This window comes from Ursus arctos, unplaced genomic scaffold (assembly GCF_023065955.2).
Source record: "Ursus arctos isolate Adak ecotype North America unplaced genomic scaffold, UrsArc2.0 scaffold_1, whole genome shotgun sequence".
Taxonomy (NCBI): domain Eukaryota; kingdom Metazoa; phylum Chordata; class Mammalia; order Carnivora; family Ursidae; genus Ursus; species Ursus arctos.
Genome location: NW_026622763.1, coordinates 55,001,773 through 55,145,951, shown reverse-complemented (window position 1 = coordinate 55,145,951; position 144,179 = coordinate 55,001,773). Strand labels below are relative to the sequence as shown.

The 144,179-nt window shown below is 36.8% G+C and overlaps 1 protein-coding gene and 1 long non-coding RNA gene across 2 annotated transcripts; one reads left to right on the top strand and one right to left on the bottom strand.

The window, feature by feature from the left end:
* Nucleotides 1-27,261: 27,261 nt before the first annotated feature.
* Nucleotides 27,262-91,659, bottom strand: MTX2 (metaxin 2). The gene is made up of 10 exons (XM_026492482.4): nucleotides 91,369-91,659; nucleotides 66,846-66,893; nucleotides 65,612-65,658; nucleotides 44,527-44,599; nucleotides 41,095-41,171; nucleotides 39,739-39,831; nucleotides 39,194-39,232; nucleotides 38,676-38,801; nucleotides 37,529-37,605; nucleotides 27,262-27,720 (listed from the first exon to the last, which is right to left on the bottom strand). Exons 1-10 carry the CDS (start codon nucleotides 91,406-91,408, stop codon nucleotides 27,537-27,539), a joined length of 804 nt encoding a protein of 267 aa, XP_026348267.1. The 5' UTR covers nucleotides 91,409-91,659; the 3' UTR covers nucleotides 27,262-27,536.
* A 20-nt stretch (nucleotides 91,660-91,679) lies between these two features.
* LOC130544858 (uncharacterized) lies at nucleotides 91,680-105,156 on the top strand. Its single transcript, XR_008961523.1, has 2 exons — nucleotides 91,680-91,782; nucleotides 103,420-105,156. It is a non-coding gene; the product is annotated as an uncharacterized LOC130544858 (long non-coding RNA).
* The last annotated feature ends 39,023 nt before the right edge of the window (nucleotides 105,157-144,179 follow it).

The window sequence follows — 144,179 nt, the reverse complement described above, 5'->3', positions numbered from 1 at the left end:
AAAGATGATTCAATTCAACTCAACAACTATTTACCAAACAGCTGTGTGCCTGACATGGCTTCAAAGACCTGGCAGTCTAATTGGAGAGAGAAATAATTTAAATAATTAACTATGAGGTATACAAATGTTTTATGGCAGAAACGAGCATGAAAGTTGTAAGAGAACATAGACTAAGGAGCAACTGAACAGATGGTGACATTAACTGAGATGGTGGGAATGCTGGAGGAAGAGCAGTTTAGAAAGGATTGCAGAGCGGCACCTGTGTGGCTCAGTCGGTTAGACGGCTGCCTTGGGCTCAGGTCAAGATCTCAGAGTCCTGGGATTGAGCCCCGTGTCAGGCTCCCTGCTCAGCGGGGAGTCTGCTTCTCCCTTTGCTCCTCTCCCTGCTTGGGCTGTCTCTCTCAAATAAATAAAATCTTTTAAAAATATATATTAAGAAAGGACTGTAGAATCTGAGGTGCTTATGGGGCATCCAATTGCATGGGTCCAACAGAAGGTTAAAAGGAGGTCACATCAGCATAGAGACAACGACTTCTACAATAAATGGACTACTTAGGTTTGTTGGAAGACAGCAAAAATTGCCATCTTTACACTTTGGTCCTATAAACGCGACATTTTATTTTATCAGCATCTTCATCAAGTTTACATTTTTATGTATTTAAATCTTTCCTGAATGCTAAGTAAAGAATATTCCAATTTAATGCTACTATGAAGACTTCGTGAAATCATCTGAACCTAACGTCAAATTCCCTGGCACGCTGTTTAAGTGCATCATTTAAGATAGATTAAAGCAATTTATTTATAAATGCTTGCCTCACTGCACTTATCAGTATAGATATAAAATGGTATAGTGATAATGGCTGCCTTCGGTGAGAAAAAAATGCCACCTCAAAGAGGGAAATGCAATAAATCTTTGTTTCAAGGGCTGTGTACTGAGAGAGGGAGGGTAGAGGCAGCTCTGCTAATGTGACTAAACAGAGCTAACTCTTCCAAATGAAAACAAACCCTAGTTCCCTTTAGAAATCTTTGGGCTCAATTTCTGAAAGCCCTGTTTGGGAATTGATAGTTTTCTTGGAAACTCTGGGAAACTGAAAAACTCTCTAAGTTTCATTTATCACTTGGTCCAAATATGGGCAAGAGAACAATGACTTGGGAGTGCCTACATTTGCTCTGCATGGCGAATCTGTAAGACACAGTCTTCAACATCAGTTGGCATCAGGAACTCAGTAAGTACAATGTGTCGCGCGGCATTAAGTTCATACTACAGCAACCAGGACCATGCGTCTACTTTTGAAGCACCATTTATAGTCATTTTCTTGGGTTGAGAAAGAAATCCAATAACACCACGTATAAAATGAAAGGTCACCATGAGATATCACTGAACATTTGCATATTACCTTCTTAAATGTACTAGAAAACATAACAAAAGTCCTCTCGATGGGCCATTTTCATCCTAAACACATTCTAGATATCTTTATAGCGAGAGACGCAAGTCAATATTCTCAAAAAAGAACCTCACCAACTTGACAAATGAACAGAAGTTGAATAATGGTGCAGATGGAGACGTTTATTTAACTACCACCTCACGGAGATATGGGATGGCAGACTGCCTCAAGTTCCCCATCCCACCGAAGGCGCGTTTTTATTTTTATCTAAGCAATGTGCATGATACAGTACATGACTAAACATAATCCAATTTGATTTGTGTTGCAGAGGCTCTCCAAAGAACAAATCTGTAAAATTACAGCATGTGAAAGCTTAACACAGTGATATAAAATGGCAGTGGCACGGCTCATATCTTAAACTGACAGACTGATGGTGATTATTGCAAGGACAATGCCCTGCATATGTCAAACGATTTGCAAATAATTTATGTCACCTTCTCCTCCATTATTGTTTTTGCAGAGGACATAAACTGTGTCACCAATATTAAACTGTCTGCAAAAAGAGCCGAGCTCAGCTTTCTCCTCTCTGAGAACGCAGAGCCATCTGCACCCAGACAAACATGCATATGGCCATCATTTGTCCAACATCTTACACAGTGTGAAGGTTTTTTACTTGAAATGCCAACCTGGGTGGCAGATGATGTATGTGTTTCCTCAGCCCTGTGATTACCAGGCCCGCGCCGCTGTGCCGCGCTCTCACCTCATCAGTTCCACAAGCTGCGCTCCGAGGTGTGTGAGGCATTTGCAGCGATATGGCTTCTGACACGCGGGGAGGCGGGCTGCTCTGGGGTGACTATCTGCCTCCAGATTTTGTTCCAATCAAGGGTCGAAGTCTGACCTGCTGAAATTAGTGCGGGAAGAGATTTAGGACTCAAAAACAGCGATTTGAAAACTGGAATGAATATATTTTGATAAAGGGGAAAGCAAAAGGCACTCTTGCCATCCCCTGGTTAACTGCTGTGCCAACTGCCTTCGAAATGGCGGGCGTTCTGTCCCCTGGGAAGAGAACGTAGTGTAAGGTGTACTTGGTGTCATCAGTGGTAAACAGAAAGGGTTACACCTACAACTAGAAGGTGCAGTTAGTTGTAGGGATGTGCCATGACTACACACCAGAAGAAGTAGAGGGAGTTGTCATCCCTACGATGACATGACAAGGCAGCTCTTCTGAAGGTCTGGAGTTTTAGGAACACAGAAATAAGATTTTCTTTTATGTATATGCACGTCCCCACACACACAGGGTACAAGTGAGATCCTAAAACATAATTTCTAAACTATTAAGACAGGATTAATTAATTTACTTACTTACTTATTTAACTTGTAAATGCTCTCCAGAATCCAGACATTTGATTCTTTTTTTTACTAGGATCCTCTGTTTTTATCAGGGAGGACGAGGGAGCAATAGAGAAGAACTAAAAAGTTTAAAGGTTGTCCCAAAGGGATCTGTTTAGACATCAAATAGTTTCTACAAAACCACACATTTTGATGAGTTAAGTGTAAATTCATCAGAAACATATGGATTTATTTTCCTATAAAATTCACATGGACATGAAATATCTCCCCAGCCCCCCTCTTTCAATGGCGGGTTGTGCATGGTTGGGGGGCGGGAGAACTAAACAAAGACATGTGATATTTAGTTCTTGTCCTCTATCATTTACCATATTTGGACATAACCAAAAAAATTTTCAAACATGGACTTTGAAAACTTGAGCAAAAATACCTAATTTTAATAAAAAGAAGTCATTCCTCAAAATTAATTTACAAAGCAAAAATCTATGTACTTACCAGAATGAAAAAATCCCACTTAGAACCAGTTAGTGTTTATGGGAGTAAGTGAAATAAAAGCTATCCAGGCCATCTTGGTAGTGACTCTGTAGGATACGATTTCCAGAAAATGAACTCTCAATTGAAAAGAACAGCCAGTTAACAGAATTTCCATCAATATTTGCCACTTCTGATTACCTGTAATTCTTTCAATTAATGACAAGAGGGAAGAAAATGGAAACATACATATGTTAATAATAAAATGATAGAAAAACAAGCAAGATGGATTTTGTGAATTTACATTTGGGTAGTTTTTAAGATGTGGCCAGCAGCCCCCTAGGAACTTATTCTGACAAGTTTAATTTACATGTTTTAAAATGAGCATTGTCAAGGTTGCCAGAGCTAAATTACACCCAGTTTACCCCTCCTCCATCCCCAGGCTTTTTGTTCTCCTGTATCCTACAAATACCAAGGACATGGTAGCAAAGATCTCTCTTATGTATAGAAGATACTTTGGATGATTTGTTAAATTAGAATTGTAAAAATTAATGTCTTTTAAACAGCCTACTGGACATTGCCATTTGGATGCTCAACTCGACATGTCCAAAACTGGCTTCCAAACTGTCACTGTCTCGTGAATATGCTTTTCTAGCAACTGGGTTTTTTCTGCCATTGAGGCTCCACAGTTTGTCACTACTTTTTCTTCCACCACATCTCATTAGCTGTCAGCCCTGTAACCTTTTTCTCCCAAGTTTTTCTCCAGATCTGCCCCTCTATTTCCTTTTTCTTGGCAACCTTCCTAATCCAAGTACTCATTACCTCAACTTAAATTAATGAAAGGGGCTTTCATTTTTGTCTCCTAGCGACAGGAGGCATAGAACACATCATTTCCTTATCAATCTTGCTCAAGAGCCAATTTAATCATAGCTTATCCTTCTCTTCAATAAAAATAACACTTTGGGTTTGTAGATTGCTTCATAATCCACAAAGCACTTTCACCTCACTTAATTTTTTTGATCATCACGCCAAACCTGTAAGGTGGACAGAACAGGTACTAACATTTCCATTTTGTAGATGAGGCAGATAAAACTTGGAGAGGGCATAACTTGCCCGAGACCACTTACACAGTCACCAGTTGAAGCCAGGAGTCCAACTCAAGGTTTCTGATGCCAAGCCCAGAGCAATTTCCATCACACCATACTGTCTAGGATGACTGCACGTTGCCTAAATGTCAAAATTGCTTAAGTGTGCTCAAGGCCATTTGTTACTTAGTCCAATTTTATACGTATAACTTCTTCACGGTTTTCCTACGAAACCCTTGATTCAACTACACTGATTTACCTACTATCCATGAATTTGCTCATACTGTAACCTTTTAATAAAAGTCTTCCCCTATTCAAAGTCTACCCTCCTACCTTTTAAAATGCAATTCAGTTTACCTTCTCCATGAAGCTTTCTACAACTATTCCATTAAATGTCAACAATTTTTCACAGGTTTAAACTTTGTCATTTTTGGAATACTTAATTATATATGACCTTCTGTCCCTTTTTAAATGGTTGCTTTTTTGCCTTCTCATTTAAATTTGCACACAGCTTTACCTTATCTACCCCTATAGATTATAATCTGCTAGAAAACACAGGCTGTGTCTGTCTTTGTATCTCCTTCAGAATGTAACAAATACAACACAAAAAATGTTCAGTAAATATTTGTGTAATTGAATTAAATTCATTTGGATTGAATTTTGTTAGTAGATAGCTTTTATATCTAGCCTTATTATTATAAGTATTATAGTAATACTTAGAAGTATCATAAGAATTATTATAATATTCCATATATAGGTATCTTGACTACCCTCTCTTAGATGCTTTCAATTTAATTTGATATATTTTTTAAAATTTTAGTTACTTTAAATACTATATATATTATTAATCATCATCAAATGAGGAGTTTAAAATAAAGTAACTTTTTTTCTTGGTCTCTTTTGGAAGTCAAGTTTTCATGTGACACATTATGCTCTGATTAGGTTTACACACAGATAGTATTCACTGACTCCTATTAGAAAACCATTTAAAACAACTTCTATAACAGAAATATGTCATTAATCCATAGTAATTATTGAATAAATTGTAAAGATTTGACAACATACCAAATGAAGCAGACATTTGCCTTCACTTTATTCCTTTATATATTTATTAGTCATCTTAAGATAGTTTCTGACACAAGCATAAATATGATAAAGTTCAGCATTTCAATTTGCCATTCAAGATAATTTTCTTTTCCTATTGTTTGAAAATGCAAATAACAATTTTTGTAAGTTTTTCTATACTTACTGAAATGATTCTTCTGAAAAGTCAATCATACTAATCTGGCCTTATTTGCATTTATTGGGTCCTTCTTACACCTTCAGAGTTCTAACATCAATTGTATACATAGAATAACATTTATTTTACATAGGGTTCTCTCATCTACCTTCTTAAACATCTGCAGTATATTCATAATAGCTGTCGTAACATCATTGTGTCCTGATTCTGTTATCTGTGTCATTTCTGGGTCTGTTTCTACTGATTGATTTTTCTTCTTGTATTTTTTTGCACGCCTGGTAATCTTTTCTTGGATGCCAGACATTGTGAATTTTACATTACTGGGTGCTGGAGATTTTTATGTTCCTTAAATATTTTAAGGTTTTATTCTGGAATGAAGTTAAGTTACTTGGAATTAATTCAATTCTTTTGAGGCTTGCTTTGAAGCTTTCATAGGAAGGTCCACACAGCCTTCAGTCTAGACCTAATTTGGCCCTAATCCCCTTCTGAGGCAACGCCCTCCTGAGGACCCCACTTCATGCCACATGTATCAAGTGATCTTTCCACTCTTGACTGGTTGGAACACAAACTATTTCCAGCCCATCATGGCTCTAAAGATCATTCTGCTTATTCTTTCTCAATAGTTCCTTGAGTCTTGGTAGTTTCTTCTTACGCATGTGATGATCAACACTCAAGACCAGAAGCAAAACCTTTTATAGATCTCTCTGAGTTCTCCATGCAGGTGTCTCCTCTCTGGTACTCTGCTTTGTGTTTTTCTGGCCACCCTGGCCTTCTTGAACTCTGAACTCTTGTCTTCTCAACTCAGGGAACCCAGTGGGCTCTGTTTGGGTTCCCCTCTTTTGTGCTGCAGCCTAGAAATGCTAAGCAGAAGCTGGGGCAACCGAAGGGCTCATTTTGCTTTCCTTCACTCAAAGATCACTATCCTGAACTGACTACCTCTTCATATCTGAAAACCATTGTTTCTTATATTTTATCTGCTTTTTTTTTTTAGTTGTTTAAGGCAGGAGAATAAATCCAGATCCTGTTACTCCTATACGCCTATGACTACAAGTGGAAGTTCTTAGTTCGCATTTGAAAAGTAAAGATTACCCTAGGATACAGAGGAAAAATGAGCTTTTCTTTTTTGGAACTGTCAAAAACAAAACAAACAGACAAATAAACAAACAAAAAACCAGAAAGGAAAGTTTACCCTTTCTAAAAGAAACCCTTCAGCAATAGTATTCAGTTCAGAGTAGAAAAAGTAAAATACATCAACTCTTTAGAGTAAAATCTTTGATTTATACAGGTTTGAGGAGGTAATTGAACATTTTAAAGGTGATTTACGTAACCTCTTCTGAAATCACTTTAATTTCTTAGCGGTCACAAAAAGCATTGTATTGAAATGACCTGATGTACTATTAAAATACAAGGTATTTTTCCCTTTGTGTTATTTGGTAGCAAAAAAAATAAAAAATAGTGTGACTGGCTATACAAATCTGTTCACAGTCAAAGGGAAAAAAGCAAAAAAGAAAGAATAAAATAAACAGAAAAATTGGACTGAGCAAGCTGGTACTTTTTTTTCTTTACATGCCCCACTTTGTATTGGTAAGACCAGATAATGAGTAGCACTTTTTCTTTGTAACAATTCATTAATCAGAGAAATGATCCTTGCTAGTGTTTAGATGTTTTACTTAATTTGGTACCTCTGGCCTGCTGCCCCACTAGTGCCAAAATTATTATTTCTCACCCAGCAGGTGATAAATAACAACTTCAGTCGTGATTAATACCACGAATCCTTCAACCTGACTAATGCAAAAAAACTTGAGACCTACAGAACAAGTGGGTGATAATTGTTGTGAGGACTGTTGGAGCTCCGCTCAGCCTGTGAGGAAAGAAATCCACAGGAAATGAAGCGTTTGCTAGCAGGCCAGCTGATCCTAAGAGGCTTCATTAAGCCCAACTCAGCGACATTCGCCATTTGAATACCAGTGCTAGGTTTTCTCCCTCCCAACACTAAGTTTTAAGTATCTTCAGAGAAAAGAAACCACTAACTCATTTTTCCATGCATTTAAATATTTACTGAATGGTTGAATGAATGGATGAATGAATAATAAATGAGAAAATAGAATTTTTGCCCAAGTACTCGACATTGTAATATGGGTCATTTGAGAGCTACATATGGTTATCTCTTGTCATTTCTCTAATAACGCAATTGTGCACAAATGTCGTTTTGTACAAACCCATAGCAAAATTACCATCCTCTGCTGGCAAAAAGAAAACCGTTAGCAGTGGCCAGTAACTAACGCCACATGGTGCCATCAACTTGATTATTATCATTTAACACTAGATACCAAGGTAGTACACCAGTGGTTCTCAATTAGGCAGATGGTAAGGGGAATATGCATTGTTTGAAAAGACTCCCACAATATTCCTTGTCTCCTAATTGAGAAACTTGAGTGGTACTATATATTTTAAGTCACAAGTCAATGGATTCATAAGGGTAGTCAACCAGTTTAGTATGGCCTATAGACATATTTGTTTGGCAGGCAAGTTATTTTTTTTTTATGTTATTTTAATGCTTTAGGTAGAGGGATGAATTCTCTAGTTTGGCACAGCCCCCACTATTCCCTATTGTCTTAATATCCAGTCTGTCTCATTCTATTCATTACAAGCCTGGCTTCTGAACTGAATTTGTCATTCCTGGCTAAATGGAGAAGTATTAAATAAAAACCGAGGGGAAAAAAAGCTAAAAAAATAACTTGGATCCACGATATGTGGCTAAATATATCCAGAGATTTTCAAGACTCACAAATTATATAAGCATCAATTTCTTCAGCTAAGAAATATTTTACTTCTGCCCTTACCTAAACAAGCAATGCCTGGCATGGTACCAAAACCACTTGAAAATTGCACAATGTTGGAAGGGATGTGGAAACACAGAAGAGGGGACGGTAACCAAACCTAGATCTCAGGATGATTCTTAAGAATAGTCTTAACTAGGATTTGAAGTAAGTGGAGAAAGAATGAAACAGAACCCTCTTCCCTCATTAACATCTCATAATTTTTAATAAAAAGTTAAGAGAAGTAACTTAAATTGGAATCTAGAGTACTCATTTATCACTGATTATTCTCTATTGTGTTTGTTTTCTATGTGGTTTTGGGTTTCTCTATTGTATGTCCATTTCCTATTTTATTGATTTCCATTATTTAGTATTTCCTTCATAGTATTTATTAGGGGTTAATTGCTTTTTTCTTGATTCTAACGGTGGAAGCTGAGATCATTGATCATAAACTATTTTTCCTTTTCTAATATGAACATTTAAAGCTATAATTTTCCCTCTTGGCACAGCTTAAATTAAATCCCACAAATTTGGATATATTTTATTTTTAAATTTAAAATATTTTTTAATTTTCTTTATGATTTTGTTTCTGATCCTGGGTTATTTTGAAGTATGTTGTTTCATTTGCAAATATCAGGGGATCATCCCTGACCTAAATTCACTCAGTAACTCTTTGTTGACTATCTACAAGTTAAAAACAAGGAGGTACATTCTTGGAGAGAAGGAGTGGTAAATTAGGCAGCAGATCTTTATCGAGGCTACTTACATTGCACAGATCCTGCAAACTAAAGATTTTTATTAAGTAAGTAAAAATAAGCACTTTAGGGAATTGTAAACATCAAATCTTATTAGAACTTAACCCTCAAGAGTATTAGTCTAGTGATGAAATAAGAAGATGATACCAAGAGAAAGAACTTGCTTATTGAAGAACTTGACAAAATGCTTCCTGCGCTGCCCAATGAGAAGTGCAGCACTTCTAAATTCTCCAAGGGAGCAGACCGATAATGGATGCCTAATCTAATGTTATTGCTTTTAGTCGGAAAAAAACTTTTAACATCATATAGTCAAACGACTGGCAAGAAATGATACTGTGAGTCTACATTATATGTATGTGTTGTTATTGTTTACATAATTATGGACTTATATTCAGGAAGATATCATAATCTTTCAGTCTATTTAAAACATCAACTATTTATCATGATAAAAAACTAGACAGTTAGGGAGTGATCTTTCCTAGTGAGAAGACCGGATATTTTTTTAAAAAATCATTAATTGCCTTAATTTCATTATTAGCTTTGTCTTTTTACTTTGAGATGCCACGTATGGTCAATAATGAGACTTGCTTATGTGTTTTTCCTCATGGTATTTTCTTCTTGGTTTTCAGTTTCTCTGTTTGTTGTACTAGTTCTAAATATTCCTGTGATCATAACTTGCTTATTTCAACAGAAAAAAAAAAAAAGGACCAACAATTCAAACTAAATACATATAACAAAACCCTAAAAATAGCAATATCCTTAATGTTTTGTTTTAAATTCTCTCTAGTTTTATAGGAATGACACATTACACTGATGAAAGTATATTGCATCAAGTTCAGTAAGGCAACATTTCTGATTTAAAGAAAAAAACAGCATAAAATTATTAGTTTTAGTTTATAGTTCTTTTACACATTTTTAAAACAATTTTGTTAAGTTTAATTTGAAAGCCTAGGCAGTGAAAAACAATAAGGAGCTAATCCCCCAGAAACAACTTTTTGCCTGTGAATGGTATTTCTTTCAAATATATTATTAAACCAAAATGAAATAATTACATGTTGAACATTAACAAAATATACATGCAATATGGGAATGTAAGCTCTCCCCTCAGGAACATAATTTCAACTCAATAATCATTGAAAGTGCACATATTAAATACTTAAGATATAAAAAACACAAAAATATGGAATAATATCTAATAAGTCAAACTTAGGACATTGATCTAATAGTCAGTAGAATCACCTAAGTTCATATTTCAGTATTTGACATATTTGGTAAGGTTTTCAAAATACTTAGTAAATAACAAAGTGTTTTTTAAAGTATAGTCTTTGACTATCTCACACTAATGGAAGAAGGTATGAGTCATGAGTGAAAAACATCATTTTTCAAATTAGAATAATACTTTCTCCTCCAACACAACCTTATCGGTAGGTAGGAGAGGATAAAATGAATACTATAGATCTTTAGTGTTTTTATAGGATGTGAATGCTGGAATGACATCACCAAGATGGTGACATAGGTTGTTCCTGCTTTCACTCCCCCTCACAAGAACAACTAACAACTATTCAAGAGCAAGACACCATTTGGGGTGCCTGGCTGGCTCAGTGGGTAGAGAATGTGACCCTTGATCTTGGGGTTGTGAGTTCAAGCCCCACGTTGGGCATAGAGTTTACTTTAAAAAAAGAACAAAAAAACAAACAAAAAACAAGACACAACAGAGAATCTAGAACATGGCGTAAGACCGAAGCACCCCAGCACCTCAGAGACCAAGACAGACTGCATTAGAAGAGTAAGAAAAGCAGCTACACACTGACCACTTCGCCCCTCCCCAGGGCAGCGCAGCACCACTCAGAGAGGTCTTCTCTGAGCCTGTGATTCCCCCATTGGGAAAAAAGAACCCAGGGGGAACAATCAGCACCTCCACCACCACTGCATTGTGGGTCACTTTGTAGGCAACTCAACCCTGATCTTGCATCACAAGATTACAGAAGAATCTGCAGGGCCCGGCACCACTGGGGATCTGACTGTGACAGGGGAGAGGAGAGGGGCTTGCAACAACCAGCACACAGATCTTGGCAGACCAAGACCACCATATCAGCAGTGCCCAAGTCGTAATCCCAACCAGTGGCTTTCCTCATCTGTACAACAAAGTCAGGGCTCCACTCTGACCAGGGAGACTGAATGAGGTGCAGATCTGCCTATCCAGATCCTCAAACAAGGAGTTTTGCTGGCCCTAGAGCCCAGGTGTCCATGCCCAAGCATGGTGTCATAGCCCCACTTGCTGTGGAGTGTCTTCCAGTCCCATCTGACCAGAAGGGCTGGTGACAACTTCTGAAAGCTGTGCTGGTCCTGCAACACCCAAGCTTGGAGGCAGGCAGAGCCAACAGTTTGCAGAACAAAGCCAATGGTCCTGCTTGGTCAGGGACCTTGAGGTGTGGGTCAGCTTGAGTTGAGACAACATCAAAGAGCTTCACCAGTTTTAGAGCTATTTCTCCCACTCTGCCACTATTTCTAATCATAGCCCTGCTCATTGCTGAACAAAGCCTTCAGCTTCTCTGCTCAGGAAACCTAATCAGAGCACACAGGAAGCTGTGAGGCCCATTCAACAGCTCTGTGTACAAAGAATGCAGCCCATGGCTTCCCCTATCTTTAGAGCAAAACCAGTGGCCTCAGCTGACCAGAGAATTAAGTGCACACTCTAGACTGAACTGGGTCCCCAAACAAGTTGTATTGATCCTCGGTCCTGTCCTGCTGCCCTGCCAGGGCAGGAAAGCTAATTCATAGCTCCATCTATTACTGACTGGTACCCAGCCCCGATCATCTAGTAAGCCCAACCAGAGAATCCAGGCAACCATGGAGCCCATCCTATAGCCTCACTTGGTTAGAGAACCAACAGCAGTCCAATCCAACTCTTCTCAGTCAGAGGCATACCCCCCTCCATCCCTGTCCTCAGAGCTCAAACAGCTGCCTCACCCACAAACAAATAATGGCAGGCCCCACCTGCCCAAGGACATTACCAGAAGACACACCTAGAAACCCAAAATGAGCTGAATGGCTAGGCTACCAAAGCAAACCTGTAAAGTCTGAAAGAGAAGCCTGATTACTCAAATGTGCAGAGAGCAATGTAAGGAATCAAGGATATGAAAAATCAAGTAAACATGACACCATCAAAGCAAATGAATAAATCTCCAATAACTGACCCTAAAGAAATAGAGACCTATGAACTGTCAGACAAATAATTCAGACTAATCATCTTAAGGAAGTTTAGTAAACTACAAGAAAAAAGAATTAAGAAAACAATACATGAACAAAACAGGAAGTTCAACAAGGAAATAACAACCATTAAAAAAGAAAAACAAAAACAGACATCCTAGAGCTGAAAAACACAATAACTGAAGAACTGATAGTTACAAAAGTAGTCAACCATTCAGAAGAAAGAATCAGCGACCTGAAGAATAGGACATTGGAAAGTACCCGGTCAGAGAATCATAAGTTAAAAAGGATAAAAGAATGAAAGCCTATGGGTATTATGGGACTCAAGGAAAAGAAACAATATTTGCATTATGAAAATTCCAAAAAAGAGAAGAGAAGGGGACAGAAAGTATATTTAAAGAGACAAAGGCTGAAAACTTGCCAAACCTGGGGAAATGAACATCTAGACCCATGAGGCTAAAAGGACACAAAATAAGTTGAACCTCAGTAGGGTTACACAGAGATGCATTATAATTAAATTGTCAAGAGTCACAAAGAAAGAATTTTAAGAGCAGCAAAAGAGAGAAGTTATATACAAGGAACTCCCATAAGATTATTGGTGGATTTCTCAACAGAAACTTTTCAAGCCAGGAGAAATATTGTTCAGCCATAAAAATTGAGGAAATCCTACCATTTGCAACCACATGATTGGACCTTGAGGGCTTATGCTAAGTGAAATAAGTCAGAGAAAGACAAATTCTGTATGATTTCACTTATATGTGGAACCTAAAACAAAACAAAAACAAAAAACCAAAAAACCAAACCCATAGAAGAAAAGATAAGACTTGTGGTTACCTGAGGCAGAAGGTGGTCAGAAAGTACAAACTTCCAGTTATAAAAGAAACAAGTATTGTGGATATAATGTAGAACATGATGACTACAGCCAGAGCTGCTGTATGATACACAGGAAAGTTACTAAAAGAGTGGATCCTAAGAGGATCTCATCACAGGGAGAAATTTTGTATTCCTTTTTTTCTTTCTTTTTCCTTCTTTAATATATATGAAAAGACGGATATTACCTGAACTAACTGTGGTAATCATTTCACAATATATGTAAATCAAGCCATCATGCTATACACCTTAAACTGATACAGTGATATATTTCAGTTATTTCTCAATGACACTGGAAGTAAATAAATAAATACTAATGATGTGGGTAAATCAAAGTTTTATAATTTTATGAAGATTAATAATTATAATATAAACATATATCTAGCATTCTGGCAACTACATATATTAGTTAATTGGCACTAAAATTCTTCATTCTAATTATAACTGCTTTTAATAGAAATAACCCTAAAGCAGTACAATATCCTTGAATACTTTGATTTATTCTGAGGAATTCAAATTATGCCAGATGCAATTTCACTGTTAGGTACGTTCTATTGCATTTTAATTATTTGAAAACTGATAATACATGTAACAAGAAAAGCTAGAGCTTACTATAATAACTAAAGTTACTATAACATTTCTGGACAAAATTTCAAATTGCGATTTAGTAAGATAAATATGGCATTTCTAATCAGTGAATTCATAAAATGGTATTAGGACAACAGCCTAGCCATTTGCATAAACAAGTAAATAAATAAATATATAAACAAACAATAAAGCCAAGTCCTTAACTCTCTCATCTCTTGCCTCACAATTTCTGGACAGACCACAAGAAGCACACAGATCAGAACGCCATAATGAAAGAGAATGATACAACTCAACACAATTAAAATTTTTAAATTTACTTCTGGAAAAAATAAAGTCAAAAACAAATGGCTAAATGAGGACAAATACCCACAATACCTATGAAAACAATGGGTTAATTTATCTATGATACAAAGATCACATGTCACATAAATCAGTAAGAAAAGAAAAGATCCAACTGGCAACAGACAAAACCAGAGATTACAAATAACCAATAAATATATGACAATGTTTAACCTTACTTGTATAATTGGAGATACAAAATCAAAGAGTAATGAGATAATATTTTTCACTTAGATTGGCAGATATGTTTCACAGTAAAAGGTTTATGGGAATTAAATTGATATAACTTAGCTATGTGGACCTTGAACAAATTTCTTAATCTCTCTGTACCTCCTTAGTTTTCTCATCTTGAAAAAAGGTGATGATACTATATCACAGGGTTGTGAAGAATAAATTATTTAATATCTGTAAGGAGGTTAGAACAGTGCCTTTACACTGTAAGCACTATATGTCTTCATTAAATAAATACATTTTAAAAATTCAGACTTTATTTTTTGGAGAGTTTAGGTTCACAGCAAAGTTGAGGATAAAGTACAAAGATTTCTCATATACTCCCTACCCTCACATATGCATAGTCATTGTCACCAGTAGAGTGGTGCATTTGTTACAACTGACAAACCCACACTAAAGACACATAATCACTCAAAGTCCACAGTTCATAGAGCATTACAGTTCACTTTGGTACTGTACATTCGATGAGTCTGGACAAATGTAAATACACTTTTTAGAAGGTTAATTTGGCAATACATACTTTTCAGATTTATCAAAAGCAAGAGGCACATACTCTTTGACAGAAAATTTCCACTATTAGGAATTTACCCTTCAGAAATATTACATAAACACGTAAAGATATATGTTCAAGCATGTAACTTATACACACCGTAAGCCACCAAAATCTCTTAATGGCACATTAAGAAAAGAAAAATGTTCCCAGAAGGCCAGAATTCTGAAGAATTCCTGATTAAAAAATAATGCTCATGGCATTAGATCTATCTAGAAATAATTTTGGAAGAAACCAAAGCTCCAAATGATAGCAGAAGGTTATCACAAAAAAATGAGTCTAAGGGAATTCCATCGGTCAGTGGCACCTTATATAAAGTGCAGGAAGGGATGTATTCAAGTGATTAACTAGAAAAATGAATTCTGAGAAGCCAGGCTGATGGAGCTCTTCTCCATCTCCAGCTTTTGCTAAGAATAAGAAGCAAATGTTGGTTGAATAGTAGTATTTGCTCCCAGGATGATGTAGTGAGCACAGATCTGGGATCACAGAGACAGCAAAGTGCACAAGGAACAACTAATCCCAAGAATGAGAAACAACACACTCACAAGACAAACTGCCACCAAACTAAATTTAGAAGTATATCATGAAAAATGAGAAGAACCAGAAAAGGTTATATTACTAGCATCCACAAAGAAATGTGTAACAATTCTCAAATCCAAAGAAAGATAAGCAGACAACCAAGAACTGTCACATAAAGAAAACCAACCCCATGAGAAAGACTCCAAATTCAAAAGAGAAACTATCATCCAAAAAGAGTGATTTATGCAACCAAAGATAAGTTTAAAATAAGATCTTCAGAGACTCAAGAGAATACTGTTATCTGTGAAACAAAAATAAATAGAAATCTTGGAAATTAAAAATACTCTTATTTGGATAGCAGCTTCTGCTGAGATAAGAGTAATAGAAACCAGATTCATCTGCCAACCTGAAATACCTAAAAATCCAGACAAAAACATGTAACAATGGTTTCAAGACACTGGGTATCAGGAAACAAAGGATAGTGATCCCTAAGGGATAAGAAACAAAGTGATTCCCCTGATTGTCTTGGGTTTCCAGGATAGGGCACAGGGAAGAGGAACCCAAGCAGAGCCTGGCAGACTCCCTAAATTGAGGAGGTAGAGGGGAGAGTCCAGGGAGACAAAGGCAGAGTTTGCAGGGTAGAATAGTAGAGAGGAAATAGAACTCCAGGGATCTGCAGAGGATCCCCCTTGAATATTCAGCAGGATACTGATCAGTGCACATGTATGAGGAAACTATTTGGGGTTGAGGCCAGGAAAACACAAGGAAAGGATTAGAGGGAGCAGTACTCAGAAATCATACAAGGGTAAGGAGAGTGCCTATTCCCACCATTGAGATTTTAAAATTTTATAATTCACAAAATGTTAGTGTATTTAGAAAGGTCTTGTCTCAGAAGAGAAAATAATTAGCCCTAGACTAAATACTGTTCATCTCATGTCTGACAAATATTAAAAAGAAGACCTAAAAGGATCAAACCATTTCCAAGTAATTTAATTGCTTCCTAGAACAAAGCGGGAGAATAGTCAAAGGAATACAAAAATTTGCATGTCCCCAAAAGATAAAATTCGTAATATTTGGCATCAAATGAAAAGTTATCAGGCATGCAAAGAAGCAGAAAGATAAAACCTATAATAAAGAAAAAAATCAGTCTATATGTAGCAAAACAAAATGTGCATGAAGTACACAAAAGAAAATCTAAATAAATGGAGAGATTTACCATGTTTTAAGAGAGGACACTCAGTATTTTTAAAATGTCAATTCCCATCTAATTAATCTGCAAATAAAAAGGTCTTTTATTTTTATTTAGCATTAACTTAGAGGTGCTGGTTACCATAATATGTCAAGAAAAAGAAACAAAAACTTAAAAGAAACAAAACTGCCATTTCCTGGGAATTATATTCTTTGGTCCATAGAAAACCAAAATGATCCTTAGAAAGATCATTAGAATAAGAAGGTTCAGGGGTGCCTGGTTGGCTTAGTCTGTTCAACATCTACCTTCAGGGGCTCCTGGGTGGCTCAGGCGTTAAGTGGCTGCCTTGGGCTCAGATCCTGATCCCAGGGTCCTGGGACTGAGTCCTGTATCGGGCTCCCTGCTCAGCAGGAACCCTGCTTCTCCCTCTCCCACTCCCCCTGCTTGTGTTCCCTCTCTCACTGTCTGTCAGATGAATAAATAAAATCTTTAAAAACGTCTACCTTCAGCTCAGGTCACAATCTCCAGGTCCTGCTATGGAGCCCTGTGGCTGCCTCTGGCTTTTCCCTCTCCCTTTCCCTCTACCTCCCTCCCCCCATGCACTCTCTTTCTCAAATAAATAAATAAAATCTTAAAAAAAAAAAAAAAGAATAAGTAGGTTCAACAGGATTACTGGATAGATTTCACACAAAAGTCAAAAACATTTCTTTATACTAACAATTTAAAATTTTAATTATTTATAATAGCTAAAAATAGAAAAAGTGAGCAAATAGCAACAAAATCAACAAACAAGATGGACTTCTATGGAGAAAAACTTCATTGAAGGACATTAAAGAAACATATGGAAGCATGACACATTCATGAATATAAATACACAATTTTGAAAGGTAGTGATTCTTCCCAAAATAACCCATTCAAAGTAAAGCCAATCAAAATCCTATTTTTTGCTTTTGGTGGAATTTTAAAAGTTGATTCTAAAATTTGCATGTAAGTGCATAGATCCAACTTCAATTCCTGAAGACAAAGAATAAGATGGGATATTTGCCTTATCATATGTCAAACGTGGTATATACTACAGTAATTACAAGCATTTGATTTTGTTGCAAAATAGGACAGTCAACTTAATAAACCAATGTAACAGGATAGCCAAGAAACAATTCTATGTGCAATGGGATAGGTAATAATTGAGATTACATTATCAGCCAAAAAAACTCAGACCAGTCAAGAAGATGAATAAACAGTGCTGGGAAAATTAGTCACCCATTTTGAGAAAAGAATGAAATTAAATAGCTACCTCATATCGTTAAAAAAAAAAAAAAAAGATATTCCAGGTACACTAAGAACTTTAATATGAGAGGCAAAACTTGTATAAGAAAATGTTGAGGAGTGGCTTTATAACCTCAAAGTTGATGAATATGGTGGATTGATGCTCAATACCCATTACACCATTCTTTTAGGGTGCCTTCCTCTCCTGCAGAAGCCAGAAAGTTAAAACTTGTATTTTCTAGACTCCTTTACAAACAGGGCTCTAGATGTTATTTAGGTTCATTCATTCAGATGCGTTTGTGAAAGATTTGAAAAGTGAAAGTAAGGTGCAAGGTACAATTCTGTTTCTCTAGCAAGTGTTTTCATAAAGGTTGTTTTTTCTGTAGCAGCATCAGCAGAGGTCCCGATAATCTAGTCATTAGCTTTGTGAAGTTAAGAAGCCGGGTGTGGGCATCCATTTCGCCAATGCATATGCCAGCAGGCATTGTCTGACTCTTGCTCATTGCTACAGCATGGCAACGGTGTCCCAATCATGGCAGCTTTTTGGTCACAGCAGTGATGGAAGGGTTGCATGGTTTCCTGATTGTAGGAGGCAGGAGCATCACTGGTGACTGAGTTCTGTGGAATCGTTCCTGAAAGTACAACCTAGAGCGTTTCTTCAGTATGCTAAAACATTCTGTAAGCCATTAATATCTTGTAATAAATTCCTTCTTGCTTAAACCACCTAGAGTAAATTCTAGTGGGATTTTTAGTTTTGCTTCTTAATATTTTGGAAGATTTGCTCATTAATATAGTCATCATAAATTGTCATCAAAATACCCTGTGAGGAACACAGGAGCCAAGTAAGCAGAGTTTAGGACAATTCTTCACGCCAACCAGTACCTGAAGAACTTGATTTTTTTCCTTTACTTCCACAGAGGTGTGCTATGCAGGTGAAAATTATATCTTTCTCAACATACCTGATTTCCCATTGTCTTCCTCTACAAATTTCAATGAAAAGTAAAGTGAATGTGCTTAGGCATTACACAAAGTGTTCTTTGCCTATATTACTTTTACATATGGTTTTTTAAAGTCTCCCCTAGGTTAATAAAGTAGGTGAAACTTACAAGGGAAACACTAAAATACAAAGAAATATTTTACTCAACACCACACAATGCATTTAGTTTCCAGTTATGGACTCTATGACACTGAGATCCACCATAACCATATTGGTTCTCAAGACTGTGTCCATCTGACAGGTTAAAATACAGAAAATAAGGCACCCTCAAGGCCTTAGGGGTCATTTCCCATGGAAAACAAAAGGCCTTCTTATCCTCACAAATGATGGGACACTAAAACTGACTCCTGAATTATACATAAAGGACTCAGAAGGGTTTCTTTTTTTATAAACAAGGCAAAAAACCTCAAATCATAAAGAAAAAGACTGACCAACACTTCAACTATATAAAACTTAAGAACTTCTATACATACCACAAACTAGGAGTAAATATTTGTAGCACTTATGACCAAGTAGGCATTAATATCTATAATACAAATAGGACTCCCATAAATTACTAAGAACAGGCAAACAACCCAAAGAAAAACAGGCAAAGCCAAAGTAAGCAGTCATATCACAAAAAAAAGAAAAAAAGAAAAAAAGCACTGGCCTACAAATATATAAATTTATACTAAGTCCATTGGTAATCTTGAAAATACAAATTATAGAAGTGCCTGGGTGGCTCAGTTTGTTAAGCGACTGCCTTCGGCTCAGGTCATGATCCCAGGCTCCTGGGTTCGAGCCCTGCATTGGCCTCCCTGCTCAGCGGGGAGCCTGCTTCTTCCTCTCCATCTGCCTGCAGCTCCCCCTGCTTGTGCTCTCTCTCTCTGTCAAATAAATAAATAAAATCTTAAAATTAAAAAAAAAAAGAAAATACAAATTATAACCATATTTTTAAAAAGTGTCTAATAGTTCCAAATGCTGGCAAAGAGAGAAGTATAAACTGCAAACTGGCACAAATATTTATGAAAACAATTTGGAATTACCTAGTAAAGTTAAGTATACACATACTTGACAACACAGAAATTGGACTCCTAAGTATATGCCCTGGAAAAATTGTTGCACATTTATACCAGGACATATGTACAGGATTGTTCACAAACAACATTTTTTATAACAGCAAAACTCTGGACACAACCAAAATGTCAACTGACAAGAGAACAGAGAAATCAAATGTTACATTTGCATATAAAAGAATACTGTATAATTAACCACTGCTAAATGGATGAAATAGAAAATGTAATACTGTGTGAAAGAAGCAAAACACAGAACAATACATATAGTATGGTTCCATTTATAGAAAGATCAAAAGCAAAAAAATTAAATCATGGGGATGATTGACACAAAATTCAGGCAACCTCCAGTGGTAGGGTAAAGAGCTGGGATTAGGCGAAAATAGTGTCATACAGAGGTCTTCAAGATACTAGTAAATGTTCTATTTTTAAATTTAGGTGTGGGGGTGCCTGGGTGGCTTAGTTGGTTAAGCCCCTACCTTAGGCTCAAGTCATGATACCAGGGTCCTGGGATGGAGTCCCCACATAAGGCTCCCTACTCACTGGGGAGCCTGCTTCTCCCTCTCCCGCTGCTTGTGCTCTCGTGCTTTCTCTCTGTCAAATAAATAAATAAAATCTTTTAAAAAAAAAACAAAAAACTGCCTTTTATAAATAAATAAATAAATAAATAATAAATAAATAAATAAATAAATAAATAAATCTATCTATCTATCTATCTATCTAGGTGTGGATATGATCTACATAGCAACAGTAATTAGAAAAAAGAACGCATTTGTATATTTGTATCTTAAAAAGCAAACTTCTATGAACTTATGTACAACATACATTAAGTAAATAAAGCAAATAAAAAAGAATGGGATTATAGACTGCCCTCAGTTGGTAGCATTCGAGGCAAGGAAGTGGTTCATAGGTACATGGGAGTTTTTATTGTTTTCTCTCTTTTTTGCATGTTTAAAATTTTACATAATAAAACCTCTTTGAGAATAAGCACTTTTGTTTTTTTTTTAAGATTTTATTTATTTATTTGACAGAGACAGCCAGCGAGAGAGGGAACACAAGCAGGGGGAGTGGGAGAGGAAGAAGCAGGCTCCCAGCGGAGCCTGACATGGGGCTCGATCCCAGAACGCCGGGATCACGCCCTGAGCGCGAAGGCAGACGCTTAATGACTGAGCCACCCAGGCGCCCCAAGAATAAGCACTTTTGATTCTAAATGAGCATTTCTTATCTCAAGATTAAAAAGCAGCCTAGATTTCCAGATTTCCATTTTTATTTTATTTTTATATATTTTTTAAATTTTTTATAGTAATATTTTTTATTATATTATGTTAGTCACCATACAGTACATCCCTAGTTTTTGATGTAAAGTTCGATGATTCATTACTTGCATATAACACCCCAGTGCACCATGCAATACGTGCCCTCCTTACTACCCATCACCAGACTATCCCATTCCCCCACCCCCTCCCCTCTGAAGCCCTCAGTTTGTTTCTCAGAGTCCATAGTCTCTCATGCTTCATTCCCCCTTCTGATTACCCCCCTTTCTTTATCCCTTTCTTCTCCTACCAATCTTCCTAGTTCTTATGTTCCATAGATGAGAGAAACCATATGATAATTGTCTTTCTCTGCTTGACTTATTTCACTTAGCATTATCTCCTCCAGATTTCCATTTTTAGAATGTAGAAAGCTGAAAAGAGCATTGCTCCCATCCTTAGAATAATGATGAACAGACAATCTACAAATTCACCCCAGCTCTTGACCAGCAGAGAGCTGAGGTTGCAGGGCCGACTGACCCAGTCTAAGAAGAAAAGATACACAAGCATTTGTTCACTTTAAAAATACTGGTCAACGGTAAGAACTTAGCTAAAATTTCTAATTAATTGTTAAAAGCTGAGTGTGGCCTCACAAAAGAGTATTAAAACCTTTGGGGCCAAAGACAAAAGAGTAATTCACATTCACTCACAGGCTCTTGTCCACGGACCTCACAGAAGTTTACCAAAAAAAACTGAAGACATGGTGGGAATCTAAGAAAGTGTCCCTTGTGGTCCCTTAGAGAGGAGAACAGCAGTAGTTTCAGTAAAGGCACAAAACCCCCACCTGGATCCTTCCCCCCTATTTCTCACATGGAACAAATGGTGACAAACAAAAGCAATTGTATATCCATATGCAAAAAAACCCTAATTTAGACTCTTTAATCATTCCACTAAAATTAACTCAATATAGATCACAGAATTTAATGATATAAGAGCTAAAACAATAAAACTTCTAAAAGAAAACACAGAAGAAAATCTTTAAGACTTTGCATTAGGTAAAAATTTCTTAGATATGACAACAAAAGCATAATCCATAGAAGAAAAATGTGATAAACTGGACTTCATCAAAATTAAAAATTTCTGCTTTTCTAAATCCACCACTGAGAAAATGAAAAGTCAAGTCATAGACTGGGAGTAAAGCAGTATACATTATTTGAACATAGGCTCTGATTAAAGATATATCTTATAAACCCTATAACCAGTATAAAAAATTTTAATGTATAAATAATAAGCCAACAGTAGAGATAAAATGGCCTCATTAAAAACAAACTCAATCTGAAAGAAGAGTTAAAGAAACATGGAATAAGTAGAACAAATAAAAAGTACCTGGCAAGATGATATATTTGAATCCACCTACATCAATAATTACTTTAAATGTTAACACATTAAACACATCAATTAAAAGACAGAAATTCTCAGGTTATCCAAGATCCAATTCTAAGCTGTTTATAAGAAAAACATTTTAAATAAAAGGATATAAATAGGCTACAAGTAAAATGATAAAAATAAACAGACCTTGCAAATATTAATCTAAAGAAATATAGAGTAGCTGTATCAAATAAATAACTAAATTAACTGAAATAACTAAGTATCAGACAAAAAACTTTAGCGCAAGGAACATTACCCGAAATAAGGAAGGATAGTACACATCAATAAAGGGATCAATTTTCCAAGAAGAAATAATATCCTTAAATATCTATATACACCTAACAAAAGATCTTCAAAATGCATGAAGAAAATCTAATAGAAATGGAAGGAGTAAAAAAAAAAAAAAAAAATTTTACACTCCTCTCAGTAATGTAGAACAAGTTGCAGAAAATCAATAAGGACATAAAAGACCTGAACAATAGTATCAACCAAATTAGATTAACTTAACATTTATAGAATACTGTTATCCCATAATAGCAAAATACACTCTTTTCGACTGCACACTTATCACAAATTCAGTTACCATAATTTGATAAACATTCACCAAGATAAACTCTATTCTGGACCATAACACAAATTTTAACAAACTTAAAAGAAATGAAATATAAAGTATGTCCTAGAAATATAACAGAATTAAACTAGAAGTCAATAATAGAATGATATCTGGAAAATCCTCAAATATTTTCAAATAAAAGAATATACTTATAAATAATCCATGAGTCAAAGAGTAAATCACACGGGAATTAGAAAGTATTTCAAACTGAATGAAAATAAAAGCACAACACCTCAGATTTCCCTTCAAGCAATACTTAGAGGAAAATATATCGTATTAAAAGCTATATTAGACAAGAAACTTTTCAAGTCAGTCTAAGCTTCCACATCAAACTGTAAAATGTAGAACAAGTAGGGGCACCTGGCTGGCTCAGTTGGTAGAGCATGCAGCTCTTGATCTTGGGGTCGTGAATCTGAGCCCCATCTTCAGTGTGGGTATTACTTAAATAAGCTTTAAAAAAATATAGAGCAAGTAGAAGAAAGGAAATAATAAGGACAAAGAAGAAACTGAGAGCAACAAAGTACACATAAAAATTAGGGAAACCAAAAACTGGATTTCTGGAAAAACAATCAATCAAATTGATAAATCTCTAACCAGACTAAGAAAAAGAGAAGACAAAAATTACAAATATGAAGGAGGAAAGAAGGGACATCACTACAGATGCTACAGACATTAAAAGGGTAGTAAAATAACAAGAATAACTCTATGGCCATAAATTCAACAACATGGATAAAATTAAGTTCCTTGGAAAGGAACACACCAAAGCTCACTCAAGAGGAAACACATAACCTAAAAAGTCCTAAATCTACTAAATAAGTTAAAATTTTAAGTTTAAAATCTTCCAACAAAGAAATCTCTAGGCCTAGACACCTGCATTGGTAAATACCAAACATTTAAGAAAGAAATAATACCAACGTAAACTCTTCTAAGAGGAAGGAATACTTCCTGACCCATTTAATGAGGCCAGCATTAACCTGACACCAAAGCCAAGGCATTACAAGATAACTGGAGACCAACATTTCTCATGAATATAGACACAAAAAAATCCTTAACAAAATCTAGGAAATCACATCCTATGGGATTTATCCCAGGAAACTAAAGCCAATTCAACATTTGAAAATCAATTAATTTAACTCTTCCTTTCCACACACTAAAGAAAAAAAATATGATCATCTCAATGGGTACAGAAAAGACCTTTGATAAAATATACCATTCATTCATGATTTAAACATACATACACAAAATCTGTACAAACTAGAAACAGAAAAGAACTTTCTCAACCTAATAAAGGACATCCAAAAAAGCCTATAATCACACTTAATAGTGGACTGAATAATTCCTCCCTAAGATCATGAATAAGGCAAAGACGTCCATTCTCATTACTCCTGTTCAGCACTGTACTAGAAGTCCTAGTCAGTGCTGTAGACGAAACAAATAAAGAAAACAATACAAGCAAAAGGCATATGGATTAGAAAGAATTAAATAAAACCATTCCTATTCACAGAACACAGGATTGTCAAAGTAGAAAATCCCGAAGAATCTACTACAGTTTTATCACAAATTCAATTACTGTAATTTGACAAAAACATAAGGAAACAAACAAAAACCCCCAAAGCTGTAATCTAACCCCAACTCTTAGGAACTTAAAAACAGATTAGAAAAATATTTATATTAGTCTAGATATAAACAATCTTTTCAATATTTCCTTTTAAGACTCAATAAAATATATAAATTAGCTCATAAGAAACAACTGGTTATAATACTTGAAAACAATGTTAAGTTCAAAAAAGTTATTTTTACTTTAGAATACAGTATCTTGAAATATCTCAATGTACAGCTACATTTTACTCAACCTCATTAAATGACAATCATACAAAACAGTAAGAAAAATACTACTATCTGTTCATCAAGAAAGTATCAAGATGGGGGCACGTGGGTGGCTCAGTCTGTTAAGCGGCTGCCTTCATGGGCTCAAGTCATGGCCCAGGACCCTGGGATCAGACCATGTCAGGCTCCTGCTCAGTGGGGAGTCTGCTTCTCCCTCTCCCTCTGCTCCTGCTCTGCTCTAAGTAAATAAATAAAATCTTAAAAAAAAAAAAAGTATCAAGATGTATTAAGTGATTCTCTCAGATTGACATTTTATATTACTACTTTTCCTGGATTGGGGCTCCTAAAGAATTAATACAATGTCTACTTGTCCAATAGTCAAGTCAATTAAAAAGTAACAAGTTGGACTTCTAAAGGGTTTCATAGAGGAAATATTAAACCAAATAATGTACATCATTCAGAAGTCATCAAATGACACTGTAGACTGTATCCATCTTGAGACTTTCTCACTACTCATGATTTAAATTTTAATTTAAATAAAGGATCATGCTAGTTATTCTCAAATTCAGTACACCCATTAAGTATCTTGGCAGTAAAACAACATTTAACTTTTTAGACAGCAAACTAGCTTTTCAGTGATCATTTTTAGCTACTATGAATTGGTTCTGTGGGCCCAAATTTAAAAGATAAAAGGAGGTAACTGAATCACCATAATGGGATAATCAAGGTTTCTACTTTCTGATGCATTGTTTTGATGTTGATTCACTCAACACTCGAGAAAAACAAGGCCTCCCAGAGTGATCCACAGATCAAGTAAGTCTTAAGGAAGAGTAAATAACTCAACTTGGAATAAATAACCATAGTCTCCCAATGTTCCTCATTTTAAAATAAGAACACAGTCAGTAGTAAAGATAAAAATACCACAACTATTTTGATGGAATATCTTAATATCAAAAAACTCAAAGAAAAAAGTCTAGATTTTATTTACTGAAGTACAAATGGTTTTGGTTCAATTAAATGAATGTTACGATAAAAACAAATATACAAAAACATATACCAAAATAAAAAAAAAAACACCATCATAAAAATTTTGCAAAAACACAGGTAACTTGGGATTTTTTATTTTAATAATACGCATTACAAAACTAACTAGTTTAGGAAAGCTATAAATAGCACCATAGTCCAAAGAGAGTACCCAAAGTTTATGTGGGATTTAGACTAAGGAGAACCTAATATATCCCTTACATGGTATAAATCTATAATCTTAACAAAAAAAAATAAAGTGTAATGTTCACTAAAAGCCAAACAGATGCCAGACTGCCTGTGTTTGAATTCCAACTCTGTGACCTTGGGGAGGCATTATGCTTTCTACCATTCTCTCCTCTGTAAACTGGGAATAATATCCTTCATAGTGTTTTAGTAAGGATTAAATGAGGTAAAAATGCCTGGTATTACATAAAAAGAACACATAAAAGTACCATTATTCTAGGGGCGCCTGGGGGGCACAGCGGTTAAGCGTCTGCCTTCGGCTCAGGGCGTGATCCCGGCTTTCTGGGATCGAGCCCCACATCAGGCTCCTCCGCTATGAGCCTGCTTCTTCCTCTCCCACGCCCCCTGCTTGTGTTCCCTCTCTCGCTGGCTGTCTCTATCTCTGTCGAATAAATAAAATCTTTAAAAAAAAAAAAAAAAGTACCATTATTCTAGATATTTTCAAAAAATGACATGATTTTCACATCTCTTTACAGCATCCTTGGTTTTATACAAAATATTAATAATTTGAAACGGGACAAAACCTATAATCCTTAGTGCTTATATACAAATTCCTGTTGATACCACTGTGAAAACTGTACTCTCTTCCCCGTAAGAGGAATAAAATACTATTAAAATATTCTTGACTCAAGAAAATAAGGTCCCTGAAACTATCCCTTTACCAAATATAAAAATATAGCTGCTCTGATGAAATGTTTACAAATTCAATTAGGTTTAGATATGAAGAATGCTCTTAAATGGTAATCTGCTCCAGGATTTAATTGCTTTGCAATTATTTACATTTTCTAAGTGCATACTTGTTAAGAACATTTTTCCCATGCCCAGGTTCACCATGTATGTATTAAAGTCATCTTAAAAGTATGGAACACAAATTACTTGCCTTAGAAAAGACAGTTTATTCCATGTACAAAAAAGCTCAGAGTAGCTTTCAGAAAGATCAAGGAAGTAAATACACCAGCCATACAGTTCTTTGAGCTTTATTTTTATATGCATACATTTCAAGAAAACAAAAATTTCAAGATATTGAGTACAACATATCAAATGAAATCATTCAGAATTATTTTAATTAACAGTATAAAGTACATGTATAGGATGTATTATATAATTTATTCTGAGGTTTCAAAAAGCAGTGTTTTTGGTTTTAAAATTCTGATACCATTATTTACTTTAACTTTCAAGTAACGTATTTCAAGTTAAATTTTTTTAAAAAATAATGACTAAATTAAGACATTATCTCTAAGATGATCTGATAGATGAGCTGCCTTTACCACGATCTTCAAAATAGTGCTGTTCAATTCTTCTACAGAAAGCAAGGAGGTTGCTATAGTTTTTCACCTTCTCAGAAAGTTCATCATTGGTCAACTGTGTGGTAAGAATGGTATACAAATGGCCAAATACCAGTGCATCTAGTTCAGTAGGCCTAAAACAAAAGTAGAAATGAAAGTAACATGAATAGCATTTAATTTGTATGGCAGAATATACACTACTTTTTTAAACATTTTATTCATCTATTTAAAAGAAAAAGTCACATAAGAGATTAAGTCCTACCTCAACTTGATAGAATTTATTTTGTTTTCACTTGGAGCTTCTGTTTTAAGATATGAAAAAAAAAACCTTTTAAATTATAATTTGCTAGTTGTGTAACTTGCTTTTTAAAGTAATAATGTGTTAAAATAATATTGGTGCAACTGATCATATTCATTTTACTCATTCATTTATCCACTAAATGAATACAGCAGGTCTCCAATGTGCCAGGAACTGTGCTAGATGATAGAGATGTAATAACACGAAAGACATTCTAAGACATGGACCCAGAACATAAATTACAACACAGTTTAGTAAGTGTTTTAAAAAAAGCATAAACAAAATGGTATCAAAGCACAGAGGATTTCACTGTGGTGCTGGGACATAACACCTGATTACCCAATCATATGATTTAATTTTAACTTTACCACTTTTAAAATAATTTAGCTTTTTTTTTTTTAAAGATTCGTTTATTTATTTTGAGACCGGGGGTTGGAGGGTGGGCAAATGGAGAGGAGAGAATCTCAAGCACACTGCCCGATAAGCTCAGAGCCCCATGTGGAGCTCAGTCTCAGGACCCATGAGATCATGACCTGAGCTGAAATCAAGAGTTGGACCCTTAACGAACTGAGCCACCCAGAAGCCCCAATAATTTAGCTTTCAGAAGGAGAAATAAAGATGTCTTCAACAAAAATTTTCTAGAGCTTTTTTCCCTTTAATTATGTATTAGTAACAAAAAACTGAAATTTATCTACCTTACTACTAATGGTCTATAGATGAAGCATCACCAAACTACATTATATTAAAATAATTGCCAATAGTTTTAAAATATTACTGAAGGGAAAAAATATCACCATAATTATGAACTAATTATTGCTGTCAGTCCCATAGTGATAAAGTTTTGAAAAATATGTGTTAGCCTACCTAAATGTGAAAGTACGTTTCAGTAATCCGGTTTGGAAGCATAGATTCGGGGGTCCATCAGATCTATGTCTGAATCCTAACTCTGCCACTTACTTACTAGCTATGTGGTCTTGATCACTGATGATGAATGACCTCATGCTGTTGCATGGTTTTAAATACCTCTTTGTGCCACTAATTCCCCCATATTTATCTCCAATCCCAGTCCCTCCCCTAAAGTCAAGAATCATAAATTTGAATGCCTACATACCGTCTCTACTTGAATGCTGATTAAGCATCTCAAACTTGCTCATCCCATATTCCCAAAATAAAAGGCACCATTATCCACTCAGCCAAAAATCTCACGTTTACTCTTCAGTCTTCGCTTTCTCTTACCCTCTCATTTACATCAGCAAGTGTTGTGAGACAGGACCGCCAAATATGTCCTGATTACTACTTTCCATTATCATCTACTCTGAGCCACCATCATCTCGCACCGAGACCACTAGAATAGCCTCCTAACATGCCTTCCTGCTTCTATTTATTGTCCACATAGTAGCCAGAGTGATTTTTTTACAATGTCACCTGACCATACCACTCCAAGCATAAACTATTCTAATGAATATCCATTCCACTTACACTAAAATGTCAAGCTCCTTACCTGAAGCATAGAAAGCCTAGATGACCTGGCCCCCGCTTTTCCCTTCAGTCTCATCTCATACCACTGTCAACACACAACCAATACTGGCCTTGCCTCCTCCATTTGAACATAACAAACTCAAGCCAAGCTTAGGGCCTTGATCCAATTATTCCTGCTGCCTGGCACACTCTTCCCTTGACTTCACATTGCTGGCTCCTTCTGGTTTTTCAGAACAAGGCTTAAATGTCACATCTGAATACCCAAACTAAAGTGGACATGCAGTCACTTACTACCATGTGATCTTATTTGAATTCTCCAAGTAGCACTTAATATTATCTAATATTTGCTGTTAATTGTCTGTCTCCCTCTACCAAGATCTTCTCTAGTTTCCTGCTATGTCCCCAATACTTAGAACAATGCCTAAGACAAAGTAGTGTCCTTAATAAATGTTTTGAGTGAATCAACAAAAAGGTGATGCATTTCTCATGCCACACTATACCTGTGTCTACTTAACTGTTTCCCCTCATTATACTCTAAGCTCTTTAGAGGTGACACTACATACATCTTTTATATCCCCACTTCTTAGAAAAGGATGAAAGGAACTGAATTGGCATTTGCTGAATGCAAACAGAGAGAAAGCATCCTGCCTGAGGTATGTAGGATATTTAAGTTTTCAATAGTAGTTACTCACATTCTTTCAAAGCCTTCCCCTTTTTTTGACACATTCGTGATGAATTATTAATCAAAGTCAGATGTGCAGTCAATGGTCATGTTTAAGAGGGTAGCCAACAGGATAGTTTAAAAAAATCACAAGTGTCCTTGGACTAAATAGCACCATGAATAATATCATTACAAATGAAGAATCAATAACAAATGATTATGTGAAAAGAACCAGGGATGTAGAAGGTGGATAAATGTAGAGGCACTTTGTGAGAAGTAATACAAACACTAACTCTTCCATATCCCTAAGCATATTTCTTAAAAGGTGTACCTTACCTCACCAATTTAGGATTTATTTTTTTCCTAATTCTTGTGCAGGGTTAACTACTCTTTGCTTCTTGAATTAGATCATTTAAAAAGTGAATTTATTTCCTGATGCAACGTCCAGTGATAATAGATGGACATCCTTTATCAATAAATGGAGGATCTGAAGGAGTTCAAGTATAAGTGTATATTCAAACTACGGTGGTCTAGAAGTAACTCTAAAGTGATCAAAATGTTACTTGCTGCAAACACACATCCATGTAACTCAAAAGGTGCTGAATTATATGGGTAATGAGCATATAGCAATTGATCTCACATTACATAAAGACAGCAACTTGGTGGCAAGTTACTTTAGAACACCTCACAGGAAGTAGAATACAATATACTAAATCAAATGAAACACACATACATAATTTCTAATGCATATTTTTTGCAATCCTTACAAATTTCAGCAATTACTTATATTAATTTATATATATATATATATATATATATGACATATATAAATAACCAATTTCTTCTTTTTAAAAAGTACACTTGTGGTAGTGGTTCCACAACTGCATACCGTTACTAAAACTTAGAGCTATAAACATAAAAGTGTCAATTTTACCATATGTAAATACCATAATAAACCTGATTTTTTAAAAAAAGCAATAAACTCAGAAAAATATTTGCAATTCATTTGAGACAAGAACAACAACAACAAAAAAAACACACTTTGCCCAATATTTGTACTGAATTGTTTAATCAAGCCAAGATCTTGATGAACATCCAGTTTTAATTACCTTTCCTGTACCATATAAAGGGAGAACAACATTTCCACCCTTATGCTTACTAAGTAGTGGTCTGTAATTTGAATACCGATAGCGACTCTCCTCCTAAGACTTTTAACATCTTTCATATATATATTACATCTATCTTTATAGACCTTTCATAGAAAAATATTCCAGGATCATAAATATATTTTTAAGATCCTAAGAAATGTGTTGCCTTATCTTGCATTATCATTCTTTCCACATATCCACTGGTTATTACTATTCTTTTCTTCCCTAGTTTTACTGAGAAATAATTGACATGCATCATTGTATAAGTTTAAGGTATACAAGCATGGTGGTGTGATTTACATATATTATGAAATGATATACCAAAAGGTCCAGCTAATATATCCATTGGTTATCTACTATTCTTTCATTTGAATATCAAAATAAAAATACTGTAAAATGTGAATGTTTTCCTAATCTTTCCCATTTAGAATTTTTCTATACTCAATTTTGCTTTCTTTATTATGATTGCATATTTCTTTCTTTCTGATACCTTTTATAGTCAGTATAGTTTCAAAAACATTACTTTTGTCTCAGTGTTCAGTAATTTTTCTTTCCCTTACACTATTACCTTGCCATGTCTTCATACTACTAGGAGTAATCTACATATTCCCTCTTTATATACCAACCATTGATCTTAGGACTGTCATTCAAGTTTGTAAATCAAGCCCCTTGCCATCAACCTTTTTTATATTTTGCCTTTGAAATTTTGAGCAATTTCCCCTTAATTTCTCAAGTGGTGATGTTTAAAATTATTATTATTAAAGTTTCATTGACATGCAATGTTAGATTAGCTTCAGATGTAGAACATATTGATTCAACAATTCTATACATTACTCAATGCTCACCACAATAACTACAGAAACCATACATTACAATATTATTGACTATATTCCCTATGCTCTACTTTTCATTTCCATGACTCATAACTAGAAGTTTGCACCTCTTAATCACCTTTATCTATTTTGCTTATCCCTCCTACCCACCTCCCTTCTAGTAACTGCCAGTTTGTTTTATTTGTCTATTTTTTTAATTTGTTCATTTGTTTTGTTTTTTAGATTCCAAATGTAAGTAAAATCATATGGTCTTTCTTTGTCTGACTTATTTCATTTGGCATAATACCTTCTAGGTCAATTCATGTTGTTGCAAATGGCAAGATCTCATTCCTTATGATTAATATTCCATATTATATGCACATATATTATAGAGAATTATATATTTCATATATGTGTGCGCCCGTTTCTGTGTGTGTGTGTATACTTTATCCATTCACCTATTGATAGACACTTGGCTTGCTTCTATTTCTTGGCTATTATAAATAATGCTTCGATAAACATAGGGGTGCATATATTTTTTTCAAATTAGTGTTTTCATTTTCTTTGGGAAAATACCTGGTAGTAAAATTACTGTATCATATTTCTATTTTTAATTTTTTGAGGAAACTCCATACTGTTTTCCACAGTGGCTGTACCAATTTACATTCCCACCAGTATTGCACAATTTCTCTATCCTCACCAACTTTTTATTTATTGATAATAGCCATTCTGACTGGTGAAGTGATATCTCATTCTAGTTTTGATTTGCATCTCCCTGATGATTAGTGATGTGGAGCATCTCTCCATGTGTCTGTTGGCCATCTGTGTGTCTTTGGAAAAGTATCTATTCAGGTCCTCTGCCCATTTTTAATCAGAATGGTTTTCTGATGTTGAGCTGTAGGAGTTCTTCATATACTTTCTATATTGGCCCCTTATCAGATGTATCATTTGCAAATATCTTCTTCCATTCAGTAGGTTGCCTTTTTATTTTGTTGTAGTTCCAAGTATATTTTTGCTTTTGTTTCCCTTGCCTGAGGAGACATACCCATAAATATGTTGCTAAGACTGATGTCTAAAGCATTCCTGCCTATGTTTTTTTTTTAGGTTTATGGTTTCAGATCTCACATTCAGGTCTTTAATCCATTTTGAATATATAGAAATCCATTTTGAATATATAGAAAGGTGATGAGAAAGGGGTCCAGTTTCATTCTTGTATATGTGGCTGTCCAGTTTACCCAACACCATTTATTGAAAAGACTATCCTTTTCTCCATTGTATAATTTTTGCCTCCTTTGTCATAGATTTATTGACCATGTATGAGTTTATTTCTGGACTTTCTATCCTGTTCCATTGATCTATGTATCTGATTTGGTACCAATACCATACTGTTTTGATGATTATAGATTAGTAGTATATCTTGAAACCTGGGATTATGATACTTCCAGCTTTGTTCTTCTTTCTCAAGATTGCTTTGGCTATTCGAGGTTTTTTTGTGGTTCCATACATACTTTGGATATATTTGTTCTAGTTCTGTGAGAAGTGTCATTGGTGTTTTGATAGGGATTGCATTCAATCTGTAGATTACTTTGAGTAGTATGGACATTTTAACAGTATTAATTCTTCAAATTCATGAGCATGCTATATCTTTCCATTCGTGTCATACTAAATTTCTTTCATCAATGTCTTATAGTTTTCATAGTATAGGTCTTTCACTTCTCTGGTTAAATTTATTCCCTGGTATTTTTATTCTTTTTTGATGCAATTGTAAATGAGATTGTTTTCTTAATCTCTCTGTTCGTCTGTTAGTGCATAGAAATGCAACAGATTTCTATATATTAATTTTGTATCCTACAACTTTACTGAATTAACTTATGAGCTCTAATAGTTTTCTGACGGAGTCTTTAGGATTTTCTACATACAGAATCATGTCATCTGCAAATAGTGAGTTTTACTTCTTCCTTAACAATCTGGATGCCGAATTAATTCTTTAATTAATGCCTTTAATTCTTACCTGATTGCTGTGGTTAAGACTTTCAGTACTATGTTGAATAAAAGTGGTAGGAATGGATATTCTTGCCTCGTTCCTACTTTTAAAGGAAAAACTTCTAGTTTTTCACCACTGAATATGTTAAATGGATTTTTCCTATATGGCATTTATTATGTTGAGGTATGTTCCCTCTATGCCCACTTTGTGGAGAGATGTCATATTTTGTTAAATGCCTTTTCTGAATCTATTGAGATGATCATATGGTTTTTATCCTTCCTCATTAATGTGATGTATCATACTGATTGATTTGAGAACAGTGAACCACCCTTGCATCCATGGAATAAATTCCACTTAATCTCGGGGTGCCTGGGCAGTTCAGTCGGTCAAACGTCCACTCTTGATTTCAGCTCAGGTCATGATCTTGGGTCGAGAGATCAAGCCCCAAGTTAGCTCCACACTCAGCAGGGAGTCTGCTTGAGATTTTCTCTCTCCCTCTCCTTTTGCCCCTCCCCCTGCTCACATGTACACACGCTCTCTCTAAAACAAATCTTTAGAAAAATAAAGTAAATCCCACTTAATCTTGGTGAATGATTCTTTTAATATACTACTGAATTCAGTTTGCTAATATTTTGTTGAGTATTTTTGCATCGATGCTCATCACAGGTACTAGCCTAGTCGTCTTTTTTTGTAGTATCTTTGCCTGGTTTTGGCCTTATAGAATGAATTTGGAAGTTTTCCTTCCTCTTCTGTATTTTGGAACAGCTTAAAAAGAATAGGTATTAACTCTTCTTTAAATGTCTGGTAGAATTCACCTGTGAAACCGTCTGGTCTTAGACTTTTGTTTGTTGGGAGTGTTCTGACTACTGATTCAATTTCTCAACTGGTAATTTCTTTATTAAATAAACCTCAGTAAAATCCAATTCTTCCCTGAAATTTTTCATCTTAAGATTCCCATGTATAATTTTTGCAGCATTTCTTCAATACCATTTCCCATCAGTATATGAGGGTAATTTTACCATTTAATAGTTTATATAGAACTCCTTCTTTTTCAAATGTAACTCCTCTTCCAATTTCCCAATTAAAGCTACTTTTAACCAACTCTTACTGATCCTCTGCTGACAGGTAGGTTTTGTTTAGAAAACATACAGACCTGCAAGGAGCTCATAAATCCTTTATAACGGTATAATTCATTCTATCCTGACTACACGTAGGGGAAAAAAGGTAACATAAAAATAACACCTTAAGAAAAGTTTTACTTTTTCATTCCAAGTCCATGCTCACCATATGAAAAAGAACAAATGACCTAGTAGCCTTTGGATAGGTGTCTTTAACAGATATCACGTTAGTAAGACAGCTTGTATACAACAGGAAATACAGATTTTGTCTTAGTTGCATTTCAGAAATATGACTTAAATATTTAAAAGCTACCAACCAACACTAGATATTATAAAAGATAACAAAGGCCACCAGAGTTAGTATCTATCTCGTGTTATTTCTAATTTCTTTCAATTTCACTTTCCTAAATTTTTCTTTCCACCATTTATCTTCTTTGTCCTCTTTTACCAATTCCTATTCTTGCTGCAGGATCTCTCTCACCTACCCATTCCCCTTCTCCCATCAAGTAAAACTACTGAGTTTCTTTCATGAATCCTTTCAACATCCCCAGGAGGTTTGCTAGGAGAAAAATTTATTCTATTTTAGAGGGTGAGGGGAGGGTACACAAGGAAATAAAGTAACCTGCCAACGTCTGGTATACACTAGAGCCAAGAACAGTATTCAGGGCCACTGACCTGAAATTCAATATTACATTATCTAGACTTAAGCCAGTGCTCTATTCACTAAACTACAGTAACTCACAAAGTAATGATTCCTGACAGATAAGAGTGAAAAAAATTTTATCACATCGAAGTGAAAATACAAATGACTTTTTCCTAATTACAGTCTACTACTAATTAGACAATGGGGTAAAACTAAAATTAAAAATGAAATCTAAAAAAAATGAAATATATTTTTTAATCATTAGGGGAAAATGTTTATGTAAGTCTCATACAAGGTATAATTATTTCAGAAACCTACATCTTAACATCCATTAAACAGTTCCTCCATAGCAAATCTTTGGTTTTGTGCTTTTTCTAAATTTTGAGTTTTTCATGATGAGCTTAAATATAATTGTACCCTTATAAAAAAAATATGTTTTGATATTTCCACTAAATCACATGCTGAATGATATCTGGTTATGAAGTCTTTGACACCGAGTTTAAATGAGGAAAATAAGTCAGATATATTCTCCTGACCTCCCAAGAAGACAGCATACATAACAAAACTAACTCCTAACACATAATGATGCACTTCAAACAATAAAACACACCTCTTCTGGCCTTTTCAAGACCTAAGAATTCCTACATCAGCAAGAAAAGGAACTACGTGGTACCAATATGTAGATACATTTCTTCTGTGTGTTAAAGACTAAAAAAATAGACTCTGCATAGCGAACATCACTAGAAATAGGAACATAACTGGAGAAGCTTTACCTGCCAGGATTTCCTGGTTTGAATTCTATGACCTTTGTGCTACAGAGATCAAAAGACCCCAAATTTCAGTTATATGTAGTATACATTAATATAACAAATACTTTCAAGCTATCATCATTGTTATTTTTGCTACTAGTATTAGCATCTCCATCAAAAGATATATGATATGGCTACAGAAGATGAATGCCTATAAAGATATAATAATAGCAAACACACCTTTTAAAAAATTATCAATCTAAAAAGCAAAAATTTTTATTACAGAGCCAAGAAAAGCCTAGAATTTCTAAGTAAAACATTAAGATTAAAATGCTAATTTAAGCCCATCTTAAACTGGATCACAGGATGATTCTAATACATTAAAACTGTTAACTTTTTTTAAAAAGGGGGAAATTCATTCTTTGCCTATGTTAGATATTCTTTTCCAGGTTACAAAATAATTCTGTCTTAATGAAACATGTATTCAATTTAGATATTTGTACATATATAATCTATAATCTATACCCTTCATATTAATTTCTGTGAGTACAAATATTTTCATTAACTTTTAAAAGATAAGTTTATAATAGTGCTTGTCCATCCAACCAAATTTTTAATTGTTTAGTTTTATTCATTTTTCTGGTCCCCAGGGTATCACCCTGTATGAACTAGTATGGTTATACTTCATGTTTTAACAGTATTTTGCGAATGTAGAATTTTGTTAAGATGATGCAGTTCCATACTAGCACCACCAACTACCTCTAGTAGTACCTCTATCACATCATAAAATAATGACTGCTTTACATGTCTGCCCTTAAGACAAAGTTTTAATTTTAGAGCTGCATTTTAGAAATGTTAGTATCCCAGAGTCTAGAGCTGTGCCTGATAACCAAGAAGTACGATGTAAATGTTTAATGAGGGCGAAAATGAAAAATAAAACAAAATCTTTTCACAAGTATTTCTTGATAAAACAATTCCTCTATGGTAAAATAAGCTTGTAACCTAACAATACAGAAAAGAAACCAACTAAAAATAGATAAAATTTCTTACTGCTTATTGAAGAAATATGGTTGTGTTCCCAGTCTTTGAGAAAGCGCTTGACAGCACTGGTCTACATCTTCTAAGACCTAACATAGGCAACAGATCCAAAGGAAAATATTTAAGTTAGCAAAACAATAAAACGTGTCTAAAACTTAATTTGTATCACAGTTTATAACAAAACTGTAAATTGAGGTAACCTTTTATCATATATTTAAATCAGACTATAGAACACATATAGGACATAATACTTCCTATATAATAGGAAGAAAATTTGAGAGCAACTTCCTTTAAACAGAAGTACATTTAAAAGTTACTTATGACGATTACTATTAAGAAAGTTTCAAAACTCCACACCCTACAAAAATGTTTTCCTGAATCCGTAGATTCAAATGACTTTACATGTATAAAAAAAATCTGCTTCATAAAGATGACACTGCTGACCCACCACAAGTAAAAGCATTTGAGTTGTTTTCCCAGTAGTGGAGATGGATTTTTTTATTCAATCCCTTTTCATTTGCCCAATCCCCCATGTGGCCAATGGCACACATCAGTAAACTGGCTGGCTAGGACTACGAGTACCTTGGAAAAGAGACATTATTAGTTTAATGACTGAATTAGTTCAATCTCATGACCTTGAAAAGCTATGTATTTTTTAAATTTTGCTATTTCAGTAAATTTAAGACCAAAGAAAAATAGATATATTAAGAGTTGTATTTAACAGGGTTTTTTTAAAGCCCTAATGCTGCAGATCTATATTTATTGACATAAAAAAGACGTCCACAATGTACTGGTGAATGGAAAAAAATTAGATTACAGAGTGCCAGGTACAATATGATCCCATTTAAGGAAAATGTTATTCAGAGACATCTAGAAGAATGTTCTCCAAACAGTTAGCAGTGAAAAATTCTAGGTGGTAGGATTTCAAGCAATTTCTATTTCCTTTTTCAAATTTTCTGTATTATATAGTTTGTTTTACAATAAGCACGTGTGATTTTTATAAAAAACCACTTCATGTCAGAAAAAAATAAAAGCAAATGTTTTCTTAATATTTTTATTATGTTGAGATTTTTAAAGACTATCAATACAAAAAAAACGAATTCTTAACGCATTAAAGTTGAGGAGAACTTCAACTTCAATCTGAATTATCTGAATTCACCTGGTCCAGAGTCTTGTTACCCCATCCAATAGCTTTCATCTTACGTTTGACTTCCCACTGTTTCTGATAGGCCAAAATATGATTCAGAGGCCAAGGGTAGGGAGATCCATATCTGGCATGAGTGATCTAGAGCAGAAAGATTTTGTGACAAACATGATTCTTTCTAAAAACAAAGCCTGTTTTTACAAACAGAATTCTTAGGAAAATATATTTTCAGAACACAAGTACAGCAATCTAAAAAAAAAAAAAAATACATAGCTTGCAATCTAAAAAATTAAAATTTCAAGCCATTCCCTTTAAAAATATATAAACTTTTATGTACTTTGCAACCAGTTATATCAAACAATGACACATAGCTTCCCTAAAATGTATGTGCAAGCAAAATTAAAGTAAGTGAAAAACTATATCACTAATGGTATAAACCACAATGTTTCATTTATGAGCAGGGACTTACGATTCTGAGCAAAAGTGTTTTCTCATTAAATTTTAATTAAGATAAATGCTGCAGAACCACTCACCTCCCCTACTGTAGTTTCATCACACCACTGAAGATACAACTAGGAACAAAAGAACAGTCACTAAAACTTTAGAATACCAAAGAGAAAATGGATAAAGAAAATTATTTCTTGCCATGGTAATTTTTTATAAGCCAACTTTATAAAAGTCACATATATGAGAGTTTTCCCTCCTCTGGCTAATGTTGTTATACAGCACTATTAAATTTAATTAATGGTAATACTTAATAAAAGTATTTCTTATTCACACAGTAGTACATCTCTAAATACCATTAAAGTATTTTACAGATATTATTTAAGTAAACCTCCCAAGGCCAAAGTCAAATAATGAGTGGGTAAGAATCACTCCTTTTTACAAATAGAAAAACTAGATCTGAAAACGTTAGACAACTTGTTCAAACATAATAACCAAATAATTTTAGTAACCACCCCAGCCAGAATTGCTTGACTATATTCCTATTTCTCAATAACTTTAAAATAACCCATAAGAAAGATGATCTTTTATGAGAGGAAAGTTTCTTTTCAAGGCCTATTATCTTCTATTGTACCTCCGCAGTCAACAGCATATTGTTGACTAATTCCATGTAGGCTTTCATTTCTGCTTTTTGGACTTCATCCAGCCCATCACTAAGAGAATGGCCCTAAAGGGAATTTAAAAAAATTTAAAAGAGCATCATATTAAATGGACAAAAACTTTCAGTTATCTTACTACGAAGTGAATATAAATGTTTTTACTACATCAATGTTTTTACTATAAATGTCTAATAAATTTCTAAAATATCTCGTAAAATTATATATGAAAAAAATGGTTAATAATCTATCACTACAAAATATTAATTAATATGTATATGCCATTTTAAAATGTATCTTTCAATGGACAGAATTCTATTATCAATTATTTCACAAAAGAAGAAAACAGAATGGTCAGTAAACCTTGTTTTTTTTAAGAGACTAACCTTATTAGTAATAAAATAAATGCCAAAAGATTGACATGTGTTGCTTATAAAGTGGTCAAAGGTGGAAAAAAATGTTAGTAAATGTATAGGGAAATAGACACTAATTTTAAAATTCTAATATACTATAATAATGAGTAGATACATAAACTGGTGTAACCCTTTAGTTCAATCCAGCCATCTGTGGCGAGATTTTAAAAATGCATACCCTTTAATATTGCAGTATCACTCTTAGGAATTTATCCTGAGGAGATAATCTGACAAGTGTACTAAGGTGTCTGTAAAACAATATTTATCTTAACACTCAGTAAGAGCCAAAAACTGACAACTATTGGCATGTCCACCAATAAAGGCTTAAGTAAAAAAAATTATAATACATCCATATAATAAAATACTATATAACAACTTGAAAGGATGATATATTTCTATAGTCATTAACATGGAAGAATTCCCAAACATACTGATGATTTTAAAAGGCAGGCTGCAAAATAGCACAAAACAGTATGATCTATATTTTCTGTATATGCAAGGAGAAAAGTCTGGAAGGATGTTCCCCAAAATGTTAATGGGGGTTGTCTTTTATAACTATTAAAACCTAAACCGAATTCAAATGTATATATTAATACACTCAACTTCTAAATATATCCTATATCTCCCTTCTCAAAGGTTAACCTGACATTTTATAACAACATAAGTTTTCATTTATGACCAAAACTCTCGTAAGTTAGAAAATTATCTACCATTTTGTAAAGATCAAATTACATCTTTTGCCATTGATTTACATTGTGGGGAAAAAAACCTTACACTTCAGAAATATTTCTCCACTAGTTTATATTGGCATTTTATAAAACCAGGTTAAGATCAGTATTAATGTTAAGACACACTAAAGAATGATGAATGACTTATTTAAGACTAACTGTGATCAAATGTATTTAATATCTTTTTTATTACCTTGGCTTTAACGAATTGGACAATTGGACCAAGTTCTGATACTACTTGATTTCCTACATGAATAAAAGGTACTTTACCTGTGGAGGGGGGAAAAATGTAATTAATACAAAAACAGAATGTGTTTTATTAATATACTCATTTCATAACCCTATAACTTTTGAAAATTATAATTCAATGTGTACATTAAATTCTATAAACTTTAAAACAAAGATTACTGACTGATTTTAAAAGAAAAAGGAGATTCATTTCTAGAGTTCTCACTTGTATATAATAACTGATCACAATATTCCCTTTTCAGAACACTAACAAATCGCTATATAATATAGCAGTAAATACTAATTATTGAAATTACATGAACCAAGGCAGAACACTGGTTCATAAACACTGACAGATTTGAAAGAAATGTAATGGAACTTTCTCTTAAGAGTACAATGAATCAATCTATATTTTAAACTACATTTAAGAATATGACCTCTTTTTTACATCTACTTTTAAATCTCAGATACCCATTAAATTCAATATTTTAAGCACATAATGGTACAATAAATGTCTTGGGCTCAAAAAAAATCAGGAATTAAGAGAATTAGCAATCTTTGAAGATACGCTAGTTTATGAATTATAATACAAAGTATGTTCCCAGACACACTTGGGGGGAAAAAAGTAAGTAGTATGCTTATAAAAACTGGCTTCTCTAAATAAATGTCACATTAAAAAAGTAGTATTTTATTTTTATAAATACTAATAGTTGATGAAATTATCCCAGAGATGATAACAAAATAGTCTCCAAATAGCAATATTTCACCCCAAAAGCTAGAGGATGAAACTTGTTATCAGACCTAGTTCAAAAAGAGTTCACACTAACAACAGGGTTCTTCATGGTCCTTTTCAACAGATTCACTCCTCTCTGTCTCACCCAGCCCAAGGTTAATGGATGAGGTGCCTAACACCAACAAAAGCTTCATCTACATCCATAGGATAACACGCATTACAAAAGGCAGGCAGGCCTTCAGGGAAACAACAACTCAATAGATATATTTAGAAGACATTTCCATGTTACCAATATAAAAACACTGAATTCCACATTCCTTTCTTCCACTGCTTTATAAATCTTGCAAAAAACAAAAGAATTTATCTGGGTATTAGGTCATACTGTTTTTTATCTTGAGATAAAATCTTTGTAAATACTCTAATGCTAGAAATAGTACAGGTCCTCTGAGATAAAATGATCTGAGAATGAAAACTATGTGTGGATAAATGCCTAGACTGAAGGCTATTTTCAGGTTGTAACATTTTGAAAGGAAAGTATATTTCTCATTTTCAATATCCAGTTTGGCATTCTTGGAAGGAGTTCATATTTTCTTTTTTAAAAAATACTTTCAGTATTGTAGATTCTGAAGCAGGAAAACAGTGTGGGTAGTCAACTTGAGTACTCATGTATCCTTAAATATAAAGAAAAATGTAAAAATCAAGGCAACAAATTAGAAGTAAATAATGTTTTTGTCACTCGCCTGACTTAAAGTGGAGCCAATGTGATATCCTTATTATTGCAGGTATCAAGCAAAAGCATGGTGAGACATTTATTCTCTGGCACCAATCAAAAATCATTTAAAAATAACAAACTGAGGGCCCTCTTTCTTATTTTAGACAGAATAATCATTTTTAGAACTTAAAGGAAGCAAGAAGAAAGCAAGCAAGTTTGTGTATTCAGAAAACATTAGAAATAAAAAGAGCCCCAAATACAATCTAATCCAACCACCACATATTACAGATGAAGTCACTAAAGCTCAAAAAAGAGAAGTGAAATCTCCCAAGGAAACTGTCAATATGTGACAAGGTCACAGAAGTAGAAACTTCCTAACTCTTAGCCAAGAGTGACTTGATTTCCGACTACTCCACAATATTCTCTGCTGTAAAAATATACAACAAGATCAAGCAAACAAATAAAACATTTCCCTGACACCCCAAATCATACGATAAAAGAGAATAATACTAGAGTTATGATGAAATTTAAATAAATGCCTTAATAGAAAGTGCCATTTTCATCTACCTACAAGAGACTCCTCCTACGAATGTACGTATGTATGTGTGTGTGTGTGTGTGTCCTATAGCCTCTATTATCTGTCTTTCATAGAGTCTATAAGAAGATATCTACCTGGGTGGTACTTACTATAGTCATTTGAGGAAACAGGTGGGGGTGAACTCTATGGCTTATCTTCATTTGCCAAAGATATCAACTTTAGTATTAGATTATTAACTTTTTTATATGTATAGCTACACTCTTTTTGTATGACTACATAAAGGAAAAAGATGGACAGAACCCAATATAACTCATCTCATCAAAATTCAGAAAGCTTATAAAACCCACATTCAAAATTAACAGAAAATGAGTCAATTAATGGCCTTCAACAACCTAAAATATGTCTATGTTTACAAGTCTAAAATTCTTTCATGGAGATGTTTTCAAATGTATATTCATAAATCTGTAAGTGTAGATGTATTAGTGTAGAATTTTCAGTGTGTATGAAGGTTGTCTTCACAGCTTTTGACAATTATTACCACCTTTAAGAACCTAAGATAAAAAGAAAAAAAATGTTTTACACAAATCATTTCTAAGTTATCTTCAGAGTGAGGAGATAAATGTCTCCCTTAAAAGCAATGTAACGCATTTATCCCAATCATTTATACTCAATGGATTTACCCATAAAGGAGTGATTCTGTGTTATTATTACACCAGCAGAACCATAATTATAATCCATACCAATTCTAGTTAACATTTATCAGCTTTGTGGCGCTCTATTTTTATATTAAAAATTATCTGAACCGTATTTATTTAAAACTTTACCTTAATCTACTAATACATAACACACAGAAAAAGCAATACTGATTATAAAAAATAGAAGAAAGGCTAAAATCTTAGTAAGTATCTTATAATTTGTTGAAATAAAAATTTTTAAAAAAAGAAATAATTAGAAACCAAAAGCATTCAAAGATGAACTTAACATCTTTGACAAGTAAATTTAATTATTCCACAATCTCTCTTCTTCCCTCTGTATAATAGGAGAACATAGTTTAGAGAAATGTGTTTAATAATGAATGGATTCATTAATATCAAAATTTGTTTTCTGAAGTGGAAATGGTCCTATGTAAATAAGCCTGGGGATATCTGAGATTATGTATTTTCTTAATATTTACTACTTTAAAAATTTTCTGTAACTTTCCAGTAACCAACTATGACCATAGAACTGAAATGGATAGCCATGTCCACCCAAAGACTATCAAGTTTACAACTGTTACTTTACAAAACCATGGGAAAATTCTTCAAAGGGTATACAAACAAACAAAAATAGGCCTTTTAAAATTGTAGGTACAAACTGGACTATCACTATAATTTTGTCAACATAGAATATTAACAGAGAATTTTTAAAAACTTACCAGATGGAGACATATATTCTGCATTTGCCCTACAAACCACTTTGATAGGCAGATTACACATTTGCAAAAAGGCCTGAAATTCAAGAGAAGTATAGTTAGCCTAGTGAAAGTACATATATATATATATTTGAACACAACCTTTTATTTATTTATTTTCTAAACTTACGTAATAGCTCATATAGTAACACTTCACTGGAAAAGAATGAAACAATTTAAAGTGAAAGATCTGTATTCCAAACAAAGATCTGATTTTCAGTACTAAAAAAAATCAATATAACTTAGACACCAGTAAACGTATGACACTTAAAGCATTTATACACTCTGCAGAAAACAAAAGTCAATTATCTACACTTATTTTACCACATTTTTTTGTGTAAGCCAATGTACTATACATTGGTTTAATTTTCTTTAATGATGACTAAAGTCCAAATTTTATGAGGTATTGCTTAATTCTACTACTCTTTAGAGGATCTTCACCTTTCTTGACTTCAAGAAAAACTCTCAAAATGTTATTCTTCTACTTCCAAGTTCTCTCCTATAATACTCAGTATTCTAACATGTAGCTTTTATGCTCAGTAATTCACTTTTTAAAGACATAAGTTGTTGATTTGCACTTTGTTATAGTAACAAAAATCTCAAAAGCAACTTAAATGTTTAACAGTAAGGAACAAGTAAATCATTTATGGTGAATCCAAATCATGGAATGTTATGCAATCCCTTTTAAAAACCCTGAAGGCCAATGGGCCTTACAGTCTGGGCCACTGCTAGAAGTTTCTTTAAAAGGAAGGGCTATGGCCTCTCCTCCTCTTTTTTTCCTTCCTGCTCACTAGACAATGAAAAGGATGACTATAGCCACAGCAGTCAAACTGAACCATGAGACAGAAGCTGAGAGCTGAGGATGGCAGACCAACAAGAGTAAAGAAGCCTGGTTCCTCGAGAATCATGGAGTCACCGAACCTGGATCACCTGGACTTATAAGAAGAAATCAACTTCTATCTTTTTAAGTCTCTGCTATTTTGGGTTTTCTGTAACTCATCGCCAAACTGAATTCTAACTAACTCACCAACAATTACTGTTTCTAGCTTTAAACACCACCTCAACCAACCAAAAGTTGATTCTTCTGTGTCTAAGTGTACACTGTCCTCTAAACACTATAACCTGTGCGCCCAGATTATAACAATGATAGTGAACTACTTACTTGACTGACCCACAAGTATAGACTAGGATCAAAATCACGTGGAAGGCTTATTAAAACACAGAATCCTAGGAATGAAAGAATTAGAGACAAGAAGTATCAGCAGTTCTTTCAAGAAGAACGGATAAGAAAAAGAAGAAGGAAGGGATTAGAAGGGTCTTCCTTCTATTACATATGTATCTGTACCCGATGATGAAGAAAGGTTGAACTTGTTAAAACATAAACAGAAAAGAAAAAAACACAGCGGAAGCACACTGAAATGACAAAAAACAGGTAGAATCACAGGCATACAAGATCCATGAGAAGGTAAAAAGGGACTAAGAGCATAGGTACAGGTATCTGGTCTTCTGTCAGGAAACAGGACACTTTTCCAAATAACGCAAGAGGTGGGTGCAGTCAGTAATAACTGCGAGCTGATAAGCAAGACGGACAAGAAAATGAGAGAATGTTCACATTCTATGAAATGGGAGAAGAAATCATCTTCTGAGAATGAAGGAATAAAAGGGGATTGAGGCCTTCAGAGAAGAACAAAAAGAATCTGAAAGAACTACTTAATATTATCTTCTCAAATGTCTGAATAATATTCTCTTGTTAGTTAACAATTATACGATTATAAAAATAGTAAATACTGTATATTTTGCTAAACTAAATATGCAGTGGTAACTGCATTAATCACTATTCCAAAAAGCTATATTTCACTAAAAAAAGATTAAGCAAAGTGAAAATGTTCTGCAATCACAGCCACGTTTCCAGTCCTGTGAATTTTTCATTTTTACTAAAATGTAACTGATTGCATCTTGACCAATGTAGCAACACTCAACTCACCACAGACCTCAACTGATGGCATAATTTTAGTTAGCCAAAGATTAATTTTACAACATTTACTACAATTACTCTTCACTCTTGATTTGAAAGAAATTTTATGTATTAACCTGCAGTTCACAAAGAAGTCTGATGTCACAAACACAATATTTTCATTCAAACATTAAAAATGCAAAACAGAGCACTACTGTGACTGTCTTTGAGAATATAAAAAAGTTAAATCCAAACCAGGCTTCGATTCAAACAGTATTTCTCCTTTCTTTTGCAGGATGGAAGAAAATTCCTGAGAGGTTCCAAAATAATAATTTCAACTTTCACTTTCCGTCTCTCATCAGCCCCCAAATAAAATAGCATGATACACCAACCTAAAACACATTTTATTTTCAATTCTGAAGTTGAAGTCTTCATATTTTTATTCTTATGTAAATCCAAAGAAAAAATGTAGTTCTAATTATAATAAATAAGTTTAGGATAACTCCGCTAACTCCTATTCTTCAGTGGGATATTTTATTCCAAACTAATTCACACGATGAACAATATAAAAGAATTTGCACCCAAAACTTTGCACATACTATCAGAATCTAGAACTGTGCTGTCCAATATGGTAGTCACCAGTCACCTGTGGTTATTTAACTTAAATTTAAATAAATTAAAATTTAGGGGCGCCTGGGTGGCACAGCGGTTAAAGCATCTGCCTTCGGCTCAGGGAGTGATCCCGGCGTTCCAGGATCGAGCCCCACGTCAGGCTCCTCCTCTATGAGCCTGCTTCTTCCTCTCCCACTCCCCCTGCTTGTGTTCCCTCTCTCGCTGGCTGTCTCTATCTCTGTCAAATAAATAAATAAAATCTTTAAAAAAAAAAATAAAAAATAAAAAATAAATAAAATAAAATTCAATACAATTTTTAATTCCGTTTCCCAGTCACACTAGCCATATTTCAAGTGCTCTATAGCCACATGTGGCTAACGGCTACCGTGTTTATTGGACAATACAAATAACAGTACATTTACATCATCACAGGTAGTTCTACTAGACAACATGGATCTATAGCAATGGTAATCAGTGCATAAAAGACATCTAACAAGAGAGGCTGACATCATCTGAAAGTCATCAGGCTAGATATTATAAAAGTAATCTGTACAGTATTAGAGTGTCCGCAAACTCTGCAAGTGATCAACTTTTGATGACAGTGACACACTAAGCACCACAATATTTTCAATTTTAAAAAGAACTAATATAGGGCTTACTCTGCTGAGCAACTCCAACTGATAAAATGGTCAGACAAATTTATTAACATGTGAAAACTAACAACTTAAGAATGAATAAATTAAAACTAGAGTCAATACATTCATTCTTTGAATGGTAAGAAATTTTTTAAACACACATACATACACATAAAACATAGTACCCACTACCTGAAATTTAGTAAGCTTAATGTAGTTTCAACATATTGAATAAACTAATGAAATTCATAACATCAAAAAAACTCAGTGAAGTGATATTGATACACTTTTTAATTTCCTTTAAAAAAAACAAAAGAGTAATACCAGATCATGGATAACTAGTTAAACATGAAGAACTGAAGTTACACACTTATCTCTGCAATCTTTCAAAAATTCTACTAAAATAAGGGCGCCTAGATGGCTCAGTCAGTTGAGCATCCGACCCTTAATTTCGGCCTAAGTCATGGTCTTGGGGTCATGAGATCGAGCCCCACATTGGGCTCTGCATTCCTCAGGGAGTCTCTTTAAGATTCTCTCTTACGCTGCCTCTGCCCCCCCACTCACACACACATTTCTCTTTCTCTCTCTCTCAAATACATAAATCTTATTAAAAAAAAACAAAAACAAAAACCTCCACTAAAGTAACAGTGAAGAAACAGAAAACTGATAAACCCAGAATGACACAAAGACGGGGAGAGGTGACCAAAGCAGACCAGAGATGTCTGCCCATTTCTGTCAGATGGAGAGCAGACTTAGCAGGGCAGAGGAAGCTGAAATCTAAGAGTATGCAGAGGGAAAAAAATCAATGCACCCAAATCACAGAAACTAGGAGATTCCACAACTGGAGGTACCAAGTACTACAGAAGGCGGAGGTGAGGTAAAGGACTAAAAATAGGAGGAGTGGCTGAAAGTCTGTATAAGCATCACACAACTAGCCCACCCCCAATCTGGCAGGAGACTGAGGTTCATTTTCTGAAGAAATGGAACCAGAGAGACTCCTGACTCAAGTCTCAAACATAGCAGAGGGCACTGGGGGGAGGAGGAGTCACACTGAAAAGAGAAAGGTTAAGGGAGAGTGCACACATTGACTGAAGAGACCCACAGCACCCCTCTCCCTCTCAGCTCCCAAACAATGACAACCAAATTAAGTCCCTCTAAGATAAGAGAGATAACTATAGAAAAGCCATACAAATGCTGATAGTCTGGATAGGGGTGGGGGAGGGTGAGACAGTAGCCAACAAAAATAGCAGCTCATCGTGCAATCAGCCTACAGCAAAGCCTACATGTCAAAAAGTCCTGCATCTCCCCATCAGTTTTTTAGTGCCTCACTCTTAAATATAAATGGTTATAGCACAGACCAACAGATATTTGAGGAAAGCCTCGAACATAAAATTTAGGCCAAAATAAGCCACAAAAAAGGAAGTGACAGGAAAGAAAAATTGCAGAAAAGAGACAACTTCAAAGAAAAATTATAATGGTTAATATTTATTGAGCACTGACTACCATGTGCCAGGTACTTGCATAAGAGCTTTGCCCAAGAGGTAGGTACAATAAATATGCCTATTTTAAAATGGGAACACACAAATATACAAAGAGTTTAAGGGATCTGATCACGGCATGTAAGAAGGAAGAAAGGAAAGGAAGGAGGAAAGAAGGGAGAGAAGAAAGGAGAGAAAGGAAGAAAGGAAAGAAAAGAAAGGGGAAAAAGAAAAATGAAAAGTGAAGCATACAAAGGACTGAGCAAATAGATGACATTCATGTCTCAATAGTAACTCTGAAAGCTTTATGGTAATACAAGGCCTTCAAAATACTAAGAAAAAAATCTTGCCAACTAAGATTCTACATGTGGCCAAGGTATTGGTCAAGTGTAAAGAAAGAATAAAAATAGGGGCGCCTGGGTGGCACAGCGGTTAAGCATTTGCCTTCGGCTCAGGGCGTGATCCCAGCGGTCCGGGATCGAGCCCCACATCAGGCTCCTCCGCTGTGAGCCTGCTTCTTCCTCTCCCACTCCCCCTGCTTGTGTTCCCTCTCTCCCTGGCTGTCTCTATCTCTGTCGAATAAATAAATAAAATCTTTAAAAAGAAAGAAAGAAAGAAAGAAAGAAAGAAAGAAAGAAAGAAAGAAAGAATAAAAATAGTATCATCTAAACAAGGTCTTTAAATTTTTATTTCCCTTCTCAGGAAGCTAAGGAAAAATGTGCTGCACAAAATAAAAATAATAAATATATATATATTATATATAATAATATAGTATATATTATTATATATAATATATAAAAATATATATTATATATAATATAACATAAAAATAATAAACCAAGAAAAAAAAAGAATATGGGATCCAGAGAATAAGGGATCCAACATAAAAGAAAAGCAAAAAGAATTCGCTGGATGATGAATAGCAGTCATAAGAAAACAGCTCTGATGCCAGCAGAGAAAAGAACTATTCCAATTAGAGTAGAAGGAACATAAGTTTCAAAGGTAGTATTTCTGAGAAAAAAGAAAAAAAAGAATCTGATGTATTTGAGCATTGTGAGGGAAAGCATTATAGTTCAGTTAGAGTTTAGGAGAGAACACCACCCAAATGAATTAAATAAAGCAATTACTAACCTGAGGGGGGAAATCATACAGAAAGAATATGTTCATAGAACACTGAGCTACTCAACTGAGATCAATATTTACATTCTAATTATAATATAAATACTAAGTATTAGTATTAACTTAACAAAAAAAAGTGAGAACACAATTGGGAAGATGGGGAAGGAGAAAAAAGTGAGTTGTAAGCGGGGAATTTCATAGTGTAATTCAATAGATACTTTAAAATTTTTAAATGAAATAGTAACACAAGTATCTTAAAAATACAGAGGTAAATACCTGGAAAAATAATATAGCTAAAAGAATTGAAAGTTGGTTGTCTGTGGGTATCCAGATTTGAGGATGGGGTAAGGGTGGGACAGCAGACTCTGTGTGTGTGTGTGTGTGTGTGTGTGTGAGACAAGCCTTTCATACACATTACAAGTGGGAGTGTAAATTAATCCAACCACCTTGAAACTGTTTGGTAATTACTACTAAGCATATGCCTACCCTATCAGCCAACAATTCCATTCCCAGAAATACACCCCCCCCCCCAAAAAAAGGGCATATAGTCATTAACTTACATGTACAGCAATGCTCATAGCAGTCTGATCCATAATCATCAAATACTGGGAACAATTCAAATGTCTATTAATAAGGTAGCAAATTTGATTCTAAAATTCCTAACTCCGAGCTAAAAAGGATATACAATGTCACCAACCATTATTATGAGGAAGGAAAAAAGTAAATACAAAAGGATTATATATTTTTCTTGTCTCTGAATTCTTTAGAAAGAGCATTCACTGAGAACTTTTTTTTTTTTAAGATTTTATTTATTTATTTGACAGAGATAGAGACAGCCAGCGAGAGAGGGAACACAAGCAGGGGGAGTGGGAGAGGAAGAAGCAGACTCATAGCGGAGGAGCCTGATGTGGGGCTCGATCCCACAACGCCGGGATCACACCCTGAGCCGAAGGCAGACGCTCAACCACTGTGCCACCCAGGCGCCCCTCACTGAGAACTTTTAAATCAGAGAAATTCTAGAAACAATCCCAGAAGATGACACCTACAAAATTCCATGAAGATTCTAAATTCTATTTCTTCGGTAATTACTTCTGAATCATATCTTCTGGGAACCATGGCTCAGATTTTTTTGTAAAGAATGATTTTGAAAAATACAATATATTTTATTTGCACATAAGTGAAAGCAAAGGCAAAAGTATAAAGAACAAGAACTATGTTACCAGCCAATTCGATCCTTACAAAAATACCTTAAATCCTAAATTCAAAAGTTGTTATTGTGAATAATAATGCCACTGCTTTGATTAGAGTATAAAACTAGCAGTTTAAATGTTGGGAAAACCCTTTCAAATGTTGTAGATAACAGAATATCAGGAATACAGACAGGGATCCTATACATCTTTCAGTAACATGAGGGCAAGCTTCTGATGCTTCTTGCTTCTCCTTTCAGATACCTGTCTTCTAAAACTAGCATTTACTACTGTAATTCCCAGTTATGTGCCAGATAATGATTATCAGCTCAATGAATGAATGAACAAACATGAAAATCTGAAAATACATCAAATCACAAAACGAAGACTAAAGAAGTCTAAAACTCAGTAAATCTTCTAGTTCTAATCCTATGTGAATTTCTTTAATGAAGCAACAGAAACTTCTGATAATAAAAACATTTTTTAAAAGACTGCTTAGTCAAAATTCAAAACCCAAAATTTATACTCAACCAGTGGCTGGAGTATAAATCAATGCAATCTTTTTCAAGGTTAGTTTGGCAACAGCTACAAAAATCCTAAATGTACATATCCTTTGACCCCACAATTGTACTGCTTGAAGTATATGAACATATCTGCATAAAATTTTATAAGATATATGTAATGATATTCATGCCTAAGCCCTACTTGTAGTATACTTGTAATATTATAATAACAGTAGCCTAATGTTCATCAATAAGAGACTGATTCTATAAACTGCAGTGAATCCATCAATGAAATATTTGCAGTCTTCAAAAGAGAATGGGGTCACTCAGTCCTCAACTGAACTTCTCATACTAAACTCCAAAAGACATTTCTCATCTGGAATCTTCTGTAAGGGCTACTGAATGACATGAGACAACACAGGCCAAATGCAGAACTGCTCTTTGTGTTATTTTTCTTCTAAAGCCCTGGAGCAAAAGATTAAAAACATTAAAACACAACTCAATAAGGCCTGAAAAAGGCTAATTTATTTGGTCCAATGCATAGCTTCTTGTGAACTAACTCGATAGGCAAACACAACTCTGATTATCTAGAAGAATGAATGGAAAGCATTTATGCATTCATCCACATACTTGATACTGATTTACTAAGCAGGTACTATGTATCACGACTGTTCTAGACACTGAGCATAGAGCAGTGAACATAAAATCTAGGCCTTCATGGAGTTTACATTCCAGTGGAGACAGACGATAAGCAAATAAGCTAGAAATTATTATGGTGATCCCTGCTACTTAGAAATACAAAGCAGTCTGAAGGTCCTGCTCTTATATGTAGAGTGGTCAGATAAGGGCCCACCAGTAAGGTAACATTTTGAGCATAAACCTGAAGAAAGTTAGGGAGTAAGCCATGTATAATCTAAGAGAAGAGCAGTCCAGGTTCAAAGGAGCTGATGCAGTCTTATGCTTCAACTGGTGTGTCTGAGGAACAAGACCAGTCTGACAGTACAGATTAAGGAAGTGAGTGGTTAAGAGATGACATCAAAGATGACCAGGAAATCATGCAGGACTTACAGATAATTTTAAGGATTCTGACCTTTACTTTGAGTGAGATGAACAATCATACGAAGGTGTTGAGCTGAAGACTGCTAGAATCTGACTAACATTTTAAAGGATTACAAGCAGCTATACAGAGATTAAACTGTAGAGAGTAGAAGAACAGAAGCAGAAGCACTAGTTAAAAGGATTCTGCACAATCCAGGCAAGAAATGATGGTGGCCTGAATCAAGACAAGAGTGCTGAAGGGAAAAAGAAGTCAGATTCTGGCTGTATTTTTAAGCTAGGGCCAAAAGGTTTTGCTGACAACTGGATGTGAATATTGGAAAAAGAGGACTTCAAAGAAGGCTCAAAGTTTCTGACATAAACAACTAGAATGGTGGAACCGCCATTTACCAAAATAGGAAAAACTGTGGGATGAGCAGGTTTGGGTGGGAAGAGGGAGACTTGGGAGTCTTTAAGATGGACTTTAATATCACTTGGCAGACAACTCAGCTCTCTTTTCAAAGACCTGGTCCCTAAGGCACAGTTATATGCTTTGAAACCATATAAGCAATTCTACTCAAATGTTGAGAAGCCCAACCTTAAAGGCCATCCCCATTTCTTTTGTGGAAAAGGTGACAAAAGTACCTACAAATCAGTATAATTTTTGTCAATATTTTCCTGCAAGTATGGTAATACTGAGGTGTTAAGAAAAGGGTAGAACTATAATTATTATGCAGAATAAAAACACAACCAAGAAGAGTTGTTATCTTTGATCTCTACTGTCCCCTGCATCTATGGCCCACCAAGTTTAAAAACTGAAAAGTCAATTTCCAAAACATAAAAAGAACTGACATAAGTTAACACCCAAAAAAACTCCAAATAATCTGGTTAAAAAGTGAGCAGAAGGGGATGTCGGGGTGGCTCACTCGGTTAAGTGTCTGACTCAATTTTGGTTCAGGTCATGATCTCAGGGTCGTCAGACTGAGCCCCACCTTGGGCTCTGCACCCCGCAGGGAGTCTGCTTGGGATTCTCTCCATCTCCCTCTCCCCTGCTTGTGTAGACACCTGCGCAGGCACGCGTGCACACTCTCTCTTTCTCTCTCTCTAAAATAAATAAATAAATAAATCTTAAAAAAAAAAAAAAAAGTGAGCAAAGGACCTGAACAGATATTTTTCCAAAGATGACATAAAAATGGTCAACAGACACATGAAAAGAGGCTCAACATCACTAATCATCAGGGAAATGTAAATCAAAACCACCTTAACACTTGTCAGAATGACTCGTATCAGAAAGACAAGAAATAAAAAGTCTTGGTGAGGATGTGGAGAAAAGGGAACCCTCACGTACTGTTGGTAAGAATGAAAACTGGTGCAACCACTATGCACAACAGCATGGAGGTTCCTCAAAAAATTAAAAACAGAAATACCATATGATCCGGTATATTCCATTCCTGGACATTTATCTGAAGAAAACAAAAACACTAATTCAAAAAGATATCTGTACACCTATGTTCACCTATTTCAAAAGAAAGCTGACTTCGCTTATTACCCTTTAGCACCTCCTTAAGAGAAAAAGGTAATTAATTTCCTTTATTATCAAAACAGTAAAACTGTGCGTAAGATTTTTAAAAATCCCTAAATAGATATTAAAAGGATAAATAAGAGAACATAACCAAAAGTACTTTTTAAAAGAATAATAAGGTAAAGAGTAAATAATATGATTCCTATGATCGCAGTATATACCTTATATAAAATCTTTTAAACAAGGCAAAAACAAGTGAATAAAAACGTTTTGGTATTAACATAAACTTATACTTTATGAATAATTTTTCAAAGTCACACATACTGATGAAACTGATATATGAACTGATAAAAGGCCTCCAGACTGTAAGCTCTCTTAGCACACACTGACCACGTCTATCTTGTTTACTACTTTATCCTCAGCATACTATAGGCTCTCATGTAACATTTGCTCAATGACTAAGCCATAGATATTCACAATAATAAATGAAAACATACCTAAATTTGTAGAAAACTAGTAAGCTACGACAAAGATTCATATTTTGTTATTTTATGGAACCAAAGCCCACTGCATGAAAAAGTTAGATGTAACTGCTGTTAAATTCAGAGTTATTTTTAAAAATCAATAAAATGACAAATACATCGATAAGGAGATAATGTTTTAGAAAAATGGTAACAGGAATTTAACTTAAAAAATTATCAGAACCCACAATTCAATGAGCATAAATAGCTTTAAATAGAGCAAATTTGCTATCAAAACATGAAATGCTATTGAGAGCACATATGAGACAGATCACATCAGAGAACAGATATCCCTTAACACAACTCTCACCTGATAACTATTTTTGGAATATCTGACTCAACTTTAGATACATCAACACCTGACAGCTGTAGAAAAAAAATCAAGTTCAGAAAGAAAGCCACAAAAAAAGATAAGCAGAATAGGACAAGATACAAGCTCTCCCTGTTAGAATTAAATATAAATAAAAGTAAGTTGTAAGGTCAATATTAAGTATAAGGAGCTATAAAACAGTCAAAGGCACAGAGAATAATTCCTATAACCCAAGAAGCTAAAGCAACACCAGTCAAATACTTGGCACTCAGTAATGAACAGTTTGGGAGTAAAAAAAGGAAACTACTTTTTTCAGCTCCTATAATGAGTGTTTTATTATTTACAGATAAATATTCCCAACTGAGAAAAATAACAACAAAAAAAGCTCCAACAAATTTTAAATTCTTAGGATAAGCTAAATGGCTTAGGATAAGCAGATGGCAAGGATATAAAATGTATTCATTTTGATAAACTAATAGTAACTGAATACTGGATCATTTACCAATAAACAGCACCAACTATCTTCTTTCCTCTTCTTCATGCCAAAAACAAAATGAACATTTACTTGTCTTACAAGTTAAATACATAAGAATGCTCTTTGCATTTAAGCAATAAAATCAACATTGCTTGCCAATAAAAATATAAAAATACAAAATTTTAAAGAATTCTTGAATGTTTAAAAGATTAAGTACCTTACACAGCTTAATACTGTGGAATTTAAGTGACTACAAACATAGCTTCTAAATGTATGGAGATCCCATTAACAAAGTTATCCAAATTCTAGGTAGGGAACAAGCTATTTTCAGTCTAACCATGTAAAGCTATCCTTAGAGAGCAGACCTTGGGTTTTCCTCTTTAGGACAAAGCTTCGATTCATTTCATAATTAAATTTGAAATATTTCACATAAGAATTCACTAAGGACTGTTCTAAAGCAAGCAATACTATTCTCAGGGCACAAAATGAAAATGGTTCTGAATTTTAATTCATATCTTATTTTACCAGGACACAAAAGAAAATCTGTGACGACAACCAAAGAATTATTTTCCACCTTACTGAAGAAGCATGTTTTAAAATTAAAAACCATGAACAAATCTACCTACAAAATGATTCATTTTTTATATCAAACAGCTGCAGACCCTGTAATTGAAATAATGTATCTAAGGTTACAAATGAAAAGTGTTAGGTATCATTCTTGAAGTGACAGATTAAGTTCTAAGTTCCTAATCCAGTTAAAGTAATAGCCATATTTGTAGTTTAACATAAATTAAGACCTTAATTATATTTGTGACTATTTTAAACAAAATAACAAATTCCTTTGTACCTGAGAATGTAATTTATAGCAAAGCCAGGTTCATTTTCCAAACCAATCTATTTCACACTGCAGAAGTACTCTGGTATAATGGTGTAATGTAATTCTTGTTGTGGAATGTTGAAAGAGTAGATACACTAAGAGCACAGAAGAGGTTTGAAGATAAATGAAGATGCTATTCATTCAAGGGTAATTTCATCTTAGAACTATATGAAAGATGTTTCGTTCACACAGGCTAGTGTATGGCCTCAAATTTAAGTGTATTTTCAGCTCAAATATAATGCTGCTAGATCGATTATGCTGATACTGTATATCTAATAATGAAGAATTCTAGCCCTTTGCTGTTTAAAAAATAGACTGTCATTTTTTCATCTTACTGCGATGTCTTCATTGTTCTGTTTAACAGCAACAAATTTTAAAATCCTGCTCGCTATTTACTTTTTAAACAGAAAAGTCTATGGTTGATATTCTAACTTGCAATCTCTCTTGACTGCAGGAAAGTACATTTTTTCTAAGTTAAATAGGTACTTATGTTAGCAAACCATCATCTTACAAAACTATTTTATTTCACTATTTACTAAAAATGACAACTTTTTTTTTTTTTATAATGATTTTTTATTATATTATGTTAGTCACCATACAGTACATCCCCGGTTTTCGATGTAAGGCTCGATGATTCATTAGTTGTGTATAACACCCAGTGCACCATGCAATACGTGCCCTCCTTACTACCCATCACCGGCCTATCCCATTCCCCCACACCCCTCCCCTCTGTAGCCCTCAGTTTGTTTCTCATAGTCCATAGTCTCTCATGTTTCATTCCCCCTTCTGATTACCCCCCCATTTCTTTATCCCTTTCTTCCCCTACTGATCATTCTAGTTCTTATGTTCCATAGATGAGAGAAATCATATGATAGTTGTCTTTCTCTGCTTGACTTATTTCACTTAGCATTATCTCCTCCAGTGCCGTCCATGTTGTAGCAAATGTTGAGAACTCGTTCTTTCTGATTGCTGAGTAATATTCCATTGTATATATGGACAACTTCTTAATCCAGTCATCTGTTGAAGGGCATCTCGGCTCCTTCCACGATTTAGCTATTGTGGACATTGCTGCTATGAACATTGGGGTGCATATGGCCCTTCTCTTCACTACGTCTGTATCTTTGGGGAAAACACCCAGTAGTGCAATGGCTGGATCATAGGGTAGCTCAATTTTTAACTTTTTAAGGGACCTCCACACTGTTTTCCAGAGTGGCTGTACCAACTTGCATTCCCACCAACAATGTAGGAGGGATCCCCTTTCTCCACATCCTCTCCAACAATTGTTGTTTCTTGCCTTGTCCATTTTTGCCATAAAAATGACAACGTTAATAGCCACCTTATTCTATTCTGAATATGCTTCATTTCACAAATCCTTTAAGACTAATTTAAATGCTCTGTATATACCATACATACCATTTATGTTGAGGAATTCATATTAATACTGAAAATGTTTTTAATCTGTTTGTAATTTAAATTCAGTTTTAATTATCTCAATATAAATTATCTTTTCTGAAGATCATATTTTATATATTTAAATCCTTCCAAGTTTTATAAGCACAAATCACCAAAATACTTTTTTTTTTAAGATTTTATTTATTTATTCGACAGAGATAGAGACAGCCAGCGAGAGAGGGAACACAAGCAGGGGGAGTGGGAGAGGAAGAAGCAGGCTCACAGCAGAAGAGCCTGATGTGGGGCTCGATCCCATAACGCAGGGATCACGCCCAGAGCCGAAGGCAAATGCTTAACCGCTGTGCCACCCAGGCGCCCCCATCACCAAAATACTTTAATACTGCTGGTATATAAAAGGTGATACAAGACATTCAATCTGAAGAATGAAACTGAAGTTTAAACTCAGTGATATCAAGAAAAAAATCCTACAGCCTCCATTTTTCTCATTTTACTAAAATATTGAAAAGGATTTTACAAGTCCCCTTATGTAATAAATGTGCCCTAAATTCTCTCTACCTCTAAGCTTTTCTTTCCTTCTTTTAATCCTGAAAGTAAATACAAAAGCTTCATTTTATAGAGGATGATCAAAATGGAGGGATGAACAAACTTCAAAAAACTTTTACGCTCTATGAAACTTTAAGTTACATCATTTTAAAAATGTTTTTCATAAAACAGTATTCTCTTAATTCTCTATTAGAACATATACACTGGTGGCATCCTACCTGTATTTTTATCAGGTTTGAACAGACACTTAGAAAAACTGCATACAACCATGAACAACTTGTTTAAAGAAAAAAATGTATCTAACCACACTGAAAATTCAAATCACTTCCTCTACAATTGTCAAGGTAAGCTGTCCGCAGCAGCCATCTGAATGACCTGACATCTTACAGGGGATGTGTTTTCATAATCACTGTTATTTCTCCAATGGCACAATTGACTCGCAGTCCAAAGGAGAGAGATACTCCTCTCTCCTGCTCTTCCCAATCACTACAGGAGGATATTATCATTTAACTCCTAATTAATATGTCTACCTAAAAGGCATCATTTGCTAAAAGGAAAAAGCAAGGGTCAGCTAACAATTTATCAGCAGATCTGCCATGTAAGTATTCATGGCCCAGAATTAATAGGCCCATAAAAATGCTGACTTTTTTAAATGATACAACATATTCCACAGAAAAAAAATAGTTTTTTTGTTGTCTGCCCTTTCATTTTTAGAGACAGAGTATTCATTCACAAAAAAGTAGGGGGAAATGAGAATATTAAGTAAAATAGTGATATTTCCCTTAATCTGAGCTTAAATGTTACTCTTACTGGAAGTGAATATAAAAACTGAGTAAGTAAAAAGTAGCATTCTCTTTTATGCAGCATTCTATTAATGATCATCAGTTTGAGACTATCTCCTAAAATAAATTCAAGCTTTTACAAAAGATTAAGCCATACAAAAAGGGAAAATAGGTTTCTTTTTAATTGGCTTCCTATAAAAAACAACATCCTTTCTAAAACTTACAAAGTAACAATTTTATTATATACATTCATAAAATATGTATACAGGCACTAATTCAACATTCAACATCATCTTGTATTTCTATTGCTTTCATTTTTTTCAAAAGAATTTCTCATTTATTATTTAACTTGAGCTTCACAATAACTGATAATATAGGTAAGACTGCCTTTATCACATTTCAGAGATCCAAAAGCTGAGACACGTTTATCTTTCACATCTGAAAGTAATCTATAAATTGTAAGATATAATTTGCTAGGAAATGTCAGAAATGATTTTGAATTAAATGTCCACTTGTTTTTAAACAAAAATTCAAAGATCTGTGTCTCTGGACTGAACTGATACGCAACAAAGTGTTACAAGCATGAATTCTTGACTCTAGACTCCCTGGGTTTGCATTCCATCTCGGCCAAGCTACCACCCGTGTAAGTCTGAGCCACTTGCTTAACCTCTCCACTTTAACTTGCTAATTTGTAAAATGGGAATACTACTACCCACCTCCTAGAGTTGCTGTGTGTGAAAATTATCTATGACATGTAAGGTACATTTAACAAGACCTGGCACATGGAGTAAGTGCTGTGTACATTTTAGCTTCAGTTACTATTGTTGTTCTTACTAACATTACCTGCAGAATGCGGATTATAACACCACCTACCCCTTAAGTTGTCTTAAGGATTAAATGAGTTAATGAGAATTAGGGGCTCAGCACAGTGATGAGCACATGGTAGGTACTCAACCATTATTGTTGTTACTGTCTGTTTACCTCCACATTCTGTGGGCTCTATGACCTTGGGCAAAGCTCTCTTTAGTTCCAGTTTCCACATCTCTAAAATGAGGTTCATAATAGTCCCTTCCACCATGGTTATGATAAGGATTGTATGAGATACTTCACATAAACGTTCTCAATAGAATGCCTTAAACAATAAAAGTAGTCAATAAAAACTCACTTTTAAAACAAATCTTATTCAGCATTTTTTAAAAAAATACTTTGAACTAAAATATTCAACATTAACTTTTAGGTATGGCATGAATGAATTCAAAAATTAACAATGTTCACACAAATCTAAATATGTCCCCCCCAAAAAAAATTTTTTTAAGATTTTATTTATTTGAGAGAGAGAGCACGCAAGCTAGGGGAGGAGCAGAGGTGGAGGGAGAGAGACAAGCCGACTCCCACACTGAGTGCAGAGCCCGACACAAGGCTCCATCCCAGGACCCCAAGATCATGACGTGAGCCGAAATCAAGAGTCGGACACTTAACTGACTGAGCCACCCAGGCACCCCTCCAAAAAAATTCTTAAACCTAACATTTATTTTAATTACTTCAGTGTGTTTAGGCATTATAAAGCCTGCAAGCTTCCATTCCTCCTGCTACACTGATTATCCACACTTCTGTCAATGAATAGGAGAGAAGAAAATAATAATCAACACTCATTGCATATTTACATTGTGCCAAGTACTTTTCTAAGTACTTTATATATATTAACACATCCAATCCTCATGACATCTAATAAAATAGCTTCTATTATATCTCCGTTTTACGGATGAGGAACAAAGAGTAATGCCTAAGGTACACGGTATTTGGAAGAGACCAACTCCCATTTCACTTGTGGAAGGTGCGAGAAAAGACAGCATATACCAAATCAGTAAAGTCATAAACTTCTTCAAGAAAATAAGACATTTTACTCAGAAAAACTGAAGGGGAGTTCATATATATTTGCTCATATTGTATTTCTAGACATGCGCTTTTCAGTACAAGAGCCATGTGGCTAGCACAAATCGAGATGCGCTCTAAGTGTAAAATACACATCAGATTTTGAACCTAATATAGAAAAAGTAAAACATCCCATTAATAAATTTTGTACTGATCACATGTTAAAATAATAACTTTTGGATAAACTGGGTTAAATAAAACATGATTAAAATTCATTTCATCTGTTTCTCTTTACGTTTTTTAATGGGACTACTACAAAATTTGTAACTACATATGAGGCCAACATTATATACATTATATACCTATTGGACAGTGGTTCAGGTTTAGGAGGTAAGAGACTAGTAACAGAGAATTATTTTTTTTTAATTTAAAAAATAACAGATTTATTGACATATAATTTATATACCATACAATTCATATTATTAATGTGTTCAGTTCAATTTTTAGTATATTCATAAAATTGTTCAACTATCACCACTGTCTAATTTTAGAACATATTCATCACCTCAAAAAGAAACCCTGTACCCATTAACTGTTATTCCCAATACTTCTCACTTCCTATTTCTACCTCTCCCCAGCTCCTGGCAAGCACTAATATACTTTCTCTCTCGGTGGATTTGCCTGTTCAGTAACAGAGAATTATTATCAAAGTTCTTTTCCCAATTACACACCCGCACAGATTGATTACATATGTACGCACATCCTGCTACACACGTGCACACACACCCTACTCATGAGAACCACAGGAACATGCTACACTAATACTTCATTACATTCAACATACAAGATTGTTATATGACTAAACAAACATTTCAGGTAATACCAATACTTTGTGGATGAGGGGGGAAAAGCAAATCTACGAGGAAATAACAGCCATGGGAAAAAAATTTATTTTCTTTTAAACTGAAATCATAAGGGTTCCTTTAATCAAAAAAGATCTAACCACTTAGTTCCAGGAATATAATAAATGCCAAGTCTATGTGGTAGGTAAAATTTAAATTTCCTGATGGCTTAACTGGCAGACTATTAAAATATCTGATGCTTGATATCTGGTATCTTCTAGAAAATATATCCAGTTTATGGATACCTGTCACATTGTTTTGATCAATTTTACACATTTAACTGATTCTTCTAAACGGATACTGGTCCACTATATAGAAGAAAATTACTCCATAAAGTTTACATCAGATATCTGGAAAAGTCACATTTATAGTCATGGCTACTATCAGCTGTCAAGTCAAAGAATATTGAAGAAAACTAAGAATTTTTAATATATGCTGGTTAATTTATCATCTAAGTGACATATGTAGGATAACAAAAAAATTGAAATGGTTAAGCAAATTCTGCATTTTAAAAGATTCTTTTTTTTCTGGTTTTATTGTTAATTACAACTATGATTTGAGAAGCTATGGTGAGACAGTAAATTAATAGGAACCATAAAAACAGAGTTGCTAAATAAATTACTAAGATTTCTTTTTTCTTCCCTTCCCCAGACTACTTAAAACATTATTTTTTTTTAATGGTAACATACCGGTATCTTGGTTTGTACTGAAAACTAATTCATTCCAGGGCTTCTCAACATTGACACTATTTACCTTTGGGGCTGGGTAATTCTTTGTTGTGGAGGGACTGCCCTGTGCACTGTAAGCCGTTTAGCAGCATCCCTGGCATTTACCCAGTAGATGCCAACAGCACCCTCCCCAACAGTTATGACAACGAGAAATGTCTAAACACTGTCAAATGTCTTCTGTCGGGTAGAAATCTCCTTCAGTTAAGAACCACTGCTCTATTCCTTCTCAAAATACCTTTCTACTTGGTGAAAATTAGGGTCTTTTCACAGGGGACCCCCAAATAGCTTCAGCAAGATCAGTAAACCCCCTGAACCCATATGCAGAATTGCTTAGGTATGTGTCTATTTGTGTGTGGGTGCTGGAATGTTTTCTGGAGAAATGTTGTCCAGTTTTCACGAGGTCCTAAGTTATCCCAAAAATGGCAATTAAAAAAGGGTTAAGAATTACTGCTTCAACAAAAATATTCACGGTGTTATGAAGCTATTTTTTCAAAAGATAAACACTGAAAATACTATTTTATACACAGTAAATTAATTTGCTTGTGCTTTCAGTTATCAGGCAAAATTGCTTTTACCACACTTATAAACCTTTCACTCAACATTTACCGAGTACATCTGGTATGCTATCTGCTCTGTTATTAGTATCTGAAAGCTAAATTTAAATTCACTCTCACCTAAAAAAAGAAAAAAAATGATTAATAGCAGTATAAAGTCCACATTTATTGCATATAATCAACTGAGAACTTCTGCTTCTCAAAAGTTAACATAAGGGAAAAAATACACTAGTTATAATAGTAGTATCTAAAGATAAAATAAGGGGGGCGCCTGAGTGGCTCAGTTGGTTAAACGTCTGCCTTCAGCTCAGGTCATGATCTCAGGGTCCTGGGATCAAGTCACACAACAGGCTATCTGCTCAGTGGGGAGTCTGCTTCTCCCTCTCCCTCTCTCTTTGTGCTCTCCCTCTCTCTCTCTCTCTCAAATAAATAAAATCTTTAAAAATAAAGATAAAACAAAGGTAAATAAATAAAATATATGTAATTACATTTTTGGTAAAAAGATTTAAAATATATCTAAAAGAAAGAAACTTAAAGATACCCATAGATACTCATATGAATAAATTATTGTCCAAATACATTTCTTTCCATCTTTTCCTTCTTTCCCTACCTTAATGAAAGCAAAGATATACTTAATGACATGCTATCAGACACAGAAACTAAATGCAGAGAATATCAAGTTGAATAAAAAAATGTGAGATGACCAAGTGCTTACCATCATGCCTAGAACACAGCAAAAGCTCACAGGCTTCTCTCCTGCCTTTCTTTCTGTCCTCCAGAAGCTCATAGTCCCATCTCCAAAAATGCCATATGTCTTAGGTTTCTAAGTTATCTTTTAGTGCTGCACAATAAAATCCTCTTTGTGATTCAAACTATGTAAGCTAACTAAATAAATAACAGCTAAATATGCAAAACATTTGAATAATTTTAATTCTATAATCTCCGGTAAATATTTCTCTCCCTTTCTCTTAAGTAAATTGTGGTGTATTCGTACAGTGGGAAAACATACATCAATAAAAATGAGTAAATCAGAGGTATATCTATCAATATGGGCAAACATAAAAAACAAAGTCAGTACCAAAAAAAACAAACAACATACACAATTTGTTAAATTTACATGAATTAAAAAACCAATCTTTAATACTAGTTATTTTTGTTCCCTTTTTATGTATGCATAAGTTATCTATAGTCCCATCATATGATAAGCAAATTCAGGATAATGAAAAAGAAAGGAGAGGGAAACAGAATTGGTGAAGGTTATATAGAGCCCTTTAGCAGTATCTGTAAGGGTTTGGGTTTTTTTTAAGTTTTTATTTTAATTCCAGTTAGTTAATATACAGTGTTATATTTGTTTTTAAAGCAAAAAATCCGTAAGTATTCTATTCTTCCTGTTAGTTAATATACAGTATTGTATTCGTTTTTTAAAGCAAAAAATCCGTAAGTATTCTATTCTTCCTGTGGTGCAGTTTGAAGTTTACAGGACCACTAACCTTTTTTGGATTACACAACTATGATATTCAATGTGAGGAGCTATTGCATTCAATAAGTGGTTTGGGAATAAGAGACACTAATGTAATCAATAAATATACAAGGAATAGCTAGAGAAGAGTATGTCTGCTTCAAGATTAACAAATGGATTAGGCTAGAATGAGCACAGTGAAAGAATGATGCTTAAAAATATGTGGTAAATAAAGCTTTACAAATAAGTTAGAAAATAATTGTGTCCAAAAATGAACGTATCACCACAAATAATCAATACCATCATATCTAGCCAAAAGCTAAACTACTAAGAGAATATATCTAGCATATAAGTGATTTTTATCAAAAGAATGAAGACTTTTATTTTATATACTGACAATAATTTACTGAAAATATTACATAATAAAATTATACCTCACAGAAGAGATATCATATTGATAATGGTAAATCACACAGAAAAATTATACATACAACATTACAGACTGCCCAGAGAGGGAATAAACAGTTGCAACTCAAAGTGAAAATTATTACATTATTTACATATTTACCTGCACAGCAAGAGAAGCTGCATTGTCAGAAAGCAAAATTTGCTCCCCTGTGGAAATACAATGAAATCTGAGTCAAAAGTAAGATTGCTAAACAAGCAAAATATACTTATAAATATTTTTATTTTAAAACATTATTCCTATTTTTAAAAATAAAAGGTACAGCCTTTCACCAAAGTAACTATGAAGTTCTAGATCATACTTATTGTATAATCATAGTTTTGATTACCACAATATGTACATAATATAGACTATTTCCTCTAAAACTATTTGATCTTTTTTCGCATTTTATCAACAATACTTAATTAAAATCACTCACTTAAAAACAAATTCATTTTTCAACTTTTCAAGAAATACTATTCCTCTTCTTTCCGTTAAAATTAAGTAAAATAGTATGGGCTCAAACCCCTCTAGTTAGAAGTAAAAGCATTCAAAATCATATAAAACCAGCCTGCAGTTAATATTGCACAGTGTGTCTAGGTCTGTCACACAAAAGAAAGATGACAAGTTTGCTGCAATAAAAATTCCATGCTTAGAAGACTAGGGCTGCTGCCTATTAGTCTTCATTACTTTGCAGTCTTCTGACAACTGCAGCAGGCTGCTGAGCCCCAAATGGGGTCCATAATGTGATCTGATGATATATGAAGAGCTGCTAAAGGGAGCCTGAACCATCCTAGCCTATACATTTTAACAGTTCCTTTTTACTGAGAGCCCACTTTACCACAGGACTTCAAAAATCTGCTGCGTCAGCTATGGGTGCAGTAAATCTGCCAACTGCTCCTGCAACCACATCATTTTACACTGCCTACAGCAGCCAATGTAATGAGTCAATAATAAACTAAGGACCTTATAGGCCATGAATAGTTGGTTTACACTGGCAGATACAAGTTTAGGCAAAATCTCTTAGACAAATTATACAAGAGAATCCCTTCTTTATGTTCTCTCAGAAGTAAATGATATTACTAAGGGGTTTTGTTTTTTTGGTAACAAATTTTTTTTTAGGATTTTATTTATATATTTGAGACACAAACCGAGAGCATGAGCGGGAAGGGGGGGCTAAGGGAGAGAGAGAAGAAAGCCGACTTCCCACTGAGCAGGGAGTCTGATGCAGGCCTCCATCCCAGGACACTGAGATCCATGACCTGAGCCAAAGGCAAATGCTTAACTGACTGAGCCACCCAGGTGCCCCTAGATACATTTTGATATGTAGCCATTTTTAACGTGAACAAGTACCTACCTTTCAGTTGCTGATATAAGGTAGCATTTTCAGGCCAAGGCTCTGCAGCTGTGGAAACAAGGCAGTGATAATTAGGTACATAGGGCAAAAACATACCAACAACCAAATTAATAAGCACAAACATTTGCCTAGAGCATTTAATTAAAGTCAATTGCAAAGGTTACCTTAAATACGGCAACTAATCATACTACCTTAGGTTGCATGGTATCCTGTATAAGAGGATTAGATAATTTCTTTTAAGTGCATGTTTGGTTTATTATTTGGTAGGGAATAGTGTTGTTATTGTTGTTGTTCTTTTAAGTGCATGTTTGGTTTATTATTTGGTAGGGAATAGTGTTGTTATTGTTGTTGTTGTTGTTGTTGTTATTGTTTTGACAGAAGAGGTGGAAGACATCTTGCCCAATCAAAAGTGAAAATTTAAAAACTAAAACAGCCTATATGCTACTCTTCCTTTAGCTTCCAAACACAGACATTCCAAAATGTTACTTATAAGATACTTAATTTGGGGGTGCCTGGCTGGCTCAGTCAGAAGAGCATGTGATTCTTGATCTCAGGGTTGTAAATTCAAGCTCCACACTGGTGCACAGATTACTTAAATAAATAAATCTTAAAAAAAATAAAATACTGAATTTGATTCACTATCAAAAAAATAGTGAAACAATATATTTTACTATAAACTTTATTAACAAAGTCAATTTTCAAACAGGTTAACACTATATTAAAGAATCAAATATATCTCTTTCAGGCTATGCATCTTTCCTTCTAAGCTGGTAGTATTTAAACATACAGAAGAAGCCTGTTGTATTATAGAACATTCCATTACCTTGAACCCATAACCACCACTTCACAAAAACAAAGTGGAATAGCATTATGAAGTATTAAGTACCTACAATGTAAATAAAGTTAGTAAAACTAATTTTAGGCCTGAAGCCAGGTTTAACCATAACTCAACCTCGCATTAAGATTCACTAAACAGTCCAGGGAGTGGAGGGGAGGAACCCTTTAATTTGCTTTTACTCATACTTCAGAATGAAAAGGAAAAAGGTCATATTTTTATGAATGCTACTTTTGGTTTGGCTTGGGCTACATAAAATTAGACTCATATTTAGGGATAATACCATGAAAACCTTGAGCAAATAATGCACCATACATAATTTTGTATCCTGTTGCTCATAATATTATACATATATATAAAAGCTACTGAATTTCAACTCACATACCAAAAAGGCAGTAAAACTAAATATTTATTGTATGTTACTGTAAACGCTTAACAGAGTAGAATTTCCATAAGAACCCAATTAACCTGTGTAACATAGTTTTTAAAATAAAAGTCAAGGAAACAAAAACAAGCTGACATCAGCAAATTACTAAGAAATAACATTTTAGGATAAACTGTATGGTCAGCACACCTATACCTTTTACATCTGTATGAGAAACAGTACGATAAGGTTCATTCGTTATAAGATCCCACATCACTGAAGATACAATGATTTTTAAAAAGATTCAATTATATGCATCTAAATCTAATTAAAGCAATAAAGCATAAAAGTAAAATTTACAAAAATTTCAAAGATATTGAAACTAAGTTTCTTGAGGGCACAGATACGTACCATCTGTATATGCTACCCTGTTCTGTGTTTTGCATATGTTAACTGTGTGTAGAAAGAAAGACGGGATATTTGATTAAACCTACTACTCTGTTCCCTAAACATTCTGGCTAATCAAAGTTTTACTCAACTTAATATATTGAACTATGTTAAAGCAATGGGATGTTCTAATTAAATATTCTGGTAATTTCAACTTATGGTTAGCTAGGTCTTATATGTACTAGACATGGATTACAAGTTTTCAAAACAATGGAATAACATATACTTAGCATTAAGCATATGCTCCATATAATTTAAGTATTCTCTGATTAATCAGAAGCTACTTTACTACTCAGCAATATCGCAGAGTTCTCATATGAGCAGCGATTTATGTGTTCCAAGTAAAAGTTAATTTATTACCACCACCACGGATTCTCCGGATCTAATACAACAACATATGTGAAAGTAAAGAAATCTTGAGACATATTACCTGATTACAAATAAAAATAAGGAAGTTGCCTAGGAATACTAAAATTCCTGTTATTAACAAGAATCTAGGGGCGCCTGGGTGGCTCAGTCGTTAAGCGTCTGCCTTCGGCTCAGGTCATGATCCCAGCGTTCTGGGATCAAGCCCCGCATCGGGCTCCTTGCTCGGCATGAAGCCTGCTTCTCCCTCTCCCACTCCCCCTGCTTGTGTTCCCTCTCTCGCTGCCTCTCTGTCAAATAAATAAATAAAATCTTCAAAAAAAAAAAAAAGAATCTAAAGATGGAAACTGAGGTGAACGGGTATGTTTTCCTTGACCCAGAATACAAAATATATCCCAACTTAGAAAATACTGTTGAAAATAAATTCTCAGAAAGTAACTCTGACAAAACATCTGATGTTATCTTCACAAATAGAACCTATCATTTAAAAAGAGAAGGCAAGAAGGTTGTTATAACCCTATAGATATATGTCCGTTTAGCAGCATGGCATTCCAGTGTATCCATGGACCAGGAGTCAAGAAATGGTACAGTATGCAAGGAATGATCAACTACCTATCTCACCCATGAGCAGCTCAAAGTATACAAACATCACTGATTTAAGTGCATCGCCTACATGAACCAGCTCAAATAATTACATTTTAAACACGACATGGGAGAAGAAACAGCTAGAGTGTTATACGATAGAGTGCCAAAAGTGAAAATCCTAAGTTGTGTGGCATGGCAATGGATCTACAAACCAACCATGCAAGTATCTTTCTAGGAAATGAACTCTATTAACTGCCTTCATAAGTAAATCCATGAATCATGAACACTGTTATCCACACATGACCAAGAACAATGCCTATTTCTTGGTTTGGATAATATTAATTGAAGTTTTCTTTACTAAGAACGCTATTACATGAAAGACACAGTCCAAAAATGCAACTGCTTCCTTATTCCTCTGTCCCAAGGTTAGGCAAGTCAATATCCACCTCTTGCTCCTGACCGTGTGAAAAAGACAGGGAGATTAAGAATTTATAATTATAGTGCTAACAACAGACCTTAAAAATCTGTAGCATTTAAAAAGAAACATCTTAAACAATAATAAAACATTTTTCTCTTACTAGTTTTACTTCCATTGACCTAAAATGTTTTAGACCATAAACTAATTCAATAGTGAATAAAATTCCATGACTCTTCTACTCTATTTTCAATTTCTACCACCAAAAACACTCCCAGTGTGAGGTGCCTTTTTAAGCTTGCCTTTGGCAAAGATCGGCCTTAGAACACATATAGAAGGTGAAACTCAAAGCTTCTGAAAAAAAGTTTGCTAGGAAATGGTAACTGAAAGAGACTGTTGTGCAATGCCATCAAGGTGCAAGACGCTGGTATCATTAGCACATCAAAAGTAAACTTTATGGCTCCCACACATCAACAGCTGGTGTGGCTCTTAGAATAAAGATCAGATTCCTCAATGTGGCCTTACACATTACCCTCTCTACCTCTCTGGCCTTCTGGCCTCATCGTAACTCCTCTCCGCCTACTCTACACTCCAGTCACACTGGCCTTCAGCCAGTTTCTGCATGCACCATGTTCCTGCCCCGGAGATTCATTTGTGCTGTATCCTCTGCCCTGGAGCTATCTTCCACTCCTACTGTGTCTCCGCTCAAACATGCTGAGATGTTGGGCTGGCTTCCTGGACGTGCTACCTGAGCAACCGCACAGGGCCGTGCTTAGAAGGGCTCCGCACTGGGTTTCATGTTCTGCCGTTAGTCTTGGAATTTTTTTTTTCTTGGTTTTATTTATTTGGGAGAGAGAGAGAGCACGAGAGGGGGGAGGGTCAGAGGGAGAAGCAGACTCCCCACTGAGCAGGGAGCCTGGTGCGGGACTTGATCCCAGGACTCCAGGATCATGACCTGTGCCGAAGGCAGTTGCTCAACGAACTGAGCCACCCAGGCGCCCCAATCTTGGAATTTTTTTGAACAAAGGGCCTCATGTTATCATTTTGCACTGGACCCTACACATTCTGTAGCCAGTCCTGTCCTCAGGGAAGCCTTTATTGACCCTCCCTGAATAGTTCAAACACTCTCTTTACAAGCTTGACAGCACGCACTGTCCTTTGTACCACTTACCACAGACAGCAGTTCAGACTGATCTGAGGACTATCTGATTGTTTACCTCCCCTAATAGAACATAAACACCATGAATCCAGTGTTTATTTCTGATCTTTGCTTACCACTTCATCCCCAGAACTTAGTACCTAATCAGTAAATGTTGAATAAATGTTTTTATTATTACCACTATCAGTACTGTTATTATTCTGTACTGTTTAGGCTAACAATGCAGCAGAGAAGATAAGGAAATTACACAACATGGCCGAAAAAGGGAAACTTGACCAGGAAAACCTTAATACTACAACAAATAATACAAATATAAAAATATCAAACAGCTGCCTAAATAGTTGGCAGAATCTAATTCCATACATTTACCTCTGCACTGACCATAAACCTGAAAATGCTTCTTTGTTTCCTACCAAATGTACAGTTGCCAATTGATATTACTGTTACAGCCCTTCTAAGACTAACCCAAGGCCCTCAATTATCTGACATGTCACCTCAGTACTCCCCTTTCTACAGCCTACAACTCTAACCCAGGCACCACCACTTCTTAAAATCTAACATCCCCATCAGGCCCAAATAGATTCAGAAATCATATGGTCAGTACTCCTAAGCTAACAAATCATGCATATTATAAAGCATACATTAAAACATAAAATAGTGTCAAAAAATAAATTGAAGTCCAAGCTTCAATACTTTCTTCCCATACACCCCACTCCACTTTGAAAAACACTGCTCTCATTAAATAACTACTTATTTGACATTTTAGCAGGGAACCCAGCTGTTCACATACCCTTGAACAAAGATGAGTCCTCCTCTATTCTAGTGAAATCATCTTTTTTGATTATGAGAAAAGGCTGGAAAAAACACACACAAATTAATGGGGGCTGGGGGGAGAGTACAACAAGACCCTCCCATCCTACCAGAGTACCTAAAATTTCCCCTACATACTTATTTCCTCACCTTTGTGACTTTGTTCAACTTCTTCCCCTCTGTCCAGAATACTCCCTGCACCACCACACACCCAAATCCTATACCTTTTTCAACACCAAGGTTAAATGCCGCCTACATCAAGGCTTTTGAACTGAACAAACTTAATTTCTCTTTTATCTATACTGTCCATAGCAGTTTGTACTTGTCTTATATCATATATTACTTTCTACTCTATTCTGTCAATATCTTATCTCTCTTTCTAAGCGGTAAGTCCCTAGAATGTGAAAAATCCTATGGTCCTGAGATTATTTATTAAAGACTTGATTTCTCAATTGCTCCAAACTGAATGTGGCATTTACAGTAATATAAGCTAAAATATGAAATACAAATTAAGCTAGATTTAATTTCTTGTATAAGTATCATTTAAAGCTAACATCTTTATTTCAAGAGTTTCAAAGAGTTTCAAACTCAAAGAGTTTCAGAAACTCCTAATAAGAAACTACTATATACCAGTTTCATAACACAGCAATAACTTACTCTAAGGTACTTAGTGGACCCACATTAATTCATTATCTCAAATTAGAATGACTTCTTATTCCTTAGCAAAAGACCCATGAAAGTTTTTATTATTTTTATAAAGAAAAAAGATATTCCTATTTTATAGATATAAATAAAAGAACATCTAGAAATCAAGCAAATATCAGAGCACCTCATAGCTAAGTTTCTATGCAACAAACTTTGTTGAAAGTCTTTTACCAATTTTCCAATTCTGCAGAGGCAAAATTGTCATAGTTATTTTACATTTAGTGTCTTTTTTACCAGAAGCAACAGAGACACTTCCTAAAGTTTCAGTCTTTGGTGGAATGGGAGTTTTTTTATCCAAATGAGTGCTCTTAAATTTTTCAAAGACACTTTCTCCACTCCTGTAAGTATTTATGTTGGAGAAGAACAAAGTTTAAAAAAAAGAGAGAGGGGGCGCCTGAATGGCTCAGTCGGTTAAGCGTCCCACTCTTGGTTTCAGCTCAGATCATGATCTCATGGGTTGTGAGATCGAGCCCCACATGGGGCTCTGCACTCTGCAGGGAGTCTGCTTGAAGGTTCTCTTCCCCTGCCCTTCCCCCTACTGGTGTGTATATGCTATCTCTCTCTCTGAAACAAGTGGATAAATCTTTTTTTTTTAAATAAAATAAATAAAATTTTAAAAGAGAGAGAGGATACATACTCTAGCACTTTTGAAAGCTGTAAATAAAATAAAAGGATAAATAAATAAATGTTAGAAATGCACACAGAGTAAAACAATACCCACAGCCCCCCAAAATACATATTTGCTTCTCATTTATTATCTTTAAGGTACCCACTATTTTTCAGCTTTATCAACCAATACAATATAACAAAAAAAAATCTACTACTAGTCCCTTATAACTTATAGAGAAGTAACTACTGGCCCATAAATTCACATATATACATGCTTACGTCTCTTACACATGCTACATTTTACCTGCAATATTTTCTCAAGTATCAAGTTGGGTCATTCTAGGGGAAGATAATCTATCTATGCGATTAAATACAGAGTATTCCATAGTATGAAAGTGCTATGACCTAATAAACAAGCCTAATTCCAAAGTCTATTTCTTGATGATCTAATCTAAGAGACAAGAGAAGGGCCATGGAAAGAAGTGCCCTCTTTTGTTGTTTTTTAAGTTCGGCATTCTTAATGCACAACATGACTCTTCTGGCATATGAATGTAGGTGAAGACATAATTTGTAGAATAATAGGCACTAATATTACATGCTGCTTCAGTACTGTCATATTTCCAATCCATCAAATTGATTAATGCTATAATAACTCTACACAACCCTATCATTTGTGCACTAATGAAGTCAAACCCAGTTTATCCTTAGGCAACTAGATTCCAAAAGCTCATAGACGTCATCTCTTCAGCTTCCTAAAACTATTTAGACAGTGTTAGACAAAAGGAGTAAGAAACATGTATAACCTATCTCCAAATTTGGGTGGCTTTCTACCAAAGGTATAAATGCAAATACTACTGAGATAACAAAATATTAAAAAAGCATTTGGCAGCTCACAAACATGGACAAGTTACTGCAGGACACAAAGAAAAGAAGGAAATAAGTTTACTAGTTTGACATAATTACTATGCTGATGATCTCCGTGATATCAACACAGACACCTATCAAGTTTTAGGTAGTTATGATATAAAGCTTTCATTTAAAATAGATTTCTAAGATGTTTAGACTTTCAGTATGATGGCATGGGATTTTACCAAAACTAGAATTTTAAGAACTATGTCTTAGATTTAAAACAATTCAACCTGCAGACTACAGTACAATTCAAAGTAACACCGTATCCGAGAAAATACTGATCAAGAAGTATTAAACAGCAATGTCCCTGAGCTACTGTTTCACAGGGGATGTTTAAAGATATTACACAGAATGTATAAGCAGGAAGTGACTATTCCCACAAAAGGAGTTTAAAACCATTCTCCCATCACCTCAATAGGCAGAGATCAATGTTCATGTCAGAAAACAGCTCCTGTTGGAGAAATGAAGTACAGTGTCACGGTGCCACTTCCATTAACCTAAAAACACTGGCAGGTAAGCATCCTGTAACATGGTGGTAAGGCTAGTACTGTCCTAGTCCATCCGGGCTGCAATAACAAAATACCACAGACTGGGGGGCTTATAAACAACAGAAATTTCTTTCTCACAGTTCTGGAGGCTGGAAGTTCAAGATCAGGATGCCAGCATGGTCAGGTTCTGGTGAAGGTCCTCCTCTGAGTCTCTGACTTCTGTTCTCACATGGTGTAAGGGGCTAAGGAACACTCTGGGATCCCTTTTATAGGGGCAATTAAAATGACCCAAAGTGAGGGTACAGGAATGAATGGTAGAGCAGAATTACTATGCAAGACAAATGAGTTCTAATAACCTGCCATTCAGAAAGCAGAGGACAGAAAGCAAACAAACAAATTTCAAGAAAACTAGTAGATGGCAGAACCACCCCCTTCACAATGTTAGGCCTCAAATGAAACTAAAAAATAATGAGACTCTATCTCCTTCTGGTCAAACACTACATAAACTTCTACATAGGTAGATAATGATAATGGTGATGACAGTGGTAACAGCTAAGATTCCCCAAGACTCATAAATCTTATATCCAGAATACATAAAAAACTATTACAACTCAGTAATTAAAGACAAATAACACAATTTTTAATGGGCATAAGATTTGAACAGACTTTTCTCCAAAGGAGATGTATGATTAACCAACAAGCACATGAAAACATACTCAATATCATTAGTAATTAGAGAAATATAAGTCAAAACCACAATAATGAGATACTACTTCACACGCACAGAACGGCTATCATCAACAAAACAGAAAATAAAAAATGTTTAAAAGATGTAGAGAATTTGGGGGGCGCCTAGGTGGCTCAGTCATTAAGCGTCTGCCTTCGGCTCAGGGAGTGATCCCAGAGTCCTGGGATCGAGCCCCACATCGGGGTCCTCCGCTGGGAGCCTGCTTCTTCCTCTCCCACTCTCCCTGCCTGTGTTCCCTCTCTTGCTGGCTGTCTCTCTCTGTGTCAAATAAATAAATCTTTAAAATAAAAAAAAAAAATTTTTTTTAATTTTCTGCACAGCCAAGGAAACAGTCAAAAAAACTAAGAGGCAGCCCACGGAATGGGAGAAGATATTTGCAAATGACACTACAGATAAAAGACTGGTATCCAAGATCTACAAAGAACTTCTCAAACTCAATACACGAGAAACAAATAAACAAATCAAAAAAATGGGCAGAAGATATGAACAGACACTTTTCCAATGAAGACATACAAATGGCTAACAGACACATGAAAAAATGTTCAAAATCATTAGCCATCAGGGAAATTCAAATCAAAATCACACTAAGATACCACCTTACTCCAGTTAGAATGGCAAAAATTGACAAGGCAAGAAACAACAATTGTTGGAGAGGATGTGGAGAAAGGGGATCCCTCCTACATTGTTGGTGGGAATGCAAGTTGGTACAGCCACTCTGGAAAACAGTGTGGAGGTCCCTTAAAAAGTTAAAAATTGAGCTACCCTATGATCCAGCCATTGCACTACTGGGTATTTACCCCAAAGATACAGACGTAGTGAAGAGAAGGGCCATATGCACACCAATGTTCATAGCAGCATTGTCCACAATAACTAAGTCGTGGAAGGAGCCGAGATGCCCTTCAACAGATGACTGGATTAAGAAGATGTGGTCCATATATACAATGGAATATTACTCAGCTATCAAAAAGAACGATTTCTCAACATTTGCTGCAACATGGACGGCACTGGAGGAGATAATGCTAAGTGAAATAAGTCAAGCAGAGAAAGACAATTATCATATGGTTTCTCTCATTTATGGAACATAAGAACTAGGAAGATCGGTAGGAGAAGAGAGGGATAAAGAAAGGGGGGGGTAACTAGAGGGGGGAATGAAGCATGAGAGACTACGGACTCTGAGAAACAAACTGAGGGCTTCAGAGGGGAGGGGAGTGGGGGAATGGGATAGGCTGGTGATAGGTAGTGAGGAGGGCACGTATTCCATTGTGCACTGGGTGTTGTACGCAACTGGTGAATCATCGAACTTTGCATCAAAAGCCAGGGATGTGCTGTATGGTGATTAACATAATTTTAAAAATATGGTTATAAAATAAATAAATAAAAATTAAAAATAAAAAATAAAAATGTTTTTCTATTAAAAAATTTTTTAAAAAAAAAGATGTAGAGGATTTGGAACTCACACAATGCTGGTAGGAATATAAAAAGTTTGGCAGTTTCTTAAAATGTTAAACACAGAATTACCATATGACTCAGCAATTCTACTTCTAGGTATTCACCCAGGAGAAATGGAAAAAAACATATATCCATGAAAACTTGTACATGAATGTTCACACCAGCATTTCTAACAATAGCCAAAAAGTGGAAAAACCCAAAAGACCAACTACTGATGAATGAACAAAATGTGGTACATCCATACAATAGAAGAGCATCTGGCAATGAAAAGAACCAAGTATTGATACATGCTGTAACAGGGATGAACTTCAAAAGCATTATGCCCAGTGAAAGAAGCCAGTCACTAATGAAAACAAATTGTATTATTCCATTTATATGGAATGTTCCGAATAGGCAAATCTACAAAGATAGAAAGTAGATTAACAGTTGTTAGTCACATAGAAAGTGACTGGAAATGGGCAAGAGATTTCTTTTTGGAGTGATGGAAATGTTCTACAATTTGTGGTAATAATCACAACTCTGTAAATACCCTAAGAAATTGCTGAATTGTATACTTTAAAAGCATATGTAAAACTATACCTCAATAAAGTTGAGGGAAATAGAAAATTTAAACACTCTTACTGTGTTTATTGTGCACTTAAGTGCTTGATATGTTAACTATCTCACAACTTCATGAGGTAGACACTATTATTATTATTATCCCTATTTTACAGTAAGAAAACTGAGGCACAAGTATAAGTAATTTGCTCAAAGTCACAGTGTTTTAGTAAGTAACGAGAGCCAGGGTTTGACCCCAGGGAGTCTGGCTCCAGTCAGTGAACACACAGCTCTATCAGCCCACAAATAAACACTCTTGCGTAATAATTATTAGAATGAAAGCAATTATAATCATCCTACAACAGTGGTTCTCAACCCTTAGTAATCATCATCTGTGGAACTTCATAAAATTATGTATTTCCACCAAACCCTAAACTCTGAAATTCCAATACCGTAGAAATGAGGACCAAGAATCCAAACATGCCACAAGCACTCCCAGTATATCTGATGCAGATGGTCTGTAAATACCACAAAAAAAGACTGTCCCTTGGACACAGAATACACCTGATATGATTAAATTCTTTTCACCTGTTTCATTCACTTGCCTCAGAGAATGTGGTAGTGAGGACCTGTGTGGTTTAATTTATTCAAGAAGATTTTTGTCCATCTCATTCTACTTAAATGTTTGCACGTATGGCTTAAAGCCATGCTTTAAAACATGCCTTAGTGACATGTTGCAATTTTATAGTGTTCCAGGGTAAGGCTTTAAGATTAATGAATGGAGGCCTCACTTATTTTGGAACCAAAGTGGTTAAATGATAGTTTTTCCATTAGATGTAATCAATAAGGAAAGTAAAATTAAGTTAGTCATTATGAAGCTTGAACATGAGCCATCTAAATCGGTCTATGTGAAACTGGAGATCAATTTCAAAATGGCACTCAAGGATCAATTTCATAAAACTAACAAACTTCTGGAGGTTAACAAGGGTCAAGAAAACTAATTCCCAGCATCAACAAGCCAATAACTGAGGTTAAAGGAATACAAGTTAAATGTAAAACCTTTCATTCTTTCTTAGTAAGAACACGTCATCTTCTCAAATAGTCATGTTTAGACTTTGTCACATGATAAAAATAATCGGCCGTTTTTCATTAATTTCCAATAAAAAGCAGGCCAACTACATGATAATGAATAGATATGAACCTGGTAGCCAGGACTCAAAATCTGAATTCTCTTTTAAAAAATGGTAATCTGAAATTTATAAAGAAGAAACACTGACACCATGTCTGAACTTTTCTCAGAAATGGAGATGAATACGAGATCAATAGCAGAACTATACAAAAACAGCTGGTTATGATGAAAAGTGCAATTTCTGGCCAAAAAAACCCACAAAAACACAAGAGAAGACAAAACAGCCGCACACAAGTTATCAGACCTCAACAATGTTAACAATGTTAATATTCAAGGTGTGTAATAGTTCTCCAAATCTAATCCTTGAAAACTGAAAATAGATGTCTCTCAAACTAAGGAGCAATTCTCCCCCTATTCTAAATCAGATGCAATCACTGTAGTAACAGCACCTATGTTTTTAAGTATCTACTATGTACTAAACTACTCTCAGTACTCTACATACACTCAGTCACATCAAGGTAGGTGACCATTCCTTTCCAACCCCCTTCCATTCCTCCTCTCTCACTCCTCCCAGCTCGCCATGAAACAAATGATCCTACAGAGTATTTAATGTGTCGTTACACCTTCTAAAATCTCGGCAAAACTGCAAGATTCCCCAAGAACAAAAACAAAAAAACAAGAAACAAGATAACATAGCCCAACCATCACAGAATCCCTTCATGAATAAGAGCACAGAAGTAGAAAATCCTCAGAGACATAGGAAAAATACATATTAAAGGCATTTAACTGAACAAACATAGGTTTTTATAAACTACTAGACTACCAAAATATGATAAAAAGACAAATATGAATATAAAACTCTCATTGCTCTCTAGGATCTAACTTTGTTGAGTGGGTAAGGGGGAATAGCGCACAGACGGGTTTGCAGGGAGAAGCACAGATGACTAAGATATATATAACGACTTAGAATACAACAAGTGAGGGAAACCTGAATGGCTTAGTTGGTTAGGGATTCTTGGTTTCAGCTCAGGTCATGATCTCAGGGTCCTGAGATCAAGCCCCACAACGGGCTCCATGCTCAGCTCAGAGTCAGCTTGTCTCTCCCCCTCCCCCCGCTGCGTGTGCGCATACACGCTCTCTCTTCCCCCCCCCAAAATAAATTAAATCTTTTTTAAAAAATTTAAAATACACTAAGTGAATACAGGTGGTATAGGGAAAAACATACGTATTAAAGTCAGACATATCTGAGTTCCCCTCCCAACTCTACAGCTTATTATCTGAGTAATCTTGACCAAGTTGCTTAACCTATTCTTGCCTCAACTACTTCATCTGTAAAAAGGGAAAATATTACCTCCCTTGTAACGTTGTTGGAAGAATAAAATCTGATAAATCATGTAAGTGCCTTATACAGTCTCTAGCTTACAGAATATATCAATATTTACTATTAACAGAAGTGTCAGACCAAAAGTACATATTCTGCCCGAGGAAGACAAGAAAGAATTCACAAGAAGAGATAAAATCTGAACTGGGTCCAATATAATCAGAAGTGTGCCACACAGAAGGTGAGGGGCAGGGAGAGGAGTTGAGATGTTTACTAAAAATCTAACACCCCAATTCAGTTTGAGAAGGGAAAAAACACGCTCAGTAAAGACTTCCTAAATTACCATTTGTATTAAACAATACACCACTTTATATCGAAACCATCCATTCCAATGGATGTGTCCTACATAAGAATTAAGTTTATCAAAAGCAAGAATTGTTTTACTTTTCTAGGTAACTCAGCACCCAGCAGAGGACCTAGTTGCAAATTAGGTACTCAACCTACAAATAAATATATTCTGTAGGAAATCAAGCAGGTCTTTTGCTATCTAAAGCCTGAAAGATGCCTGACAGCAAAAAATTGCTGTAATTCTGGAAATAAACCATCAAAGCAAATTAAGGAATGATAAAATCTCAATAATATTTACAAATTCAACAGTGGAAACTCATAAATTCACTTTCTCTCCAAATTGTTTAATGGTTCCTAACAAGAGGTGCACAGCCCAATCACCTATGGAGTGTTTTAAAAATATACTTGCCCTCAAGCTGCCCTCAACCTTCACATTTAACAGGCCTTTGGTGAGAAAAAAGGGAACATGTGTTGCAAGTGCGTGCATGAGGTTTGAGAAACGCCATGCAATACAAGCCTGGCTTGTTTTAGAGAGCCCCACAGATAACTGACTGTAATGTGCAATAACACCTTACCACCTTTACACACCATTCTACCTACACCCACCTCTCATCCACCCCCCCCATCTTGTTTTAGAACCTATATGAATGGGACTAGCCCGTTCCCAGATCTAATTAAAACAGACTCAGCTGACCCCTCTGCACCAGTATATTACCACCTTGTCCACTGTGGCATATTACGTTCTTAAAAATGGCCACAACAGTATAACCTGTCCTACAAGCTCTTCTAGAACCTCACCAAGACCCCACCTATCCCATCTACCCATCAAGGGGTAAAGTTAAATCCCCTCCCCTTTGATCTGGGCAGACTTCTAACTCTGTTGTAACCGACAGAATATGGCAGAAGTGATGCTTCAAGATTTCCAAGGCAAGGTCATAAAAGGTAATGCATCTTCTCCTTCGGTAGCTTGAACACACGCCTTTGGAGCATTGAGCAAAATGTCTGACTACTCTGAAGCTCCCACGCTCCAAGGAAGCCAGGCCACATGGAAAGGCCATGTATAAAATATTCCAGAAGACAACCACAGCTGAGTTCCTTGTCAGCAATTCTTAGGCACGTGAGTGAAGAGGCTTCCAGATGTTTCCAGCCCTCAAATGTTGGATCCCTAGCCTTTGAGTCTTTCCAGATGAAGACCCAGACATTGTGAGGTAGAAACAAGCCATCTCACCTGTGATGTCTGAATTGACCCACAGGATCCATGAACATAATAAAATGGCTGCTTTACATCCCTAAGTTGTGGTGTGATTTGTATACTACAATAGTAACTGAACAGTTACAGTTTTAATAGTTACTCTTAGTTACAGATCTATCATTAAAGACAGAATTAAGTATCAATCCATCTGAATGAAGCCTCAGAACTCCACCTAAATCAGTTACCAAACTGACTCCTGACCATGCTACATTTATAAATTCCATTTACTGCTTCAGGCATAGATTTTGACATTTCTATCCTCCCTCTAGTCAGTGCCATTTTATTAACGCATTACTTGAAATTTACCTTCCTGAAATTTCACTCTCCAACTTCCTGACCACATCACCACTCCTTGACCTCCAGTCCCCAGAATTTGGAACCCAGTGACTACAATGGCTTACCTCCATCAGAAACTCTGGTCTGTCGGCAGTTGCTACATCATTCAGGAAATGAGAAAAAAAAGAATCCAAGAGAAAAATGATGTAATTATGCTAGCTAAACTCAAAGCTTACTATAATCTTTTTATAAGAAGCAGACCAGTAAAGCCATTTACCTATGATACAAAGATAATCCAAAACAGTGAATAATGAAACATACTTTATATGTGTCTTTAAACTGCACTCTATCATTTCTAAAACATTATCTCCCTTTCAAAATATTTAATATTAAAATTACTTTACCTTCTCTGAACAGTCACAAAATGACAATATGGGGAAATCAGTACAAGTATATATGGCAAGGAGTAATCTGTTTGAAAAGAAAATACATCAAGAATAATTCACAATCTTGGGGTGCCCATGTGGCTCAGGTCATGATCTCGGGGACCTGGGATCCAGCCCTGGGTCGGGCTCCCCGCTCAGTGGGGAGTCTACATCTCCCTTTCCCTCTACCCTTCCCCCCACCTGCTTGCGCTTGTTTTCTCTCTCTCTCTCTGAAGTAAATAAAATCTTTAAAAAAAATTCACAATCTCAAAAAAAAAAATAATTCACAATTTCAACTAAAAAATAAATACAAATTACCACATAGTTAACATTATATAACCAGTTCTCATCCACTAGCCAAACTAAAGTGTTAAACGGATGAATAGTAAAAATTAAATTATAACAATGTCTAATGAAAAAAAAAGTAGCTTTTACTTTTACAGTCTTATTAACATTTAATCTTTTTTTAATTTATAAAATAAAAAAATCAGAAGCTTATTATGCATGATGCCAAAACATTCCCCTATAATGTAAAGACTAATAATCAAAAGAAAAGGATGTTAACAAAAGGCCAGATCATTAAAGCATCAGCTGCCAATATTAGCTTACAGAAAAAAATGCTGGAGAAATTATGGCCCTCTTCCCATCTAACAAATGATACAATTTATTTGTATGAAGTTCTAGTCAGTGCTCTAGTTTATCAGGTAGTAGAATAGGACATGGGGGCAATTCCATGGCAATATTTAAGGATGCTATATCCCCTGGGATAAATTTACCCAACAAACTTTCTTGAAAATCCAAATGCAGTTTAAGTCATGATGAAACTTCTTTGGTTTATAAAAGTTCTTAAAGATAAAAATATATAATCAGCACAAAAACATAGTTAAGTGTATAAGCACAATGAAACGCCTTTTACGGTTTCTATTTTGCTAACGCAGTTACAGTTAATGGGAATTGCCATGACAAAATGATTGTTTTTATGAAAAGAACCCTCTTTATCACTAACCAATCAAATTTCATTTTTATTACTGATGTAGAAAAGTTCAAAACCATGATTCATTTATACAGCATACAAAAATAAGTGTTCAAGAACAGAGGATCATTTACAAAGCAATAAAAAATTAAAACGTGCATTGCTCTTACTGGCAAGGCAAATACTTCTACACATTTGCTGAATATTATAATTTCTGTCTTTGAACAAAAAATGAGAAGCCTGAATTTAATATCTCATCTCCATTCGGTATCTTCAGTCCATCTGATAACTGCTTATCAAGAAATTTCAAAAATGTTTGAAAAATGTTAAAAAGTTTGATGATATTTTCTTTCAATTTTCACTCAGGGAAGGCTTGAGCTAACGTTAATAACTCAAGTCTTCACAGAAAAAAGACTAGCAAATCTTTATGGGGTAACCCATCATCAAATCTTTTAAATAAAAAACTAAAAATCATGTAATTTCAGAGCATGGAATGTTAATAAAGCATACAAGAAAATTAAAATTCACATTATGATTAACTATGGACTACTGTAGGATCAGAAACTTTCAACTGATCTTCACATCATATCAAAGTCTTCTAAAAGGCAATGAAACATTGCCTCTGAGAATTTGGTTTCCAACCTATTCATGAATATAAGTGTACTTTGCCTCCACTCTGAAGTAGAACCTATTTTGTCTTTGCTTTTCCATCTGCCCTCTCAATTCCCCTTCACTCGTGCCAGGTGATAAGCACTATAGTATGAGACTATTCACATGACTCATATAAATGAAAGAAGATTCTCTGAAATGTGATGGCCAGTTCGGTAACTTCCCAATAATTCCTCAATGCCTACCTCAATCTCGGAGAATTCTCAGAATACTAAGCAAAACTAACGATGTATCTTTTTTTCAAGAACAAAAGAATTGAACGCATTGTATTTTAATTATCTGCTACAATCATCATCATTAGATAGTCAGGCATGCAGATATAGAGCTTTGAGTATCAGATATAATAGCTCTATCACTTTCTGCATTCTCAATAAACCTTGTGAGCAATAGCATCACTTTTATTTTACAAAGGACTTCTAAACTATGTTTTCCACTTCTTTGAGCTTCTAGTACCCTTCCAAACTGCTTTCTAAAGCCCACATTTCCGGGGTGCCTGGCTGGCTCAATCTGTTAAATGTCTGACTCTTAATTTCAGCTCAGGTCATGATCTCAGGATTGTGAGACTGAGCCCCAAGCCCGGCTCTGTGCTAAACGCGAGGCTGCTTAAGATTCTCTCTGTCTCTCTCTCCCCCTTTCCCTCTGCCCCGCCCTCCCCCACCCCATGCTCGCTCTTAAATAAAATTCTCTCTCTCTCTCTCTCAAAAATAAATAAAGTCCACATTTCCTGGTACTTACGTGGAATAGAGATGAAACGGAAAATATTTTACTGATGATATAAAAATAAAATGTTGTAAACATGCCTCTCCTGATAATACTTACTTTCAAGATGCTTACATATGGGTTCCATGGAACCCATAAAACTACTTTTCCAGATCATAATATAAATTAATGCTACTGCTAGAATGAAGTTATTAATAAATTTAAATAATTAAGCACCCACATGCCCACAATGAGATAAATGAAATATTGCAAGTCTTTTTTTATCCTTTATATAGTTTACTGAGCTTCTAAATAAAGAACAGAACAGATACTGTACTGATTTCAAAAGATTAATAATTACAGTATGAAATTAACTGATATGCTTAAAATATAGCAAGGCTGTGGTGAAGTAATAAGGTCATTCAGAAAGATGGTATAGGGTTACTAGAAATAAAGACACTCTGGACAACATGCTGTCCAATACAGCAAAAGAGTAACTTAAAAATATAACATCCTCAAAGGCACTCGGGCAATAAAAGTGGTAACAGAAACTACTATGTACCACTGTAAACTAGATGTTTGATATGTTATAAAATATTTTACCCCTTTTACAAATAAGGAAACCGTGGCCTGGGACAGTCTGCCCAAAATCACAGAGCAAGAGGCAGAGAGCTGAACTTAGAACTCAGTTCTGTCTTACTCCTAAGGCCCGGTTCCTAACCTTTATATTCTGTTACCGAAGGAGCTTCAATTTCCTCATCTATAAAACAAGAATAATATCTATCAAACAGGATCAAATTGTTAATATTAGCAATTATGTATCTAAATCATCCAGAACAGTGGCTCAAAAAGGGATGCTTACTCTTATTATCAGTAACTAGATAATTACCAGCTAAGTTTCCTTTTTTTAAGATTTTATTTTATTTGACAGAGAGAGAGACGGCCAGCGAGAGAGGGAACACAAGCAGGGGGAGTGGGAGAGGAAGAAGCAGGCTCCCTGCCGAGGAGCCCGATACAGGGCTCCATCCCAGGACCCTGGGATCACGCCCTGAGCTGAAGGCAGACGCTTAACCACTGCACCACCCAGGCGCCCCACCAGCTAAGTTTTTAAGGCCAAAACGTCTTGGCAATGTCTAATAAACAGACTGCCACTCCATCAGAGGCAAAATCTGGTAAAAGAGAAAAACTGACAGGCAAACAGCTAACAATGATATTAATGAACACTTATGGAGTGCTTACAGTGTGTCGGACACAAGGCTAAGCATTATTATCTTTTCTCATCATCTTTAAAAAAGATAAAATTATCTTTGCCATTTTGCAAATAAAAAACCTAAGGCTTAAAAAGGCAAGTAATTTGCCCAAGGTCACACATTTAGTAAGTAGTCATGTCTGATGTACTCCAAAGTCCATCGGAAGTGTAAAAGCAAGGTGAAAGAAATGACTGATACGGCACCAGGCTGACTCAGTCTGTGGAGCATATGACTCCCTTGATCTCAGGGGCTGGAAGTTCGAGCCCCACGTTGGGTGTAGAGAACACTTAAAAATAAAATCTTAAAAAAAAAAAAGTGATTGACACTAAAAGTGACTGACACTGTGGGAGATTTCTGCTGTTTAGTGCTCAGCACCTCTCTCTCCTTTTGTGTGCATTTGATGGCTCTGTGGAGTCCTTAAGCCTGGAGCCACTTCTAGCACAGGGATAAGCAAGGGAGTCAAGGTTTGTCCATCACAGTACTCCATCCTTTTGGCTACAGTGGCTGCTCCAAATGTGCTCACACAACCCAAATGGGGATACTCAACTCTCCCCTAGGATATATACCCCAGTGACAGTAAAAAATTAAAAAGAAAAATAAAAACTTCATAATGTGGAAAATCTTACCATTAAAAAAAAAAACACCAATCAAATGAGAATTTAAAATACATAGGCTGTTATAAAAGATTTTGAAAATGATTCAATATCCAGGATTATTTTTATCCCTCTTCCAAAGTTCTAAATCAAGGATATCATCATCTAAAGATCCAAGCTATTAATTCAAAAATTAAAAATTAAGAAAATTCAGAATTAAAATTCAAAATAATTTATCCTTTCTTTCCGTATTATTAAATAACAAGAACAATTCAAAATCTTTTTCCACTTTAAGAAATTTATCCAAAGAAACTACTCAGTAGATCCACAATTATGTCTATGAAAGCACTGTTCACATCAGAGAAAAATAATATATACCAGTGACGGCTTTAGGATACATCAACTTGGCTAGACTGAACTACAGTTGCCAGAGTTCCCTTTCTACTGTTTCTGATTACAGTGAGCTACAAGGGACATTCTCTAGCAGGCTCTGGGAGGACAAAAGAGAAGCAACAGCCATTTTGTAGCATACAAACACCTTCTCCCCGTTATCCAAACACTAATTTAGGTGCTGCTGTGAAGGGATTTTGCTGATACAAATTAAGTCCCCAATCAGTTGACTTTACATTCATCTAAAGGGAGATTATCCTGGGTGTGCCTGATCTAATCTTTTGGAAGTCTTTTAACAGAGGGCCTAAGAGTTCATACACTGCAAGCAGCACCTGCTGCATATGCCTTTTCTTCCTCCTGGAGCTCCCCTTCCTGGCTGCCTACTTTGTGGACATGGTCCTTGGTTGGCCAACCCCCACAACAGCACAAGCCAATTCCCTGTGTGTGTGTGTGTGTGTGTGTGTGTATGTGCGCGTGCATGCATGCATGTGTAGAGACACAGATACAAAGCTAGAGCTAGAGCCAAAGCTAGAGCCTAGAGATCAAGGTCCTACAGTTTCTGCTTCTCTGGTTGAATTAATCTAACACACTAAATAACCACAAAAACGAGACTAGATAAGTAAACTATGATTTCTTCATTGAAATACTGTGTAACCACTGAAAATGATGATATGTAATGAAATACTGTGTAACCACTGAAAATGATGATATGTAATTCCATTTGCAGACAAGGAAACATCTCAATGTTATACGACAAAATAGGTTACAAAAAAGTATGTACGTTTTGTATTATTTATGTGTTGTTTTTTTTTTAATTTAGGGGCAGAGAACAAGATAGCTCTGCTCACCAAAGTTTTAATGATGACGGTGAAACTTTAAAGTCTAAATCTGGGTGTTATGATTTTAGGCGATTGTTATTTTCTTCTTCAGATCCTTTTGGATTACCTCATTGTCTACAATGGCCATGTACCATAATTATTATCAGAAAAAAAAAAAAGAGAGAAAAAGAACCAGTTCTCATTTGGCCGGAAAAAATGTAAGAGAGACTAACAGGTTAAAATGTGCCCAGTCTTAAGGGACAAACAAGAGTTAACCAAGCAAAGTGGGCATTTCAGGCAGAGTACAGTATGTGCCAAAGATGAACTCTACAAATAGTTTAGAAAGGTAAGAATTTAAGAGAGACAAGAGATGAGGCTGAAGAGATGGACTAACTTATGGCGGGTCTTATATGCCATATGACAGTCCCGAACTAATGAAGATGTTAAAACAAGAGGAGTCACATTTGCATTTTAGGAAAATAACAATAAAATAATATAAGCAAAACCCCACTGAGGCTGCAGTGCGGAGACTGTATTGGAAGGAGGCCATACTAGAAACACGGAAACCAATTCAGACACTACCAAGGTAATCCAAGTGAGAAATGACGAAGTCCTGAACTCAGGTAATAGCAGTGGAGATAAAGAAAGTAAGCCACTAAGGTACAGCAAGGATTAAAAACTGGGGGAGTTTGGTGGAGAATACACTGATAGTAAAGAGACAAAAATGGTTCACTTAACCTGGGGAGTTCAGAGAAGTCTTCCAAAAAGATGCCTTAAGAATAAGGCTCTCAAGAATATTACAGATAGATGCAAGACGCCTTTAAACGTTTCCAAAAGAAATACCAGTGTGTTGGCTCACACCCACTGAAAGGAAGAATAATAAGCAAACACTAAAAATGAGAGCATTCATCCAAGAAAACAGATTCACAGTTACTTATTATATTTATAATAGGACTATATAGATATGTATCTCTAATCTCTTGAGGTTGACCTCTTCCAAGAAAATCAAATTACCGCCAGAAATAAAATACTCGGCATAGTTGCTTGATCTGACTCACACTTATAAGTCACTTATAAGTCAAACATAATGTTTCATATAAATTAATTATTTTAGCCACCCCTTATTTCACTGCTTGCCCAAATACAATCTTTTAAATTTTTTAAATTACAATCGTTTAAACTACACAAGTAAAATATTCTCACTATAACAATTCAAACTATTCAGAAATGTAGTTCCTCTACCCTCCACCAACTCCCTACCCTTATTACTCTGAAATTACTGGTTAAAATGAGTTGAACAGGGGCACCGGGGTGGCACAGCGGTTAAGCGTCTGCCTTCGGCTCAGGGTGTGATCCCGGCGTTATGGGATCGAGCCCCACATCAGGCTCCTCCGCTATGAGCCTGCTTCTTCCTCTCCCACTCCCCCTGCTTGTGTTCCCTCTTTCGCTGGCTGTCTCTATCTCTGTCAAATAAATAAATAAAATCTTTCAAAAAAAAAAAAATGAGTTGAACATTCTATGTTTTTCTTTGCTTACATAAACATATACAGGTTTGTATAGGGTTTATTTAACAACAATGGGTTCATACAGTATATATATTATCCTATAACTTGTTTTTACTTAGGATAATCATAAATTTCAAGCCAATATATTTAACAGGTATATCTCTTCATTTCTATTATTTGTAATAATGTGGGCATACCATAATTTTACATATATTGAGGACATTTCTGGTTTTTTGCTATTAAAATTTATGCTATAATGAATACTGCTATATATTGCTTTAAATAATGGTACTTATATTTCTATCAGATAAATTCCCTGAAAAGTTTCTGGGTCAAAGGATAGCATTTTAATCAATATTGCTATATTAAGTTCTCAAAAACTAATAATAATTTACAGACTCACCAATAGTCTGAGGGCAGATGTTTTCCCCCACACCCTTGTCAGTTCTAGAAATTATATTCATTTTTGCCCATTTGACTAAATGGAAAACTTTATCTACTTTTAGTGACAGCATCTTTTCATATGCTCATTGTCCATTTGCATTTCCCCATTTGTGAATTGCCTGTTCCTATCCTTTACTCTTGATCCTGTTTTCTTTTTCACTAATTTTTGTAGAAACTTATGTGTTTATCATATAAATCTTTTTAAATTTTTCTGCAATCAAATCTGCCAATTTTTTCTCCCAGGGATTTTGGATTCTGTGTCTTGCTTAGCCCTCCTCTGCTACCCGAGATTACTGAAACTATCTCCTATATTTTCTCCGAATTATTTTATTACAATTTGGTTTTTGTCCTTATTTTACATTTAGATCTTTAATTCATTTGGAATTTATTCTTGTGGTGTATGACTTAGGAGTTGTCCCAACACCATTTATTGAATTATTCATCTTTAAATCCCTCCTTCTAGAGTAATAGATTAGAAATAGCTAAGATGGCACACAAATGAAATTCCTAGGAATTCTTAAATTTCACTAACTGAAACAAAGTTCCAAACTTATCAAAAGTTTATTAAAAGAGATTTATCATTTTTTCTTTAGAAGAAATCACACTTTGGGACATATGTATACAGTATACCAGAATCAGCACACAATGGTGAAACAGTTGATTTTTTTTAACATAGCAGAAATGGAAATTAAATCAATGAGCTAACTTTTTTTTTAAAGATTTTATTTATTTATTTGACAGAGAGAGACAGCCAGCGAGAGAGGGAACACAAGCAGGGGGAGTGGGAGAGGAAGAAGCAGGCTCCTAGCAGATGAGCCTGACATGGGGCTCGATCCCAGAAAGCCGGGATCACGCCCTGAGCCGAAGGCAGACGCTTCATGACTGCGCCACCCAGGCGCCCCTGAGCTAACTTTTAACATAAACAGTAAAAATAGAAATAGTCATTGTTTGAAATCTCAAGCTTATTCATTGATTCAAGTCACAAATATTTATTGAGCACCAACTAACAGGTGTTCAGGATATAATGTGGGCCAAAACAAGTAGATTCCTACTTTCATGAAGCCTGTAATCTAGTGAGAGCTTCTCTCTCCTCCAGAAACAATGTATTTAAATGAAAAAAGAAAAAAAGAAATGTATGTTCACACAAATGCAATGCAATGAAAAACATTTTGGCAAATTTTATGACACATTCAGTACTTTCCATTTCCAAAATACTACTTCATTTCAAATGTACCTATTTATCCTGGTAACTGTCTCTTTACTCATGTTGAAAATACTGCTAGGAAATTAAGATTAACTCCATTTAAAGATCAGCTATTACCCCTCGACCTACACCTACAATACCTATGTCTAGTCTCACTTCCTCAACAGTATTTAATTTCTTTCACTACGGTAAATAAGAACCTCGAAAACAGAAATCTATTTACATCAGCCACGTTCAGTCCATCAAATCAAAGGTGTTTCTAAAAAGTATATGTAGACCGAAAGACTTTTCGGTGAATCCTAGAGATTTAGCAAATGACAATACTGTATTGCTTGGAGAGGAAGCAAGAACTTCGGTAGCCGTTAAATGGCATCAGGCAACAAGGGCAACTCATTAGTGACAATCACCTTAAACTTCAGATCTCACGACCGAGGCTACCCCCACTCTCAGACTGAAGCCTTATTAATACCTGGCCCTTGTGGCCACGCCCCCCAAACCAACCCACAGCCTCCTCCACGCACCCTAGCCCCTCCGGACCCAACCCGGAGCTGCACAAAGTACGCCCACGAGAAGGAAGACGGTATTACTGCCCCTGCGGTGTGACCTTGGCTAAGTGTCTCCCCCTCAGTTTTCTCATTCGTGAGATGAGGCTAGTACTCCATGCCCGCCTGTATCCCCAGGCCTGGGTGCAGCACCTAATGCCACAAAAGGCAAAGCTGCAGCCCTAAACCCCACGCTGCTCCCCGCCACTGCCCCGCGCCGCCCCCGCCTCCACCCGCAGCCCGAGGCCAGGCGCGCTACCTGCGATCTGCGAGACGAAGGCTTCCGCCACTAGAGACATGTCTGCTGGGCGGCCCTGCGCCCGCGGTTTCTACTCCCCACGGCCCTCAGCGTCTTCTTCTGAAACCCCGGCGTCTCCTGCTGCTACCAAGCGTGATCCCGGCTCGGGGCTCGGACTCGCACAGCCCACCCAGGCGCCCGTGGAGGCGGTGAAGACCCCAAGGTTACCGCCAGGCCTGGCCGGGAACTTCCGGCGCGGCTGACAGTGGAGGGAGAGCACTTCCGCCAGCGCCACCACCGCGCTCCTCCCCCAGTCCGAGTTCCCGAGTCCCAATCTCCTCCCGGCCGCCCGGCGTCCGGGGGCGGGGTGCCTGCTTCCCGAGCGCTCTAGGCTCCGCAGAAAGAGAGATCCTGGAGGTTTTCAGTATCCTTTCTGTAAGCGAGAATTTTCTAAGCAAGTTATGATTTTTTTCTTTTTTAAGAATTATTTCTTTATGCGAGAGCGCGAGCGAGAGCGCGAGCGGGGGTAGGGGCAGACTCCCTGCTGCGGGGCCAGCGCGGGGCGCAGAGCTGGATCTCACAACCCTGAGATCATGACCTCAGTGGGGTGCTGAACAGACTGAGCCACCCAGGCGCCCCCGCAAGTAATGTTTTTAAGCGCACCATACCAGTTCCTTTAAAAAATGTATACAGCATTCCATTTCATGTCAACTTCTCAACAACCAAGAAGTCAATATTGTTATCGCCATTTTATGGATAAGGAAACAGGCTTAGAGAGTTTAAACTGCCTGCTCAGGGAGTATGATGGGGCCCAGATTCAAATACATGTTGCATTTCCTCTGTTTCACTAGACTGCTAGCTCGAAAAGTCCATGACAGACATTAGTGTTTATTCCATTATTCAAACGTGCTTGCCAGAGAGGAGGCATGAGCAGCTCCTAAGCTGAGAGGTAGTGTGCCCTTCAATTCTGGACACCTGAAAAGAGGCTCATCTTGTAGAATGAGATAAGTTTCACACACTTCTCCCTTTTTGGGGGTGAGAGGGGAGGAAGAGGAGGAGACATTAAATCCATAAGTGACTTTTTATACAGTTTATACAAGCATATAATTAAAGAAACATCAGGGTATGTTACAGATTTAGAAGCATAAAATATTACAAGTGCAACTGACTTCAGAGATCATCTGGTGAGCCAAGGCCCCCTTTCACTGATGAGAAATTCATAACAGACTACCACAAACTAAAGGGCTTAAAACAACAGAAATTTGTTCTATCCCAATTTTAGAAGTTGGAAGTCCAAAGTCAAGGTGTCCACAGGGCCATGCTTTCTCTCAATACGAAAAATCTTTTTCCTGACTCTTTGTAGCTTCTGGAGGTGCCAGCAATCTTTGGCCTTCCTTGGTTTATAGACCCATCAACTCAAGTCTCTGGTTTCATCATCACATGGCAGAGTATGTTTGTATCCAAATTTCCCTCTTCTTAATAAGGACACCAGTCATTGAATTAGAGGCTACCATAATCTGGCATGACCTCATCTTAACTGATTTTATCTGCAAAGACTATTTCCAAATAAGCTCACATTCACAGGTACCAGAGATTACAAACTTGAACATAACTTTTTTTTTCTTTTTGGGATGGGGGGGACACAATTCTACCCACCACACTAAATAATAAGTTTTTTGAAGGATAAATCATTAATATTTGCATCACCTTTGCAACTAGGAAACTTGTTCAACTAAATTTAAATTTACCCAAAAATGTACATGAACATAAATACAGCAATGTTTTAAGAAACAGTATCTTCTCACTGGCTGAGATTCAGAGTTGAAATAATAGGTTTTTCTTCTTTGTGCTGAGGGAGATAACACTGATGGTAAAGAATATGCTGTGCCCAGTTTCTTCCTCCTTATCCCATGAATAATACTGACCAAGAAAAATTAACTGTTCCAGAATATGGGGAGTCAATTGAAAAAAAAAGCTTTCAATTCCTATCTGCTTCTCTGCACAGTGAACTAGTATAACTTGTGAAAGTGAAGATCTGTCACCTGTTCTAGTTCTGTTACCAAGTTTGGTTTGTCACTTTTTAAAAGCTGGAATAAAATTTTTGACTACTTTTTGACACTTGCAGGTTTTTTTTTTTTAAGATTTCTCCGTATCATAGAGTTTATGTGGGAACCTGAACCAAAGGCCTTAGGATTCCACCAGAAAATCCAAAATCCAACAAATCCAAAGGGCAAAGGTGAGCCCCAAAGTAGGAGAACAGCAAAATCCAGGGACTGGGCATACATGTAAGAGAAACAGAGCAAGATTAGAGGCAAAGGAGAATGTGCCCTCAAAATTTCAGTTAGGTGTCTATGTTTGATGCATAGCACATTGACGAACTGGGCTGGTTCAAAGGTACTGGCTCGGGACTGACACCAACCCTATTCTAGCAAACTTTTGAGAAAGAAACAGGGATCTGCTGGGGGCACTGTCTATACTCAACCCTTTCATCATTGTAGCTGGGGAAACAGACTCATCAGCACCGTATGGATTCACTTTTTCTCCCTGACTGATGGTTCCTTTGCTTCCCACACAGGCTAATTTAGACTGGAAAGAATCTATAATGTGGGAGGTCTTTATTACTAAAAATTAGATCCAATAAAATGCAGATGTCCTGATGGTATCCACAAACAAGCTGTCTTTGAATAAATAACCAACTGGAGTAAATGTTTTTATGCATCTGTATAAGAACAACTAGCAGATTTAAAACTGAAGATCTGTTTAAGATCACAATTAAGGAAAATACAAGAAAACAAGCCACTGGAATTTTTAAGGATGAGGTTATAAAACAAAAGTGCTAGGGAATCCATATGTTACTAAAAGGGTAATCACACAATTATTTAAAATAAAATATTAATGCATGATGTGAACATTGTTTGCCCTAATAAAATCAGTTTTCTTGCAAAACTGTTCTATCATGAAAATTTTTTCATGTCTCTAATCTAGATTTTATATTACTATATTAAATAGGAAATACAGAGCTATCATGATGAATATATACTTTATTAACATTAAAATACTAAGGCATTTTATTTGCATTTCATTTTTCTCTGACAGAATGTTAACATTTTAAATGTAAATATTTTCTTTTTTGAAAAATGCCTGCAAGATAAAATTTAGGCTGAGATTCCTTCAAAATTATACTATTTACTTGACAATGATAAGATAAATTCAGGCCTTTTTTATCAAATTAGTCTCCTGCTTCCCACCCCCATCAACAGAATTAATTATGGATAATTCAATCAATCCAAATAAAGTGTGAATACCATTAAAAACACTAAGGTAACCATGTTATGCCCTGGAGCTTTTTTCTTCATCTGTTAACAGTTTTTACTTCTTTAAAAATAATGGAATTGTAGACAACTACAAGCGATCTAATATATGGGGTTTGCAAAGATATTTTTTAAAGGATACAGAAATGTGGCAACCATTTGTCCTCACATCTCTCAACTCCTCTTTCATCCATTTTGTTTAATTCCTAAGACATCATGATCGACCCAGAACTAAGTTCTTATCATTTTCTCACTTTCTGATCCCACCCTCTTGTATTTTAGGCTAGCACACCCTCAAATGAACTACAGGCATATTGACTACAACACTACACTTTGGGAAATATCTACGCTATCGATTATAGTGGGCCTGAATTCTTCTAATATTGACTGGTTTTCAACTGTAATTAAAATGCTAAATTTCCAAAATATTCTGCCAAATTAGGCACTTCCATAGCTTTATGTTATTATTGGGAGCTGAGTCTTTTAACTATATCTAGTGAGGGTGATTTTCACGGGTGGTTGAAAAATGTCTTATCTACTTTTTTTTTTTTAATGATTTTTTATTATATTATGTTAGTCACCATACAGTACATCCCCGGTTTCCGATGTAAGGCTCGATGATTCATTAGTTGTGTATAACACCCAGTGCACCATGCAATACGTGCCCTCCTTACTACCCATCATCGGTCTATCCCATTCCCCCACCCCCCTCCCCTCTGAAGTCCTCACTTTGTTTCTCATAGTCCATAGTCTCTCATGTTTCATTCCCCCTTCTGATTACCCCCCCTTTCTTTATCCCTTTCTTCCCCTACCAATCATCCTAGTTCTTATGTTCCATAGATGAGAGAAATCATATGATAGTTGTCTTTCTCTGCTTGACTTATTTCACTTAGCATTATCTCCTCCAGTGCCGTCCATGTTGTAGCAAATGTTGAGAACTCGTTCTTTCTGATAGCTGAGTAATATTCCATTGTATATATGGACCACAACTTCTTAATCCAGTCATCTGTTGAAGGGCATCTCGGCTCCTTCCACGATTTAGCTATTGTGGACATTGCTGCTATGAACATTGGTGTGCATATGGCCCTTCTCTTCACTACGTCTGTATCTTTGGGGTAAACACCCAGTAGTGCAATGGCTGGATCATAGGGTAGCTCAATTTTTAACTTTTTAAGGGACCTCCACACTGTTTTCCAGAGTGGCTGTACCAACTTGCATTCCCACCAACAATGTAGGAGGGATCCCCTTTCTCCACATCCTCTCCAACAATTGTTGTTTCTTGCCTTGTCTATTTTTGCCATTCTAACTGGCATAAGGTGGTATCTCAGTGTGGTTTTGATTTGAATTTCCTTGATGGGTAATGATTTTGAACATTTTTTCATGTGTCTGTTAGCCATTTGTATGTCTTCATTGGAAAAGTGTCTGTTCATATCTTCTGCCCATTTTTTGATTTGTTTATTTGTTTCTCGTGTATTGAGTTTGAGAAGTTCTTTGTAGATCTTGGATACCAGTCCTTTATCTGTAGTGTCATTTGCAAATATATTCTCCCATTCCGTGGGCTGCCTCTTAGTTTTTCTGACTGTTTCCTTGGCTGTGCAGAAACTTTTAATCTTGATGAAGACCCATAAATTCATTTTATCTTTTGTTTCTCTTGCCTTTGGGGATGTGTCATGAAAAAGGTTGCTTTGGCCGATGTCGTAGAGGTTGTTGCCTATGTTCTCCTCTAGAATTTTGATGGATTCCTGTCTCACATCGAGGTCTTTCATCCATTTGGAGTTTATTTTTGTGTATGGTGTGAGATAGTGGTCAAGTTTCATTCTCTTGCATGTAGCTGTCCAATTTTCCCAGCACCATTTATTGAAGAGACTGTCTTTTTCCCACCGGATGTTTTTTCCTGCTTTATCAAATATTAGTTGCCCAAAGAGCCGAGGGTCCATTTCTGGGCTCTGTATTCTGTTCCATTGGTCTATGTGTCTGTTTTTGTGCCAGTACCGTACTGTCTTGCTGGTTACAGCTCTGTAATAGAGCTTGAAGTCTGGAATTGTGATGCCTCCAGCTTTGGTTTTCTTTTTCAACATTCCTTTGGCTACTGGGGGTCTTTTCTGGTTCCATACAAATTTTAGGGTATTTGTTCCAGCTCTGTGAAAAAAGTTGATGGTATTTTGATAGGGATTGCTTTGAATGTATAGATTGCTTCAAGTAGTGTAGATATTTTAACAATATTTATTCTTCCAATCCATGAGCATGGAACGTTTTTCCATTTCTTCGTGTCTTCCTAAATTTCTTTCAAGAGTGTCCTATAGTTTTCTGAGTACAGATTCTTTGCCTCTTTGGTTAGGTTTATTCCTAGGTATCTTATTGTTTTTGGTGCAATTGTAAATGGGATCAACCCCTTAATTTCTCTTTCTTCTGCCTCATTGTTAGTGTATAGAAATGCAACTGATTTCTGTGCATATCCTGCCACTTTGCTCAATTCCTGTATTAGTTCTATCAATTTGGGGTGGAGTCTCTTGGGTTTTCCACATAGAGTATCATGTCATCTGCGAAGAGTGAGAGTTTGACTTCTTTGCCGATTTGGATGCCTTTTATTTTTTTGTTGTTGTTGTCTGATTGCTGATGCTAGGATTTCTAGTACTATGTTGAACAGCAGTGGTGGGAGTGGACATCCCTGCCATGTTCCTGACCTTAGGGGAAAAGCTCCCAGTTTTTCCCCATTGAGAATGATATTCACAGTAGGCCTTTCATAGATGGCTTTTATGATCCTGAGGTATGTTTCCTCTATCCCTACACTGTGAAGAGTTTTAATCAGGAAAGGATGCTGTTCTTTGTCAAATGCTTTTCCTGTATCTATTGAGAGGATCATAAGGTTCTTGTTCTTTCTTTTACTAATGTAGTGTATCACATTGATTGATTTGTGAATGTTGAACCACCCTTGCAGCCCAGGAATAAATCTCACTTGGTTGTGGTGAATAATCCTTTTAATGTACTATTGGATCCTATTGGCTAGTATCTTGGTGAGATCTTCTATTTAGTTTTGTCTGTATTTTACTGTTAGTAGAGAATCTAATTCCAAGTATAAAAATCACCAAGAACATCTGCCTCTGCTTTGTTCGAAGTTGTATTACTTTTTAAGATTTTATTAATTTATTTGAGACAGAGAGAGAGTACACAAGTGGGGGGGGGGACAGAGGGACCAACAGACTCCTCTCTGAGCTTGGAGCCGATCCACGGGTTCAATCCTAGGATCCCGAGATCATGACCTGAGCTGAAGTCAGACGCTTAACCAACCGAGCCACTCAGGTCCCCCCACTAGTAGTGTCATCAGGCTGCTCTTCCAATTCAGGAAAAAGAGATATTGCATGTGGAGCACTCAAAGTACATTAGTTGTATGTAGACTGCAACCGAAGTATCAGAAACTCAAATAAGAAGGCCTTTCACTAGCTTAAGGAAGGATGAGAGAGGGGCACCAGCGGGGAGCCTGCTTCTCCCTCTCCCTCTGCCTGCTGCTCCCTGCTTGTGCTCTCACTCTCTGTCAAATAAATAGATAAAATCTTAAAGAAGGAAGGAAGGAAGGAAGGGAGGGAGGGAGGGAGGGAGGGAGGAAGGGAGGGAGGAAGGAAGGGAATTCAGTGTCTCCACACAGGATGCCCTCATCCAGTTTTCTCCAGAGGATTTATAGCCAGACTGAGAGAAGAGAACCCCCTATCTGAGAGAAGAGAGCCTGCCTATATGACGTATCTACAGAAGTGTCATTACACACATACTTAAACACAAATAGGAAAAACAAAGTATCTCAGTACATTAAAATGAGATGAAGATAGAGTGAGCAAAGATGATACCTAAAAGAATAAATTTTAGGGTTGCCTGGGTGGCTCTGCTGGTTGATTGACTGACTCCTGGTCTTAGCTTGGGTCTTGATCTCAGGGTTGTGGGTTTGGGCCCCGCGTTGGGCTCCACACTGGCATGGAGCCTACCTAAAAAAAAAAAAAAAAAAAAAAAAAGTAAATTTTAAAGATAATAATAAAAATTTACCTTGATATCTAATAACAATTTAAATGATCATGGCTGTAGGGCTAAATTAAAGGAAAACATAAAAAAATAACAAAATAGACTGTGCAAATTTTAGTGCAGTTATATGATGGAATCTAATCACCAATAACCATAAATAAACCACATCTACATGTATCCATGTAGAAGACTTCAGAAATAATGCTGATTCTGAAAAACTGAAAAAGAATATTTACATATGGAGGGTGGGGGAGTGGGGTGGGGGGAGTGGGATGGGGGGGTGGGCTGGCAGGCGGGCGGGCAGCCAGCCAGCCATTAAGAGAAATAATCTAAAAGGCCCAATAGAGGATTGGTTAAATAAATGGAAGAAACATAAATTGAGTATGATCTTTTTAAAAAGATGAGGTAGAGATCAATGATATTTAATTTTTTTATAAATTTCAAAAGAAATGAAATATTCCACTTACCTCTAAACATACTTAAAAAGTCCAAGATACAACAGGTGAAAGAATACAGAATATTCATTTTTTGTAAAATTAAACATAAATGTTAGTAAATGAACAAGTGTAAAACTTTATAGCAGAAAAACTAGATAATGTCTAAAATGAGGTAGGAGCAAGTACTCAAGAAATAACAATATAAGCACATTATTTAATGAAATAGAAGTAAATGCCAGAGAAAAACTATAGGAGTTGTAAGTGATTGCTCTAAGGAGTGAAAAACAGGGGTAGAGGAACCAAGCACCTTAAAAATCCTGGGCCTTGGGGCCCCTGCCTGGCACAGCGGTTGGGCGTCTGCCTTCGGCTCAGGGCGTGATCCCGGTGTTATGGGATCGAATCCCACATCAGGCTCCTCCGCTATGAGCCTGCTTCTTCCTCTCCCACTCCCCCTGCTTTGTTCCCTCTCTCGCTGGCTGTCTCTATCTCTGTCGAGTAAATAAATAAAATCTTTTAAAAAAAAAATCCTGGGCCTTTTAATTGATTTTTAAAACCACAAAGATGCATTATTTGAAATAAAAAATAAAAGTAAAAATAAATAAATAAATAAATAAAGGTCATATAAGTAGCCTATATGTTTTTCTTATGATAAACTATCAATGTTTCTTTCCACTTTTATTTAATGCCCTTTATTTTGTTGAAATATATGATTACAGAAGACATAAGGCTTTTTAAAAAAGAATAGCATATTGGAAAACACTTTAAGCTTACCAGCCCCGACAATCTTATGGTAGTAAGAAAGCATATCAAGGAAAGTGTAAGTCAGATTAAAATGCATTATAATAGGCTTAAAAGTAAAATTAATATCATAACCTTCCCAGTAATTTTAAATCAGTTTGTGAGTTTTAAAGTATGTACTCCTAATAGCTGAAGTTGTGTCCTGTCTTACTTAATTGCTCTAACTTTTTTTTGAATAATTTTAATCTTATAGAAAAGTGCCAAAAATTGTACAGTTCCCATTTACCCTTCACTCAGTTTTCCCTAATATCTATATCTGCTAGTAAAATATAATTTTTTATTTTACGTACATACAAAGTTGAATCTGCAAATGTAATGTATTTGTGTTTGTAAAACATATGTGTATTTGTAAATATAAACTATAACATAGTAAAGTTACTGAAACCAAGAAATTAACATTGATGTGACACAATTAACCAATCTCCATACCATATACTAATTTATCCAGTTTTCCCCCTAACTTCCTTTTTCTAATTCAGGCTCCCCCAATGCATTTAGTTGTCATGTTTCTAGTCTCATCCAATACATGACAGTTACCCTGCTTTTATTTTTCCTTTGTCTTCCATGACTTTGACACTTTTGAAAAATACTGTTCAGTTGTTTTGTAGAATGTTTCTCAATCTGGGTTTCTCTGATATTTCCATGATAAATTGACGTTATACATTTTTGGTAAAAGTACCTCGGAAGCAGTGTTGTGCTTTTTTCAGTATATCATATCAGGGTTCAAGTCAATATATCTTGTTACTGGTCATGTTAAATTTGATCCCTTGGTTAAGGTAGAATCTGTGACTTTACTGTACAGTTACATTTTTCTTTGTAAGTAAGAAGTACATTGTAAGAGATACTTTGAGATTCTGCGATCTTGTCTCTGATCATACTTTTGTCCACGAATTTTACTATCTGTTGATGAGTCTTGCCTGCAACAATTTTTACTTCGGTGTTTACCTGATGGTGATTTTCTATTTTTATTGTTCTTTCTACATTCATTGATTAGAATCCTACTGAAAGGAAGAGCTGTGCCTTCTCCACTTCTATTTATTTATTTATTCATTCAAGTATTTATTTCAGTATGGATTCATGGATATTTATTTTATTCTCTTGGTTGTAATCCCAAACTGTCATTGTTTATTTTCTTGCTCAAATTTCCGCAGACTTGGTTATTGGTAAATTGTTCAAGTTGATTCCTGTGTCTTTTCAAAATACTTCTATCATTTTTTGAGCATTTCCTTATTTTCTGGCACTAGAAGTTGTTCCAGGTGCATTTTGTATTTTCTCTGCCCTAGCCATGGAATCAACCATTTTCCAAAAAATTCTGGTTTCTTTTAGTGGAGAATGATATTTAGAAACCAAGATCTGGTTGCTAGATATGCCCAATGCTACTGGGTTGTCATTGCTTCCAGGCCCACTCAGTAAACAAAGATAGGAAATACATGTGCACGTAGTAACACACGCACACACATCTATATTTATTTCCAAACTATCCATCTCTGTGTGTATGTATATGTTTTATATGCATATATATGTTTATATATATATAACCATGTTTCATATGAATACCTTCATGCATACACACATACAAATATATATATATACATATATATATGAATAAAACCATGAGTTCATACTAATACCTTCACTTTTAATCCAATACCATGAAATTCATTCTAGGTTTTCCCCCTTTTATTATTTGTAACAATACAAATATGTTCTTTCTCTGACAGGAAGAAACCTGGTTCTCATTATCCATAATATATTTTCTTATTTGTTCAATTACAGTATACACATAAAGTAGTTTCAGAATTGCAAGCTCATATCCCCCGTGAGAAAAAAGAAGAGTACAGTATTTCCGTGCAGGATTTGGGGCTTTAGCCTTACAGTTTACGGTCAAAAACTGTTGTCCAAGGTTAGTTAGGTTAGTTCTTTTCTTCCCCACCTACTTCAGTGCAATTATGTTGTTCATTTAATTCATTTAATAATACACTTAAGTGCATTTATTACTTTTCATGTTTAAGGGTCTCCCCAAGTCCTTATTTTGCAGGGAGCAGGGGGAGCATGTGAAACATTACCATGGTTCTGAGTCAAAGCAATATAAAAAGGCATACACAGATAAGTGTCACTCCTCCTCATTCTTACTGCACGTTGTTTCACCCACTCACACTCACTCCCTGGAGGTAACTGATCTCATCTGGTTTACCCTTTCTGCATTTCTTTTGCACAAATAAGCAGATAAATGTTTATTTTCTTAAAATCTCCTTCCTTTTAACATGAGGGGATTTATCTTCTTTGGTGTCTTTCTTTTCTCATACTTCTCGAACGTTATCCTGGATATTCTTGCCTGTTTATTTTTCCACAAAAACTTTAGTATCAATATATATAGCTCCACTAAAAAAAAAAAAAAACCTTGTTGATATTTTTTTTTTTGGAATTGCATTAAATCTATAAATTGACTTAAAGACATCTTTATAATGTTGACTCATTCTATCCAAGAATAGATGACGTCTTTCCATTTGTTCAAGTCTACATTTTTGGCTTCCAGGAGTGTTTTAAATTTTTCACATCTAGGTTTTACACATTTATTATTATGTGTATTTCTGAGTACTTCATCTTTTTATTGCTACTAATATGGGGCTTTCTCTACCTGTATGAACTGTAACTGGTTATTTTTTGTGTATGTGCACCAAAAGGGGTACATATTGTGGGAAGACAAGCGTAGGCATATTGAACTTGAGGTAACAGCAGAATATACAAGCGAAATGTTCTGGAAGCATTTTGAAATGCAGGACTAGAGCTAGGAGAGATATTAGGGATTGATTTTTTTTTTTAATCTATATGGGCGGTGATTGAAACCAGAAGGTAAAATGTGATCCCAAAGGAAGAGAGTTACTAAAAAAAAATAAAAATAAAATAAAGAACTGCAAGTTGAGGCCTGAATGTTGGAGAACACTCAGGTTTAGGACACAGAGAGGAGGTAGAAGGAACGTCAGAATAAGGGAAGTCACAAAACCAACAAAGAAGAAAGATCCAAAGAGTAAAAGTGGGCCTCTGTGGCAGAAGCTACAAAGACAATGAAACCTAAGCAAATGCCATTAGATCCAGGTACTTAGTGTTTTCCAAAGCTTGGTCCCCAGCATTCTAGTTCCTTCAAGATAATAATATGTATTCTTCAAAAAAACGATATGGAAAAAAAATGTTATTGAGATCAGAAAGTTTGGAAAGCACTGATTAATCCAAATTAAATAGGTTTCTTTGCTATGGGACTTCTTAGAATTATTAACATGCTCCTAGGAATTCTGAGTTTCCATAATAGAGAGTGGTATGCAGATTTCTACACCTGTTTTCCAACTAACCTACAGTGTCCTTAAGCAATCTTTTTTTTTTTCCAAAAGAATTTTTCAAGATGAGCTGCATCTTGGAATATACTTTGGAAATTTTAGAGCACACTGTAAACCAATTTTCCCTAGCCTCCTCTCTGCCCTCAAAGTCAAACACAATCTAGGAATTTTATTTCTATTTTTCAGGAAACAGAACTTTCTAACTCTGGAAGATTGCCACGAAGTACTGCTCGTGTTGTCACACCACAGCCACAGCTGAACAGCACACTGAAAGCCACTCCAAAGCAGGTGCCCAGAGCTGGAGACAGCAGGAGGGTGCGCTGAGGAAGAGGGGGTTCTGCTGAGGGCAGGGGGAAGCAAGGAACCATTCCAGTCAAAAGGCCCAGGAGTTTCTGGAAACTCACAAGCAATCTGGCAACACAGTTCCCAAGAGGTCTGACCCAGGAGGGTCAGAAAGACTCAGTTGTTCTCAGAAGCAAATCCCCAGCCCTGGGAATCCAGAAGCTGCAGGCTCTTTCCAGAAGTGAGCAGCTCCTGCCAGTGTCCTTCCAGACTAAGCCTGTAAGTGGGCAACAACACGGTAGGCAGGGTGAGGACAGGGATTCTATTTCTCAAATAGAAAACATCCTATTTCTGGGATTTCTCAAATAGAAAACATCCTAAATATTCCAATATTCTAAATGAAATTATAAATTGAAAATTTTAAATGAAAAGTCACTGCTCAAGAAATACATTGTCAGCATAGGAGAAAGCGCGTCTCTCAATAAACACATTAACAGAAATTATAGTGACAGTGGAAGACAGCAAAGAGTTGGATGGATTTATCATAAATCTGTTCATTGAAATGTAGCATTCATTTAAAAAGAAGTCATGTGCAAAAAGAAATCTTTTGCATGATATTTTGTAGTAAATTAAAAGGCATGGCAATTGCTTGATTATCCAATACTAATGCAAGATTCTTAATTGTTTTTAAGGCCTAAAGGTATTGCACAGTCTGGAGATAAGTGGGTTTATAAATACAGTCAGCTGGATCGGTGCCTGCCTCACGGAACTTCACCCAACTTCAGGTCCTAAATTTGCTCCACTTGTGAGCCAGTCCGAACCAAGCCTGGTAGCATATTGGAAACCCCATTCCCATCAGCAAGTAGGGTCTGGAATGAGTCTTGTTATTCTAACTCTGGTATCCCGGGCACCTGTACTTACTTGACTTCCATCTTCTCTGCCCCCTCTCTTCTTTGTGCGTGCCTAACCTGCATTACGGGACTTCTTTCCCAGTTTATTTGGTAACCCAGTTTTCTCCTAGATATATCTGTCCTAAATTCAAGCCCTTTTGACTGGGATCTTGACAGTCACCCTAGTCTTTGTCAGTAGCTAACCTCGACAACTCCCCGACACCATCACTACCCCTACACTCTACCTGACTGCTGGGGTCTTGCTTCCAACCGGACAGAAATCTCACAACCACTGTTCTTTCACCATTTGACTTAAATTATCACTGCCTCATGGAGATCCCTGCCCCAAGGCCGCACCCCAAATATCTGATATTTTTAGCATAGGCTCTAATTGAAGAGGATGAAAGTTCCTATCAGTTCGCTGGACATCATGATTTGGAATGCTGACAACTCCCAACCATCAGTCTTAGTCCTGCTTAGGCCCAAATAGCTCCCCTTTCTCAGCAATCTGCCCAGAATGAGGCCCCAAAATACTTTTTAAAAAATGTTAGTAACTGGGGCACCTGGGTGGCTCAGCCGTTAAGAGTCTGCCTTCGGCTCAGATCATGATCCCAGGGTCCTGGGATCAAGCCCCACATCGGGCTCCCTGCTCAGCGGGAAGCCTGCTTCTCCCTCTCACACTCCCCTTGCTTGTGTTCCCTCTCTCGCTGTCTCTTTCTGTCAAATAAATAAATAAAATCTTTTAAAAAAATGTTAGTAACTTGTTCTTTTCTTATGTTCTTAATTTCTTCTTTGGAGTCCACAGTTGTATAAATCAGATATTTTGTAATATCTAACCAATGCTTCCATTAATTGAAGTTCTTGGGGTCTAATCATGCCATATGATGTATTTGCTGACCTTCACTCATAGTAGATTATTTCCTGTGTATTCTATAATTTTAGTCTGTGAGGCTTCCTCCGTGGGAATTATGTGCCACTATGATTAAAGGCATACCCTTCCAGAAGACTTTTTCATTTGCTTCTACCAAGAACTCTAGGAGTAGTACCAGTCTAGCCTAGACCTCATGGGGGTGGGGGGCGTTGATTTCTCAGTTTAGGAGAGTTCCTGAGCCTCTACAGATAGTGTAAATGCAAACAACAAATCCATATGAGGACTTGTGATTACACACTTAAAGTGGATATGATTTCAGTCCACCTAGAATACAGGTGAAAAGTTCCTGGTTGCCTCCTTGTGTTGGTAGAGATTTTTGCTAGCTTGCCCTTTCTCTGAGGGCACAATCCTTGAGGGCTTTAGCATTGTGGGGGTGTCCAACGTGACACTGGCTCAAAGCCTCTCGTGTTCTTGCACGGGATAATAAACGCCAGGTTTGTGTTAACAAGACCAAGAAACTCTCCAGGGAAGTCATAACATCATCTTTCGCCACGCCGTTTTGAGTCGCAGTTCAGTCTTCACTTTTGGTGTATGGGGATGCTTTATTTTACCCTGATTTCCAACTGTTTTATAATGAGAGACTTTTTCAGTTTGTCTAATCCATGATTTTGCTGAAAATAGAAGCCTTTTTTACAATGAAAGTTCAACTGGTTACTGTATCAGTATAATTATATATCATTATATGATTTTTATATAAACAAAAACTACCTTCAAGAAAAATAATACAAGGCCTTGCAATGATGTCTTTGAGAGAATCTCTCTCTGAAGTTTATGTATTTGTTATAAATCAGAAATCCTGGAAAATAATTTCTGCTCTGTGAAATAACAAAATATCATTCGTTTCCTGTTATCTTTTTCCATGTTCTCGGTATATCCACTACCACTCTGGGTTAGACCATTATCTCATGCCAGGATTTATGAAATAGACTCTCAGTTAATTTTCACATTTCCAGTCTCTCTCGGCTCCAAATCATGCCACCAATTAATCTTCCTAAAAATGCTGCTCTTGCAGTAACATTCTTTCTACATATCTCTGATACTTCTCCACACAACTTAGACAGTTACTCACTATCCCTCTTGACCCCCTGTAATTCTTGCTTTTGTTCATAATTTTTCTCTCATCTAGAAGGCCCTTCTTCCTTTTCTCTGCCTTCCCAACTCCTGCCCACTCTTAAAGGTTCTGTATAAATGTTCCATCTTGAAAGGTTCTCTCATTTACCCCCCTGGAAGCAATCTTGCCCTCCTTAGACACTGTTGGTGTCTAGCACCTGAAATAGTCATTTAGCATTTATCATACAGAACAGTGAATCCTCGGTTTTCAAACAAGTGTGTTCCAAAAGTATTTTTGTAAATTGGCTGCTTAAAACACTGCGTTCGGTTTCCCTCAGAAGTCAGATTGTAACTACTGGTTAGATTTTGAAGGTAGCTCTCAGAATTCTATTCAGCCCCTGAGGAAACTGAACCAAGGTACCAACAGTAACAATCCAAGAATCTGTAGGTCAAATTTTATGCTATCTAGAAAAAACAAAAGATGAATATTAATTTATCTCTCCCTTTTGATAAAGCAATAATGTCCACTCTTAGGTAAATTTCTACTTAATTTAATAAATATTTATTGGACGATTACTAAGTGCCAGGTACTGTAGAAATAGTGATCAAGACAGACACATCCCTTGGCCTCCCAACAGTCTCATCCCTACCCCCTTCACGTATGCCATCTTCCCCCATCTCAACATGCCCTTCTTCCAGGCCCAAAGTTTCTGACCCGGAGACTTGATTGTCAGAAGTAGGCCATTCACCAGCGTGGGAATTACCAGAGAAAGGACGGGCTTGGTTTTGCTTGCGTTGGAGTTTTTTTGATGGCCAGCTTTTTGTGATAGTAGTGACAATGAAAGTGGTTTCTGCTATTGTTATATTTTGTTTGGAGGGAGATGGTGTGTTGGGGAGAAAAGATGATGTGTCCTTTTGGGACTTAAAGTTTGGCATGCTATGGGACACCATGAAGAGATCTGTAGCGTGAAAAAGAAAGGAGATACTGTCTTGGAGTTTATGGGGATAAGAAGTGACCCGGACCTGAGCTAGGGGTTTAGATTTGTCAGCGATTCATTCTCATCGTAAGTCTGAGTAAGATCACTTTTGTAAGTATAGGTTGCTTAGAGGTTTATTTTTTAAAGTGCTAAAATGGCAGTATGCTCTTGTATTTTATTGTGTTTTTTTCCTCGAGGGGATTTTATAACAGCAACTAGTCTGCTCCCTTAGGGCTAGAACCTTTCCAATCTAGCTTTATGCCTCATAAAGATTCGCATACTATATGGATTCAATAAATATTTGCCGATTGTTCCACCGTGTCCGTGTTAGATTCGAAGACACGTCAATAATTTCCCTAGGGTTAATAAGAGTAATTGTAAACAGTTGGATAGTCTGATGTACCACAGGCTGGCTAAATATAGCAATAATAACTACCACATTTGCTAAAATAACAGCTAAGTTGCTATACACAATTTGGGATTAAAGACCATTAAATAATAATACAATTTTCTCCAGTCGGAATGGCCTGCTCATTTTTCGAAGACAGGCATTGAATGTTCCTGCTCCCGTGTTTCTGATGCCTCCATTTATCCCACCTTGAAAGACCCTGTCACTTTTTCCCACAGGTCCACCTTCTTCTACCTTGTCAACCTTTCTCAAGTCCTGTCTGTAAAGGCCTTCCTAAACTCTCTGTCCCTGGGTTATCATTACCACCCAATACACATCACCCTGTTTCCTCAATTTTATCCATGTAGCCTATCTTCCCGGCCAGACTGAAGAGGAGTCTTTTTAACTTTTTGGTATCCTCTTGCCTAGTCCAGTATGGTAAAATAATAGGTACCCCAGAACTCATTTTTGTTGATGATGTTTGAGGGAAGATAGGCACCAAATAAGTCATAGGATCATAGAATATTAGAATCTGAAGGAAACTTTGGGAATTCTGTGATGCCAGCCTAACACCTAATAAACATTGTGCACTTGTCCTCAAATTGACCACATAAGCTAATTGGAGTTTCCCAACTAGGGTTCCCCAGACAAGTGCTAAAATGAGGTCCTCTGATGATGAGCCAGGTCAAAACAACAACAACAACAAACAAACAAACCAGTCTAACCCAACTTTCCTATTTTGGAAATGAAAAAACATAGTTCCAAAAAGCTGAAATTAATTTTCTGAGGTTGCGCAACTGGCTAGTGATAGAATCTAGAAACCTAGTTTACTGACCCCTGAAGGTTTTGCATAATGCCAAAGTATTTGGAGACTGGTACCTTAGCTATATTACCTATATAAAGGACATACATACTTAACAACTTTCCCTTTCTGCTTTTGATAATGATATTTTGAGTTCAAAATCTATTGAATAATTGAACTAGAGAGTGATTGGATAAAAATAGTCTTTTGAATTAACCAAAATAACTTTGGACTTAAAAATGTTCTCCGTGGTTATTACCACTGAAGCTTGACTCCAAATGGAGTAAAGTAGGAGAAAGCTTCCAGAATGAAACTGCTTCCACTATTTTATCCTTGTTACCAATTCCACAGGGCAAGGATGCGGTGAATTACTAAATCCTCCAAAATACTTCTATAATGTAAATATGGCTTTTTTGGTGTTGTGAAATTACCATGCTTCGTCGTTTTTTTTTTAAGTAGGCTCCATGCCCAGCATGGAGCCCAACATGGGGCTTGAACTAATGACCCTGAGATCAAGGCCTGAGCTGAGATCAAAAGTCAGACACTTAACCAACTGAGCCACCAAAGCACCCCTACTATGCATAATTTATTTTGAACATTCTAGACAGAATTCAACCAATAGTCTTAAAATATAGGAAATTCTAAAAATAGAGTATGCCATAACATGGCCAATACCTCAAAAAGAGAGTTTACTAAGTAAATAAGCATATTTAGCTTCCATTGCATCCTCTCCAAAGTCTGCAATGGGAGTAATCAATGCGGAAATTTAAAAAGAAACTATTCATTTCATATCTATGCTTATAAAAAATTGGGGGTATCCCCATCGAACATATGCAAAAATCGTCAACAAAATATTAGCAAACTGAATTCAACAATACATTAAAAGGATCATGAAGGGTAAAAATCATGTGATCATCTCAACAGATGAAGAAAAAACATTTGACAAAATACAACATCCATTTATGATAAAAACTCTCAACAAAGTAGGAATAGAGGGAATGTATTTCAACAAAATAAAAGTCGTATATGACAAGCCCACAGCTAATATCACACTCAAAAGTGAAAAAACAGAAAGGTTTTCCTCTAAGATCAAGAACAAAATAAGGGTGTGCAGCCTTGCCACTTTTATTCAACATAGTATTGGAAGTCCCAGACAGAACAATTAGGCATTAAAAAGAAATAAAAGGCATCCAAATTGGAAAGGAAGAAGTAAAACTCACACTATTTGCAGACAATATGATTTTATATATCGAAAACCTTAAAGACTCTACCAAGAACTACTAGACCTAAGAAATTCAGTAAAGTTACTGAGTACAAAATCAAGATCACAGAAATTATTGTGTTTCTATGCAATAACAACAAACTATTAGAAAGAGAAATGCAGAAAACAACCCCATTTACAATTGCGTCAGAAAGAATAAGTAACAAAAAGAGAAAGAAAGAGCGAAAGAAAGAAAGAAAGAAAGAAAGAAAGAAAGAAAGAAAGAAAGAATAAAATACCTATAAATAAATTTAACCAAGAAGGTAAAAGACTTGTACATTGAAAAATGTAAGACAGTGATTAAAGAAATTTAAGACACAAATGGGAAGGTAATCCATGCTCACAGATTGGAAGAATTAATATTGTTACCCAAAGTAATCTATAGATTCATTGCAATCCCTATCAAAATTCCAATCATATTTCTCACAAAAAGAGAACAAAGAATCCTAAAATTTGCATAGAACCATAAAAGATACTGCTTAACCAAAGCAATCTTGAAAACAAGAACAAAGCTGGAAGCATCACTCTCCCTGATTTCAAACGATATTACAAAGCTACAGTATAGTAATCAAAACAGAGTTGTATTGGCATAAAAACAGACACATAGATCAATGGAACAGAAAAGAGAGCCCAGAAATAAACCCACAAATACATGGTCAATTAATTTATGACAAAAGAGCCAAAAATATACAATGGGCAAGAGACTATCTCTTCAAAAATGGTGTTCGGAAAACTGGACAGCCACACGCAAAGGAATAAAATTGAACCACTATCTTACATCATACACAAAAATTAACTCAAAATGGATTAAACACTTGAATTTAAGACCTGAAACTACAAAACTCCTAGGAGAAAACATAAGCGGTAAGCTCCTTGACATGGGTCTTAGAGATGATTTTTTTAATGTGACTCCAAGGGCAAAGGCAAAAAAAGCAAAAATAAGAAATGAAACTACATCAACTAGAAGGCTTCTGCACAGCAAAGGAAACAATCAACAAAAATTAAAAAGTCAACCTACCAACTGGAAGAAGATATTTTCAAATCATATATCTGATAAGGGGTTAAAATCTGAAATATATAAAGAACTTATACAACTCCGTAACAATTAAAAAAGTGATCTGATTAAAAAATGAGCAGAGGATCGAATAGACATTTTTTCGGGGAAGACATCCAGCTGGCCAACAGACACGTGAAAAGATGCTCAGCATCACCAATCATCAAAACCACAATGAGATATTATCTCACACCAGTCAGAACGGCCATTATCAAAAAGACAAGAAATAATGAGAGTTACAAAGATGTGGAGAAAAAGGAACCCTTGTGCACTGTTAGTGGAAATGTAAATTGGTGCAGCCACCATGGAAAACAGTATGGAGTTTCCTCAAAAAGATAAAAATAGAACTGCCATATTATCCAGCAATTCCACTTTGGGGTACTTATCCAAAGAAAAGAAAACACTAATTCGAGAAGAGGTATGCATCCATACGTTCATTGCAGCATTATTACGAAAGCCAAGATATAGAAACAACCTAAGTGTCCACCGATGGATGAATGGATAAAGAAGATATGATATATACACGTGTATGGTATATGTTCAAATGTGTGTAGATATATATATGTATACATACACACACATACACACAATGGAATATTACTCAGCCATGAAAAAATTTTTTGCCATTTGCAACAATATGGATGGACCTTCAGAGTATTGTACTAAGTGAAATAAGTCAGATAGAGAAAGCCAAATACCGTATGATTTCACTTATACGTGGAATGTGAAAACAAAACAAATGAATAAAGAACACAAAATCAAGCTCATAGATCCAGAGAACAGATTGGTGGTTGCCAGAGGGGAGTTGGGTTGGGGAATGGGCAAAATGGGTGAGGTGGGTCAAGAGCTGCAGACTTTCAGTTATAAAATAAGTAAGTCATAGGATGTCATGTAAAGCATGGTGACTATAGCCAATAACATGGTATTGCATATTTGAAAAAGTTACTAAGAGAGTAAATGTTAGAAGTTCTCATCACAAGTAAAAGAATCTGTAACTACGTAAGGGGATGGATGGCGACTAGACTTAACTGCGCTGATCATAGTAGTGACTATACAAATACCAAATCATCGTATACACTCACAATTAATATAATATTATCTCAATTACCCTCCGGGGGAAAAAAAGATTTTTCTACCTCAATAAGACAAAAGTACCATTTAATAGAAGAATTCATTTTCTTGCTCTTTCCCTTCCCCCATCCTTTGACAATAAAAAAAGAGAAAAACAAATTTTACTTTTCAGACAATTTATTCAGTCTTGCTATGGTTCTATCTCCAGGGATTAGATTTACATTTTGAAAAAACACCGTGAGGTACAAATGTGCGTACTCTACCCAGCCAGCATATCGTAAGATACTCTATAATAACATCTGGGAATATTAGACTTTGCCTTCACTGGCAACCCAGTTGGCATCTTGAATTTATAGTGCAGATGTTTTATAGTGATGTGTTTTGGAAATATTTGAAGTATTCTCAAGACAGTATTCTGAGGTTTCTGCAGTGGTCCACTTTAGTCTTTTGAAGTTCTCTATACAATAGGAGACATACATTGATTTTCCAAAACACGCTTTGGTGGGAATAAAAAAAGAAGAAAAGTTCAAGTTGCCATTATACAAAGCTTCCCTGAGTAGTCTGGACCTAATTCCTTTTTGGCACTGTTGTGTTGGCCGTCAGTGAGCTTTATGATACCCATCTGATAAAACCGTTCCTGTTGCCAGACTGCTTTGTGGAATCTAAATCATTTTAATGCCTCATATTTACGAAACACTCATATTTCTAAAGTACAGATATGAAATTTTCATTTTACCTCTGGGCACATCATATTTTGGTTGTGCACTAACCAGGGGGTGATGCCCGGATGGCAATTATCGTCTGCGTGCGAGGAGGCGGCGGCGGATGAATCCGACGTGTAATCATGAGTCCTTCCGCCGTGTTGCCGATGGACACAGTTCTTCCATTCAAGGCCTCGGCCGCTTCTCGTGGAGCTCGTACCTGTTCACACCACCGGTTTCTCACCTTGAGCACGGTCTGGCTTATGTTTAAAAGGAGCTGCCTTTCAAACCATAAGAAATGCTGGACTGTGGGGAACAAACTGAGGGTTGCTGGAGAGGTGGCTGGTGGGGGGAAACGGTAATTGGGTGATGGGCATTAAGGAGGGCGCTGGTGGTTATACGCAACCAATGAATCACTAAATTCTACCTCTGAGACTAGTAAAAAATAAAGTAAAAGGAGCAGCCTTCAACCATCTGTTGCTAGTGCTGACCAGGAGTCCACCACTGTGCCACATGCTTAAAACGTGGACTTTGTAACTTTCTAAAGCGGAGTTTACATCTTCCCCATGCCAGTGTAATGGAGTTAGCACATAGAAAGCACCGAGACTTTGGAGACACGTATGCTCGGATATAATGCCTAGCTCCGTTATTTACTAGCCCTGTGGCTTTGGGTAAGAACGCTTTGGGGCTCCCAGTTTTCCTTCTTCCAAGATGGAGGCAGTACTTTCATGATTAGGCTTCAGTGAGGATTAAATTAGAGGAGGTGAATGGAACACTTTCCACAGTGTCAGACCCCTATGAGGGTCTCTGAATTGACATTCTCTGAACTGACTTGGATTAGCAAGTATTAATATGCACACTGCTTCAATTCCTTTTTTTAATTTTCATAGTAAAAAATACATAGTACAAAATTTACCATGTTAACCATTTTAAATACAGTTCAGTGGCATGGAGTACATTCACACCGTTGTATAACCACCACCGCCATCCGTCTCCAGAACTTTTCCATCTTCCCAAACTGAAACTCTGCACCCATTCAACACTAACTCTTCAGTCTCCCCCAGGACCCTGGCAACCACAATTCTACTTTCCGTGTCTCTGACTTTGACTACTCCAGGTATCTCATATAAGTGGATTTGTATAATATTTGTCCCTTTTTCTTCGACTCTTATAAAATTAACTATTTGGGACGTCGCTCTTGATTACCTTGTGTTGGCATTAAATTATTGATTTAACGCTTCCATGTGTATATTGCATTCGAGGTGTTACGGTCTAACCCAAGGCACCTATGTGTAAAGGTATCTTTATCCTTCTAACGGGAGATTGGACTGTATGATGGTGATGATGCTGTATCCTTCCGCTCTTGTCGCCCCTGCTTCCTTCTTCTTGCCCTCCGGAAGTCATTTCATTGTTAGCCACTTCCTTTCATTCTCAGCCTCCTCACAAAATCTGACTCACCTCTGGCGTATGGAGAACTTGGAGACTCTCTGTGCCCCAGCCACCCCACTACAGCCCTGCAGAGTGGGGGCTGCTCATTTTCCACCCCTTACCGTCAATGAGCCCAGAGGCAACCTTGGCATTCTCCTAATATTTCTGTTTTAAAAAAACTTTACTCTTTGATCTTTATGCAAAAACTGTTCCTCATTTGGGTCTCCTGTAAACTGAGAGGGCTGCACTGTGAGTAGCGCTGCTCTAAATGATTACTTTGTACCTTCTCCTCCCTCCTCAAACCTCTCCTATTTTCCCGCCCTTCCTCCTGTGAACTGATGATTTTGCTTCACTGAGACACGTGAAGGAATCAGAAGAGAATCCCACAAGCTCTTATCATCACCTCTACTCACCGGCCTCTACCTGCGCCCACATACAGCATCCTTTCTCATATTACTATATGGGTGAAGTGCCATACTTCTAGAAAAGACCAATCCTTTCAATGTACACTAGGGTCATGCCGCCTCAACTCAGGAATGGGGCTCTGGCAAGTCTCCCCCTCCCTTTTGCGTCATGACTCCCCCTTCCCCTCTCTACTCTGTCATTCACATCAGCATATAATCATGCTGTTATTTCTCCCACCTTAGAAACCTCTTGGCCTTCTCTCCCTGTCCAGCTACACACTTGACTTCTCTGTCCCTTTCTGCAAAACTCCTTGAATTGGTTGTTTATACCAGCCATATTTAACGTCTTTGCCCTATTCTCTCTTGGACCCACTTTAGGCAGATTCTCACCTTCACCTGCTGCATTAAATCCGCTCTCTTTCTAAGGTCACCAATGCTTTCACATTTCCAAATTAGCATTCATTTCTCAGCCCTCGGTTTCCTTGACCCATTGGCAACATTTGACAGTTAATGGTTCTGTTCCTTGAAACATTTTCTTCTGTCTTCTAGGGTACCATTCTAGTTTGCTTTTCCTCCAAATTTTCTGGCTTTTCCTTTTCCATTTCCTTTGCTGACCTGGAAATGTTGGAGTATCCAATCCTTCGACCTCTCCTCTTCTCTGTCTACACTTATCCCCTCCATGATTACATGCAATTTTATGACTTTAAGTACCATCAATAGGCTGATGAACCTCAAGTTCTCTGAACCTCTCCTCTGAATCTCACTCAGATTTCCTATTTGTCTTCTCCCATTGGTATCTAATGAGCACCTGAGCGTCTCAAACTGAACATGTCTAAGCACAGCTCCAGATATCCCCCTCTGTCCCCAAATGCTTTCTCAGTCCTCTCCACTTTAGTTAATAGCTACTCACAGTGTAGTCTGGGGACCAGTGTTTTTTCACAAAGTCTTTGTTATCTGTCCATGAAAAGACAAGTATAGGAATTAGGGGTAAGTGTGTAGAAGCTTTTATAGCAATGGAATGGAATAATTTTATGACTGCTAAGCTTAATGATAAAAATTGGGGGCTTGCATTTTGTATGTCTTTGTTTTATTTCATTTTTCTTATAACTCATTTAAGTTGTATTTTACAAAAGTATTATTCGAAAATAGATTTAAAATGATAAGAAGTTGACCCTTCACCCAGATAGAGAAACACTTGTTTAGAGAGTGGGAGAGACTGGAGGGTATAACTGCTGGGAAGCATTATGTCAATAATCATGAATTTAAAACACAGTCAACAGAGTTGCTTTTGTCTAGTCTTATTCAACTGTACAGATAATTTTTTTATTGGTTGGAGAGTTGGGTTTAAGCAGGGTTTTGGTTTCTCCAGGTGAGTAAAGAGAGAAGGGATAAGAGAGTTGGGGTATAGCAAGGAATCGATTACAAAGAGCGACCATAGGGTTTGCCAAAACTCAACAAATGTGAAATTTAGATTTATGCATTCCTTTGTATGTGAATTTTACATCAAAAGAAGAAAACTGTAAACAAATATTGAACTCCGTGATATGCGTGCTGAAAAATGTAGGAAGAAAGTAGGGATGCCTGTAATTTACTTTGAAATGCACTTTTTAAACTGCTGGAGGAGTGGTTAGATGGGTAAATACGTGAAAATCTGAATATTAGAATTTAAGTGATGGAGATATGGGTGGTCACTATAATTTCTTTCCATTTTGCTATTTGTTTGAAAATTGTCATAAATGTTGGAAAAATATTGCCTTGAATATGTTTATGATCATTTCATGTTCCCAGACAGATTATTAGCTCCTAAAGGACAGAAAAAGTTATGCCCAGAATGTTATCTACTCCATGCTTCTTTTCTTCACAGAAGAGGAAACTGAGTCCCTAAGATGCTGAAAGCCTTCATCAAGATGAGACGGCCAGTTAGGGGCATATGTGACTCCTACTAAGTTTCTTCCTAGTACACAAGGAGCACGTAGAGTCCACAACTCACCCCTGCAAGATCCACGGGAGAGCTTCTGAAATGCCCATAAAACGCCAAAAGCTAAATATTAACTCTTGACTATATGTCCAAATGTGCATTTTCTAAGGAGAAAATTCATAGCTTCCAAAATATCTTAAATAGTTTATGACTCAAGAGAGATTACTCTCTCTTTAAAAGGGCAAATTTTATTTTCATCTGCATTCCTTGGAAGTACAGAACACAGCGTTAAGACATTCAAGAAATATTTTTAAACCGATAGTGTTTTTCTGCTGATAATCAGTGTTAAATTGATAATATTTTAAACCGATGAGTGATAGTGGTGTTTAAGAAGGTTTTTGTAATTCCAAGATTGTAAAGGCGTTTATAATTTAGGACACTCAAGCACTTTATAGTGTTTAATTAGTATTGAGCTTACTGCCTAGTGACCCTCATAAGCCTGGCTAAGTCTGATAAGAGATTTCTTTTTCTTTTTTTCTTTTTTTTTTTTCCTACTTCTTTGACATTCCCAGATTGCTGTATTGTTTAGCAAAATCCATCCAAGGCTTTCCATTGTTGCTTTCCAGTAAAATACGTTATTATATAAGATCCTTCGAGTTTGGGCTGTAAGTTATCTTGCCGTTGTGTGTGGGATGAGGAAGAAGTTGCCTTTGGGCGTAGAGTTAGGCTTGTGTGTTCTCCCCTAGTCCTCTGCGTTGCCCTGCGTTGGAGGAAAGCCACCTGCCCGAGCTTCAGCTTCTTCGCCTATAAACTCAGTACCTCCTCCAGTATGTCGCAAGGTGTTGTCTGTATTATTTTTTAAATAGTTTGAACCGGATGAAACAATCAAGTGTAAGTATACAGTACAAGTAAGTATATAGTATAAATTATATACTATTATATTTGGTCAAGGGAAATATATATGTATATTATAGATTTTATATGCATAGTTTTTATACTTCAAGAGAGCCAAGATTCTGTAAATTACTAAATAAATGAATGACTAGGCGAGTTTCTTCTAACATGAGGGGGAAAATATTCCTCATTTCATATAAGCATCTTTCCAGAGTGTCTCTCCCATCTACCTGTACCTGCATTTGCCATCCTCTATTTTCCTTGTCCCCAACTCAGTCAACGCCTACCTTGGTCTTCTAAAGGCCACATTTGTTAAGTAAATATCATAAAAGCTCATCAACACTGACCGCAACAGGTTTCTCCTGAATGTCCCAAGGATAAGCTGAACACATAGGTCAGCGTTGCTGAAACTGGACTGTCTGTAAACCTGCTTGGGCTGTCAAAAGAAAGAGAAGAAGCATTGTGCAGGAAGTAAAACAGTCAATGAGACAAATTAAAGGAAATAAAGAATTCTGGTGTGAATTGAACTGACAAGCTCAAGAACAAAATGATAAAGACCTTTCATCACGTCAGAAAGTCCATAATGTTGTGTAAGTATAAGGACTAGAAAACGTTAATAAAAAACCTTACCCAATTACATAAAGAGACAAAATGAACTGCCAAAACTTCAGAAAGGTCAGCTCTATCATACACGTATCTGTACTGAATGCTCATACTGAGGACTAATTGCAAGTTTAAGAAAGAATTTGCATCGCTAAGAAAGAATGATCTTTTTATCGAGGCAGATGATTGCAAACCTGGAAGGCTCTTGGCCTTTGTAATAGCAGGAGAACGTGCCTGGGCTAGCCCGCTATAGATTGAGACCAAAGAACAGATGAGCCACCGCACCGGAGGACATTCTGGATCAGACAACTAAGTTGCCCAATTAATGTGGAAGTCCTAGCTGGATCCAGAAAAAATCAACCAATCCAGCTCAGCCAAGAGGAGCAGAATTGCCCAGCCAACCCACGGCTCAGTCCTACATGGGTAATATCCCCTGGGGGTGGGAGACAGGGCAAAGTGGGGGGACCAGTGAAGAGTCTACTGCAATATGCTCTAATGACAGCCCCTAAACTAGGATCAGTGCTAACATCACAAAAAGAGAGACAAGAGACATTCTGTGCCACTCATGAGGTAGTCTTCCCAAACAATGGCAACTGCTCTAAGCATCCAGATCTAACTTCTAATTTACAAAAAATTCAGGGGACAGAAAACATGTTAATAACAGAAATGCGTCTGTAAAATCCAAGCTATGGAAAACTCTATGGGATAAAATACCTTGCTCCTTCAATAAAAAAAGAATAAGAGAAAAATAGGGAGTGGGTAATCTTTGGGCTAAAAGACAGTCGATAATTTATACATGAGACAACCGGAAGAACACATTTATGAGCCTATCAGAGAAATTTTAGTAATAATTAAATATTTAATAATATTAAGGAATCCTTGGGGATTTTTTTAGATGTGATAATGTTATCGTGGGTTTTTGTTTTTTTTTTTTTTAGTTCTTACGGCGATACATACTGAAATATTTATGGAAGAAAAGATATGATATCTGGCTTTGTGCCAAAATAATTCAATGAGATGAGGGAGTGGGTGGGGTATAAACAAAACAAGATTGTACATGAATTGACCATTGCTGAAGCTGGTTGCTGAATACATGGGGGTCTCATTTCTTCTACCTTTGTGTATGTTCAAACTTCTCCATTTAAAAAGATGTTTTAAAATTATGAAAGAATATCATTTACGTACACCATGTGACAGGAAAAGTTTCACGGATACTGCTCTTTGTCATGATTGACAATTAAGCCCTACTATTGCAAAAAGCCCTTCTCCCTTTGTAGATGCTTGTTCCTCTGGAGACCCTCAATGACATTGTGTTAATGCAAGGATCCCCCTGGGCCAAGAGTGGCTCCAACCAACTGAAGAATGAAATGAAATCCTGATAGAGACACATACGCCCAATGTATGCCTGTAGACCGCAGTACGTGTTTTAGTGCATACTCACTGAATGACTACCTTTTAACAAGCCAGTCTTAAAATTATTAAAATAAAATCACGCTCATGGTAAAAAATATCCAAATAGTACAGAAGATGAAGAAAAGGTGAAAAGTAAAATTCTTTCTCTCAACATCAGTCTCATTAGATAGAACCACCTAATTAACACACCGAGAGTCCTTCCTGAGATGCTCAATGCATAATCACACGTGTGGTTGTATAGCTGTGTGGGTGCGTGTATGTGTGTTTGGGAAAGTTATTGTTAAAGACTATTTGAGGGGCGCCTGGGTGGCGCAGTCGTTAAGCGTCTGCCTTAGGCTCAGGGCGTGATCCCAGCGTTATGAGATCGAGCCCCACATGAGGCTTCTCTGCTGGGAGCCTGCTTCTTCCTCTCCCACTCCCCCTGCTTGTGTTCCCTCTCTCACTGGATGTCTCTATCTCTGTCAAATGGATAAATAAAATCTTTAAAAAAAAAAGACTATTTGGATAAACTGGCTTTTGGTTGACTTTATCATAAACAATTATTAGTGAACATATAATACATCTTTATTTTGTGGTGACACTTTTATATTCTCAAAGTTGTATATCCGTAGAACTTCATCTCAGCCCTCTTGTCACATATGATTTCCCATATCATCCTAATATAGTTATTTATATTTTTGTTGATCATTTGAAAATATAGCTGAATCTTTCACCTTAATATAAAAGAAATACATTGGGGCACCTGGGTGGTTCAGTCGGTTAAGCGTCTGCCTTCAGCTCAGGTCATGATCTCAGGTTCCTGGGATCGAGCCCCACATCAGGCTCCCTGCTCAGCTGGGCTCTGCTTCTCCCTTTCCCTCTACCCTTCCCCCCACCCACTCGAGCTCCTGCTCTCTCTCTCAAATAAATAAATAAATAAAATCTTTAAAAAAAGAAAGAAAGAAAATACATTAAGATGAAAACAAGTTAATGGGCTTACTTGTTGTTTTTTTAAACCCTTCAAATTGAAAATATTTAGATGGATTTTCCTTTGGGGCTATTACAGTGCTGTCATCAATGAAGTCACACAGAATTTTAGTGCATGAAAAGAAAGGAACAAGATCGATATCTTGACTTATTCTTATGTCATCTACCTGAATTAGAAGTAAAAATGGTTTTGTTTAAATATATGCAACAAGTTTTTCAAGATACGTTAACTTGTGAGAGTAGCTTTTTATATTACCTCTCTGTAATGATTAGCCTTTTTTTGTTGTTGTAAGGTTTATAGCAATAAAAAAAAATTTCTATTCTTTAAAAAACTTTAATTCACTTACTTTCCACACAACTATATAATTATTGCACTTACGATAATCCTCGATTGGACACTGACTATAAATTCTTTTTTTCCTGTTGATCTTTCTTTTGTTAAGTTTATTTATTTATTTATTTTAGTAATCTCTACACCCAATGTGGGGCTTGAGCTCATGACCCTGAGATCATGAGTCCCATGGTCTTCTGACTGAGCCAGCCAGGAGCCCTTCTTGTTAATTTTTTCACGATATATCAGGATTTGTCTTAGGCTCCAGTTAGCCAATACAATATTCTTTTTCAAGATGGCCCCTATTGACATGTGTTCCTCTTGTTTGTGCTCTTCCAATGACTGCTGGTTTTTCAAACTACTGAAAAAGAAAAGAAAAGGTAACTCCTACTTGGGTTGCATGCAGGACTGTTCTTCATGGGCGCGTGACCTGTGCAGGCACACAGGGTCCCAGGTTCAAAAGAGCCCCACCTTTGGTTCAATGCTCTACTATCACGGTGTTGAAATTCATAATAATTTCATTCTTGAACTTGGGTATTTTATAAGTGAAGTCCAAAGGGACAACGTAGCATGGCATGAGCAGATAACGCACACTGTATGTGTGTCTGTCGTCTCTTGCCACCCCATTTTCGTATAGCATTTCTGATGCTTCATGAACTTGGAATTCCAGCAGATCCAGCATTGAGTTCAAGGGGACTCAAAGCAAGCACAAGGCAAGCACTTTATGGAAGCTGTTGGCTTCCACAGAGTGTTAGGAGAATGTGCATAAATCAAGAAGCGAAAGAAAAAAACAGGTGAGGCGGTTTTTTGCAGCATATCCAGTGTGGTGGTAAGAACAAAATACAGGGGCACCTGGGTGGCTGTCAGTTAAGCATCTGCCTTCAACTCTGGTTGCGATCCCAGGGTCCTGGGATCCAGCCCGCATCCAGCCGGCATCAAGCCCCGCATCTGGCTCCCTGCTCAGTGGGGAGCCTGCTTCTCCCTCTTCCCCTGCCCCACCCCTACTTGTGCTCTTTCTCTGTCTCTCTCAAATAAATAAAACCTTTTAAAAAAGAACAAAATACATATACACAAGCTACATGCATATGTAAACTGCACGAAACACAAACTGCACAATTTTGGTGATCCTGCATGCAAGTTAAATGTTCTCTTATAATTTGAATAAATATATTTGAATAAATTTAAGACTGGAATTCCACAATTGAAAGATGAATGGTTAAAAAAAAAAATGCCAGTAACTTGAAATACTTAATACTTCCTTACTCAGGGGCGCCTGGGTACCGCAGTCCTTAAGCGTCTGCCTTTGGCTCAGGGCGTGAGCCCGGCATTCCAGGATCAAGCCCCACATCAGGCTCCTCCGCTGGGAGCCTGCTTCTTCCTCTCCCACTTCCCCTGCTGTGTTCCCTCTCTCGCTGGCTGTCTCTCTCTCTGTCAAATAAATAAATAAAATCTTTAAAAAAAAAAAACTTCCTTACTTAGATCAGCATTAAATAAATAAAAAGCACCATGACAAGTCAACAGAGATACTGTGGGAGAAGGAGAAAAGCTTTATATTTTAGTCCCTTTAATGGCACTTTCTTCCCTAACTTTTGAACAAGCGGTCCTCCATTTTCATTTTGCACTGGGCCTCACAAATTCCGTAACCAGCTCTGTACGGGTTCTCTGTCTGCCCAGGAATCCTCCCGCAGGAAGCATCTGTCTTCCATTCTGAAGTCATTAGTTCACTCCGGCAGCTCGGGTTTGGCTGGAGAAAGCACATCTTTATTTTGGCAAATGGGCGGCACTAGCAAACAGAAGTAGCAGAAGGAATAATCGTGTGTCCTGAACTCTAGTATGGTAAATGCTGAGGCTCTTCTAAATTAGGTTTTCTTTCCTTTGTTGCTGTTTACAGCTGTGAATTTTTCACACCGAGGAGCAGTTGTCAAAATAGATGTTTTTCCTTCATCACTTCCTTACAGAAGCTCAGGATGTCCCAGCGCTGTCTTGCTGGGAATTTTCTTTTCTCTTAGGACTACTAGCGGGGCGCCAGGGTGGCTCACTGACTTAAGTGCCTGACTTTTTTTTTTTTAATAATAATATTTTTTATTATATTATGTTAGTCACCTTGGCTAAGATCATGATCTCAGGGTGGTGGGATCGGCCCTGCATCGGGCTCTGGGAGCAGCGGGCCATCTGCTGGAGATTCTCTCTCTGCTCTCACTCTCTCTCAAGTAAATAAATAAATCTTTAAAAATGAAGGGGGGGGGCGCCTGGGTGGCTCAGTCGGTTGGGCGTCTGCCTTCAGCTCAGGTCATGATCCCAGAGTTCTGGAATCGAGCCCCGCATCGGGCTCCCTGCTCAGGGGAGAGCCTACTCCTCCCTCTGCCTGCCGCTCCCCCTGCTTGTGCTCGCTCTCCATCAAATAAATAAACAAATAAAATCTTTTTTAAAAAAAGAACTACTAGAAATGGCGCAAGACTAACCAAAAACTGTATTGTTAATTTTCATTATGTGCTTTTCTGTCACTGTCTCTGATGAACCCTCTTCAGAATACTTCAACAAATATTTATTGAGAGCTAGCTTTGTGCTAGGCACTCGGGGAAACAGGAAGACTCCCTGGCCTCAAGGTATTTGGATGGAAAAATCCTCCAGAGGGAGCAACTAGGGCCAAAATTTGATGGTGAGAGATCTGGTGGCTTCTAGGGTATATTCTTTTGTTTTCTTTTTTCCCCACACAAACGAATGAACTTTATCTCCCGTGGTACATAAATCACCCCTGATAGCAAGCTGAGCACATTGAGTTAACTTAGCGTACCACTGGATAAATAGATTAATGCTGCCAGAAATGACAAGAAGGGGTTAAAAGTGACTCATTTGGGAGGAAAAATGCTCTTTTGAAAAAAGCTACTATCCTTATGAGTTGAAGTTTCAGTTTCTCTGATTTGAAAATCTAAGGACAGAAATGCTGCTTTGGAGAATCTAACCAAAATAAAACTCCCCAAGTCCCAAATCTGCGATTCTGAGTAACTCCATTGACAATGATCAAGATCATTCCTCGAGTTGTGACAGGTGCTCTTACACTCCTGGAGTCCGTTTATCCATAAGTCTCTGAGGTCTTTTCTTCAACATTCACTCACTCTTCTTCATTCCCAACTCCTACATTAGCAATAATAACTTGCGATGTGCTTCTAATACTGGGCTCTTGAGGGTTGGCTTGTGGTTCTGTCATAGACATGTTCCTGAACATGATTTAACATACGTTTAAAATTATTTATTTAATGCTGGGAGACAGAAATTCTTTGGAACTTGTTTTCATGAAATGCTTGTGGATCCTTTACCCCAAACAGTCCCCAATTACATAATATTTATCTATTCGCCAACATCTATTCTTTCCTTCTTCTTGGCAGTAGTATTCCTGATTTTAGCTGAGCACATGGCCACCTGGTATGAAGACATTTCCCAGCTTCCTTAGCAACTAGGAATGGCCATATGACGATATTTTATCTAACGTGATAAAAGCAAGATATATGTATATAATATCCTTCTTTTCTGTTGGCTGGAATGCAAATGTGACAGCTGGGGGCTTAGCATCCACTTTGGACCAGAAGATGGAACTCTAAAGACAGTAAAACAGACCAGAAGAACATACGTCCCTGATGACTTCAGACACTGCTTATTTCTAGACTTTTACATGGAGAAAAATAAAGCTATCTTGTTAAAGTCACTATTATTTTGGTTTTCTGTTACTTGCTGCTAGATCTAATCCCAATGGATACATTTTCTTTTAGATGCTTGTTTCATCTGTCTTAGGTAAACTCAGTCTTAATATTTATACTTTTTTTTCTACCTTTAAAATGCTCCTTCTTTCATAGCAGCAATGTCCACAATAGCTAAATCGTGGAAGGAGCCGAGATGCCCTTCAACAGATGACTGGATTAAGAAGTTGTGGTCCATATATACAATGGAATATTACTCAGCTATCAGAAAGAACGAGTTCTCAACATTTGCTACAACATGGACAGCACTGGAGGAGATAATGCTAAGTGAAATAAGTCAAGCAGAGAAAGACAACTATCATATGATTTCTCTCATCTATGGAACATAAGAACTAGGATGATCGGTAGGGGAAGAAAGGGATAAAGAAAGGGGGGGTAATCAGAAGGGGGAATGAAACATGAGAGACTATGGACTATGAGAAACAAACTGAGGACTTCAGAGGGGAGGGGGGTGGGGGAATGGGATAGACCAGTGATGGGTAGTAAGGAGGGCACGTATTGCATGGTGCACTGGGTGTTATACACAACTAATGAATCATCGAGCCTTACATCGGAAACCGGGGATGTACTGTATGGTGACTAACATAATATAATAAAAAATCATTTAAAAAAAAAAAGTTGTGGTCCATATATACAATGGAATATTACTCAGCAATCAGAAAGAATGAGTTCTCAACATTTGCTACAACATGGACGGCACTGGAGGAGATAATGCTTAGTGAAATAAGTCAAGCAGAGAAAGACAACTATCATATGATTTCTCTCATCTATGGAACATAAGAACTAGAATGATCAGTAGGGGAAGAGAGGGATAAAGAAGGGGGGTAATCAGAAGGGGGAATGAAACATGAGAGACTATGGACTATGAGAAACAAACTGAGGGCTACAGAGGGGAGGGGGGTGGGGGAATGGGATAGACCGGTGATGGGTAGTAAGGAGGGCACATATTGCATGGTGCACTGGGTGTTATACACAACTAATGAATCATCGAGCCTTACATCGAAAACCGGGGATGTACTGTATGGTGACTAACATAATATAATAAAAAATCATTATTAAAAATAAATAAATAAATAAATAAATAAATAAATAAAATAAATAAAATGCTCCTTCTGCTACAGATTCCTTAAGGAAAGTTATGCTTCTCACAGCTCCAGTTAAGTCTAGTTTTAAAAAGGATTTAGACAGCATAACAGCTGCAAATATTATATCGATAGCTACAAATACCGGTTATTGGTCTTCTGCCAACGCATATTCTAATTCTGCTACAAAATTCCATCTATTCTATATTCTAGTTCTATCTAAAGCACTCAGCTCTAAGCCCACCTCTAGTTCAGTTTCTGATCCCACCCATCCCACCAGAAATTCCACAATTTGACCTTCAATTAGGAAAAAAAAAAAAAAAGCTTTTAAGAAATAGAGCATCTTGGGGCACCTGGGTGGCTCAGTTGGTTAAGCGACTGCCTTCAGCTCAGGTCATGATCCTGGAGTCTTAGGATCAAGTCCTGCATCGGGCTCCCTGCTCAGCAGGGAGTCTGCTTCTCCCTCTGACCCTCTCCCCTCTCATGCTCTCGCTCACTCTCTCCCTCTCAAGTAAATAAAACCTAAAGAAATAGGGCATCTGGATTCCACTTCAAGCCTGGACCAAGTCTGATAGAAGCATCATTTCCCTTCCTAAGTGGAGGTCGGAAGAGTGTTTCCTGCGACAGCCATGAGGCTGTTGCTGGAATGGAGGAGTCAGCACATGCCAAAGCTGTGAGCCAGGAGACAAGTGGTGTGCTTGCAATCCGAAGGACAAGGTGAGAACTAGATGGATAATAAAGTAGGTGGGTAAATGAGTTATAGAGTCCCTAGTGGAGAAAGTCTCAATGGGATGGGGGAGGACCCCACTGGGTCTGAAAGAGCAGTTTAAGATTTAGTCGTGAGGCAGAGTAAGCAGCGGGGGATCCCTTTACCTAGTTCCCTACAGACACAAATAAGAAAAGTTCCAATGGCCTTAAAATTAAAAATAGAGCTTAAGATCATAAGGAAATCACTGTAAGTACGAGCTGGACATGATGGCAGGTTAAGGTGACAATCTTAAGGGAAAGTCATAACTGGTTAAGATGAATGAAAATTAAGGTACATAAATAGATAACTGCACAAAAATCAAAAACTGGAAGAAATTTATGACTGTAATTATGATCCCATAATTGATTTAACTCTTTAATTTGAATTTTGCGGGGGCTGGGGCTACGTGGAAGAGGTGCTATTAATACCAAACGATCATCACCAATGTAAGAGCTACCATCCATTTTAAGTGACTCGGTTTCCTGACAAAGAATCATTTTAAATGTCGTGCAAATCCTGATGCATTCAACAAACGAAATGCATTTTAACTGAAAGTGAAAAAAACACCAAGAATGTTGGAAATTAAATTAATGATTGGAACAAACCATTCCCCAACAATCTCAGAATATACTGGTTTGAATAACTGGGCACTTTAGTCCCTAAAAAAGCAAGAGCAAAAGATAATAAATATCCAGAATTGAGCAAGAAAACTAAAGGAATAGATTGTGACTATACTCCAGCGATCCTCAGATAGTCTTTCCTGTTCCCTTTAATGAGGCGATTTGGAGAACGATTCCTTATCCCTGAGAGCCGCGGCTGCCCTAGTCACAGAGCTTGCTGTTCTTCCCTCTTTTTTTTTCTCTTTACTGGAAAATGGTTCTTAGCAGTGGGCCAGGGAGGCTCATCAGTAAGGCGCACTGCTGTGTCTCCCAGAAGAAGGACTAGGACGGGGGAACTAGCCCAATCTATTGGACATCTGGAGCTATCTAGTCTGATATGACAGCTGTCCCGGAGTGTATAGAACGAGTGTAACAAGCATCAGTTTCCAATCTGATTTCCTTCTTTGCCTCACGGCCAGATCTGATACCTTTGACACCAAGGCAGACAGAGTAAGAAACTCGGAACTATTAGCAGAAAATGTATAAAACAAAGCACCTACTGAATGTCACCTATGTGCTTGGATACTCAATGGATACAAAACAGTAGAGATGAATTCTACCTTCTACTTAAAATAAAATTGACGAAACAAGGAACAACTGTGGGTAATTATCTTTCTGTGTATCTGTATCTTCCACTAAGTTCCATGACAGTAGGGACTAACTATATTCTTCATATTCACAGCTGCCCATTCTTGCCCAGTCCCTGCCCACTCGATAGATACTTGAATAAACGAATGAACATATGCCACTGAAGAAACGACAAAAGGCAGCCTCTACATAATCATGTACCAAAGTGTGGGGTACATGAGAAATAAAGCTAGAATCAGTTAGAAAAGCAAAGATAGCTAAGTGGACAGTCAATGGCTTTGGAGGTTATCACTGTGTGCAAGATAAAAGAAGCTCTCAGAGCTGATAGAGCCTGGCAGCTCTGGGGCTCTGCGTCCTGTCAAATGTATAAAGCATTCTCAAGAGAGGACATAGAACAGAAAGTCCCCCAATTTCAATGTCAAAGCTGTCTATCCCAGATGGGACAATGGTGATATCTTGGTACAGTTCCCAGAGTAATCTGTTCTCTGGAGTCCAGAGACCTTCAAACGAATGACACCTAGTAATGAGATTTCTTTGGTCACTACACTATTTCTTAAAGTATCCAAAGCCTGAAAGCCTTGGATATAAAGCTTAATTATAATACCATAATTTAGATGCCATGATAGTTCTGAAATGTGAGGATTTGGTTGCTTTTAGCTCTATGACTTTTAAGAGTTAGTAAGTAGATGGCTGGGCAGCTCAGCCCAGGATTGCCTGACTACTCCCGACAAGAGGCCAGGCCACAGCCAGACGCAGAACGTAATGGCCATCTCTCCAGGATCGCCCAAGGCAACAGGACACCACTCCGTCCAGGCCTCTTTTCTCGACCTGGTGAGACCCCAGTGATGGAAATGTCATCTCACCTTCAACTGGAAGAGGAAGAATCCAGTTTTCTTGAGGATTCACAGATACGGAAGTAACTCCACCCACCTTTCTTTGCCATCCTCATAGGCCAAACCCAGTCTGGAGTGGTGAGAAGTCGGATCCTTCTCTGGTCAAGTCACCTCCTCTTTCTTCCCCAAAAGTTCTGGTTAGTGGCAATAAAGCTGTGTGTCAGTCAGAGGCCCATTAGCAAACAGATGGTATACTCAAAGTGGGGTAATTTGAGGCGAGTTTGGTAAAGGGGCTATTTACAAAGATGTGAGCGGGATATAGGGAATCAACAAAGCATAGTACTGTAGTGCCCCAGGGACTGCCACCACCCTGCAATAACAAGGGTGTAGAGAAGTTACTGGAACCTGAAGATTTTGCACAGAGGGACAGCAGACAGCAGCCAGAACACAGTCAGCCTAATGAAAGCCCTCAGGGAGGAAACCATACTCTCTTCCCTCTAATCTCCTTTACCAATACCAACAGGAAGCTGGGGCAAGGGAGCGCGCTGATGCTATCTCTACAGGTCAGTTCTGATGTAGACAGCAAGAGGGGGAAGCAGAGGCGTGGATCTCCGGGGGCAAACCGAAGCTCTCCGGCACAGCTGTGCTTTATTCATTCTCCATGAGTCTGTGTCTGGTAAAGACTCATTCATTTCAAATAGAAAAAACCTCCTTCTAGAATTAGTCCTTAATCAGACTAATGCAGTGAGCAACAAACAAATAGAATCATGGAATCAGGAGCCTAATGACAATCTCACTTCTGCCAATAATTGGCTGTGTGATGCTGGGAAAGTAAGTTTTCTGTATTTAGGCTTTCTTGTCTGTCTACTCATCACTATCTCACTAGAGTATTGTGAGGAAATTTGCAGCACCTGACTACGTGTTGGCCGCACTCGCTTTCCTTAATTTTCGATAACCAGGAACTTCCCTATTTCTTTCCAGTCATTCCTTCAAAATCTCAAGATCTCTCTCCACGCCCATCCCTCCCATCATTGTTTTATATTCTTTTCCCCCGCATTTCATCTGATACTGAAACCTGCTCTGTGGTGATGTACTATGAATATTCTTGTGGCTCGATTCCATGTTCGTTGCATCTGTTGTTAAGCTCTGTAAAAAGCTGAACCTTCAAGTTTCAGGAGAACCACAGCAATAGCATCTTCTATAACCCTGATAGTATCACCACTTGTTCAAAACACAAATACTGTTCACAGATATTGTTGAAAATCTCCCTACAGAAGCAGTAAAGTGCCAGAAGCCACATATATAAAGAATAACTGATTCTATAGGGTCATGAATATGATGATAATAATGATGATAATGGTGATAAATAATAGGAGTTTACATTTACATATGTTTACATATTACAAAAGAAATGATGGGCATTCTGTGCCAGGCATCATCCTAAGTATTTTAGACATAAAATTTCATACCAAATATTATTAGGTATTATTGGGTTCCACTTTGTAGAAGAGGAACATGAGACTTAGAAAAAGTAGATTACTTCCCAAAGGTTGCCAAGTATTACCCAGATTCAGGATTCAAATCCAATTTGGTCTACCTCCATAGCTCAGGTTCTTTTTTTTGTTTTGTCTTGTTTTTTTTGTTTTTGTTTTTGTTTTTAAAGATTTTATTTATTTATTCGACAGAGATAGAGACAGCCAGCGAGAGAGGGAACACAAGCAGGGGGAGTGGGAGAGGAAGAAGCAGGCTCATAGCGGAGGAGCCTGATGTGGGGCTCGATTCCATAACGCCAGGATCACGACCTGAGCCGAAGGCAGACGCTTAACCGCTGTGCCACCCAGGCGCCCCCATAGCCCAGGTTCTTAGACACTACAATATAACTGAATTTCATAAAGCGCACATAGGGGCGCCTGGGTGGCTCAGTTAGTTGGGCGTCTGCTTTTGGCTCAGTTCATGATCCTGGAGTCCTGGGATGGAGCCCGAGTCAGGCTTCCTGTTCAGCAGGGAGCCTGCTTCTCCCTTTCTCTCTGCTGCTCCCCCTGCCAGTTTTCTCTCTCTCTCTTTCAGTCAAATAAATAAATAAAATCTTTTAAAAATAAACAAACAAACAAAAAGGGCACATAATTCAAACTCTCTGACCCAGTAATCCCACTTACAAGAAGTTTTCCTACTCCAAAAGAAAGGCAGGGGCGCCTGGGTGGCTCAGTTGTTAAGCGTCTGCCTTCGGCTCAGGGCGTGATCCTGGCGTTCTGGGATCGAGCCCCACATCAGGCTCCTCCATTGGGAGCCTGCTTCTTCCTCCCCTACTCCCTCTGCTTGTGTTCCCTCTCTCGCTGGCTGTCTCTATCTCTGTCGAATAAATAAATAAAATCGAAAGAAAGAAAGAAAGAAAGAAAGAAAGAAAGAAAGAAAGAAAGAAAGAAAGAAAGAAAGGGAGAAAGACGGGCAATACCATTCTGGAAATGGACAACGGTGATAGTTGCACAACATAAATGTACTTAATGCTACTAAATCGTACACTTAAAAATTATCAAAATGGCAAATTTTATATTATGTGTATTCTACCACAATAAAAAATATTTAAGAATTCAACAAGAAAAAAAAGAAGGCAGTAATTCAAAATTTTAAAAAATTGATTTTTGTAATATGTCGATTTAAATGCTTGTGTGACAAAATTAATTATAAATATACATTACCTATATTGTTTCCATGTCTAAAATTGTCTACTCAAGCTGACTAAAAACTTTGAAACTATATTCTTATTGGAGAGGTGGAATTTTTCTCAGGTTTGATATTGCTATATATTTGGGCATGGCAATTTTCAACCAAAAATCAATAGCCATCTAAATTAATATTTAATGAACAGAAAAACAAAGACAGCTTTAGCAAGAAGTGACTCAGAAATTTTGCCATCCACCAACCACTGAGAATTATCTGAAGAGTTATTAGAGCAAATTGAGACGTGTACCAAGAAAGAGAAAGAGATGGGAAAAATTAAAGTGGTAAAAGAGAGAAAAAAAGAAGAAGAACCACATCCACAAGATGATGGTTGTCACATTATGTTTAATTACAAATTAAAGAAGAAGTAATGGAAATGCCCAAAGAGAATGAGGAAGTTAGTTAAATTACGGTACTTCCTCTTGAGTGACTATAATGCAGGCATTAAAAATTGTAAGTACAAAAAAATTTTTTTAGAAAAGATTCGTATTTATTTAAGTATTCTCTACGCCCAACGCGGGGCTTGAACTCACAACCCCGAGATCAAGAGTGGCATGCTCACTAATGAATCATCGAACCTTACAGCAGAAAGCAGGGATGTACTGTATGGTGACTAACATAATATAATAAAAAATCATTATTAAAAAAAAAATCTGACTCTTGATATCAGCTCAGGTCTTGATTTCAAGGTCGTGAGTTCAAGCCCTCCATGGTGGTTGTGGAGCTTACTTAGAACAAAACACGGTATGTTAACTAACTTGAATTTAAATAAAATGGAAAAAAAACTTAGTACTAAAAAAAAAAAAAAAACAAGAGTGGCATGCTCTTCTGACTGAGCCAGCCAGGCACCACGTAAGTAGAAAAATTCTTACAGCAACATGGAAATACTTATGGCTTTAGTGTTAAATGAAAAAAAATAGGATGCAAAATTTTATTCACATTCTGTTCATCAGCAATAGAAATGTTTGTGTATATATGTATGCAGACTGAAACAAAACACGCAAAAATAGAGCCAGAGTTGTGATTGAGTGGTAGAATTCTGGGTGACTTCCCCTCCCCCGTTTTCTAAACTTTCCGTAATGCCATCTCATTGTTGTATTAGTTATCTATTGTTATCACACAAATTATCCCCAAATTTAGAGGCTTAAGACAACAAGCATTTGTTTCCCCACAGTGTTGTGAATCAGAAATCCAGGCAATCCAGCTTTGCCGGTCGCCTCAGCCTCAAGGACGGCAGCTGCCTCAAGGCCTGAGCAAGAAAAGACCCGCTTCCAAGTGCACTCAAGCAGTTGTTGACAGGATTCGGTTCCTCTGAGGTTCTTGCATTGAGGGCCTGGGTTTCAACTCTCTGTCACCCGGGAGCCTGCTTTGGTTCCTTGCCATGCGGCCCCTCTGGAGAGCACTCAAAACATGGCAGCTGATCTTCATCAGCACAAACACATGCGGGCAAGCATGATGCAAGCCAGAGTCTTCCTGTGGCCTGATCTCAGAACCAAAATCTCATTGTCTTTGCCATATTCTGTTGGTTGGAAGCAAGTCACTAGGTCCAGCTCACACTCAAGGAATTGGAATCATTGGGGTCACCTTAAAGGCTGCCTACCACATTAAAGGCTGCCTACCACAGTGGTCATTAAAATGAAAGACTCATGAAATAGAGCTCCTCTTTTCTTTTTATCATCCCACCCATGACCCATTATTTTTGGGGACTAGGACTCAGCAACTTCTTTGAACACACGTGCCTCTAGAAACTGGAAATACCAGCAAACCTGTTTTCCCCTCAGGCCTCTAGAAAGGACCGTACCCCTGCCAACACCTTAGTTTTAGGCCAGTGAGACCTGCATCAGCCTTCTGCCTTCAGAACTGATGGTCCTGGAGATGATAAATTTGGGTTGTTTTACACCACTAAGTTTGTGATAATTTGCTAAGGCAGTAGTAGAAAACCAATAGAAGCCACAAGCCAAGCAAATCACGGAAGTATAGCTTACCCAGTCTCAGTTAGATTGAATGCTGTTTTCCTCCAAGGGGTTATACAGAAATATAAGAATTCTTTGGGGCCTGGCTTACAGGACTCTAGTGAAAGCAGTTTAAGCCTGCCATTGCAATCATTAGGAGTCACAGAAAAAGCGGTCTTCAATTTCTCATTGACTTCTCACACCGAGCTGTGATAGTAACTTTCACCCACCACAGAAATTGATTTTAGTTAGCAGAGAAATTGGAAAATATATGCTTGTTTATTTCAATAGAAATGAATGAAAAAATAAAGACATTTAACTTTTTCTGATACTCTAGGAATACAAAGCCTGTTCTCAGCTCTAAGTCCAAGAATGCAGAGACATTTTGGCAAAGGCAAAGGCAGGCAGGCAGGAAGGAAGAGAGGGAGGGAGGAAGGGAGGGAGGGAAAGGGGAGGGAGGGAGGAAGGGAGGAAGGAAGAAAAGAAGGGAAAATCCTATAATGTCCATGTAAGTAAGAGGGACCTGGCTTAAAACTTGTCCTTCATGGGTTAAATTAGATGGAATCCCATTAATCCCTTTCTATTCTAGAAAGGCAAAGACAGCAAAGTCCATCCTCCAGGCTTGGGAACACATGATTCCAAATAGTTTAGCCATTTTAAAACTAAGGCTGTAGTGTGGTGAATTGTTAAGTACAGAGAGATGGACTTCTCTTACCTGAAAATTCCATGGGATTTTTTTTCCCTTTCCACTCCACTTCAAGAGTCTGTGAATGGAGACGGACAGATGAACATGGACGTTAAGAGGGTTTCCTGATGGTGCACTTGCTGAGCTTCCATTAACACTTCAGGGAACTACGTGCAACTATCAGTGGGAGAATATATCCCTAATACTCTATTTTTAATTTTTTTCAATTAACAATTATGTTTAGTCAAACCCCAGCAGGATTTGTTGGTGAGATTGTTGGTTTCCTAATGCAAGTTTCTTTTCAGTTAGTCAAGCTGATGCTGATGATCTGTTTTCACCTGACGATGTACTGTTAGATAGATCCAGGGTCTACCTAAACGCATTTGTGAATTAAGTCTTGTCTGGGAAGATTTGCTCATTCAACCTAGGGATTAGAAATTATATTGACCCAAGAAGCAAGACTTGCTATATTTAGTCTGGGATCTGTGCCAAACATGTATAGCCAGACCACGGGATTAGGGAGCCCTGACATCATTTTTACTCCAGTGCCTTATAAAACATCACGGTTAGCACTTAGGCTACATCATTTGAAAGATACAATTCCCAAGTTTCAAATTATTTTAAATTTTTTGTGTGGTGCCTCATTTTCAGATCAATAATATTCAGTGCGTGAAGGGAAAGGAAGAGCTTAGAAGAGGAAAGAAACAGCCTTTAGCAAGGACCAACTGATATTTTTACTCCCATTCTGTAATGAGAAAAGCAATACACAGAGAGGCTAACTAAGTAAACTATGGAAAGGTACAATCGAATTGGTAGCAAGATTAGTATTCCATACCATACCTATCTGACCCCAGACCCCATGATCTTAGCTTGTTACCATTCATTCTATCTTTGTGGGAGAGAAAGGGGGTGTGTATGTTTCATTTCAGATGAAGAAGAAAGTGAGAACTTTATAATAACAGAATGAGTTCAGAATCTCCCAAGAAAAGCTGAATAATAACTTCTGACTCAAACTCCCATCCCTTTTTTAGACAGTCATTTCCCTCCTCTTCTGCCTTTCCTTCCTAATAAAAGCACGAATGAAATTAAACATTAAAACTCCAGGAGGAAAAATATCTCCAGGAGCGCACGGATTGTCATTTATCTTTGTATTTCCAGTGCCTTGTACTTACCTGGCCCAGATTAGGTGCTTGTCACTGGCTTGTCATAGGAAAAAGAGAATGAATTAATAAACCGGGGAACATTGTTCTATTTATAATGCTTACTGGAACTGCTGTTTCACTTTCAATGTAGGAGAGTATTTTGTTATTATTTTAAGCCAGCTATTTTGAATATGTTAAATACTCCAAATTTCTGAAATGTGTTGCTAAAGACTGATTCTGGACATGGAATTTTTTTCTCCTTCCCTACACACAGGCTCACAGGCTCATATATCTGTAGTACTATATTTTTATTATGCTCCCCAAAATGACTTACAACAGTTTATATTCAGAGGTATAAGCACTCTGAGCTCCAAGTAACATTCTCAGAAAGGGCCTTTTTAAGTTTCATTAATTAAAAAGAAGATCTCTAAAAATGAGAGCATTCACAGGTCTCTCTAAACCATAGGTATCTCTTGGGAAGGATTTATAAATTGCCCAACTGTAATGTAAAACACTTTTGAAAATGTAGGTAGATGTGAAGGATACTACCATTACCAAGGAACTAGGAAAAAGCAGTAGTTCCTATTTCAAATCTGGCCGCATTTGAAGCAGCTTTATGTACACAACCCCAGACAGCAGTCAAAACTTCCCGAAGTGACCTGTAATGATGGGCTGAGAATTCTTCCCAAAATGTACACCCAATGTTTCCCACATTAGACTCTTCTTTAGAAGCAGGCATGGGATCTTAAGTGTCTTCCAGCAAAAAGCAAACAAATTTTAGAATTTTTCTTGTAAAGCATTCCATGAAATGCCTGGTTTCCAAGTGAAAAAGATCCCAAGGAATTGTAATTAAATGTAAGTGCTGCTTCTGTGAAAAGCCCATTTCCAGAACATTAGTTCTACCAAAAGTGGAACATTTTCTATGAAAGACTTTAGTTCATATCCTTGAGAATAGAGATTTTTCTTTGGAGGATGCATTGGTATAAAGAATGTCAATACGCATAGGTCCTACATGAGCTGTGTTTGGATTGATTATACATTCTAATAGCCTGAAATCTAAATGAAGAGGGTTTTTAATAAGAAGGTAATAGGACTATAGAGATCTGTGTATGCCATAAAAATACATGGGGAGGTGTGTTGTAATGTGAATAAGACTAATTGATCATCTTATTGAAGAAACACTTATCTCAAGATGAAAAATGGCCACATTGTTGTTTGACATTTGGATTGTCGATGACTTGACCAGAAGAAACCTTAGTCAAACACTCCAGAGACATGAAGAGTTCAAGAGAGCAGCTGCTTGCCAAAGGTCACTGATAGAATAATAGGGCTTTCCCTTCACAATCTGAAGAAAGTCTGATGCTGCTTATACCCCAGTGAAGGGGAAATAAAATGCTTTTATTAAAAATACGTTTATTATTATGCTTTTATTAAAAATACTACCATTCATGTAACAATATGATAGGATAAACTCTAAAATTTCTCCATAATAGAATCCCTAGATAGTATACTTAGTCATGTAACCTATACTCTGCTCATCTGATATACATCAAAAGTAAAGGGGCACCTGGGTAGTACAGTCGTTAAGCATCCGCCTTCGGCTCAGGGCGTGATCCCGGCGTTCTGGGATCGAGTCCCACATCGGGCTCCTTGGCTGGGAGCCTGCTTCTTCCTCTCCCTCTCCCCTGCTGTGTTCCCTCTCTCGCTGGCTGTCTCTCTGTCACATAAATAAATAAAATCTTAAAAAAAAAAAAAAGTAAAACATTCAATTCTTTTTGAGAAAATAGCAGCTTAGAAAATATCAAGTTGAATCACTAGTCATCTAGCTTGAAAATCATTCAAATGAATAGAATTCTTTATCTGTTTTGTTTATTTGTTTATTGACTTTTTTATTTAAATTCAATTAATTAACATATAGTGTATTATTAGTTTGAGAGGTAGAGTTTCCTGATTCATCGGTTGCATACTACACCCAGTGCTCATTACATCACGTGCCCTCCTTAATGCCCATCACGCAGTTACCCATTCCCCACCCGCCTCCCTTCCAACAACCCTCAGTTTGTTTCCTAGCGTTAAGAGTCTTTTATGTTTTGTCTCCCTCTCTGATTTCGTCTTATTTTATTTCATTAATTCTTAAGTTTAGAAGCCAAACTGTTTCTAACGTTTCATAATAAAAAGAGATTTTAGGTAGGCATAAAGGTATTTTAAAGAAGAGACAAAGAGCTCCACTGGGCCTCTCCTCTCTCCCACAGCAGTGACGGTCATCAGATAGAAGGGCTGGGGGACGTTCTGAGTCATTCCGTGCACCTTGGCTAATTTCAGCATTTCCTATCTGCTAAAGCTGTTCATGTGAAGAATTTTAATTTTTAAAACTGTTCAATGTGCTCTCTCACTCTCTCTCTCTCAAATGAATAAAAAAAAATCTTAAAGGGGGGCGTGTCTGGGTGCCTCAGGTCATGATCTCTGGGTCCTGAGATTGAGCCCCGCGTCAGGCTCCCAGCTCAGTGGGGAGTCTGCTTCTCCCTCTCCCTCTGCCTCCCCCCCCCATTCTCTCTGTCTCTCTCTCTCTCTCAAATGAATAATAATAACAAACACCTTAAAACTGTTCAAGATTTCAATACCACATTAGCAAATACCACACAACTGAATTCTTCTGAATTCTTTCACAAGATGTTGGTGACAAAACTAGGATGAAAAAAAAAGGAGTCAAAACAATATAACATGAAGCCTGAACTGCGTGTACAGGAAGGGGAGAGGCAGTACCGTTGCCCTTTAACCTTGTTGAGCTTCAGCCTTCTTCCCTGAACACCCCTCCCACACAGCAGACGTCCAGTCCTTCCTTGCCTATCTCTGTCAGTCTGGCAACGAAGGGCTTTCCAGGCAATGGCACTCCAATTCATGCTACCCCCATAGACTCTTCTGAAAATTATCTGCTGGTGCTTGTGAGTAAATAAATTGACAACAGAACTTTTTTTGGCCACACCAATGTGAAATAAATTTTGAGCTCTTTTAGGCACAAACAGCCTCATCTTTTTAACTAATGGCATTATTTATCAGTAGGCTCTGAGAAGTACAGTATACTTTGGGTGGAGACAAAGACTGACCTAATAACCAAGTCACTGTAAGATTCCACTTCTCACTAGCACTTCATCCACAGTGCCTAGGCAACCCCCCACGTAGCTTGACCTCCGTGGAAGAAGCTCAGAAACATCTCGCCTGTCCTATTCAATGGGGAATCCATGTTTTCAAGTCTCCAGGGGAAAATGTATGGATCTCCGAAATAACACCTTTCCCAGGTGGCTACCAGTTCCATGAATTTAGTAATATCAGGTTTCTGCCAACATTAGTTTTGCAAGATTCTCTGCAGATGGACATACTACTTGCCATCAAAGATTGCCAAAATTTCAGAGCTTCTTATGGTCCATATATGGGGCATGACTACAGAATCCTCTGCCACAGAAACAGACTTGAGTCTGGAGAGCCAACTATCTTTGGAAAGCCGCAAGATTACTTGAAACCCGACTCCTAAAGGACCAGCTGAATTTCTGGTCTATAGAAAGGTGGTAGCATCCATTCTTCTATCTGATTTTGAGGGTGGGTTGCATCCTGCTCAAATCACCCAAGCGTTTGCATAGCTGCGTAATTGTCACCTCTGAATCATAAATGTTAAGCTAAAAATGGTGAACCAGAGCTCCCAGAAGGCACCCTGTCCACCAGCATGGCTTTTATCATTAACGTCCGTATTGTTTCTGACTACTTCTTAAGAAGTCCATGTAAATAAATCCCAAACTCCCCCCCCTTTTTCTTGTCCCCTACTTTTTAAAGTTTACAATAGGCACATTATTTAATAATCAAGTCCTCAATAACAGAAATTGTATTAAGAATAAAGAAGTGTTCCTGAACCTTCCATTTCCTAACTGTGTGGTCCTGGGGAAATTATTTAACCTCTTGCAGCCTGTTTTATCCATCTGTTAAATGGAGCTAATAATCCCTCCTTCCCTGGGTAGGTTGTAAGGATTAAATGAGATATAAAATAACTAGAATGCCAGAGGCACATAAGAGATATTAGATTCTTTTTAACAAAAGTCCAAATTTATTTACATAGAAACTTGTAAGTGGATGAGTTTTTCTTGTGTCAGCACTGTCTTTAGGGTTAAATTATCCCTTCACCATTTCATAATCCAGCTTATGTACATCTGGGATATTAAGGGCTGATTTAAAGTGTTTTGCATATTAAGGACTGATTTAACATGTTTATATGCATACAATATTACATTCTGTTGCTACTGTCCAGTTAGCTTTATATTTTTAGAAATTTTATATAATTACGTAGTCTTTATAATATTCATTTTGGGCATGCTGTAAAGTGATGCACGCTAATAACTTATTTCCATCTCGGGACACACAGTTCTTTCGCAATTCTTCAGTAGTATCATCAGTAGCGGTGGGAGGGAGGGGAAACTGTGCACAAAAGCTTTTTCTAATTCGTCAATGTTCATGTTTTAAGATACAGTTCTAGCAATGGTATTACTGGATTGAAACGTATCACATTTTTATGGTTTTGATTTGCTTTTGTTGGTTTTAAGTGCAGGGAAAGCAGCTGCTGTGAGGTAGGATTAACAGAGGTCTGAATATAGAGATTTGAAAGGTGGGAAAAGAAATATTTCAGGAAGAAAAAAATGAAACAGAAACAAGTAAGAACCTAATATGGGGGGGGAGGAAAAAAAACAGAAGGAAATTAATCTGATAGAAGTAGAAGGTTTTTTTGGTAATAGTGGGAGATCAGGCCAGATGAGTAGATTCTTATTAGAGGTGGCCCTTGACCTTGAGAGTGAGATAAAATAGTTGAAGCTTGCCTAGAACCCCAGGCGGTAGCACAACTGAGAGGGAGATGGTTCATGAAGAATCACTGGACAGAACTGAGGCTGAGCTGGACAGGAAGGACACCGGAGTAGTGGAAAAGAGCTAGAATCAAAACTTCCCATGTGCTGTCAAAGGAGAGGAATGTGGAAAGCGAATCCGAAAGCTTGAAGAGAAAAATGAGTAAAGGGACTTAGAAAGAGGTTAGTGTAAGAGAATGAACAAAAGTGTACTTCCCCAAAATTCTCACCTGAGTGACTGGAAATGAGGAGAAGGTGGTGTCACTAAACTGACAGCAGTCAGGTAACCAGGAAGGAGAACCAGTTTGCTGGAGGGGTGAGTTGGGCAGGGGATATTGATTTTGAGTTGACAGTAGGATATTCAAGTGGAAAGGCCACATAGAGACAGCTGGGAGCCCTTACATTCTTGAGGACTTTAGTGGTTGCAGTCGGATACTTACAAAACAAGGAGTTCACATTGCAGCGTAGGACATTTTACCAGAAGATGGAAAAGGTACTGAGGAACTTCTGACATGGTCAGATGGCAAGGCAGCAGGTCATCCTGATATCTGCCCCTGGACTTCCAGAACCACAATGTAAGAGTCAGAATTTCATCAGAAACTATGCCCATTCCCTAGTTCCATGATCGAATATGTGGTAAAACATATTCATGGTGAAACATCAGAACAAAAAGGAATGAAATTTGAATGATTTCATTTAAGGTCCTGTAGGCACAAAACCAGCAATGGTATCACAGGCTCAACCCATTTTATTTGGGAGCCAATAACATATTGTTATTAATTTTTTACCTCAGAAGATACCTGTGTGAAAAGACTCCTCTAAAATATATGGCAGAGACCCTGAAACTCAGAAAATCTCTGAAGAACAATGTGAATATCTTTCAAGAAACTACATGATATTGAAAATTTGGCAGGCCTCACACCTGCAAAATCTTACAGATGAGCTCCAGTGTCCACACCAAACATTCAGAATTCCGGATTTATCTTTTAACTATAGAAAATTCCACAAGAACAACCTAATAATCCCCTGGGTCATCCAGAACCACTGAACACATACCCTGTATTCTAAATATAATCCTTTGCATTTTTCCTTAGAGGAATACTAATCACATGTGTGCGCCATATGTTGCAGTTTAATATCGCCCCAATCAGCAAGAAATTTCCTCAGATTTTTCATAGGATCCCTGAGGAACCAGAAATAGACAGCAAGAGAATCCAGTTTGAAGTAATCATCTCAGATTGAATTAAATATAATCATATATGTAATGGTACCGGGATCTGCTGGAAGAATAAGTTTTCCTGAACTTGTGTGTTTTATCTATTTTTAATTATTGCTTTTAAATTTCTGGGAAAATTTTTCCATTAAAACATTTTATAATTCAAGAATCATAAATAAGGCCATAGTTAATCACCTAAAAAAATGCTCATGCTGTCTTCAAGGTAGCAGAGAAGGCACCAGAATAGCTCAGAGACAGTGGGACTGCCTGTGGCCCGAGTGTCCCCCAACACAATCTGCCTGCTGAACATTCTCAGTCTGCAGAGGAGGAAGGCTCTGGAAATGGCTGGTGGCGAGCCACCCTAAAGCCCTATATTAGAATCAAACCTAGAGCGTGTTCGATACATCCGTCTCCCTGGAGTCCTGCGCCGTGGGTCTCTGAGGCTTCTGCGTGTAGACACCCAGGATCACCTGCTCTCTCAAGGTCTGTGAAGTCGGAGTGAATGAGGTTGGAAGGGGGGCAGTAGAGGAGAGAACAATGGTTTTGATTCTTTTAAGCTGACATATGTTCACAGAATTACATATTTTTTTCCTTTTTATAACTCCACTAAATATGTTCATTGCAATTAAATAAGATTTTGCAGTCCATTACCCTGTAATGGATGTAGCCTTGGGGTATTTCTGAAAACTAAAATTAGAAGAAAAATGAGCAAGTAAATGTGTTGATTAATGCATCTATGAGGATCTTTATGCTATCTTTTAAACAAACTAATGAATATTTTAAAGTAAAATAATAACATGAAAATAAATATACTTCATATTTGTAATGATGAACTTGTTTTTCAAAATAACCACCAATGAATTAGTATTGTCAAACCCATTTCCAAGATGGGAGGCAGTAAGACATGAAGAGATGGACTTGCTGTCACATACAATATGTTGGCCGGAGCAGTAGCGGCTGTCTAAAACTGCTGGCCAGGCACCTGGGTGGCTCAGTCGGTGAGGCGTCTGCCTTCAGCTCGGGTCATGATCCCAGGGTCCTGGGATCGAGTTCCAGATCCTGGGATCGAGCCCTGCATCGGGCTTCCTGCTCAGCAGGGAGCCTGCTTCTCCCTTTGCCTGCCTCTCCCCCTGCTTGTGCTCTCTCTCTCTGTCAAATAAATAAATAAAATCTTAAAAAAAATTTTTTTAGTAAATAAATAAAACTGCTGGCCCAGCCAGGTGACAGGGATCACTAGGACATTTGTCAAACGTTTCAAAGTTGTACCCAATTTGCTTAAAAGAGGAATCATTTTATCTATATTTTCCAGGCCCTAGCATGCTCCCAAGGTCTGTAGCTCCCTTCAGGGGCTGCACCTTCCTGACTCAAGCTGCCTCTCGGACCCTCTCTTGGGGCGGGGAAAGGTAGATGAGGCTCGCTTCCATGTCTTCCTGCCTCCCCCCTCAGGACCAATTTCAGGCCTCCCTCCTGACCTCACCCCATCCCCGTGCTTGTCCTATTCCTGGGGTAATTCATAACTAGAAATGGAGCTGAAGACGGGAGTGGTGGCCAGCCTCCAAGGTCCTGGCTTCCTGCTCTTCACAACCTTGTGGAGTCCCCTCCCACACTGGATCAGAGCAGGCCTGTGTGCCTAGTAGAACATTCCGCAGTGTAGTGTGTCACTTCGGGGGAGTTAGGGTATTGGGGCTTTTGCCTTCGTGTCCTGAATTGCTTGTTTTGGAGGGAGGCAGTAGCCATGTCATGAAGCCACTCAGGCAGCAACACAGAGAGGCCCCACGGAGAGCACTGACCTGCCAGCATTGTGAGGGAGCCATGTTAGGAGTGAATCCTTCAGGCCCAGCCAAGCCATCAGACCGCTGCAGAGCAGCTGACATCTGGCTGTAACCTTGTGAGAAATCCTGAGCCAGAACAACCCAGCCAAGCCACTCCAGGATTCCCGACCCACAGAAACGGTGAGGTTATGGACGGTTACTGCTGCTCTAAGCTACGAAGTTTACAAATACAGAAATACTTTTTACGTATTGTTTTATTTAATCCTTACCACAGTCATGAGGTAGATACCATTTTGTTCATTCCCCCATAAGGAAAGTGAAGCGCAGGAGAGGTCAAATGGCTTGCCCGAGGTCAAATAGTAGAGTGGAGTCCAAATTTGAACACAGGTCCTCTGATTTCCATGCCCATGTTTTGGGACTGGAGTGGGAAATCACTAAGGCTCTTTCCAGCCCAAACAGAGAGGATTCTATGCTGTGAAAAGCTCCTCCTCTACTCCTTGCTTCATGGCACCTACAGCACCAGCCATCTTTAGTGGCCTTTGCTGGGACCATACAGACATCCTAGGTGCAATTCTGCACAAGAGCCTCGGGAGAGTCCCAAGTCTGCTCTGGCCGAAGTCTCACATCCTCTCTCTTTAAGTCTCCACTTCCACATTGTTTCTAGGACTCATTAGGGTCTAGTAAAAAAAAAAAAAAATCCCTGATTAAAATTTAAATATGTTCCCTGGGAAATGTACACCAACTCGTTGTCACCATCTTTGACCTGTTAGCAGAGAACAGAGCCCGAGGGAAATAGGAGACCTGGGACATATATTGGAGTTTAGGGATAATTTGAGAAAGATCTGACACTGCAGCATTTCCAGGTGTTGGAAGGCCTCTGAGCAGCTGAATACCTAGTAGGTGAAGCGAGAGCACCTCCTGCCCCCGCATCCCACTCACACCCCAGATGCAGAACGAAAGGAACGTCCAGCTTCAATTATCCAAAATTTGCAATCAGAAAACCCTGAGATATGTTTTCTTAAATTTAAGCCTATGTATAATTTGGTGTCATTTTGAAAAACACAATTTTATCTTAAATGACTTGTAATGGAGGTGAAGCACAGAAAAATCATTTCTGTTTTGAAAACATTATGCTAATTTAAATAAACCAGACACAAAAAGACAAATATTATTTGATTCCACTTATGCGAGGTATCAGGAATAGGCAAATTCATAGAGACAGAAATGAGAATGGTGGTTACCAGTGGCTGGGGAGAGGAGGGACTGGGGAGTTAGTGTTTAATGGGTGCAGAGCTTCAGTTTGGAGAGATGACAACGTCCTGGTGATGGATAGTAGTGATGATTGCACAACAATGTGAATGCACTTCATGCCACTGAATTGTACATTTTAAAGTGGGTAAAATGATAACTTTTCATTTATGTATATTTTACCATAATAAAAAAATTTTTTTCTCCAATCTTTTCTATTGCTAGAGCTCCAAGGTCTGTATCTGGTCTTACTAACTCCTTCCCGTTTTTCCTCCAAAGTGTCTGTCTGACGTTTTCCCGTCTT

Bases quoted from the DNA above. Each gene is read 5' to 3' on its own strand.
- MTX2 (XM_026492482.4), bottom strand. From the start codon at position 91,408: ATGTCTCTAGTGGCGGAAGCCTTCGTCTCGCAGATCGCAG. The intron at 44,600-65,611 runs GTAAATATGTAA...CTTGAATTTCAG, and splicing joins CAGCTTCTCTTGCTGTGCAG to GCCTTTTTGCAAATGTGTAA. The intron at 27,721-37,528 runs GTAAGAAATTTT...CTTTTGTTTTAG, and splicing joins CCATATTTCTTCAATAAGCA to GCCTACTGAACTAGATGCAC.